Source organism: Neoarius graeffei, chromosome 28 (genome assembly GCF_027579695.1).
Source record: "Neoarius graeffei isolate fNeoGra1 chromosome 28, fNeoGra1.pri, whole genome shotgun sequence".
In the NCBI taxonomy this organism is placed as follows: Eukaryota; Metazoa; Chordata; class Actinopteri; order Siluriformes; family Ariidae; genus Neoarius; species Neoarius graeffei.
In genome coordinates this window covers 13275831-13420009 of record NC_083596.1, presented here as the reverse complement: position 1 = coordinate 13420009, position 144179 = coordinate 13275831, and the positions used below count along the sequence as shown (strand labels likewise).

Here is a 144179-nt window from a genome sequence, read left to right as displayed (position 1 = left end):
TTGATGACATTTTACACACTACTGGCATTATCTTAAAGGATATACGCAGAACCTTCCATCCATCCATCCATCCATCCATTATCTGTAGCTGGTTATCCTGTCCTACAGGATCGCAGGCAAGCTGGAGCCTCTCCCAGCTGACTATGGGCGAGAGGCGGGGTACACCCTGGACAAGTCGCCAGGTTATCGCAGGGCCCGCAGAACCTTTATTTTGAAATAAATTTCTGAGTGGATAGTATCTCCATCCTTGACTCTTGCATGCTGCATAAATGGGAATTAAAAAATATATATTTTTGAGAGTTAAAATCGACTGCAAAGTTGGCATTCGAGCTGCCCCGCTGAGCCAGCCAGCCCTGAGTGTGTGACATCACAGCGGTAACCGGTTTTAAGGCTGAGGCCTTTTACAGCTATGGACCAAAGTCATATAAATAAAAATTTATGGTGAAAATAAGAAATACTATTCCCGACTTGCTCAACTAAGACTGATTTGACTTCATTGACTGTGGGTTGACTCTCATTAAAACAGGATAGGTGTTATAACTTATGCAACATACATGTAGATGCATGCATTTTCACTGACAAAACGTAAAAGGCTAATTAAATAATCAGATGAACTGAGACAATCACATTCTGAAGCAAATTAAATCATCTTATACCGGTAACTTAAACACACAATACAAGTTACATGTATTAATCTAAATGCAGGTAAACAAAGTGTGTTGTTTTTGTTGTTTTGTATCCAAATTAGAGTCGGAGCTTACCCGTCAGTGTTCTCGCTTCTTGAAGGCCGATCTTGTGGCCGATTGTTTTGAAACAATCTGACTTTCAGTTGTTCGTTCAGTTCTCCGTTCATTTGCTTCTTCCATGTAAGGGTGAGATGGCAGCAATATCCAGCGCAAAAATAAAATGGCTGCTCCAATCATTCTCCATACTGAGTACTCCGCCATTACTGCTCGGCTCAGGCAATTACTAAAACCCAGGATGGAACGGGATGTCACCAGTTTTAGCAACAACCGTTGGGAGATCACTGCCTGAGCGATATGTCCCGTCCCGTCCGTCCTGGGTTTTACCAACAACTCTCAGCTCACTCTGGGAGAACTGGTGCAACTGAACTCAACTCATCTCATCTCATCTCATCTCATCTCATTATCTCTAGCTGCTTTATCTTGTTCTACAGGGTCGCAGGCGAGCTGGAGCCTATCCCAGCTGACTACGGGCGAAAGGCGGGGTACACCCTGGACAAGTCGCCAGGTCATCACAGGGCTGACACAGATACAGACAACCATTCACATTCACACCTACGCTCAATTTAGAGTCACCAGTTAACCTAACCTGCATGTCTTTGGACTGTGGGGGAAACCGGAGCACCCGGAGGAAACCCACACGGACAGAACATGCAAACTCCACACAGAAAGGCCCTCGCCAGCCACAGGGCTCGAACCCGGACCTTCTTGCTGTGAGGCGACAGCGCTAACCACTACATCACCGTGCCGCCGCAACTGAACCCACTTTCCTTTAAAAAAAGAAAATAAATAAATACTTTCCTTTTCTTGTTTTATTTTTCTTTAATTGTTGGTACTGTACCCTCTTTCAACATGGGCTTATAGCCAACGTTCCTCAACAGATCAGAGTTTTCGTACGAGTCCTCAGTAAAATGTGCAGAGCAGAGGAGAGACCATTTCATAGGCGCCCAATGTGCCCGTGAACTTCTCGCAAAACGCATCCAAATCTTTGCAGTTTGAACATTCTTGGGCCATGAATGCAACATAAATCCACCTTCTGTCATGTTGCTGCACCGGCCAGCAACACATCGATGTGGCATGGCGATAAATGAGCTCAAAATGGATGATCGAAGTTGCAGTCAGCTCTGTGTTTTAGTATAGCAGAAATGGCGATGAGACTGATAGACTTCCTGCTGTGATGTTATGGATGTCAAGGTCATTCACTCAGACCACTACCTATATAAATCACTTTAATCGTAAAAATTACTATATTAGATTTATTGTTAACACTTAAAACTATTCCTGTGCCATTCTTGAGGTCTCAAGGCATTTATAAACGAAAGTCAGGCCATCGCTCTGCATATCTCCTTTAACCTCCCCACCTCCCATGTGCAATCCCATCTCCCCTGCCCCAACTCCGAGGGGCAACAAACACCCTCCCCCAAGGAAAATGCATATTTATTGCTTTTATGTCTATTTATTGTGTTTCTTTTTGTGCTATTTTGTTCTTATGCGTCTATTTCATTCCCTGTTCCTTGCATTTTGAATTGCCAATACCGAGAGCTGCTAAACTGTGTTTCGTTGTTTCTAAAACAATGACAATAAAGTTCTATCTATCTCAAGTTCTATCTATCTATCTTCGTGAGGTAGTCAGCTGGAATGCTTTTCAATTAACAGCTGTGCCTCGTCAAAAGTTAATTAGTGGACGAGTTTCTTGCCTTCTTTATGCATTTGAGATCAAACAGTAAATAATAAATAATAAAAATACAGTAAAGATCCCTATTCCACACCACAACTGTAGTAATCCATATTATGTTAAGAACTGCTGAACTAAGTAACGAGAAACAACATCCGTCATTACTTTGAGACAAGAATAAAATTAATAATTGATACAAATTAAAAAAAGCATTGAATTAGAAGGTGTGTACTTTTGATTGGTACTATATATAAACACTGTAGGTGTTAATTCAACACTGGGGATTTTGCTGTGCATAAAAAATGAAGCCATGAGACGGAAATAGCTTCCTAATGAATCTAACAGAAAGAAACACATCACTTGATCCAAAGATTTGAATTTAATTACTGTTCTTATTTGAAAATCAGTCATTTGAAGAAATATTCTAATCACTAAAATGCATAACGTGTTATAAAAAGACTCAGTGGAATATGAAAGGGCGGCACGGTGGTGTAGTGGTTAGGACTGTCACCTCACAGTAAGAAGGTTCTGGGTTTGAGCCCAGTGACCGACGAGGGCCTTTCTGTGTGGAGTTTGCATGTTCTCCCCGTGTCCGCGTGGGTTTCCTCCAGGTGCTCCGGTTTCCCCCACAGTCCAAAGACATGCAGGTTAGGTTAACTGGTGACTCTAAATTGACCGTAGGTGTGAATGTGAGTGTGAATGGTTGTCTGTGTCTATGTGTCAGCCCTGTGATGACCTGGCGACTTGTCCAGGGTGTACCCCGCCTCTCGTCCATAGTCAGCTGGGATAGGCTCCAGCTCGCCTGCGACCCTGCACAGGATAAGCGATTATGAATAATGGATGGATGGAATATGACTGTACGGATTCCCACAATGCCCAGTGAGTGATTTCAACACTGAAAAATGGCAGCAAAATTGTTTGCAAATGTACGTACCATGTGAATGATTATATATTACAACAAGAAGAGAAGAACAAGAAACCTTTACTTATCACACATACACTCAAGCACAGTGAAATTCCTCCTCTGCATTGAACCCATCTGAAGCAGTGAACACACACAAGTGAGCAATGAGCGCACACACATACCCACAGCAGTGGGCAGCTCCGAGCAGTAACCCAACCTTCAGGCCCATGTTAACCTAACTGCATGTCTTTGGACCGTGGGGGAAACCAGAGCACCTGGAGGAAATCCACACAGACACGGGGAGAACATGCAAACTCCGCACAGGAAGGCCCTCATCGGCTGTTGGGTTCGAACCCGCAACCTTCTTCCTGTGAGGTGACAGTGCTAACCACTACACCACCCCAAGGAAGTGAATATGAGAGACAGGGGAAGAAGCTGTAGCTGTCTGGGACTGGCATGATATGTCAGACAAATCTTCTGTAATAAAATTTGAGAAGTCCCTGTGATTTGCATGTTTTACATTTTATTGCATCATGCAATGTGGGAATTGCACTGGTCTGATCTTGGACTTGACTCAGTCCTGCCATGCCTTGATCTTTGTCTTGACTAGGTCTCAACCCCTCTCGTCTCAACCCTTGGTCTTATCTCAGTCTTAAAGGAGAACTGAAGGCAAATTTTTTATTCTCAAAATTCTATTTATCTCATTTTATTAAATATAGGAACACATTTCTGATAGCTATTTTGTCACTGCTATAGCAAGTTATGAGTGTTTGAAATATGCTCTGTAATATACGGTATCAGTCCATATGTCAAAGCAATGGCTGTAAATGAGATTCGTTGAGACCTGTGCGAGACATCGTAGGACGGAAGTAAAATGTACAGCGGAAATCAAAGTGACCGACATCTGCCAACGTTGTCAAAAGATGCACGCGCCCTCCTTCGAATGCTGATGTAATGAAGCTGGAAGTTTTGCTTGTTTTGATAACAATCAGGAAAGTTTGAAAAAGTAGGCAGTAACCGTCATTTAATCTCGTTTTTGTGCAACATTCCGTTTGGAAAACAGTTTTCAAAATGGCAGCACTGACACCTGGCTGACACTTCACGTTTCGAAGTCTCGCACAAGTCTTGTGAAGATCGCGCAGATAAGCGACGCCTGCCATGGACCAAACGAACTAAATTCAGCATGGCTAAAAACAGAATAGGCCGATAAGTGTAATATTTAATTGCAATTATTTGCCAATACGAGTCACGATATAAGGTTACTAAAACCGAGAACATAATTGAATAACATGTTAATTAAGAAATAAAGCAAGTTTAAACAGGACTTCAGTTCTCCTTTAATATACACAGGTCTTGGTCATGACTTGGTCTCGGTTTCACTGGTCTTGACTACAACACTGGCACACTCAAATACATGAAACATCACAAATCAACATAATGCTCAAGGCACGTTAATAAGAATTGTGATATCAGCTACAGCCAGACCTGCTACCAGAGTGAACTGCTGTCAACTTCTGACCAATCGAAATCAAGAATTCCACATTGCCATAAATGTAAATGCAACAACACTATGGGATCTCATCTCATTATTTCTAGCCGCTTTATCCTGTTCTACAGGGTCACAGGCGAGCTGGAGCCTATCCCAGCTCACTACGGGCGAAAGGCGGGGTACACCCTGGACAAGTCGCCGGGTCATCACAGGGCTGACACATAGACACAGACAACCATTCACACCTACAGTCAATTTAGAGTCACCAGTTAACCTAACCTGCATGTCTTTGGACTGTGGGGGAAACCGGAGCACCCGGAGGAAACCCACGCGGACACAGGGAGAACATGCAAACTCCACACAGAAAGGCCCTCGCCGGCCACGGAGCTCGAACCCGGACCTTCTTGCTGTGAGGCGACAGCGCTAACCACTACACCACCGTGCCGCCCACGCTATGAGATAAGGTGCAATAATGGTTTGTTGTGCAATGTTATTGGAACATTACACACACAGCACTAACTAAGCTGGCAACATAATACGCCAGGAATAACCTGGTCTAGGAGTCATCATCATAGAGGACCTCTGCTGGGCTGACAACACCTCAGCAGTAGTGGGTAAGGCGCAACAATGCCTTTATTTTTTTTAATATATTAAAAATCCACCAATATTTGTCAACTATTTTGTTACAGATGCATGACAGAGAGCATCCTAACAAACAGCATGACAGTCTGGTACAACAGCTGCGCCAAAACTGACAAACAAGTCCTCCAGCACATTGTGAAAACAGTACAGGACATTGTTGGCATAGAGCTGCCATCACTAGCACATCTTCACAGCACTTGCCGTGTAAGGAGAATTACGAACATCATAAAAACCATTACACACCCTGGACACCATCTGTTTAAACTCCTCCCATCAGAGAGGTGCTTTAGGTCAATCTGGACATGCACAAATAGACATAAAACAGCTTCTTCCCAAAAACTGTGGACTCAGACATTGAACTCAGACATCTCCCCAGTCTGACAGACTGATCTGCTGCTATCACTGGAGTACGTGCAGTATTTACTTTTATTATATAGACACGAGTGTTTTACTGGGAAATACGGTACTCATATTTTTCATACGAACTACATCCGGGGCATGGAGTAACATATTTTCCAATATTCTCACTCATGAGGAAATCGATGAATTGTTTTGATAAACTTGGGTACTTTTTGTTTGTGAATGTGTCTATATGATGAAAAGAAAATCACACATTGGATTGAAGATATGAAGTTTATCTCTTCCTGTTGAAAAACTTGCATCTTTCATTCAAAATACATGAGTGACAGATTTAAATAATATTGGCTGGCGTTGAGTGGTCTATCAGATATATTCCATTCAGCTAGCATGATATTGAACGAGTCAAAGACGAGTAGCTGAATGGAACATATCTGATCTCATCTCATCTCATTATCTCTAGCCGCTTTATCCTGTTCTGCAGGGTTGCAGGCAAGCTGGAGCCTATCCCGGCTGACTACGGGCGAAAGGCGGGGTACACCCTGGACAAGTCGCCAGGTCATCACAGGGCTGACACATAGACACAGACAACCATTCACACTCACACCTACGGTCAATTTAGAGTCACCAGTTAACCTAACCTGCATGTCTTTGGACTGTGGGGGAAACCGGAGCACCCGGAGGAAACCCACGCGGACAACATGCAAACTCCGCACAGAAAGGCCCTCGCCGGCCATGGGGCTCGAACCTGGATCTTCTTGCTGTGAGGCGACAGTGCTAACCACTACACCACCATGCCGCCCGCCAATATTATTATTATTATTATTATTATTATTATTATATATACACATTTCTTTTGGGTGTCCAACGCATCTTTCTCTTTCAAAATTCTCTCAAAATCTTCTGCATTTAACAAAGCAAACCTGGCGGCCATGTTTCTTTACAAATTGTCAGTCACTCACTAGTGCGGAAGGTTTACATCTCTGATATGTGGCGTTATGTTGTCTTGACAACCGTGCAATATCATAAACCATATGCAACGCTCACTCTCCATTGGGTAGAGAAGGCCTAATACATGTAGGATAAGCAATATGCTAACAATTTTGCATGCTATCAAACCAAATTGACAGAACCTGCTAGAAGGGAATAGAATAAATATATGTTATTTACCAGCTGGGAGCTCCGTATCGTGAAATACCGTGACCGAGGTCTTGAAAGTGCTGAGCGAGGCCCTCTGGGCCGAGGTCAGTATTCAAGGCTGAGGTCACGGTATTTCACCATACGGACCAACCTTAAGCTGGTAAATAATATTTTTTTTCTTTATCAAATTCTAACAGAAAACGAGAGCGCCCGAAAGGGAAAACCGAGCCGAGGCGAGCCGCCATTTTGAATCCTCATTCACGGCTGTAATGCAAATTGCTTCCTCCTCGGTATACAAGTGCACTTCCATGGCAGGAAAAAAACTACATTTTGCCGCCTATGTAGTCACCTATTTATACAAAATTGAGTCATTCAGGATTCAGCCATGTTTTTGCTCAGCGTTAGCAACAGTTAGAGGTTTTTAGCTTTCTCCTGAAATTTTTTCTTTTATTTCTTCTTCCTCAGGGTAGTAAAACTCGCTTTTGCTGTGAAGACTGTCATAATCGCTATCCACGCTGTAAAATTAATGCTATTCTCCTGAGAAATGCAAAAATAAACATTGACAAAAATTGCTACGATGTTTGTTGTTGTTGTGAACGAGTGAGTCGCCAGAGGTCCGTAACCGGGGTCTGTAACTGGGGTCCGTATCATAGGATACGGACCCGCTCGCCAGCCAATCAGAGCGCAGGATTTGATGGAAACCGGACCGCGAAAAAAATAAAAGTTTTTATTCCATAAAAAAAGTGTCCTGTATCTATAATATTTCCTGATATTTCACTCTGATGATTTCACTCCCGGTTTTTTATTGCTGACTAGACTAGTTGTCAAAATGGTGAACTGGTTCAAAATTAAAATTCTTTTGATTAACTTGCATATGTTTTTTTGTGGATGTGTCCATATAATATAAAAAACATTACACAGTGGCTTCGTGTGCTGAAAAATATTTCACTCATTTGCTGCACTCACTTGTGGAATATGTTCATCACTCGAAGTTAAACTTCATATCTTCATGCTGCCATGTAACATCCTCTATATATGTCATTTCTTGGAATTAGTTGGTTACAGTCTAGAACTAGTTTGAATAATCTCAGAGTTGGTGTCTTGTATTCTTCTAATAGGTAATGCTAGATCATTTCAACTATATTCAAGATATTCTAACAGGACTCCGACTCAAGTCTGACTTGTACCCTAATTTTAAGGACTCGTGACTTGACTCAGACTTGAGCACTGATGACTCGGACTTGGACTTGAATTCATACATTAACTGCATTCGGAATCGTAAATTGGAGACGAGGACTCTGATTTTTTCTTTACTTTTTGTAACATGCCATAATAATTTGGCATAGGATATTTATATTTATATCTACATTAATTTTTATACTAATTTTGTGAAAGAGAATGCACGTTCACCTGTTCATACGTCATGTTCAGGAACAAACAAACGTTAATGGTGCTAAAATGCCTGGAGAGAACGCCCCTAGGATTGTCTGCTTTGCTTATACAGACTTCTCGTGCAGTGGGAAAAAATGCGCTGCTATGTGTTTCATATATAGAAGAACTATTGAGGAGACAATGGGGACAACCTCAAACTTCAATAGCCATTTGGCAAGACTCCATCCAGAGATGGAAGTGACACGCTATGTTCATTGCTCTGTTGATAGTGGGCGGGGTTTGCTTGCTAAGTGATGAACTAGCTAATGTTAACCCTCTCTCATGTTATTTACCCTGTTGATAGTGGGCGGAGCTTGCTGAGCGATGAACAAGCTTTTTATCTGTAGCCTGTTACCTAAAATGGGGCAGTCGAGCAGGAACGTTAGTCTGACACAGTAGCAGAGACAGTTTCATATAAAGGCAGCAACAGCCACCGTCAAATGGTGTGGTTGGAGTCTTGTTCTCGGACTTGACTCGAAATTTTCTTTAATGACTTGGACTTGAACACTGGGGACTCGAGACTGGATTTGGATTTGAGGTTTAGTGACTCGACTACAACACTGTATTCTAACATGCTAAGATATCATTTCTTGTAGTGTGATCCTGGCAACCCTGCATGTATATATAGACCTGTGAAAAGTAACTGTAATTGCTTCGACAGTTACTAAGATACACTTTTGCTCCAGGCATCTGCCAAATAAATAACTTATCATATGTAAAACTATAGGGGTGGTGTAGTGGTTAGCACTGTATCCTCACAGCAAGAAGGTTCTGGGTTCGAGCCCTGTGGCCGGCGAGGGCCTTTCTGTGCGGAGTTTGCATGTTCTCCCCGTGTCCGTGGGGGTTTCCTCTGGGTGCTCCGGTTTCCCCCACAGTCCAAAGACATGCAGGCTAGGTTAACTGGTGACTCTAAATTGACCGTAGGTGTGAATGTGAGTGTGAATGGTTGTCTGTATCTATGTGTCAGCCCTGTGATGACCTGGCGACTTGTCCAGGGTGTACCCCGCCTTTCGCCCGTAGTCAGCTGGGATAGGCTCCAGCTTGCCTGTGACCCTGTAGAACAGAATAAAGTGGCTAGAGATGATGAGATGAGATGAGATGAGATGTAAAACTATCAGATCTGAGTTATTGAACTTGGTCATGACGTTCTGCAGGTATTCATATCAGCTCTGCACAAACCCAAGTCATTTTGTCTAATTGGCTTCCTATCTTTGGTACAGGAGGAAAGGCTCATTAGTAGAACCTGGAGGTTTTGTGCAGGTTTGTAACAAATACCTGCAGACGCTCTGGCCATCAGTAAACCCCGCTGAATCCCAGTAATCCACTCATTTGGACCTCTGTAGTAAGCTCAATTTAAGTACGAAATCAGATTTTGTGCAGCCTCCTAGGATACTGAATGTCTGGCAACAGCAAACCTGATTAAACCTCCAAGCTAAGCTAAGGAATCAGATTCATATACAGATATAGCCATGAGAACATGCACTAGGAGTTCTATAGTTTGTAATTTCTTAAGGCCCGTGCCCAGCTTGCGATTGCAATTCATTCAGCTTTGTTTATTGAATATATGACAGCCGCTGAAAAGGACAACTATTGATATTTTTAGCGCACTTAGTGCATTCTGACATAGATAAAAAAGGCCGTTCGTTTTTGCAAAGATGCATTATGATATTGAATTTTTCTCCATTATGGCATGCTCTTTTGTCAGGCTAATGCCTTTGAGCTAAAGCCTCTATGTAGATGCATTAAACCCTCACAGCCACAAAAGCTTCTGGGTCAGTGTTCATTCAGACGGAGATAATAAAAATAAATTTAAAAAAAAAAGAATGTGGTTCTCAGATGGACATAGAAAAGTCCAACCAAACTCTTCTTTAATCTTTTCAAATGCTGTCCTTCTTTTCATTTCTGTATCACGTGTCTTTTCAGCAGCTATACTGAAAGAAGTTGGGGAAAACAGTGAAGAACAGAAATGCAGAAGAAACAAGAAGCATCTATGGCCTGCAGAGTTCTAGCCTGAGGGTGAAAGATGGGGCTGAGGGTGTGTGTGTGTGTGTGTGTGTGTGTGTGTGTGTGTGTGTGCAAATGTGTTTCTGCCTCAGTAAGCATGACTGAGAGGAAGAACGTGGAGACCACTTGGCCTTTTCCAGTTCTTTCCAGACAAACCTTCAGCATGCAAGTGAGATATCCAGATTATACATGAACATACAGGTATCCATTAAGGATGAAGATTCAGTAGGGTGGCAGTACGGTGGTGTAGTGGTTAGCGCTGTTGCCTCACAGCAAGAAGGTCTGGGTTCGAGCCCCGTGGCCAGCGAGGGCCTTTCTGTGTGGAGTTTGCATGTTCTCCCCGTGTCCGCGTGGGTGTCCTCCGGGTGCTCCGGTTTCCCCCACAGTCCAAAGACATGCAGGTTAGGTTAACTGGTGACTCTAAATTGACCGTAGGTGTGAGTGTGAGTGTGAATGGTTGTCTGTGTCTATGTGTCAGCCCTGTGATGACCTGGCGACTTGTCCAGGGCGTACCCTGCCTTTCGCCCGTAGTCAGCTGGGATAGGCTCCAGCTTGCCTGCGACCCTGTAGAACAGGATAAAGCGGCTACAGATAATGAGATGAGATGAGATTCAGTAGGGTATAAGACGCAAAATATTCATACAAACACAACCCCGTAAGGACATCCATATTCAAAGATTCAATGCCAAAATATTTAATCACAAATACACCAACATACACGCTTGCGCTTGCTAGACAAACTAATTTGCCTTTGAGATTCTTTGATTAAAATTAGAGCAGGTAAATGCCTTGAGGGCTGGAGTCGTTACTGTGAATAAAGAATCAAATTAATCAAATGCCTGACTGAATAACCTTATCGCATCCTTCTTCCCTCTCTCGGCATGATTTTTGCTCTTGCTTGGTATTTCTGAACCCCAAGAGGCATATGCTCTAGTGCAAAGTCAGCCCTGTGCGATGCCTATTCCACTCCCCCGGCAACAGCTACTGCTGTGATAAGGGACCAAGATGGGGAGACGGAGTCAGGGGAAAAGAGGGAGAGACGGGAAGGCAATCACGAGACTGTGTTATCACCTGTGGTGTGCTAAAATAGTACATGCTGGTTGTTCTCATTTCCAACCCAAAAACCCTTAAGGAACTTTGCTCCCTTGGGGCTTGTAGTCTGGAGGACACTAGTAAACCCTGCTGAACTGTGAATACCGATGCTTAGGCTGGGACTGGAAGCAAGATCCTAGTAATCCGACAGCGAGACCAAGGTGTATAAAAATAAAGTGTTGATCTTTTGCATGAATCCTATTTCACACACAGAAGAGATTTGTAAGAGTACTTTCACGATTGGTGGTTTTGTTTTGTTTTTTGCGTGGTCACAGTGGAGCTTCTCAAGTTGGAAAACATTGGAGGACAAGTGAGAAAAACACACGGAACACAAGGTTCCAGTGAAAAAACTAGTCCTGTTAGTGAGCAAATTTAAGGATATTTATAACATTTATGCTGAATCAATCATACCAATCTTCCAACTTTGCTAAATCTCATCTCATCTCATTATCTCTAGCCGCTTTATCCTGTTCTACAGGGTCGCAGGCAAGCTGGAGCCTATCCCAGCCGACTACGGGTGAAAGGCGGGGTACACCCTGGACAAGTCGCCAGGCCATCACAGGGCTGACACATAGACACAGACAACCATTCACACTCACATTCACACCTACGGTCAATTTAGAGTCACCAGTTAACCTAACCTGCATGTCTTTGGACTGTGGGGGAAACCGGAGCACCCGAAGGAAACCCACGCGGACACGGGGAGAACATGCAAACTCCGAACAGAAAGGCCCTCGCCGGCCACGGGGCTCGAACCCAGACCTTCTTGCTGTGAGGCGACAGCGCTGACCACTACACCACCGTGCCACCCACAAATAATGATGATGATGTAATGAAAAACTATTTTAAGAGTACTGTCAGAGCAACATGCAACTGAACACTGATGTGTTCTAAACTGACATTTTAGTCAGCGCTCACCACTACCACCACCGATACCCTGACTGAGGGAATATCTTTTTGGTGATCATACCTCCAGTACAGCTCCAGAGACATACCAGTTTGCTACTCTATTAGGGCCCGGTCCTACAACACCGATAACTACACCTTTAACTACAACTCTGATTATCCCTCTGCCTGAATGTAGTTCCAGTCTGGAGCAGAAACACCACAACTATAATCCCGACTATAATATCGCTTGGTCCTGACACTCAGGGAAATAAATGCATGCAACTTAGGAATAGTCATGGAAGTTTTTTCCAAGTAGTAGCACATTATTCTGGGTCGTACTGTACAGCCTGGACTTCAAAATAATCCATGTAACACACTCCGGTGGTTGATATACCGGTATAATACAGATAGGTCAGGGACTATGGAAATATAATAAAGAAGGATATAAAACACGGAGTGGTTACGGATTTTAATACGGATGCTAATAATTTACAGATTGGTCACGGACGTTTCAGTATATTACAGATTGGTTACTGATTTCATACGGATGATGCACCATGGATAAAAAAATGAAGAAGTCTAAAACAATTAAATGTTTGGACTACCGAAGTTCATAAAATATCTTACCTGCATTTATATGTTTACTTTATTAATTTACGATTGATATTTCACAGGCAGCACGGTGGTGTAGTGGTTAGCGCTGTCACCTCACAGCAAGACGGTCTGGGTTCGAGCCCCGTGACCGGCGAGGGCCTTTCTGTGCGGAGTTTGCATGTTCTCCCCGTGTCTGCGTGGGTTTCCTCCGGGTGCTCCGGTTTCCCCCACAGTCCAAAGACATGCAGGTTAGGTTAACTGGTGACTCTAAATTGACCGTAGGTGTGAATGGTTGTCTATGTGTCAGCCCTGTGATGACCTGGCGACTTGTCCAGGGTGTACCCCGCCTTTCGCCCGTAGTCAGCTGGGATAGGCTCCAGCTTGCCTGCGACCCTATAGAACAGGATAAAGCAGCTAGAGATAATGAGATGAGAATTTTTTCCCCTGTTTCTACACACCAGTTGTTTGTCCTTTTATAGAAAATAATTGATTTATGATTTTTCAGTTTGATCATTTGCTTTTAAATCAATGCATCGATCACAAGCTTCGTATCATTACACCACTATTTGTTACAGTACCTGGTCATATCACTTTGTCCTGTGGAAAAGCTCACTTATAAACACAGTACAACCACGAGCAGCACCACTTTATTGGCGCTGGTGACAGGTAAATGAGTTATTAGGGCTGGGAAACGAAAGGATGAACTCCTCTTTTTCCTTCCTCTCATTCTCCACCCCTCTTTGGTCTGTCCTGTGGTTTATTTACTGCCTCTTTTCACTGCTGTTTACAGCATTGATTGGCTGTCTGTTTGTTTTACCTGTCGCGTAGCCCATATATCAACACGAGAGAGAGAGAGAGAGAGAGAGAAGAGGAAGAATGATACTGAAGATGGAAGAAGAAGAGGAGATGAGTGAAAGAAGAAGACCTGGCTGTTGCTTATCATATAGTGTTCAAACCTCAAGACGAAAGCAATTATTCCTAAAGGTAATACAGACTCTTTTCTTTCTCCTCCACAACCTCCAGAGATGAGTGCAATTACTAATCCCACAATCTGTCTTTAAAACTCCCAATCGCATAGCTCATTTTCTCCCTGATTGACTTTTGGTCCCCATCCTCCTTTTCTTCATCTCCTAAGCTGAGGAGGAGCATGCAGAGGAGGATCCAGGAGTTGCCATAGATACGTATGGTTGGAGGTATACTGCATCATCTGGGTGGAATACATTAGAGAGCACGAGGGCCTTTGCAGGATGACTCACTGAACCCTTGTGGTTTCTCTGTAATAAACAGCATGCTTATAATGAAACCGCCACACAATAATACATAAGCCGACATCTTTGCATAGCCTCTCTCTCTGTACCCCCCTGTCTCTCGCTCTTTATCTATATCTCGCGCTCTCTCACTCAGGAAACCTGTTAACCATGGCTGGATTCACAACGTGACTTCCTGCATTCATGAAAATACACACCCGTATTCTCAGCAGTGAAAACACGAGGCTGCATGTGGTAAAGGTCGAGTTAGCAATTCAAATCAAAATCACACTTCTGCACAGATCCAAAGACAGCTGTGTGTGTATTTCTGCTGAAAAGTCATCATTGTTGTTGTTGTTGTTGTTATAGTGTATGCTGATCCTCAGTCTGATTTTTAGAAAGACAGCACAAACTAGACCGAGCTAAATGAGAGCCTTGTTGTTGGTATTTGGTCAGCTATCGTAGAAACTAACCATCCAAACAAATCCAATCAATCAAACAAGGACTCACATTATCCATTTTGATTGGCTGTCGTAAAAATTCATGTATGTTCATGAAAGGTGAATATAGATATGGTGTAGTTTGAAAGAGAGAACATCTGGATTTCAAAGCACATCGTCTTTAAGACCAATGTTTCGTTTAATGTGCTCAAAGACATCTGGTGCACCTCAGAAAGGGGCTGATAATTGGGTAGTTAGCAGCGATACAGCTAGGAATGAAAGAATATTGTGCTGAGTATCAAACTCAGCTTTTATATGCATACAGTACCAGTCAAAAGTTTGGACACACCTTCTAATCCATTGTTTTTTTCCCTTTATTTTTATGAATTAAAAGTCACTTCATGTCTTAAAGTAATGATGGATGTCATTTCTCTTGACTTAGTTGAGCGGTTCTTGACATAATATGGATTAGTACAGTTGTGGTGTTGAACAGGGCTATTTACTGAATGTTTATTATTTACTGTTTGATCTCAAACTCATTAAGAAGGCAAGAAGCTCGTCCACTAATTAACTTTTGATGAGACACACCTGTTAATTGAAAAGCATTCCAGGTGACTACCTCATGAAGCTGGTTAAGATAACGACAATAGTGTGCAAAGCATCATCAAGGTACAGCGTCTTGCAAAAGTATTCTGTAAATAAAAGTAAATCTGGAGTGTGCATAGGTATTCACCCCTTTTGTATGAAACCCCTAAATAAGAGCATTTTTGCATAGCCTCTCTCTGTACTTCACTTCATAAGTCACATAATTAGTTGATTAAGATCCACCTGTGTGCAAAGTGTCACATGATGTGTGTATAAATCAGCCTGTTCTGGAAGGACCCTGACTCTGCAACACTACTAAGCAAGCAACATGAGAACTAACGAGCACTCCAAACAGGTCAGAGACAAAGTTGTGGAGAAGTATAGATCAGGGTTGGGTTATAAAAAATATCCCAAACTTTGAATATCCCAGGGTGCACCATTAAATCCATTATAGCAAAATGGAAAGAATATGGCACCACTACAAACCTGACAAAAGAAGGCCGCCCACCAAAACTCACAGACCGGGCAAGGAGGGCATTAATCAGAGATGCAACAAAGACACCAACGATAACGCTGAGGGAGCTGCAAAGATCCACAGCGGAGATGGGAGTATCTGTCCATAGGACCACTTTAAGCCGTACACTCCACAGAGCGGGGCTTTATGGAAGAGTGGCCAGAAAAAAGTCATTGCTTAAAAAATCGCATTTGGAGTTTGCCCAACAGCATATGGCAGACTCCCCAAACACATGGAAGAAGATTCTGTGGTCAGATGAGACTAAAATTGATCTTTTTGGCCATCATGGGAAATGCCATGTGTGGCGCAAGCCCAACACCCTGAGAACATCATTCCTACAGTGAAGCATGGTGGTGGCAGCATCATGCTGTGGGGATGTTTTTCATCTGCAGGGACAGGAAAGCTGGTCAGGGCTGAAGGAAAAATGGATGGCACTAAATACAGGACAATTCTGGAGGAAAACCTGTTTGAGTCGGCCAGAGGTTTGAGACTGGGATGAAGGTTCACATTCCAGCATGACAATGACCCTAAATATACTGGTAAACCTACAGTGGAGTGGTTTAAAGAGAAACATTTAAATGTCTTGGAATGGCCTAATCAAAGCCCAGACCTCAATCCAATTGAGAATCTGTGGCATAATTTGAAGATTGCTGTACACCAAAGCAATCCATCTAACTTGAAGGAGTTGGAGCAGTTTTGCCTTGAGGAATGGGCAGAAATCCCAGTGGCTAGATGTGTTAAGCTAATAGAGACATACCCCAAGAGACTTGCAGCTGTAATTGCAGCAAAAGGTGGCTCTATAAAGTATTGACTTGGGGGTGGGTGGGGGGTGAATACCTTTGCGCACTCCAGATTTCTGTGTTTTCATTTTGTTTGTGTCACAATAAAAATAAAAATAAAAAACAATGTGCACCTTTAAAGTGGTAGGCATGTTGTGTAAATCAAATGGTGTTAACCCTCCAAAAATACATTTTAATTCCAGCTTGTGATGCGACAAAACAGGACAAACACCAAGGGGAATGAATACTTTTGCAAGACACTGTAAACGCTGGCTACTTTGAAGAATCTAAAATATGAAACATGTTTTGTTTTTTTTAGCATTTTAATTCCATGTTCCAGATGTTATTCCATAGTTTTGATGTCTTCAGTATTGTTCTACACTGTAGAAAAAAGTCAAAATACACAAAAACCTATGAATGAGCAGGGGTGTACAAACTTTTGACTGGTACTGTATGTCACCACCTTTCACCCTGTGACCGACAATCTTAGTAGTTTAAACTAGTTCGCTCAGTATGAGTATGAGAAAATATTATGCAGGTTTATCTTGGAATTGCTGGCTTGTACTGTATGATACAGTTGTGAATTTTTGTCCTATAATATCTATAATATCTCACAGATGCAACCTTGAGAGTTTGTGTGACTTTGTTCTTCTGCTACCACTAACCAAGCCACACCAACACTGCAGGCTAGCTCTTGATGAAAATAATACTTCACACAGTTAGATTATATTCTTTGTTTCCACACTACTGCATATGCTTGTGTCGTTAAATTTCACATCTTAAAAGCATAGCCGATGAATATTAACAAGTAATTGCCAGATTAAAAACCTGCAATTATGAAATATTAACGTGCAGTTGTGAGATACTGTATAAAGTCACGATAGAGTCATAGTACATTGCGAATACAAGAAAAAAGTTGCAATTAAGTGATCTTAATGTGAAATTCTGAGATAAAAAGTGACTATTGTGAAATATTAAAGGCCAAGAGAAATGTACCCCCTTTCCCCCTTGGATAAGAATAGTACAAGTCCCGACAATGAAAACTTATCATTGAAACCCACATCGTAAATGTCGAGAACATTCAGAATTTGTCGAGTTTAAATTTGCTGCCAAGCAGAGGTGGGCAAAGTACCCAACTTCGTTACTTAAGTCAAAGTACAGATCCCACTGGTCAAATGTTACTCCGATACCAGTGAAAGTTGTCCAGTTAAATTTTTACTTGCGTTAAAGTACTGAAGTACTTGCTTTTAAAAATACTTAAGTATTAAAAGTACATTTTCTGTCAACGCATTGTTGTATTATTGCTACAATGCTTACAAAACCTAATGCCACTACCAAAGACAGAAATGTGAATTCACAAAATGAACGCATGCTGTGCCATCATGGTGGTTTAACGTTAAGCTAGCTAGTCAGTGAAACTCCACCTGACATGCTAGCAAACTCTTTTCAAACTCGAAATCATATTGGGTAGCTAACGCTACTAGAAAAGAAAGATTTCTACATTCTGTTTATTTGGCAAGATTATGCTAAAATGTATTTCTGAAAGGACTTCAGATAAGTTAACATTATTCATATTCATGGTTAGCTATGTGCAAACGTTAGCCGTGGACAAGACGATGGCAACTTGGCGGGCAAATCCATAGAAAGTCATTTGACTAACCAGACAGCATAGCTATTGCAATGTTATCTAGCTAGCTCTAAAAGCACAGACAACTTCATTGCAAGCTTTCTCTTGGAATAAAATGTTTACATCCCTCAATATGCTTCCGCAGGTTGGACGGTGAGTTTTTGTAGGCCGTGATGTGGTTCATTTTCAGCAAACTAAGCAAACATTTAAAACGAAACGAATCGTTAATCCCGTCAGAAAACTGAAACATGGGTTCTAGGTATGTCCATGAGTGTGTGCGTTCTCCAGAAGAACCGCCTCCTTCCATTCTGCCATCAACTGATCGTGTTAAATAACGCTGCTGAGAAATCATTGAACTTGATTTTATACAGTCTATGGACGTGACGTGACCCTAGTGATTACTGATAGGCTGTCTCAGTGTCACCTGCGAAAAAACCAATCACGTTTTAGAAAAGAAAAAACATCCACTGCTTCATAGTAACGAGTAACGAGGACCTTGACAGAAATGTAGTGGAGTAAAAAGTACAATATTTGTCTTTCAAATGTAGTGAAGTTAAAGTCGTAAGTTTCCAAAAAAAATAATACTCAAATAAAGTACAGATACTCAAAAAGTGTCCTTAAGTACAGTACTCAAGTAAATGTACTTTGTTACTGTCCACTTCTGCCACCAAGGGAATCCTGGTACCAACGTCGCCATTATTATTATTTTTTTAAAGATTTATTTTGGGCTTTTTCCACCTTTATTGGATAGGACAGTGTAGAGACAGGAAATGAGCGGGAGAGAGAGACGGGGAGGGATTGGGAAATGACCTCGGGTCAGAATCGAACCCAGGTCCCCGGATTTATGGTATGGCGCCTTATCCAACTGAGCCATGATGCCCCCAATGTTGCTATTATTAGCTGACTTTCACGTGATGTCACGAGTGTGAGTGGTTTTGCTGGCGGTTTTTCCACTTACGTCCACATAGTGTAGCTTCTGTCCGACTCTCTGCTAGATTACATTCATTTTGACGGAAACTTGCAACAGAACATGACGTAGAAAGAGAGACAAATCGTTCAACTATAATCTACAACTGTTATGGAGAAGAAGGGAGAGAGAAAAAAAAGGGAAAGCGCCCGGAAAGCGATGTATCGCTGCTGAATGGAGCAACACAAATGCCGTGGAGGGAGTGGCCCTGTTCCTTTTCCCAAAAGATAAAGATAATCGCTAATTAGTCAAGACTTTGCTACAATGAACTGCAAAGCATTTTGTTTCCAACATACTGTAATACTACTAACTTGAGGAATGCATGGATGAAAGAAGTTGCATTAATTGCAGTTGCAGCCCGTATGCTGCAATGACAGGTCAGCGATAGATTATGCATGGCCACGGAAAAGTGGAACTGAAGACTGTCAGGTGTAGCTGTACTAGACTAGCATATCATCTTAGTCTTTTTTTAAAAGTCTTTTCTAATTCTAAGAACGTTTTGGAAAGCTAACTGTTCCATATTTGCAAGTCGGTCTTTATGATTGTCCTCGGGTTCATCATTGTCACTGTCAGTGACCCCGCTCTCATCGGACAATTCTGGCTCGAATTGGTACAGTTCGATACCTCTCTCTTCTTCCCTATCACTGGGACTTCTTCTTCCGTCAGTACGTCGTCATCAACTTGAACTGATGAAAAACTAGTTTCTCCCTCACTCGCTTTGGTCGCTCATATTGTTGTTCGTGGCCGACACACACCCGTGACGTCACGTGGCTCCCGTCTGCTACTTCCGGTTGCTTGGCGGGGGGTTCTAAAGGCCAATTTATGCTGACAACCCAGTCCTCGCAGATGGCGTCGCAGATGGCGTCTGCGAAGGGGGGGGGGCTCTGCGCGCACCTCCCAAAAATTGTGACCACCGCAGACAGCCTCGCAGACAGCGTCGCAGACAAGAGGGCTCTGATTGGTCCACTCTACATCCGCTGTACACGCACTTCCACTTCCCTACTTTCCAGGTTTGGTTTGTTTTCACGACCGCCATTTTTAAAAACACGAGCGAAGATGGAGCAGCATGAAGAGCGGTTGATCGAGGAAGTGAGGAAGTACGTACATCTATACGACTCCAGTTCTAGTCATCATAAGTAACCGGAGGATAAACACTCCACTAACCACACCCACCAACTACTCCTAGCGATTTTGCGACTTCGCGCCCCCTTGCGTTGTGGCGGTGAATAACATCGCGCACGCCTATTACTCCCCGCTCAACGATAAATTACAACTGTCTGCGAAAAGCTATCTGCGAAAGCCTTGTCGCAAGAGTATGCAGAGGCCTTTAAAGGGCTAAATTTACTCAGCTTTTGTCTGCGGATATATCCGCTACCGTGCAGTTTAGAGAATAGCTGCCTCTGTCCAAGGACTCAATAAACCTTGCAGAATTTAACTGCTATTCTGTTTTAGCGCAAAAAAACCCCCGCATTTCTCTCAGCCTATAATTTCTTGTTTTGCGAGATATAAAGTCACAATTGTGTGATATTAACTTGCAAGTGCAAGAAGAAAAGTGCAGTTGCATGAAAATAATTCAATTACAAGATTTTTTAAAAAATCACAATTGTGAGATATTAACTGACAATCAGGGAGAAAAAGTAATGATAAAACAATTACATTTAAAAAGTCACAACTGAGTGATATTTATTCAAAATTGCAAAATAAATAGAGGATATTACACAGTCGCGCGAAAATATGAAGTTCATCTTTGAGTGGTGAACATATTCATGAGTGATTGAAGCGAATGAGTGAAAATATTTTCAACACGAGAAGATAAAATTAATATCTTCGCACCACCGTGTAATGTTTTTTATATTATACAAACACATCCACAAAAAAATACTCCAGTTAATCAAAAGAATTTTAATTTTGAACCGGGTCACCATTTTGACAACACGCGTCTAGTCAGCGGGAAAACACTGGGAGTGACGTCACTGGAGTAAAATATCGGGACACTTTTTCGATGGAATAAAAACATTTATTTTTTTCGCGGTGCGGTTTCCATCAAATCCTGCGCTCTGATTGGCTGGCGAGTAGGTCTGTATCCTACGGTAAGGACCCCAGTTACAGACCGCGGTTACGGACCTCTGGCGACTTGCTCGTTCACAACAACAACAAACATAGTAGCATTTTTTGTCAGCATTTATCTTTTTTTGATAAGATTTATTTATAAGATTATCAAAAATCTTGTAAATTTTTGCCAGCATTTCTCAGGAGAATGGCATTAATTTTACAGCATGGATAGCGATAACGACAGTCTTCACAGGGAAAGTGAGTTTTACTACCCTGAGGAAGAAGAAATAAAAGAAAACATTTCAGGAGAAAGCTAAAAACCTGTAACTGTTGCTAACGCCGAGCAAAAACATGGCTGAATCCTGAATGACTCTTATTTGTATAAATAGAGGACTACAGAGGTGGCAAAATGTAGTTTTTTTCCTGCCATGGAAGTGCACTTGTATACCGAGGAGGAAGCCATTTGCATTACAGCCGTGAATGAGGATTCAAAATAGCATTAATTTTACAGCATGGATAGTGATAAAAGTATTCACAGCGAAAGCGAGTTTTACTACCCTGAGGAAGACAAAATAAAAGAAAACATTTCAGGAGAAAGCTAAAAACCTGTAACTTGCTAACGCCAAGCAAAAACATGGCTGAATCCTAAATGACTCCTATAAATAGGGAACTACATAGGCGGAAAAATGTAGTTTTTTTTCCTGCCATGGAAGTGCACTTGTTTACTGAGGAGAAAGCCATTTGCATTACAGCCGTGAATGAGGATTCAAAATGGCAGCTCGCCTCGGTTTTCCCTTCCAGGTGCTCTCGTTTTCTGTTAGAATTTGGTAAAGAAAAAAATAAATATATTATTTACCAGCTTAAGGTCGGTCCGTATCGTGAAATACCGTGACCTCGGCCTTGAATACTGACCTTGGCCCAGAAAGGCCTCGCTCAGTACTGTCAAGACCTCGGTCACGGTATTTCATAATACGGACCTCCCAGCTGGTAAATAACATATATATATTCTATTCCCTTCATTCATTCAGGTTTCATTCATTTAGTTTGATAGCATGCAATACTGTTAGCATATCACTTATCCAACGTGTATTACGTCACTCTAACCAATGGAGAATGAGCTTTGAATATATTTAACAGTTATTCCACGAAATCGAGTCATACATGAGCTGACAGCCGACAAGGCCTGTAGCACCGAGTCGGTCGGCTATAATCCATGTACGACGAGATTGAGTGGAATAACTGTTTTATTCTATCCACATTCACTGGATTTTGAGAAACAGAGCATTTTTATTTTTATTTTTTGCAAATTTGATAAATAAAAACTTTATTCAAAACATCTGACAAAATCATTTCCGCTTAGAATGTAAACAAACCAGCGAAATGACAGTAGCAATTTGTGAAAAATGCGATAATTATTTTTGAAAAAAAAAAAGATACGTTCTTACTGTCAAATACTTTCATTTCATATTTTGTTGCTTTTTTTGTTTGTTTGGAGTTTTGTTTTCAAGTAGAGTTTTTCATCCTCGGTTGGCTCAGCAAAATGCTCCGCCATTTTGTTTTTTTTCTACTCATGGTATATGAGCTGATAGCCTAGTAGTAGTTTTGCATTTTTTAGGGTTTTGTTTTTGAGCAGAGTTTTTATTTCGTCCTTGATTGGTTCAGCAACATGCTCCGCCGGAAAAAGGTACCGAAGCATTCGGGCCTTCACAGACAAACTCTGTAACAGTTTCTTCCCACATGCTATCAGACTCCTCAACTCTGAGGGACTGGACTGATTCTCACGGACTGCTGAACACACCACTCACACTGCAGTCCTTTGCACAGTGGACAGTAATGCACTACTGCCTTACAATGTTTACAATGTCTCTCACACACACAAAGTTTACATTTATTTATTTATTTCCTTTCATATACTACCTCAATATGCACACTCAACTCTGCACCTTATGTTGCTTATGTCTGCACTTCATGTTGTTTATTGTCCGTTTATTGTCTGTTGTGTTATTTACTGTCTGCAGTGTTGCACTCGTTGCACTCTTGCACTTTATGTTGTTATATGTAGATTTGTAGTCCTGTGATGTTCAATGCAGCACCATGGTCCTGGAGAAATGTAGTTTTGTTTTAACTGTGTACTGTACCTTGACCATTTTGTTTTTCTCTCCTCATGGTATATGAGCTGATATCCTAGTAGTAGAGTAGCCAATCTGAGCGCATGATTGCTCATATCCAGTGAATGTGGATAGAATAATTTACAATATTGCATGGTTGTCAAGACAACATGACATCATATGTCAGAGCTGATGCAAATATTCAATGAAAGTTTTCTGCTGCGCATGCGCAGAAGCATTTCTTTGTTCACCGGCGGCAGAAGATAGCCTTTTATTATCCCACAAGGGGAAATTTACATTGTTATAGCAGCAAAATACAGGAAGAGAAAAAGATAAGGCAGTGAAGGAGTAGTGCAAAAGTACTAAGTATACAGAAAAGGGTATAAAAAGAAATAAACTACAAATTTAAAGATAAAAATTAACAAATTTGCATAAATTAACAGGGGCGGTACAGTGGTGTAGTGGTTAGTGCTGTCGCCTCACAATAAGAAGGTCTGGGGTTGAGCCCCATGGCCGGCAAGGGCCTTTCTGTGCGGAGTTTGCATGTTCTCCCTGTGTCCGCATGGGTTTCCTCCGGGTGCTCCGGTTTCCCCCACAGTCCAAAGACATGCAGGTTAGGTTAACTGGTGACTCTAAACTGACCGTGACTGTGAATGGTTGTCTGTGTTGGTCCTGTGATGACCTGGCAACTTGTCCAGGGTGTACAGTGGTGTTTGAAAGTTTGTGAACCCTTTAGAATTTTCTATATTTCTGCATAAATATGACCTAAAACATCATCAGATTTTCACACAAGTTCTAAAAGTAGATAAAGAGAACCCAGTTAAACAAATGAAACAAAAATATTATACTTGGTCATTTATTTATTGAGGAAAATGATCCAATATTACATATCTGTGAGTGGCAAAAGTATATGAACCTCTAGGATTAGCAGTTAATTTGAAGGTGAAATTAGAGTCAGGTGTTTTCAATCAATGGGATGACAATCAGGTGTGAGTGGGCACCCTGTTTTATTTAAAGAACAGGGATCTATCAAAGTCTGAGCTTCACAACACGTGTTTGTGGAAGTGTATCATGGCACGAACAAAGGAGATTTCTGAGGACCTCAGAAAAAGTGTTGTTGATGCTCATCAGGCTGGAAAAGGTTACAAAACCATCTCTAAAGAGTTTGGACTCCACCAATCCACAGTCAGACAGACTGTGTACAAATGGAGGAAATTCAAGACCATTGTTACCCTCCCCAGGAATGGTTGACTAACAAAGATCACTCCAATAGCAAGGCATGTAATAGTCGGTGAGGTCACAAAGGACCCCAGGGTAACTTCTAAGCAACTGAAGGCCTCTCTCACATTGGTTAATGTTAATGTTCATGAGTCCACCATCAGGAGAACACTGAACAACAATGGTGTGCAAGGCAGGGTTGCAAGGAAGAAGCCACTGCTCTCCAAAAAGAACATTGCTGCTTGTCTGCAGTTTGCTAATGATTATGTGGACAAGCCAGAAGGTTATTGGAAAAATGTTTTGTGGACGGATGAGATCAAAATAGAACTTTTTGGTTTAAATGAGAAGCATTATGTTTGGAGAAAGGAAAACACTGCATTCCAGCATAAGAACCTTATTCCATCTGTGAAACATGGTGGTGGTAGTATCATGGTTTGGGCCTGTTTTGCTGCATCTGGGCCAGGACGGCTTGCCATCATTGATGGAACAATGAATTCTGAATTATACCAGCAAATTCTAAAGCAAAATGTCAGGACACCTGTCCATGAACTGACTTTCAAGAGAAGGTGGGTCATGCAGCAAGACAACGACCCTAAGCACACAAGTCGTTCTAGCAAAGAATGGTTAAAGAAGAATAAAGTGAATGTTTTGGAATGGCCAAGTCAAAGTCCTGACCTTAATCCAATCGAAATGTTGTGGAAGGACCTGAAGCGAGCAGTTCATGTGAGGAAACCCACCAACATCCCAGAGTTGAAGTTGTTCTGTACGGAGGAACGGGCTAAAATTCCTCCAAGCCGGTGTGCAGGACTGATCAACAGTTACCGCAAACGTTTAGTTGCAGTTATTGCTGCACAAGGGGGTCACACCAGATACTGAAAGCAAAGGTTCACATACTTTTGCCACTCATAGATATGTAACATTGGATCATTTTCCTCAATAAATAAATGACCAAGTATAATATTTTTGTTTCATTTGTTTAACTGGGTTCTCTTTATCTACTTTTAGGACTTGTGTGAAAATCTGATGATGTTCTAGGTCATATTTATGCAAAAATATAGAAAATTCTAAAGGGTTCACAAACTTTCAAGCACCACTGTACCTTGCCTTTCGCCCGTAGTCAGCTGGGATAGGCTCCAGCTTGCCTGCGACCCTGTAGAAGGATAAAGCGGCTAGAGATAATGAGATGAGTATTACACAGGTGGTATTGCACGTGTAAGTATTGCACAGGTGTATGTATAATAATAATATTGACTGTCTTTTTTTTCATGGTATATCAGATATATTCCATTCAGCTACTTGATTTGACTCGTTCAATCTCACACTAGCTGAATGGAATATATCTGATATACCACTCGACGCCAGCCAATATTATTTAAATACGTTACTCAGATCCGCGATATATTTCGTATGAAAAATGCGAGTTTTTCAACACAAGAAGATAAACTTCATATCTTCAAGCCGACGTATGATTTGGTTTTTATTATATAGACACATTCACAAACAAAAAGTACCCAGATTTATCAAAACAATTCATCGATTTCCTCACAAGTGACATATCGTGAAATATGTCACGATTTTGGTTCTCCATGTCCCGGATGTAGCTCGTATGAAAAATTCGAGTGGTGTATTTCCCAGTAAAACAGTCGTGTCTTAAACAGCCAACCGTGCAGGCCTGAAATTTCAACACCAAATGGAAACACTATTAGAGTGCACTTTATCCTATTTGCAAGCCTTATGCCACATGTGTTAGCAAGAAATAATTTCACAGTTTCAGAACCTTGTGGGTGGTACAAATGAACCAGGAACAATTAGCCCGACACCAGATTAACCTCAGTGACTAGAGTGTACAGATTTTAAATGCTCACCAGGTTTAAAATGCCATCTTGATGTTGACCTTTTACATTGCTAATATTTTGTGTGTGTAATTTAATCTCTCAGGTCAGTACAGTTTATAAGAATCATATAAACTGCAGGATACACTTATTAAACCTGTTAATTAATTTTGTGGCATGTAGAGCAGGTCTGGACTCCTGTGTGGTATAATCTGCTGCCAGAAATCTTAAAACTAGGCAACCATGATGAGAACCAATTAGGTCAAACAAATTTTCCATGTTGAGAAATCCCTAATGTACACACTGATGGCTTTAAAAAGAAAATTAACCAGATTTGCTTGCATATTTTAACTTTTATACAAAAAAAATAAGCACTTCAGGGACAAATGAAGAGACAATAAATTCTAGCATGTCATGAATCCTGAGATCTCCAGGAATTCTAAATCCCAAAATCCTCGCTCTAGAACCACACCCACAATCTCATACAGCTACTTGATCACTTATCTAGTGCAGATGATGACCTTTTTTTTTTAGGTTAGTTGTGTTCGATTTGTAAAAAAGAATTAATCTGTTGGGGTTGTGCTATTATAGGAAAACAATCAACAGCAGTGATGCAAAAGCAGATTCACTATCCCAGATTTGATTCTGTTGGAATAACAGCACATCCTATCAGTAACAGAGTTGAGAGCGCAAGCTCAAAACAGCCTCCGAACATGGACACTTCAAACTACACTTCCCACGAATCACAGCACCCTCTGTCCCCGTCTATTAATTACACCTGTCACTCGTTTCCTTGTTCATCAGCTCAGCTACTTAAACCCCTCTCTCACACTCACCAAATGCGAAGTATTGTTCAGTGTTTATCTCCTGTCGTACCAAGCCATTTACAGTCTGCCTGACCTCCCATATTCTTGACCGTGTTTGCACCTCGTCTTGCCTACTACATCCTGTTTGCCGATCGACTGACCTCTGCCTGTTTCTCTGACCATGATTCTCGTCTTCTGATTTGGCCCAGTCTACAGTTTGCTTCTCCCGTTCTCCCCTGCATCTACATCTGTAAGTGCCTGGCCCATAGGGGGTGCTCAGGCGCCGCCCTCCCGGATGTGGAGGGGAAAAAAAAATATATATATATATATATATATATATATATATATATAATATTTTTTTTTGACAAATTTTATTATCAATGTCAGTTTTACTTAATAGTGTGTTCCTACATGCAATCTGAATTATTTAAACAACATTTCCACTAATTGACTCTCATTCAACAGTGAATTTCCACCGACAGACTCGTATCATTTCTCTTCTTGGGCGCTCGTCAAAGCGCCCGAGAAGTGCAGCGAAATAGCCAGTAGTGTATGGTTGCTAGGGAAAAATAATAAATATTAGGCCAGTCAGCATCGCCGAATTTAATGGTTTTGGGGCGCTGGAAATTTCGCCCCTGCTACAGACAATGTGGGAAAGTTTTGGATTGCTATGGTGATAAACTTGAGGTCTCAGGTCAGTCAGTCAGAGAGATGATGGCAACGATGACAGTTGAGGGGCAGCTTCCACCAAATTTGGTGAGATCTTTGTTGAACTACCCTTTCGCGAGAAGGACGATGGTGGAAAAAAATCCGTGTTAAGGAGCTGGGACCTGACAAGCCCGAAACAAACATCACCCAGCCAGCCAAGGAGAAAGTTAAAGCCTACAACAGGACTTTTTGCAGGAGTTGGTTCCAGCGTAAGTCGTGGCTGACAGGCTGTGGAACAGCCAATGCACTTTTTTGTCTCCCCTGCATCCTTTTCAAAAGTGACAGGTGTGATTTGATGTGGACACAGTCTGGACAAACTGACTTAAAGCACCTCTCCGAATGCATCAAGAAGCATGCAAGATCAAGAGTTCACATCGAAAACTGCGTAAAGCTAGCTGTGCTCGGAAGGATTAGCATAGCGGCGCAGCTAAGACGATGGGCACTGCATTGCTGTAAGAAGGCACAATGAAGAGGTATTTGAGTATTGTATTGTATTTGATACCGTTCCTTTCCAAAGCATAAATGGAGTCTAATATAGCTGTAAATTGTTAATTTACTTTATCTGTGAAACTGCTGATTTTGAGAAGGAAATTAAATTATTATTATTGTGGAATTGTTGTCATTTTCTGACTGTTCATTTGAATGCTTATACTGGACTAGGCAGGGAAATCTATTGGCACACCAGCCCCACCAAGAATTTTTTTCACCAGCCGCCACTGGCCTACAACCTGACACATCCTTGTCTTATACCACAGCAATTTGCCAGTGATTTGCAAATGACATGTTGTACTGTACTTTTATCCCTTTTACATTACATTGCATTTAGCAGATGCTCTTAGCCAGAGTTACATACAACATACTCAGAGTATCCTGGGGAGCAGTTGGCCTCAAGGGCACTTCAGCCATTCCTGCTGGTCCAGGGAATCAAACCAGCACCCTTTTGGTCCCAATGCTGCTTCTCTAACCATTAGGCCATGGCTTCCCCCATTTATAGTAACATTTAATGTTGTGGAGCTTCACAAGTTATTTCTTCTCATCACTGATGTTACAACAGCTATAACCAGAATTAATTCCTTCTCTTGATGTTGGTTGAAGTTATCGAAAAACTGGAAAGCACAGGGTGAAGACTTTCCTGTTGCAGAAATCGGATTGACCATTACAAAGCAGACACTGGACATTTCAATAAACGTTAAATAAACATCTCCTTATAGAAAGGTTCAGCATTTATAGTGCATGTCAATCCTGAGGAGCGGCATCTCGATCTCGGACCTGCCTGATCCATCCTGATGCCCTACGTCTGGCTGGAGTCTCATCACATCACTCCTGTGGAGGACGGCCCCAATATGGACAGCTGAAAGTCACACTTGGAAGACACTCTGGACACTTACAGTAATGCTTTTATGGCTGAGGACTAGAGTTGACTTGCTAACTTTAGGACTGCAGTTGTAATGAACAGTTTTGCACTCAAGTCTCCATCAATTAACAGTTATAACATCAACGAAACTGACTTCATGTTTAAACTGTTAAAAATGTTCTAATCATGTTGTCTGTTATCACCCAAATGAGGATGGGTTCCCTTTTGAGTCTGGTTCCTCTCGAGGTTTCTTCCTCATGTCGTCTGAAGGAGTTTTTCCTTGCCAGCATCACCACAGGCTTGCTCATTGGGGATAGATCAGAGATAAAATTAGCTCATGTTTAAAGTCTGTAAAGCTGCTTTGCGACAATGTCTATTGTTAAAAGCGCTATAAAAATAAACTTTTAGCAATTACTGTATATTGAAGACAGCATTAGAACAACTGATATAAACGGCTGATTTGAATTACAGCTGGCATTACTGTCAGAGCTGATGTTATAGATATACTGTATAAATAGTTAATCACCTCCTCCTTCCTTTTTCATCTCATCTCATTATCTCCAGCCACTTTATCCCGTTCTACAGGGTCGCAGGCAAGCTGGAGCCTATCCCAGCTGACTACGGGCGAAAGGCGGGGTACACCCTGGACAAGTCGCCAGGTCATCACAGGGCTGACACATAGACACAGACAACCATTCACACCTACGGTCAATTTAGAGTCACCAGTTAACCTAACCTGCATGTCTTTGGACTGTGGGGGAAACTGGAGCACCTGGAGGAAACCCACGCGGACACGGGGAGAACATGCAAACTCCACACAGAAAGGCCCTCGCCAGCCACAGGGCTTGAACCCGGACCTTCTTGCTGTGAGGCGCCAGCGCTAACCACTACACCACCGTGCCACCCCTTTTTCTTTTTTGAAAAAAGATTTGTGAATTAAACAGCGCTGTCCTCTCGCTCAGCTGAGCCACTGGTTAAATGTTAGATGCAGATTCTGATGCACACTGGTGCACAGTTTTTAATTGAATCCAATGTTTCAGCTAAGCGCTGCTTTTTGTACCTAACCATTGATAAACGGTTGAAGCCATCTGTCTACCACACTCTGCCGTCTGATAAGAGTCACCAAGGCTGTCTCCATCCAGACCTATTTCCCTTTATTTATGAATCAATGGCTGAAGATAGGAATTGGAATGCAAATGAGATGGAAAGGCATGATTACGGTAGAGTGGATTGGTCTGGGGTCTGCTGCAGAGAGATGAGATAATGTGCAGCCGTTTACAAAGCCAGACGTGCACACGGTGCCAATTTAGACAATTTTTTTTTTTCCAGGACTGGGTGCTTTTATGTAGAGCGTGTGTGCGGGGGCGATCGCTAGCTTTATCTACACTAGGCCAAACAGCTAAATAAGAATTTTTGAAATCCGGTTCTCAGATTTTTCTCATATTCCATTTGTCATTTCAATTTGTTTTCTGTTTTTATTTTGATGAAAATGGACGCGTTGTCTGCATGTTGACCTGACTGAGATGCTGACTCACTCCAGACACAGCAGTGTCTTTGGAGTTACTGTTTGTGTATAAAACAAAGGAGGCCACGTAGACCTAACAGCACAGTTATTTGAGAAAGTCTTTGAAGCACCTCAGTCGATTCATGCGCTCATACACACACATTGCATGGTCTCCATAACAAGCTCCCAAGCGTATGTGCCATTTCCCGTCAATGTAAAGAATAATAGCACCTGTGGCACGTTCTCGTAACCAGTTAAGATGATTTTTGAGATGCCACCTGACATTTTTTTACCCTCCCAGTTTCCCTTGCAAGTCAACAGAGATGTGACAAGCTAACAGAAGAGCAGCGTCCTCCTCAAAGAGACTCTGTTGTTCTCTCTGTTCAGCCCCTGGTTGCTGTACAGTCCTTAACACAGATGAGCGCTCATGACCTGAATCTGCCATGCACTGTTTCAGGGGACATGTGGCATGTGACATGACCTCTATAGATCCTTTAGCTTTGGTAGAGTGGTGTATGTTAATAGGATGTGATATACAGACAGACTGATACTGGTACTTCCGGATGTAGTCAATTCCGGTTCAGAAAGGACTTGCTGTGTATATTCTAAAAGTCCCGAAATGCTGATCTGCCGTCAGTTTTAATGTTTTCTGCATACTAAAAAAAAAAATAGAGATAAAGGAAGGATTGAAAATTGGCTTAGTTTTTTTGCTTTTTTGTTTTGTCTGGCTCTTGTCTGTTTTACTGTCGATTGAATTGTAAAAAAAAAAAAAAAAAATCCCATAAATATATGAATTATTAAACAATGTCAGTAAATACATTTCAAATAATTAAACATTTAAATAATATTGGCTGGTGTTGAGTGGTATATCAGATATATTCCATTCAGCTAGCATGATATTGAATGAGTCGAAGATGAGACCTGATATACTATGAATAAAGCCAGCCAATATTATTATTATTATTATTATTATTATGGCGGCACGGTGGTGTAGTGGTTAGCGCTGTCGCCTCACAGCAAGAAGGTCCTGGGTTCGAGCCCCGTGGCCGGCGAGGGCCTTTCTGTGTGGAGTTTGCATGTTCTCCCCGTGTCCGCGTGGGTTTCCTCCGGGTGCTCCGGTTTCCCCCACGGTCCAAAGACATGCAGGTTAGGTTAACTGGTGACTCTAAATTGACCGTAGGTGTGAATGTGAGTGTGAATGGTTGTCTGTGTCTATGTATCAGCCCTGTGATGACCTGGCGACTTGTCCAGGGTGTACCCCGCCTTTCGCCCATAGTCAGCTGGGATAGGCTCCAGCTTGCCTGCGACCCTGTAGAAGGATAAAGCGGCTACAGATAATGAGATGAGATGAGGTTATTATTATTATTATTATTATTATTATTATTATTATACATTCCTTTTGGGTGTTCAATGCATTTTTCTCGTTCAAAATTCTCTCAAAATCTTCCACACTTAACAAAGCAAACCTGGCGGCCATGTTTGTTTACAAATTGTCACAGTCGCTCGCTAGCGCGGAAGTTTTACATCTCTGACGTGTGACGTCATGTTGTCTTGACAACCATGCAATATCGTAAACCATATTCAACACTCATTCTCCATTGGGTAGAGTGACGTAATACACATAGGATAAGCGATATGCGAACAATATTGCATGCTATCAAGCCAAATGAATGAAATCCACTAGAAGGGAATAGAACACATGTTTTTATTCCATTGAGAAAGTGTCCTGTATGTATAACGATTATTAAAGCTGTACTTTTTTTGTCATAACATTATGCATGTAGTGCAATGCATACTCATCTCATTATCTCTAATTATCTAATTATCTCATATTCTCATTATCACCGTGCCACCCGCAATGCATACTGTTATTATGAAATTAACTGATTATTCATCTCATCTCGTCTCATTATCTCTAGCCGCTTTATCCTTCTACAGGGTCGCAGGCAAGCTGGAGCCTATCCCAGCTGACTACGGGCGAAAGGCGGGGTACACCCTGGACAAGTCGCCAGGCCATCACAGGGCCGACACATAGACACAGACAACCATTCACACTCACATTCACACCTACGCTCAATTTAGAGTCACCAGTTAACCTAACCTGCATGTCTTTGGACTGTGGGGGAAACCGGAGCACCCGGAGGAAACCCACGCGGACACGGGGAGAACATGCAAACTCCGCACAGAAAGGCCCTCGCCGGCCACGGGGCTCGAACCCGGACCTTCTTGCTGTGAGGCGACAGCACTAACCACTACACCACCGTGCCGCCCACAATGCATACTGTTATTATGAAATTAACTGATTATTACATCACTATATCTTTCAACATTGCTGTTGAATTCTCATGTCTGGCTAGTCAGAAAGTGTTGACTAATTTTCTTTAACAGCAGCTCTGACCATAGTTCTAATAACAAGATTGTTGTTGTTGTTGTTGTTGTTGTTGTTTTTATGTGCTCATGTTAATTCGCTATTGTTCTTGTAGTAGCAGTTTACACAGGAAGTTACATGGTGGATGCTTCACATAAACAGACTAAAGCAGTCTCTAATTGCTGATATGGTCGAGTTATCTATGAGAAGCTATTTAACATTTGGTTAGGTGTCTCCAGTTTCAGCACTTTGTATAAGTCAGAGTTTTTTCAGCACCAGAGAGTCTTCAGGCTGAAGGGCTTTGTGTTTTCGAGTTTCTTGGTAAAATAGAAGCATCATTTTTGTCTGATTAACATCAAGGGACAGAAAAACCTCTTTGCATTTACTGTATCTCGCTGCATTTACAACAAAATGGCTGAACAGTTTGTTGAAATTCAGCACAGACAGTTTTACAGCTTCATTGTGTCGTGAAAATGGTAGCTTGAAGAGTTTGGCTATGTTTGGCCAAATCCCATTATTACACTAAACAGTGTGTCAGAATAGTATTCCATGATAGATAATAGTTTGACTCTTGTTAGCACAGTAATATATGATTTGAGGCATTTTTCGCCTTTCTTTGGGGAAATCTGGTTTTCTTTCTTTCGACTCCCACTCCTTCCTGGTGTTGCAAGAGATTTCTATTCAAACCAGCGCAGAATGAATGTGCGTGTCGGCCTTCAGCTGTCGTCTTTAGTGTGACGGTGTACAACTTTTCATAAAAGAAATGAGGCAACAGGAGGCAAGAGGAAGCAATCGTCAGTCTGCCTGGGTTGGCACTAGTTCTGGTGTCATGGCTCTAAGACACGGCATGAGCCAGATGGTATAGACTGTAGGGCTGGTAATGAACTGTCAACTGCATCTTCTGGAAGAGCTAACACTGGGAACTTCACCAGCAGCTACATCTACACCAGACGAGTCACTGTCCACCCAAGCCCTTTTTAGCTTAGTTCTTTGCTCTGGGTGAGTATGTAGATCAAATTTTACATCACAATATTGAGAAAATTGTGTACATATAAGAGTAGAAGAGTATACATAGCATTTCTAAGGGATAGCAATCTAACAATGACAGCTGGAAAACTCTGTTAGACCTAAGTTATATTAAAATCTCACACACAATATGGAAGACTTAAAATTTAGAAAAAAAATCCATATAAATTGTTATATAACAAACAAGAGGATGAATATACTGTGTATATATATATAAACGAACAAAGAAAAGGTGCAGAGCCGCAAAACCAGTCTACCAGAAGAGCATAACAAGAGCAAGAGCAAAATAATGTTCTTAATATCCTAATAAAATTAAATCCATAAATCACTCCTCACCAATTATTTCTTATTCAGCTCTCCTGGATGTTTGCTCTCTGGATTTGAGAGACCCACATAAATCTGTTTCACCATGTGGCAGCTGATTGAAATGCCAAATTTGCACAAGAGGGCACGCAGTCAAAATACTGTCATCGTCAGCTGCCAGTCACTGCGTTGTCAAAGGAACCAGTCACCATTCAGGGGACACTTAATGGTGAAAAGTGTTCATTCTCAAAGCTCTCAACATTCCCAGAAGAAGCAAATCCTTCTATAAGAAGCAGATCCAGTAAGTTCACCTCACAAAATGTAAAATGGCAGGTAGACACATTTTTGTGAATACTTTATTACGATATCTATTTTTTTTTATAGGAACATGGAATTGAATGCTCAGTTCATTTGTAATTAAATTATTAAGGAGCTCAATTCCAATACAGTTTCTTATTTATGAACCACACATAACAGACAAATGGATTATTTTTATGCCCTTAAACTAAAGTGTTCATTGTTTTCATTTTACATTTAAATTACTCTGTTGAGCCACGATGTGTACCTTCTGTAACTGTTGTTCATAAAAACAAGCTAAAAATTTACAAGATAGGGATTTTAAAAAAATTATGGTATCACAGTATCTTAATCATTCAACTCATAAAGATGACTGATCGTTGTTGTTCTCAGTAATATCCTCAGCTACCAAGTCTCTAATCAAAATATTTATGAAATGCTTATTATTAATGTGTAGTGTACACTTACAAGAAAGTATGACTGAAATCTCTAACTGAGCTCTTTAACTCTGTGTGTGTGTGTGTGTGTGTGTGTGTGTGTGTGTGTGTGTGTGTGTGTGTGTGTGTGTGTGTGTGTACATATACACACACTAGGATGTACCGGTATATAGAGGATATTACACGGTCACGCGAAGATATGAAGTTTATCTTCGAGTGGTGAATGTATATTTCACGAGTGAGCGAAGCAAAAGAATTTTTAAAAAATTCAATATATACAGACACATTCACAAACAAAATGTATGAAAAATTTATCAAAACAATTCATTGATATCCTTATGAGTGACATGTATTCTACTCCCTTCTAGCAGGTTTCATTCATTTGGTTCGATAGCATGCAATATTGTTATCATATCGCTTATCCTGTGTGTATTACATCACTCTACCCAATGGAGAATGAGCATGCAATATTGGTAAAATATTGCACATTGTCAAGACAACATGTCACATGTCAGAACACATGCGAATATCATCTCATCTCATCATCTCATTATCTCTAGCCGCCTTATCCTTCTACAGGGTCGCAGGCAAGCTGGAGCCTATCCCAGCTGACTATGGGCAAAAGGCGGGGTACACCCTGGACAAGTCGCCAGGTCATCACAGGGCTGACACATAGACACAGACAACCATTCACACTCACATTCACACCTACGGTCAATTTAGAGTCACCAGTTAACCTAACCTGCATGTCTTTGGACTGTGGGGGAAACCGGAGCACCCGGAGGAAACCCACACGGACATGGGGAGAACATGCAAACTCCACACAGAAAGGCCCTCGCCGGCCCCGGGGCTCGAACCCAGGACCTTCTTGCTGTGAGGCGACAGCGCTAACCACTACACCACCATGCCGCCCACATGCGAATATCCAATGACAAAACTTTTCTGCTGCGCATGCGCAGAACCATTTCTTTGCCCACCGGGAAAGAGAGAAGACGAGGCTAATCTAGTGCTGCTGCTAGGATTAGCTATGCTAGAATTAAGCACGAAATAAACAAACTGAAAACTGAAACTAAAGACATGCTGAACACCCAAAAGGCTACCAAAACTTCATTAGATATTCTTCACGCATATTTACAAGAGGAAAAACATACCAACGGACATCGAAAAACTGAAAAAGAGACACGTCGGAGATGTAAAACTATCCCACTAGCGAGTGACTGTGACAATTTGTAAACAAACATGGCTGCCAGGTTTGCTTAGTTAAATAGGAAAGATTTTGAGAGAATTTTGGCTGCCAGGTCGTTCCGTTTTGTGTAGCTGTTGATGTTGATTTTAAAAGTAAATAAATAAATTACACAGGTAAATGAATACTTAAGTATGAGTGAAAAATACTGTGGCGAGTGTGTGTGAAAGAAGAGTCTGGAGACAGAAATCCTAGTTTCTCAGTCGTTAGCCTGTGCTATGAGCTCTCGATAGCACTGGCTTGACTGCGCTAGCATTGGCCTTTGCTAACACTACTGCTGAACACTACACCGGCTGGAAGGTGAGTATGCTGATACGAAGAGAGTGTGTAATGTATAATAATAATATTGGCTGGCTTTTTTTTGTGGTCTAACAGGTGTATTCCATTCAGCTAGCATGATATTGAACGAGTCGAAGATGAGTAGCTGAATGGAATATATCTGATATACCACTCAAAGCCAGCCAATATTATTTAAATGTCATTCAGATCCGCGATATATTTCGTATGAAAAATGTGAGTTTTTCAACACAAGAAGAAAAACTTCATACCTTCAAGCCAGTGTGTGATTTTCTTTTTGTTATATCGACACATTCACAAACAAAAAGTACCCAAATTTATCAAAACAATTCATCGATTTCTTCACAAGTGACATATTGAAAAATACGCTGCTCAATTGTTACTCAATGTCCCGGATGTAGTTTGTATGAAAAATATGAGTGGCATATTTCCCAGTAATCACCGACACATTTTTATTGCAATTGTCGTTTGCTTTCAGTTGACATTATTTATGGGCCTTTTTGAGTTCCTGAGTTTTAGATATAAAATCAAGAGAACAGTCAAAGGCTGTAATAACTATAAGAGCTTAATAATAAAGCGCATAACTTTTTATAATAGTGGGTTCTTTCACAGTCAAAGTCCCCTGTAGGTGCCAGGACTACACTTTAGGAACCATTGCTTTATTAAAGCTTCCCATCAGACCAATGATATAAACGCATCCACTACCTTAAGTGCAGTATTTTGAGCTCCTGAGAAGAGAGTCGACTTGAAATAGGTTTGATACCTGATCTAAAATGCAAGTAGACAGCATTAAGCTTGCACCTATGGGCAGAGAAGTGTGTCACGTTACATTTGCAACAACAAAAAAAGGAACCCCGTGGGCACTATGGGATACGGAGCAACCTCTGACACACAACCACGTCCAGTTCCTTCAAGTATGTATTCAAATACATTCTCCACAAGCTGGAGCTTAAAATATTTGTTTGGCAGCTTCTCTCTTTCTCTCTCGCTCTTTCTCTCTCTTTCCATCATCAGTCTTTCTTGTCCAACCCCCCCTCCTTCTCTCTTTAACCTTGTCTTAAAGTTGCTCTCCTCCATCACTCTGCTTCACTCCTGTGGGGTTCGAGTGCAACAGGGAAGGAGAAGAGAGCCATAGAGAGGGAGTGAGAAAGAAAGATCAAGTATAAGCCCATCATCACATTTATAATGACTTTTTAATAAACTGCACACAGCCCTGGAGAAATGGTATGGGATGTGCACTTAAAAATGAACAAATGAAGAATGGAATGAGAACGCGAGATAGGGTTATTGCTAAGATGGTAGAAAGGCAGAGAAGATAACACATTACTCCTTAAGGCTGACAACTGAGTCGATTTCATCATCCCCCTCCTCCTCTTTTTCTTTCCTTCCAAAATGATTCTGACATGTCTGACATGAAAATGTAACCTTTACTATTCATCTCTCTCTCTCCTTGACATCCATTCTTTCTTGCATGATTTTTACATCTCTCGAAGATCTGACACAGCAAATCTTTGGGCATGTCTGTGCTCGAAGAACTTCCACTGTTCTGAAGGATTTGTTTATTCATATGAATGAATGAATGAATGAATGAATGAATGAATTTATTTATTTCGAACATGTATAAAAATGTATGTAACTATTTGTACATACAAAAGAAAGAAAATGAAAAAAGTGACAAAAAAAGAATAAATAAAATAACATAAAGAGCTAATACATTACAATACACCGCACATTGTTCGAAAAAGGAGTGGGAAGAAGTACAATACTTTTTTTAATTTCCCACCCCTTTTTAACTACCCCGAAATCCAAACTACATTAATACACTTATAAAAATATATACCACATATACACTTCATGATTATCCATATAAATATATAATTACAAAAATAAATATATACTACATACCATATCCATATACATATATATACATATACACATAAATATCTATATAAATATATAATTACAAAAAATATATATATATATATCTACTACATACTTATCCCTGTAAATATGAAGATATCTATCCTCATAAATAAATATATACCATATACTAAGCTAGTTCTAATATAACAATCAACCCTATTCTATTTATCCCTCATCATCCTCCATTAACATATTTCCTCTTCAATATACTTGTTTAAAAATATTTTTTTGTACCTTTTTTTAAACAGATTTATATTTGCACTTTGTTTTATTTCTGTCTCCAGTCTGTTCCATAGAGTCACCCCACAGCTCGATACGCACATGCTTTTCATATTTGTTCGAACCTTTGGTTTTTTAAAATTTAGGTCTCCCCTTAGATTATATCCCCCCTCTCTCTCACTGAACATTCCTTGTATATTTTTTGGCAATAGATTATTTCTTACTTTGTACATTATTTGTGCTGTTCTGAATTTGACCAGATCCATAAATTTCAACATGTGTGATTTTATGAATAGTGGGTTTGTGTGATCTCTGTATCCTGTTTTGTTTATTGTCCTTATTGCTCTTTTCTGTATTGTACATATCGGCTGCAGAGTGGTTTTATAGGTGTTTCCCCAGACTTCGACACAATAAGTCAGATATGGCAAAAATAATGAGTAATATAGAGTATGCAAAGATTTGCAATCAAGAATATATTTTGTTTTCCACAGAATTGCCGAGCACTTTGCCAGTTTTGCTCGTACGTATCCTACATGAGGTTTCCAGCAGACTTTAGGATCCAAAATCACACCAAGAAATTTAATTTCCTGTACCATTTCTATCTTAGTATTGTCTATTATCAATTCTACATTACAATCTATTTTATGTCTCCCAAACAACATAATCTTTGTTTTGCTTAGATTTAATGATAATTTATTTTTGTCAAACCATAGTTTTAGTTTATTTATTTCAGTTGTGATTATCTCTAAAGTCTGCTGCAAATTCTCACCGGAACAAAAAATATTGGTGTCATCTGCAAACAAAACAAATTTCAGTTCTTGCGAAATTGTACATATGTCATTGATGTATATTATGAATAATTTCGGACCTAATATTGACCCCTGTGGTACCCCGCATGTAATGTTCATGAAATCAGATTTATGGTCACCTATCTGCACAAACTGTTGCCTGTTTCTTAGATAGCTCGACAGCCAACTCCACCCAACTCCCCTAACACCACACTTTTCTAGTTTACTTAATAATATACTATATAATATAATATCACTTTAAAGTTGGTGGCAATTCTACAGGGACAGAAAGAGGAAGAAAGGGTGTTTCATCAAGGTGGATCAGATGCTGCCACAATGAGATCTTTCCAGATATTTCATAGCAAAGACATCCAGGAGAGACAAGTTAACCACCAAAGGGTTAACATGGCCAGTAGTGGCAAATTAGCATGATGGAACTGAATTAATATGGTTAGCATGGTCTTTTTTCAAGGGGGTTTTAAGTGAAGTCTCTACAAGACAGGTGGATCCTCAAGTCTGGCAAGGTGCAGCAGATACCCTTCATCCATGTGGCTTTCCACCTTAAGAGCCAACCCACTTTCTCAGCCCCTAAAACATTACAGCAACTGGCAGAAAAAAAAACAATTCACAATGATGGCTACAGGATAACAAACATGCCGATTTACGGCCCATTCTATAATTGCGGGTACATTTCAAGTGTCGACTCTGTTAGTCGTCGTCGTCGTCAACTCTATTTTCGCTAAACTGGGCAATCCATTAACAGAACTGACAATAACAGAGTTTACATTTTCCACCATGTTGTGTCTTAACTGCACATACTGAGCTCAAACTATCTACCACACGGCATGTATGAAAACAGAATTTTATGGATTTTAATCATATTATTGTTTTTTCAAAAATGAGTGAAAGATTCACTCCAGTATCACAATAACAGATTTGACGAATAATTAATCTACTGTTGGTGTAAAATCCTCAACATTTTGTTCAAATTAATGAGAGAAGAAACATAACATAACATACCTCACTGCCTTTCTGAAGTTTCCTGCCAGAGGAAGTGACATCACTCGGTGCAGGTGTCATGCGTATTATTAAAAGTCTTTGTGGATTTTATGCGGTTTTATAACAGAGTTAACAGAGTTGACAAGAAGATTGGGATGGATAAACAATATATTTTTATTACTGAAATTTCACATAATACAGAAAATAGATTTTCTATGCAATTGATTTTATAACAGTTAATGGAATAAGCTCCCAAAAAACAGATTGTTAGACTGAATCACTTCATGTTTATTCAAGTTGAATGTATGAATTAGTACTCGAAGACAGCCAATAATGTGGGGGGAGGGGTGGGAGTCATTGAGTTAATGTTTTCTGGATAAATTGGGTCTAAAATGTACATCAAGCATTGCTATTGGTGAAAGTTTGTCATAATTTGCATGATTGTTCCAAACTGATTCAATAAAGATGTCTTTTGTGGAAAATAACAAAAGGTTTATCTCGGAGACGTGAAATGTTCCCCGAATTCTAGAATGACCCTTGTACATGAATATGGCACACAGCCTAAAGGTTCTGGAAATTTTTATAAATCCACTACTACACCTAAATCTATCCTGATGACATAGTTTCTAATTTGTCTGTGTGGTTAGAGTGGCTTGTCGAGCAAATCCAGACGTCTCCATTTGGGTCAGTGTGCCATCTCCCTCCTCACCACGGCACACGGAGAGAGACAGAGACAGAGAGAAACTTGGCATTGGTCCATGCCTCTTCTGTGGTAGTCAAGGACATGGGGCTTAAAAATATCATAATTATCTGTATGTGATGGACTCAGACTTATGTGAAGCAAAGAAAAATAGAGAACAACAGAGAATTCGGGGTTGATCATTGAGTTGGATGTTGTAGTATAACAGTAGTATCGATGAGGGAATGAGAACGACAGAGAGATGGAGGGTCCAAACGAAACAGACGGGGTCAGATCTCTCAAATGAACCAGAAAATCAAGGCATGTGCAGTATGGGGGGGGCTTGGGATGAAAGACAGATGGAATGGAGATGGGAGAAGAGGAGCGAAGGATCAAGACACAGAAGAGAGTAAGGTTAATAGAAATGGAGGAGAGCAGAGGGGTAAAATGGCACGCTGACCGAAAATGGACGAATGAATGCTCCGAAACAATGATGGTGAAAACCTTAGTGATGTACAGTATTTGTATTCCGTAAGGGGACCACTGAGGCTTAAGATGCTGCAGAAATGTGGCATAATCTCCAGTTTTCTGTTTTTACGCCATTCCTCCCAGCAGAGAACAGATAAACTGAAACGTCCCAGCTCCATTCAGCTCCACTTCATTGAGAACAGATTTATATGAAACCAGGTGGCTATAAACAAGGCCTATTTAACAGTGTCTCAAACGCAGCCCTTTACAATGTTTAAAACAGCCCAACAGACAGTTTCCAGCTAATATAATACACAATAATAAGCCCTGGAGCTAAACCCATTATTTTTAAATATTGAACTTCTTTCGCTGGCCGGTTATGATTATTCACAGTAGATTGGAGTTTGTGCCAAATGTGTTAACACAGTGCAAAAGTAATATATTTCTGTTTAAAGCGCTGAGACTATTTCAGTACTTCGAGAAAAAAATCTGATTCATCCAAAAACTTGAGTTGATCCTGTGTGCTAATTAACTAGCTAATGTTATTGATTAGCAAGCTTGTTTTCATTGCTTCGGGCCATGCTGTATTTTTTGACAGGTTTTGGTTACTGTTAAATAAATCACAGAAAATATAATAAAGCAAACAAAGACTCAGGTAGTGAAATCCCATGTCAACTTGCAGCACATGTGAACTGGTTTACTAGCGGTTTGCTAACAGGCTAGTTATTTGGAAAGGGCATGAGGAAGTTTTAGATTAGCATCTTCATACATATATCTCCAATTTATAATAATTTATTATTATTATTATTATTATTATTATTATTATTATTATTATATTCTATCTAATATCATATTGAATGGTTTCCTATGTTACGTACAAAGCCGTCTGTCTATCTGCTTTTATTCTATCCATATTCATTGGATATGACTAATCGTGCACTCTGATTGGCTACTCTACTACTAGGCTATCAGCTCATATACTGTGAGTAGAGAAAAACAAAATGGCAGCCCATGTTGCTGAACCAACCAAGGACAAAATAAAAACTTTACTCAAAAACAAAACCCCCAAAAATACAAAAAAAAAAACCCAACAAAATATGGAATAAAAGTATTTGATGGTAAGAACTTATCTTTTTTATTCTTCAAGAATATTACTATTATCGCATTTTTCATAAATTGCTACTATCATTTCACCAGTTTGTTTACATTCTAAGCGGAAATTATTTTGTCGGACATTTTTTTTTATAAAGGTTTTGTTTATCGAATTTGCAAAAAATAAAGATGCTCTAGTTCTCAAAATCCAGTGAATGTGGATAGAATAAAACAGTTATTCGACTCAATCTCATCGTCCATGGCTTATATCCGACTTGGTGCTATGCGCCTCGTCGGCTATCAGCTCATGTCCGAGTTGATTTCATGGAATAAGTATTAAATATATAATATGGGCATGAGTGTATTACTAGGAAATACACGACTTGTATTTTTCATACGAATTGCATTGACAACTAGAATTGAGAATTAGAATCGTGACATTTTTTCAATTTGTCACTCGTGAGGAAATCGATGAATTGTTTTGATAAATTTGGGTACTTTTTGTTTGTGAATGTGTCGATATAATAAAAAGAAAATCACATGTTGGCTTGACGATATGAAGTTTATCTTCTCGTGTTGGAAAAACTCACATTTTTCATATGAAATACATCACGTCTCTCATCTCATCTCATTATCTCTAGCCGCTTTATCCTGTTCTACAGGGTCGCAGGCAAGCTGGAGCCTATCCCAGCTGACTGCGGGCGAAAGGTGGGGTACACCCTGGACAAGTAACCAGGTCATCACAGGGCTGACACATAGACACAGACAACCATTCACACTCACATTCACACCTACGGTCAATTTAGAGTCACCAGTTAACCTAACCTGCATGTCTTTGGACTGTGGGGGAAACCGGAGCACCCGGAGGAAACCCACGCGGACACAGGGAGAACATGCAAACTCCGCACAGAAAGGCCCTCGCCGGCCACGGGGCTCAAACCCAGACCTTCTTGCTGTGAGGCGACAGCGCTAACCACTACACCACCGTGCCGCCCACCAGCCAATATCATCTCATCTCATCTCATTATCTCTAGCCGCTTTATCCTGTTCTACAGGGTCGCAGGCAAGCTGGAGCCTATCCCAGCTGACTACGGGTGAAAGGCGGGGTACACCCTGGACAAGTTGCCAGGTCATCACAGGGCTGACACATAGACACAGACAACCATTCACACTCACATTCACACCTACGGTCAATTTAGAGTCACCAGTTAACCTAACCTGCATGTCTTTGGACTGTGGGGGAAACCGGAGCACCCGGAGGAAACCCACGCGGACACAGGGAGAACATGCAAACTCCGCACAGAAAGGCCCTTGCCAGCCACGGGGCTCAAACCCGGACCTTCTTGCTGTGAGGCGACAGCGCTAACCACTACACCACCGTGCCGCCCACCAGCCAATATTATTATTATTATTATTAGTGTGTTGTGTGCTTGCCAAAGGCAAGCACACTATTGTTCTTCTTAAGTTTACTTATTCTGCCTTATTCCGACACGTTTTTTGGATCCACTACTCCTCCTAGGGCGTTCGAGATAGAGACACCGTTCCAACTCTAAGACATCTGGCCCGAAGTGGTGTAGTGTGCTTGTATATAGCTTTTGGATCAACACGCCCGTTCTCTTGTTCTTATCATTTTTCTTTTGTTTTTTTCCCATAGAGAATGAATAGGGCTCATGAATCGAATCGTCCTACTCAAACACGCTCCATTGCAGGTGCACCAAACCTCATGTGATACTTCAGGCCAACTCCCCCGACACATACATGCAATCGGTTCTGACCCGCACTCATATTTTTCCTTTCGTTTTGCTCATCCCTTTTTCCTCCATAGGTTTGCATTGATTTTTGGCCCCATTGAAAATGAATGGTGTTTCAGGAGAAAAACTTACACTCTCCGTCAGTTTTTTTAACCAAGTGACCAAACTTCAAGAAACTTCACTTGATGCCTCAGGCCAAGTCCCCGCACAGATCCATCCCCTCATCTGAGACCTGCACTCGTCTTTTCCTTGGTTTTCACGCATCTCTTTTTACCTCCATAGGCTTCCATTGATTTTTGGCCCCATTCAAATGAATGGAGTTTTGCTCAGTAACACTTCACCACACATCCACCAAACTTCATACGGCACCTCAGGCCAAATCACCCATCACACACATGATATCGGTTCTGACCCGCACTCGTCTTCGTCTTGCCTTTCATCTGTCCATTTTTTCTCCATTTTGCCGCTAATCAATGGAAGCTTGACTGAGTCATTCCTCCCTTCCCCCATAGGTGATGATGCATTTGGCAAGGATCTGCTCATTTGAGACTTTGACAGAAAATCAACTTCAACTCAATAGCCACTTTATTAGGAATACTTACACGCACACACGATAGCAATTAGCATATAAGCATTCACGTGTTACCATGCTAGCTGTTAGCATGTTACCCATTCCGATATCATGCCTGCTGTTAGCTCGCGAGTTGTTAGCATGTTCACCATTAGCATGTTATCATGAGAGCTGTTAACATGTTAGGATTAGCATGGTAGCATGCAGAGTTCGCATGTTTGCTGTTAGCGAGTTCGCCTGAGCATGTAAGCATGCTAACTGTTAGCATGTTAGCTGTTAGCATGTCACCCTCAGCGTGTTAGCAGGCTAAAAGTTAACATACTAGCCATTAGCATGTTAGCCTGTTAGCTGTTAGCATGATAGCTGTCAGCATATTAGCCTTAGTGCTAGAATTTTAACAAATAGCATGTTAATCATGGCGGCACGGTGGTGTAGTGGTTAGCGCTGTCGCCTCACAGCAAGAAGGTCCTGGGTTCGAGCCCCGGGGCCGGCGAGGGCCTTTCTGTGTGGAGTTTGCATGTTCTCCCCGTGTCCGCGTGGGTTTCCTCCGGGTGCTCCGGTTTCCCCCACAGTCCAAAGACATGCAGGTTAGGTTAACTGGTGACTCTAAATTGACCGTAGGTGTGAATGTGAGTGTGAATGGTTGTCTGTGTCTATGTGTCAGCCCTGTGATGACCTGGCGACTTGTTCAGGGTGTACCCCGCCTTTCGCCCGTAGTCAGCTGGGATAGGCTCCAGCTTGCCTGCGACCCTGTAGAAGGATAAAGCGGCTAGAGATAATGAGATGAGATGTTAATCATTAGCATGTTAGAATGCTAGCTGTTAGCATGTTAGTATTAACATGTTAACATGCTAGCTTTTAGTATGTTAGTATGCTGTTAGCATGTTAGTATGCTAACTGTTAGCATGCTAGTTGTTAGCATGTTGGCATTAGCATGTTGGCATGCTAGCTTTTAGCATGCTAGCATGATAGCTGTTCTGCTACAGCTCAGCAAGCACACTTTGCATTTTCTCTGCAGAAATGCAGTCTAGTTATGCATGCACACTCTCTTCATATCAGCATATCAGCATTCTCAAAGGCCAACACTAGCTTCACTGCGAGTCGGAGCTAGAGTTAATCATTCTTGTGTTGAAAATATTTTCACTCATTCGCTTCACTCAGTCGTGAATATGTTCACCATTTGAAGATAAACTTCATATCTTTGCACAACCATGTAATATCCTCTATATATGACATTACTACTGTACTCATTGATGGCTGGTGGTCATTTTTTTTGGGGGGGAGGGCATAGTGAATAATATATCATGAATATATTATATCTAGGTACGTACATGTGTAAAAACCTAAATCAATATGGCCTGTGCTTTCATAATATTTTACAACTGTCTGTTCTTAGAGTCAAAAAAGCTTTGAAATACATTACTCCTCTCTCCTAGAATAATTTACAGAAGGAACTGAAATTGACAGAGCTGGTCTCATCTCATCTCATTATCTCTAGCCGCTTTATCCTGTTCTACAGGGTCGCAGGCAAGCTGGAGCCTATCCCAGCTGACTACGGGCGAAAGGCGGGGTACACCCTGGACAAGTCGCCAGGTCATCACAGGGCTGACACATAGACACAGACAACCATTCACACTCACATTCACACCTACGGTCAATTTAGAGTCACCAGTTAACCTAACCTGCATGTCTTTGGACTGTGGGGGAAACCGGAGCACCCGGAGGAAACCCACGCGGACACGGGGAGAACATGCAAACTCCACACAGAAAGGCCCTCGCCGGCCCCGGGGCTCGAACCCAGGACCTTCTTGCTGTGAGGCGACAGCGCTAACCACTACACCACCGTGCCGCCCACAGAGCTGGTCATTATGGGGAAATTTAAGTCAATTTTAAAGGATCGAGAAAATAGCATTACTGGTCAATGTGATTGTTCTTAAATTTGTTCTGGGATTGATTCTGAAATTGTATATGTCCTATCTATGATCTTTTACTGCACAGAAACTGGATATTACAGTATGGTTGTAATGGATCCATGGGTTTGCATTTTACTGTTATAACAGTGGTTGCTGCTTTCTTGGCCAGGTCACTCTAGAAAAATAGATTTTAATCTGAATGTGTGGGGGGTTTTAACCTGGTTAAATAAAGGATGATGATGATGAATATATAATCTAAATGTTTATATGTAACTTTTGGCACTGGAATCTGAACTGCATTTCATCTGAATAACAAACATGGTACAAAGAAAAGCTGTAACCTTTTTTGTTCAAACCAAAAAAAAATCGCTAAACTTACAGTTTTGTCATCTGCCCTTTTGTGTAATTTGTACTTAGACTGAGCACATGTTGTCTAATCAATCAATTTTCCACCAAAAATATTTTCGTGGAAAAGTAATAATAGAGTAAATAATCTAATTCGTTCATGTTCATTACACCTGCAACTGAGTTTGTAAGACACCTACTGCTGACATATTACAGAAACATCACCAAAATGGACTAGAATATATTACAGTGTTGTAGTCGAATCACTAAACCTCGAGTCCGAATCCAGTCTCAAGTCCCCAGTGTTCAAGTCCGTCATTAAAAAAAATTTCGAGTCGAGTCCGGGAACAAGACTCCAACTGCACCATTTGACGGTGGCTGTTTTAGCCCCATTAACATTAGTTTGTTCCTGACCATGACATATGAACAGGTGAATGTGCTTCTCTTTATCAGGGATTGTGAAGTATTCTGTCAGAGATGGTTGGGAGACGGATGTAAGTGCAGAAGGTGTATTTATTAATACAAGTGAAGACGGGTAAACAATCCAGAACGGCAGGCAAAATCGTAAAACAGGGAAACAGGCAATAGGTCGAGCGAGGCACAAACAGGCTATTGTAGACTCGGCAGAATCAAAGATGAGAAACAGGAAATCACGAAACCAAACCAGGAAATAAGGCTCGGTAATGTGTCAGCAGCGCAACTCAATACTTCGCAAAGTAAGTGTGTTTTCACAGTTTTTATATAGGCGTGCTGATTGCACCTTAATCCTATCGCATGCTGTCTAGAGCGTGCCTGAAAGTGTATCTGATTCACACACCAAGGTGCGCAGATGTGACACTCTTACACAAAATTAGTACAAAAATTAGCATAGATGGGCGGCACAGTGGTGTAGTGGTTAGCGCTGTCGCCTCACAGCAAGAGGGTCCGGGTTCGAGCCCCGTAGCCGGCGAGGGCCTTTCTGTGCGGAGTTTGCATGTTCTCCCCGTGTCCACGTGGGTTTCCTCTGGGTGCTCCGGTTTCCCCCACAGTCCAAAGACATGTAGGTTAGGGTAACTGGTGACTCTAAATTGAGCGTAGGTGTGAATGTGAGTGTGAATGGTTGTCTGTGTCTATGTGTCAGCTCTGTGATGACCTGGCTACTTGTCCAGGGTGTACCCCGCCTTTCACCCGTAGTCAGCTGGGATAGGCTCCAGCTTGCCTGCGACCCTGTAGAACAGGATAAAGCGGCTACAGATAATGAGATGAGATGAGATAATGAGATGAGAATGAAATTATTATGGCATGTTACAAAAAATAACGAAAAAATCTGAGTCCTCGTCTCCAACTTACGAGTCTGAATGCAGTTAATGCACGAGTCTGAGTCCAAGTCCGAGTCATCAGTGCTCAAGTCCAAGTCGAGTCATGAATCCTTAAAATTAGGGCATGAGTCAGACTCGAGTCTGAGTCCTGGACTCAAGTACAACCAGCCTGATATATTAGCCCTTTGGAGTGCAAAAATATCGACGGGCATGTCAGGTTGTGTAGTCACGTGACACAACTCTCACTGATTGGCTGCATGAACCTAGAGTACTGGGTTCGTTACAGTTAGCCCACAGCCTTGTGTGCTAACATTCTGTGTTTTTTGTACAACCGCTAGTGGTGCTGTTATACACGGTTTAAAAAATCATAAATAATCCTCTTTAAAATATTTGTTAACCACAGATAAAATGATGTGGATGGCCAAAATATGAAACCTTATATTGATTTTTCATTTACCTTGGAAATACAGGGGACTTAGCCCTACTAGTCCACTGATACAAGCTCCTGATTGCCTGTCAGATTGATTTTCTATGTATAAGCATTGTTTTGTCTTCTCCAGGTTTATTTTCCTGCTTTGCCCCTTTGGTTGCCACCATTTATAATTCTTGGTTTCATGGCTTTAACTTTTGGCAGTCTTAGCCATCCATCCACCCCTCCATCCATCCATCCATTATCTATACCGCTTATTCATAAGGGTCATGGCAGAAGCTGGAACTAATCCCAGCTGACTTTGGTCAAGAGGCACCAGTGTATCACAGGGCTAACATAGAGATGAACAACTCACACTTATATTCAAAATATAAAATTAGTGACTATAACAACTGCTAGTTAGTATTTTGCTCTTGTGCTTCCCTAAAATATTAACTAGTCAACTTAGTTAAGTCAGCCGTGTTGCTAGGTAGCTCAGTGTCTATCTAGAGAAGAAAAATGTTTCTATCAAAGCAAAATAAAGGTACAGAATTCCTAAATAAAACCAATGCCCTGTGTTGAAGTAAAGTTGGTGACGTGACTACTTTCAAATATGAAGACGATGTCTGGGTTTGGGTGGCACGGTGGTGTAGTGGTTAGCACGGTCACCTCACAGCAAGAAGGTTCTGGGTTCGAACCCAGTGGCCGGCAAGGGCCTTTCTGTGTGGAGTTTGCATGTTCTCCCCATGTCTGTGTGGGTGTGCTCCGGTTTCCCCCACAATCCAAAGGCATGCAGGGTAGGTTTATATGGGACGGCCTTGAGTGAGGCACCTAACTCCCAACTGCTCCCTGGGCGCTGTTAGCATGGCTGCCCACTGCTCTGGGTATGTGTGTGTTCACTGCTTCATATGGGTTAAATGCAGAGAAGAAATTTCACAAGTGTGTGATGAATAAAGTTTTTCTTTCTTTCTTTCTTTCTTTCAATGACGCCAAACTAAACAAACTAATAAATGTCAGCTTACTTTACTAGAGTTATGCTAATGTGCTTGTCTGTTATAAGAAAATATAATGTGGCACTATATGAGATACGGTATGTTCTGAAAAAAGGTCAAATGAAAGAAAGTACAACAGTTTAATAGGTACATTAAACTAGCGAATTGGCAGAATATGGTGGTGTAGTGGTTAGCACTGTCACCTCACAGCAAGAAGATTCTGGGTTTGAGTCCAGCGACTGATGGGGACCTTTCTGTGTGGAGTTTGCATGATCTCCCCGTGTCTGCGTGGGTTTCCTCCGGGTGCTCCGGTTTCCCCCACAGTCCAAAGACATGCAGGTTAGGCTAACTGGTGGCTCTAAATTGACTGTAGGTGTGAATGTGAGTGTGAATGGTTGCTTGTCTCTATGTGTCAGCCCTGTGATGATCTGGTGACTTGTCCAGAGTGTACCCTGCTTCTCACCCATAGTCAGCTGGGATAGGCTCCAGCTTGCCCACACAGGATAAGCAGTTACGGATAATGGATGGATGGTATATGGATTTGGTCACTAAAGCAAATTGTGTTCATCTTCCTGGTGCATCATGTATCGGTACCAGAAAATAATCTGTATTATGATATAACTTTAATTCCAAAACAGATCAAACAAGAACACTGAAAACCTAATATCTGTCAACTCACTTATCGTTAATTGAATTAAGCCTTCTGGACATAAATATATACACCTTATAACTGAGAATCCTATACACATAATAATTCTTCCAATGATAAAATGACTGGTACTGTTTCCACTTTGCTGGAACCAATATTACCTTGAGCAAACACACCATTTCTGATTTTATTGTAACTGAGAAAAGGATTTGATGGGGAAAAAAATGTATTTAGGGTACTTTCTGACAGCACTTCATATGGCAGATGCACAGAAAATGAAAAGTGCAAACATTAATAAAACATTTCTGTAGAATGTAAATGCCAAGGGCAGTTATAAATTTGAAGCTTTGAAAAGACATTATATCATAACGGAGCATCTTTGTAGTGTGTTTTATCTCATATACTAGGTAAGAACACTAGCTGAAGGCTAAAAACAACACTGCATCTACCTTGTACCGACTGCGTTTGATGTTTGAGGCATTATTTTGTTTTGTGCTGATTGCTGATTGGTTGCAGGCATTCCTCTCCATCTTGTCTGATTGGCCCGACACTGATTAATGTGGCTTACCAATTACTGATGTGTTTTTGTGCACACATTTAATAGAGGCACATGTCGTTAATTCTGTTTTAATGGGTTTTGTTAATCCCAGAATGAAACTCCATGTACTATGTTTACTTTTCTGGAGGAAAATCAATATGAATGCAAGAAATATAGTAGTTGGAAAGAAAAATATAAGCATTTATGGTCAAAGACTGTGTGGTTACTTTTTGTGGATTATCTGTGAATCTTGGCATGCAACACACATCAAACATGGTACATTTGTGCTCATTTAATGCAATCATTATTACTTCGCCTGGTACGGAGTAAGCAGGGTGAGGTATTGTTTTCGGTTGGGTTTCTTTGTTTTTTTGTAAATGATATTACAGGAAAACAGCTGGATCAATCTTCATGAACCTTTCAGGATAGATGGGCATTGGTTTCACATAGAACTTCCAACATTTTGAGGGTCAAGGTCACCAAAAAGGTCAAAATCGATTTTGTTGTGGCTACTGCCTCATATACAGGCGCTAGCCAGTATGCCATTGTGCTGTAAGAACGTAAGTGTAACGATCGTGCACTGTGCATGCGCATACACGTGTTCCGATGAAAATGGCCAGTGAGTGTATACAATTTGGTTCATCATTTGAAATAAATGGACTAGACTAAAGAAATCGCTTTCAGACATGTTTATGCTTATTACAGAGGGAAAGTGCGTTCCACTGAGCTCTAGCGCCGGGCCATTTCCGGGAAATAAGAGTTTCAGTCATGGCGACAGCGTGTGTATGTCAGCCTCGGTTTGGAGGTTTCAGTTTCGAAAACTGTAAGAGGTAAGAGTAGAATAATATAAAGTACAGACACTTGGTATATTTTACTTCTGTGATTTTTAAATTGTTCATTTTTGGATTACGCTTCATTTTTGTGGCTACTGCCTCATAGAGTAAATATATATGCCATATTTACTGTATGGACATGGGATCAGAAAACAATTTTATTTATAAGCAGTGGCCACATGGACCCATAGGGTACCTATTTTTTTTTCGCAATATCTTCCTTCATATTCATCATAAGTGCTGCTGGGTGAGGTTAGTTTTGCCTGGTAACACTTGTTTATTTGGAAGTTGAACAGATGAGAAAAAATACAAAATCCCCCCATTTTTTTTGTTTGTTCCCTCCTAGCTAATATTACAGCTAGCTAGCAACCTAAATATTTTGCTGCTTAAACCACGTTAATTACAGTAATCTATTTTTGACCCAATCAGCTCAATCAACCTCCAGACACACACTGGTCACGTCTGTCTTTCTATATAACTTGGTTTTATATCCACTCGAGCTGTCATTATAATTGTTATTTTTAATCAGCTTGCATGATTGCACTCTTTCTTTTCTCTTTCCCCAAGGCAACATCTGCCTGTAAAATTACAGAGATTTTCAAACCAAATGGAACTACAATTATCAGATCACTACTGAGTTCACTGAAAAACGTGAAGTAATTTGAATGGGATTTTTTTTTTTTGGATGGATGGAGGAAAACATTGACATCGCCAACCCAGATAGAGATAAAATCACAAGGTAGTGCCTGCAAACGTTGGAATTATGCCAACCCCCATGTGTAAAACTAATCATGTTCAACTAAACAAAGGAACAAGATTACTTGAGTTCTTTGAAATAGCTATTTGGAAGGTATTTCTATTAGCTTTAGACCCTGAGAATTGTACTGTTACTACGGTAGAAGTAACCCAATATTGTTAATACATTTCTAGACTTGCACATTGAACCTTTGATGCACCCTCTTAGCACCAAGGCTTCTCCTCGGCAGTAAGATACACAAAACCAATCCAATCCAATGAATGAGTTCTCCTGAGCAGAGTGCCATTAATTCATCAAAACCAAACTGTAGCAACTGACATCAAATGAGTTTTCTTTTTTGACCATGTGGCAGCTTTAAAAGGCTATTTTAAATCAAGACACTTTAAACATTCTCTCCAATTCAGTAGGGTCTGAGTTTGGTGTGGCAAGGTCTGTTTTTAGTTCATATATGAAAACATCTGCATGTCTTGAAGCTGTTATGTGGAAATGAGAGCAACCCTGAGTCAGTAATGGTAACCGAGGCATCTCAGAGTCCATATATAGTCTCTGAGTGGGAAGAAAGATCATATATGCACATATATTTATTTGATTTGACTAAACCGAGTTAACCTGACAGGATTCCTAACAGGATTTTTAAATCCTTATATTTAAATGGTCATAGTGTTTACTGCTAAAACTTAGCTAGAATGAGGAAACCTGACAGGATTTCTGAGGGAATTTTTAAGTCTCCTTCAAAAATGTCCATAATCTTAACTTGTTGCTAGTCACGCTAATTTAGCAGAATTTCTGAGTTGGAAATGTAAGTGTTCATAGTCTTTACTGATGAAGCTAGTCAGCTCGTTAACATGAGCTAACCTGACAGAATTTGAAAGGATTTTTTTAAGTTTCATTTGTAAATGTTTATAGTCTTCACTGCTAATAACCTACGTCAGCTAACTTACACGAGCTAACCTGACAGAATTTGAGGGGATTTTTTTAAGTTTCATTTGTAAATGTTTATAGTCTTCACTGCTAATAGCCTGCGTCAGCTAGCACACATGAGCTAACCTGACAGAATTTGAGGGGATTTTTTTTTAAGTTTCATTTGTAAATTTTCATAGTCTTCACTGCCTGTGTCAGCTAGCTTACACAAGCTAACCTGACAGAATTTGAAAGGATTTTTTTTAAGTTTCATTTGTAAATGTTTATAGTCTTCACTGCTAATAGCCTACGTCAGCTAGCATACATGAGCTAACCTGACAGAATTTGAGTGGATTTTTTTTTAAGTTTCATTTGTAAATGTTTATAGTCTTCACTGCTAACAGCCTACATCAGCTAGCATACATGAGCTAACCTGACAGAATTTGAAAGGATTTTTTAAAGTTTAATTTGTAAATGTTTATAGTCTTCACTGCTAATAGCCTACGTCAGCTAGCATACATGAGCTAACCTGACAGAATTTGAGTGGATTTTTTTTAAGTTTCATTTGTAAATGTTTATAGTCTTCACTGCTAATAGCCTACATCAGCTAACTTACATGAGCTAATAGGGTTGCCACCTGTGTCTGACAAAAATCCTGGACATTTCGACCATCCAATCGACCTTTTTGCTTGTAAGCAACGGCGCCCTTCACACATCTAACCCAAGACAAAAATCGCCCTTCTACGCTGAAATTGTATTGCTCTAATTAGTAAAAATGACGCTTTTGCTAGTTATTTGTTTAGTTAATTAATTGCTTTACATAATATAGCAGGTCTTCATTATTTTGGTTTATTTCCAACAGTTTTTGGTTGTGGACACCTGGGGGCAGTAGTGGGCACAGGTAAAAGGGGAATACATAATTAAATTGTTTGTTTGCTTATGTGGAATAAAAATAAATAATCTAATTTTTCATTGTATCTGAGAATACCTGAATGTAAGGTGTAGTGTCAAACAGCTTATCTGATTGCTTAGAGTGTGGTGTGTGCTTTGCTTGTGCTTGCCTGTGCCTCTGCTGCTCTTGGCTAAACAAATACATAGGAGGACATATAACTGGGCACATACAGTACATACAGGAGTAGGCAGATAAGACTATTTGGATTTCATTTAATTCACCAAAACCTTACCTAATCTTCCATTTATATTTGGTGTTTTTCTTTGCTGCTGCTATGAGTCCTGGCTGATTTTCAATGAATGTCTTGAACTCAGTACAGGACAACTGAAAGTTTAGCCTGACTTGAAGCTCAGCCTTCACCATTGCAACAGAGAGTCTGTTTCTTTTATCAGTCCAAGCATCTTCCATTGCCCCTTTTCCACCAAAGCAGTTCCAGGGCTGGTTCGGGGCCAGTGCTTAGTTTGGAACCGGGTTTTCTGTTTCCACTGACAAAGAACTGGCTCTGGGGCCAGAAAAACCGGTTCCAGGCTAGCACCAACTCTCTGCTGGGCCAGAGGAAAGAACCGCTTACGTCAGCGGGGGACGGAGTTGTTAAGACCAACAACAATAACAAGACCGCGAAAGATCGCCATTTTTAAGCGACGAGAAGCAGCAGCTGTACAAACGCGAAGTCAGCCATCATCATTATCATTGTTGTTGTTGCTGCTTCTTCCGTGTTTTTGCTTTGAGCTTTGATATTCGCGCCAAGGTTTATGCAAACGTAGCGCCGTAACTGACGTATACAGCGACGTAATGATGTGGCTCCGCCTAGCACGGCGAGCTCGGAAAAGCAAACTGGTTCTCAGCTGGCTCGCAAGTTGAAATACACATTTTGCCCATTATGTACAAAAAAAACCGGGACATTCAGTGTCCCGGATTTTTATTTTTTTTTCCGGGACAGACCATGAAAATCCGGGACAATCAGGAAAAACCGGGACAGGTGGCAACACTATGAGCTAACCTGACAGAATTTGAGGGGATTTTTTAAAGTTTCATTTGTAAATGTTCATATTCTTCACTGCCTATGTCAGCTAACTTACACGAGCTAACCTGACAGAATTTGAGTGGATTTTTTTTAAGTTTAATTTGCAAATGTTCATAGTCTTCACTGCTAATAGCCTGTGTCAGCTAACTTACATGAGCTAACCTGACAGGATTCCTGAGGCGATTTTTAAGTCCCATTCATAAATGTTCATAGTCTTCATTGCTGATACTAATCAGCTGGCTAACATGAACTGGAGTGTATCGATGTTCCCAGTGTCTTATGTTTTAACACTAAACCGAACCTAGCCTCAACTTCATGCCATACTTGATGGACAGTACCATGATTATTGAGGCGGAATATTTGTCAAGTATGTTGTTAGCTAAAACTGCCTTCATTATAGATCTTACAAAATCCCTTTCAATTGATTTTGGTAGAATAGGCTCTGACAGCATGGTGGTGCAATGGTTAGCACTGTCACTTCACAGCAAGAAGGTTCTGGATTTGAACCTCATGGCTAACAGCAGGCCTTTCTGTGTGGAGTTTGCATGTTCTCACCATGTCTGCATGGGTTTCCTCTGAGTTACTCTGGTTTCCCCCAGAGTCCAAAGACATGCAGTTAGGTTAACTGGGTCCTCTAAATTGCCCATGTGAGTGAAGGGTTGAGAGGAGAAAAACTCTGTAATAATCCAGTAGAAGGCAACAGGAAACCATTACTGTAATTCTTCCCTAGAAACTTTGATAGCTGGAAGAAAGGCTGTCAGAGTGGATTATGCCAGAGAGAGAATAGAATCCAAACATTTGACTGCTACCAACACATACAAGCTAACTGACACATGGACACACCCAATGTTCTTTATGTTGGCTGGCACACAATATTCTTGTACATTCTTGAGGAAGTCATGACCTAAAGGTTAGCAAAACAGCTTTGGAATTAAAAGGTTGCTGGTTTGATTCCCTAGATTAGCAAGAATGGCTAAAGTGCCCTTGAGCAGGGCACCTAACCCATCACTGCTTCCACAGAAGGGGTATGTCAGGGTTTTGTTGTACGTCATTCTAGATAAGCGTGTTTGCTAAATGCCTGTAATGTAACGTATATCAGAATAAGAGACACAACAACATTTTCCAAGTCAAACATATATTGCATCACATATCTTTTGGCTACAACAGTGAAAAATGTAGCCATAACGTATTATATCACTTTAATCCAGCAGTCAAATTATAGCATCATGTGGGCCATGATGACCTGGATATTCCTTCAAATTTTCAATTGTCAGATGTTGCTACAAATCATAATGCCTTTGTCTTCATAAAATAACCAATGTAAGCTGCAACTATAGAGATCTTGCAGTCACGTGACCAGAAAGTACACAGCCGCCATCTTGTCGGTAAAAAACACCGCTGAATACTGTTGCACTCATGTACAAAATGGATCAATTTCAACCGACGGACTACACGGCTCATTTTTCTAATGAACAGATAACTAGATATATGTCTAAAATAAACGACCTACAGATTAGTGACCCTTATCGCTTACCGGACCTAGTTTTTTTTTTTTTTTTTTTTTAAGATATTTTTTTGGGCTTTTTGCACCTTTTTTATTGGATAGGACAGTGTAGAGACAGGAAATGAGCGGGAGAGAGAGAGATGGGAAGGGATCGGGAAATGACCGCAGGCCGGAATCGAACCCGGGTCGCCCGCATTCATGGTATGGCGCCTTAACCACCTGAGCCACGACGCCCCCGACCGGACCTAGTTTTCACGACCGTGTCAGTGGATATGGAACTTCCAGAGGTGGAATACCCAGATTACCTCATAAACTTTCCCTCGCTGTTCAGTGGTGAAGCACTGCGTGCTTATAAATCTCTGCACAGTTATCTTTACAGAAATTCAGGATTTGTCAGCCCCCCTCAGATGTGGCATCTTGCAAACAAGAAAATAATCCTCATTGGACGGGTAAGTCACTTAAGTATTGAGTACTAGTGCTGATACTAGATATATCAGTAGTATCCTAAAAGTATAAAATTATTTTACATCTAGAGGCTACATTGAATGTCACACCACTAAAGACCCAATCCACCCCCACCCCCCGCCCCGCCCCAACCCTTTTCTCAGGTTCCCACTTCCCGGAATTTTTTATTAGAGCAAGTCATAAACTTATGTTGCGAATAACTACATGGATATACTGAAATAAATACATGGTGAACCGTAGATGAAATGGTCACTGCACAGGCGCCAGTGATCGTTCTTTCCAGTCGGTTCCCATGCCTTGTTCTTGTTGTTTGCATTGGCCCGGCTGATAGCAGCAATCCACTTTGCACGCCTGTCAGGGTCCTGTGGCAGCCTATGAAACTTTCTTCCCGATTTCTGACCTCTCCTGTTGTGGCATTTATATGCCATACAACTCTCCGGCATTGTGGCACGGTAATATTTGAAGATTTGGGTGAAAAAAAAAAAGTCAGTGTTGGTTAGACGGCGGAAATATGGCGTTTTACCGACAAGATGGCGTCTGCCTACAATCTGGAGCGGATGTGACGTCACATGCAAGTGCTCCATAAGCTAAAAACAACAAGTAGGAAACTCACAATTGGCAAAGCTTACCACCCTTAAAAATGTCCCAAAGGAGTCCAAACACAATATTCCCATTTGTATTGACAAACTGTCCTATTATTCTTTCAAGCTTCTCAATAGAGATATAAATAAATGAAGTATTCTTTTGTCTCCCTTAAGCAATTTTTATTACTGTATGACTGTCAGATCAATGACACAGTACGACATCGCCGGGTGAGAAATGGCTATCCGTGAGTGTGCGAGTGTGTATGTTTTTATGTGGGTGGTTGATTGGGTCTTGCTGTGTACTCAGAGCCAGAGTTGGATTTCTCAGATCCACTCCCAGATGTTGACTGTTGCAATATTAAAGTGCCTTGTGTAAATGTCACAAAATGAGCTCAGCATGAGAGAGAGAGGAGGAGAGGAGTGAGCAAGACAATGTAAGAATGTGTGGGAGACCCTCTGTGTGTGAGCATAGCAGTCGGCTAATGCAGTATTCAGCAAGCCCTCAACCCAATCATGAAGACGATGATGCTGTCAGCCACCCATGGTCATGTCGAGAGCCCTTAAGGGTGCAAAAGCAAACATAATTACATAGATATTTCACTATTATTTCAACCCAGTCAACCACTCGCATGTGTGACATATAAGCCACAACTAATGATCATTTAAATTTGAAGCAGATCATCTAAACCGACAACATTGTGAAAATGGTAACGAAGCAGGTTTATTAGGTTATGTCTCAAATTATGCTATAGATCCTAAGTTGTAGATACTGTTACTGGAAGTAGTGTTGGAGTATTTGAAATCGGTCTTGGTCTCAAGACCACTTTTTGAAAGTCTCGGTCGTGTCTCAGAATTGATCGCATTTTTACTTGGTCTTGTCTCGGTCTCAGACAGGATTTTATTTCAAAACCAGTCAAGACCACAACTGCGGGGATTTCACTAAAGTGCCCGTGTATTAGGTGGCACGGTGGTGTAGTGGTTAGCACTGTTGCCTCACAGCAAGAAGGTTCTGGGTTTGAGCCCAGTGGTTGATGGGGGCCTTCCTGTGTGGAGTTTGCATGTTCTCCCTGTGTCTGTGTGGGTTTCCTCCGGGTGCTCCAGTTTCCCTCACAGTTCAAAGGCATGTGGTTAGGTTAACATGGGGCAGCCATGGCCTGAGGTTGGGCTGAAGTGCCCTTGAGCAAGGCACCTAACCCTTAACTGCTCCCTGGGTGCTGTAGCATAGCTGCCCACTGCTCAGGGTATGTGTGTGTGGTCATTGCTCACGTGTGTGTTCACTGTTTCAGATGGGTTAAATGCAAAGGAGGAATTTCACTGTGTGCTTAAGTCTGTGCTTGAGTGTACGTGTGACAAATAAAGGCTTCTTCTTCTTGTTGTCTGATTTATTTGTTAACATTACTGTGATACTGTTATTCGTTACTGTGATTGGATGTAAAATTTCCTGCTTCAAATGTGACCAATAACGTGACTCATCGCTAATTTGAAATTTTTCTTCCTGTTAACAGCTGTCACCCCTCCCCTGCCCCCCTTCACAACCATTGGTCTGGTCCTGGACTTGACTCAGTCTTGCCCTGCCTTGGTCTTGACTTGATCTCAACCCCTCAAAGTCTTGGTCATGACTTTTCTTGGTTTAGCTGGTCTTGACTCCAACACTAACTGGTAGGCGATATAATGTTTTAATATATTGGCTGCGTTCAAAATGACCTACTGTGCACAGCACTTATACTTTCTTATATACAGTACTATGATGGAGATCTTGGCTTAAACTGGGCCTTATCCTTCCAACCATGTTATATTTGTAGCTGCTTCTCGGCAGAATCTACCTGAAAGCATCAAAGACTTATACTTCCCAAAGGACACTAATCGAGAGTGTGATCCTAGCCAGAGAGAGCACATTGCTTGCACTCTCGCTTTCTTTTTCTCTATCTTTCTCTCTTTCTCTTACACATACCCCCACTTTGCATGGCATGGTAGTCATGCCTAGCTACTTAATAATAGAGGACACTTTTGGAAAGCCAGGATAAAATTTTGATGAATGAAGACAAGAAAGTGGAAGATCTGCCATGAAATCAGTCTCAGCACACTTACTGACACCAGCATAGCAGCAACATTCACCCGCTGTATCTTAAATTATTCAGCAGCGTGGAGAGCAAGCATAGTATAAAGTCCATGCACAAGAAAAGTCAACTAACTTCAGAGCTTGCTCCAATGAGGGCAAGTACAAGGGTCACTATGTGGGAGGAAGGACAAAACATAGGAAATAGCAGATGATCTATATTCTTAGTTCCAGTTCTGGAGACTGACAACTAAGCACAGTTTCAGGGTTTTTTATTCCTACTTACTTGATCCAGACCTTCATGAGTATGAAAAATGTGAAACAGTGTAGGTGGGTTTTCTAGACTGACCTTATGAACCTGTAATCAATATGCTACACAGAGTCATGCTGCATTTTGTCTCCAAAAGATCTTAAGGTCCTTTATTTTTTTTTTTTAAATACATGTTTTGGAAAAGAATAAACCAAACTGTTCAACAAGAGAAGACAACTGGTATGTCAGAAATGCACCCTTTTCACTTCATGCCTTTGAGAGTTTTGCCATTTTGTCTAAAAGCACTGTGGAGAAAATTCAATAAAATCCCACAATGCACTTCTCAAGAGAAGTGGCATGAGAGCAATGGATCTCACAGTTCTTGTATTTATTGTTGAGTTCTGATAGTTATCAGCCTATTTGACAGATCACTCAAATTAAATCCAAGCGTCAATAATTCAAAAACAAGTCAGCCTATAATTAACGCCAACTGGATATGCTGTGTCTGTGGAAAGTCCTGGAATAAAGAGTTATATGGCTACAATAGCTAAAATATTACTGTATGCATTTAAATTCTGAATGAATATGTGAGTAGCTTGATGATGTTCAAAGTGGATCAGTGAAATTGATTGTACAGTTCAAATATTTTCTGACTGCAAAAAGTTTGAGAACCACTGCCCTAAACCCATGGTTCTCAAAATTGGCAATAGGGTTCTGTCAAGTATAGCCAGGGGGTGCATGATTTTTTAATTTTGCTCCAGTGGTCAAACGGGCAACCCATCATTACATTATTACATTTATTTATGATACTTATTACCAACTTCTTATAGTTAGTAGAGCTTATTTGACAGGTCATCATACATAATCCAAGCTTCAATAACTCAAAACTAGTATGCCGTGTGAGTGGAAAGTTCAGGTATAAAAAGCTATATGGCTGAAATAAATATTTTTATATTTAGTTTTTATAGTGAAAATGGTCTCTAGCCACAAAATGTAGCCTTTTAGAGTGTGTGCTCTTAAAGGCAAAGAATAATTCACTGTATAATATTCTGTGCACTGTGCTGTTTATTGCAAACATATGTTTGACCACATCTAGGCATCTAAATGTGAGATAAATATAAAAACAAGTCATGGGGTTGATGCTGTCGAAGATCTTAAAGATCATGCTAGACTCTGACAAAAACAAATACTTCCATCCCTTTTGGTTTGATTTAATTTGCTTCCCACCTATAAGTTTTGGTGTATTTTTTGTGACAAATGTAAACCATGGTTTGTAAATTATAGTATGTTTTGCAATTTTATGATTTGTCTTTTAAAGGAAATGAATCGTAAAATATGAATTTACTAATAATTAAGCACTTTGACATGTAACTCGAAGTAGCACGAAGTTGAGGTAGTAATTCTGAAAGGATATTGATTATATTTTACATTTAAAAGTGGCTAAGTTAGGGCATCGGTCAAAATACGTGTACGCCGCCATATTCATCTGCACCGCTATAAGGACACCGTGAAAAGTCAAAATGAGGCTGCGGGATTGATCAAGTCAAGTCAAGTTTATTTCTATAGCACTTTTAACAACAGACATTGTCGCAAAGCAGCTTTACAGAATTTGAATGACCCCAAACATAAGCCAATTTCATCCCCAATCTATCCCCAATGAGCAAGCCCATGGCAAGGAAAAACTCCCTCAGACAACATGAGGAAGAAACTTCGAGAGGAACCAGATTCAAAGGGGAACCCATCCCCACCTGGGTGACAACAGATAACATGATTATAACATTAACAGTTTTAACATGAAGTCAGTTTCGTTGATATTGTAGAATAGTTCAGTTTGTCCCCCCTCCCTCCCCTACGGGATATGCATTGCAGTGTTCTGATTGGCTACTGCGCTCTGGTGGCCATACTAGTTAGTGAATGTTCGCGTTGAATTAGTCAGTCTTTAGTTTTTTCATTGTGTGGCTCGTAGCTCATCGCATGGACAGAAGAAACATTCCTGTTCTGTGCCCGAGCAAGAGCCGACAAGTTAACCACCCAAGACAATCGTTTGCACTGTTGTAATTGTTATATTTAAGACCTCAGTAAACGTTCGCCAAAGAAGATATTTCCTTGTCGTGTGAATCTTTACCCACATCTCACTACACTGAGAAGAACGCGCAGCACGACAACTGGTGTCAGAAGTGGGATGAAAATCATCAGTCTGAACTTGAAGTCAAAGGAAATCTATAGTCCGTGAGTCTAAAAGAAAGCACTGAAATGTTATGAAGATATAGCTAACTTGCTGAAGAGTGTATCCGTAAACCTGCAATACTGCCGCTATTGTTTGCTTATCACTGCGGTGAAAACTGGCTAAGAAGGAAAGCCCCCAACTCTTTCAAAGAGCTAGCAAGCCATCTGACAAACTGCTAATTGTTACCCTCGTGATTACGAAGTGTTAATGCTCATCTGAATAGCCCTAAACGGCTTAACAGTGGACTTGAAAACACAGTCGTTAAAGGTGTGAAAACCGAAAGCCCTAACGAAGTTAAAAAACATCTTATGGTGCATTCCAAGCCCATGTTTACATTAGACCATATCAGCGGATCATCAGATTAACGTTTTTAAAACGATTAGTGTGCACACAGCAACACCAATACACGATTTGCGTGCACACAACAATACCAATACACGGATACGCTCGGCTCCGCAGGCATCCTGCGCTCCAAATCACTCCGCCCTGAACAGCAAGTGCCCTCTGGAGGGTGCGCACTCCGGCCCTGCGCAGCTCACAGAGCACGCGAGTGAAGCACACTAGCAGTGTTTTCGGGACTGAGCCGCTGTGTGTGTGATCCCAGCGCAGATCACTTACTACTTACAAGTGGAAGGATGGCAAGCCTAAAGACAATCATAACTACACAATGGGCAGTATTTGCATCAGTATTTGCAGTATTTTCATACTTTTATACTCTTTAATGAAAGGTGATACAAGGCGGAAGTCTGCGCCGTTTTTCAGCAGTCGCGTCACATGACCAACGCCAGCGAATCAGGAAGGTGGATGTCACAGTGACGTTGTCCAATGAGACGCCAGCTAGAGTTCAGCACAGCGTATCCGTGTATTCTCAATGTTTACACAGCACCGGAGCTGACACGATCTGGATTGGAATACGTGGATTCCCGTTTCCCGGCGTTTCCAGGCGGTTTAATGTAAACAGACAGTGCATTCGCGAAGAAAACGAGACAGATACGGTCTAATGTAAACGTAGTTACTGTTTGGACAATCCTCACTCATGCCATTATAAAAGTTTCAAGCAAGCTAAAAGGAAAATCTTTCTGGCTATAGCTGAAGTTAAATGAGTCACAAACAAAACTAAATACAGTGCTCAAATGAAATCGTTTTATTGACTACAATTCACCAGCTACAAAAAGTGAATAAATAACAACAACAAAAGGGAAAAAAAAGTAAACACTTTAAAATGACTGAAGAATTACAAGGCGCCACAGCAGAGCCTGTACAGGCTGATAAAGCCCCACAGTGGCTACAAGCATTACTGGATAACCAAAATCAGCAAACAAAACAACTGCAAATGATGCTGGCCCCCGTCCTAACACACATAAGTGGAAATCCAGTTACACACCAAGCATTACCCCCTTTTGCTGCTCCCACTGTAGATGGGGAAGATAGTGCACAACGCTCCACATTGCACAGTCTTGTAGCTGAGCCAGGTGATGTTCCCTCTGCCCCTTGGGGAATGTCAGCAAGACCAAGCAGCCATACTAGTGGTCCTTTTGCATCCGAGCTGAATGTCATTAACCAGCGGGCTCGCAGCTCTAGTCCGCCTAGGCTTAATCTTAACTCCGAACCTGTTGTTAGACGTAGAGATGGCAGAAACTCAGAGCGTGAAGGCCAACACACATTTCCTTACCAAGATGGCCAAAGACTGAACAGCTTAGCTCACAGTGGCCAACAGTTTATGCAAGATGTGCGCAGGCCTAAACTTGCCATATATGATGGTAAAGAAGACTGGGATGCCTTTTTGTTACCTTTCGAGCGCCTGGCCAGGAAATATGGATGGACTGCTCCTGAGAGAGTAGATAGGCTGTTAGAATGCCTAAGAGGCGCTGCAATTAGGTATGTCTGCTCACTGCCAGAGCGTATAAGAGAGGATTATGTACTGCTAGTAGAGCAACTTACACAGCGGTTTGGACTAAAAGATCCCCCCACTACAGTAAGGAGAAAATTAGGCGAGCTTCGGCAAGGTAAAGAGACAACAGCTGAATTTGCAGAAGAAGTGCGCCGTCTTGTCACATTTGCATACCCAGGAGTAGACCTCCAACTACAAGATCAGCTCGCAACAGATGCCTTCCTGAAAGGTTTACAAAATCAAAAAGTGGCCTATGAAGTTATGAACCGGGACCCAAGCTCCCTAGCGGAGGCACAGAAGAGCGTAGAAGCCCATGAACATAACTTTAAAGTGACTGTGGGTCGTGACACTGAAATTAAAAATAGAACAAGGCGCATTTCGTGGGCCGATGAAGATTTTGCTGCCAGTGAAGATTGCACTGCCTCTTCACGTAGAGTACAGACTCCTCAGTATGTGACCACTGATCAGTTTACTGCACTGAAAGATGAAATTAAGACTCTCACAAAGACAACAGAAAATTTGCAGTTGCAGTTGGGAAGTCTGCAGTCTACACACGCTGTGCACCAGCGAGCAAAATCCCCAGTGCAATCTCACATAGTAGCTCAGCAGCATGTGCAGTCAGACCGAACACGCTCTCGGTCACCAAGCCCAAGTCGTGGGGCACCTGGTACATGTTTCCTGTGTGGCGAACAGGGACATTTCAGGAGGGACTGCACAAAGTCGCTAAGCCCAGCGCCTGCTCGCAACCATGGTGAAAACCACCCAGGCAATCATGTGCAGTCCAACAGCACATATGAGCTAAAACTGAGCTGTGCTAAAAGCAAAGGTGAGAGTCTGCAGATTCCCATAACTGTAAATGGCATTCCAACTGAGGCTGTGGTGGATACAGGAGCTCAGACAACCGTAATATCAGAGGCGCTGTACCAGAACTGTTCAGAAGAGCAGCCCACAAGCCTCTGTAAAACCTACCTTCTGAATGCAGGTGTTGGAGAAGGCATGACAGCAAAACGGGGCCTGTCTGTGACATTTAAAATCGCATCCAAAACAATAAACTGGGCTGTACATGTAGCTCCCATACGTGACTCAGTTCTCCTTGGCCTGGACCTGATGAAGGCTCACGACGTTGTCATACACACCCGCGGCAAAGTTTTCATTGGGAATGAACTTGTGCCTTCAAAAATAGTGGGAGGAGATGGAGCAGACTACAGTGTCGCTAGGGTGCTCTTGAGAGAGGCCACCACTATACCACCCACTTCAGAATGCGTGGTGTGGGGAGAAGTCGAGAACCCCAGGCCTGGTGTGCCAGCAGTGCTAGAGCCCTTGAACATCACAGAAGCCGTTGCATCTGGAAGTGTGGCTACCACAATGGAGAAGCAAGTGCCAGTCAGACTATGTAACTTCTCAACCAGCAAAGCAGCCCTGTTGAAAGGTGTGTGCCTTGGGCTTTTGGTGGAGGCCTATCCCGAGAAACCGAAAAGCCTGCGGGTGAAGAGAGCAGCGACTGATGGCGAGAGTGAGCTGGAGAACGTGTCACCACTGGTGATTGGAAGAGTGGCAACGCTTGCTGACCTGCCTGAGCATCTCCATTGCCTGATGGAGGCCACGAGTGAAACTCTCAATGAAGAGCAACAACAACACTTCCTCCAGTTGCTGTTAACTTACCATTCCCTCTTCGCTAAAGGTGACTCCGACCTGGGTTACCTCTCCGCTGTCACACACAAGATCGACACGGGGCTAGCCAAGCCTGTGCGGCAACCAGTGAGAAGAACACCGCTTGGATTTCAAGGCGAAGAAGAAACCCATCTCCAAAACATGCTGAGAGCAGGTGTCATCACGCCATCATCGTCAGAGTGGGCCTCTCCAGTCGTTCTAGTTCAAAAGAAAGACGGAGGAGTGCGATGGTGTGTGGATTACCGTAGCCTGAATAGCCTGACGATCAAAGACGCGTACCCCCTTCCCAAGATAGAGGAGTGCCTTGATGTTCTTGGCGGAACTTCTCTATTCTCCATGCTTGACCTGCAATCAGGCTATTGGCAAATAGCAGTGGATAGCAAAGACCGTGAGAAGACGGCATTTATCACCAAATGGGGCCTCTATGAGTACACACGCATGCCCTTCGGGCTTTGCAACGCTCCGAGTACTTTTCAGAGGGCGATGGAGCTCGTCCTCAGGGGGTTGCAATGGGAGACATTGCTTATTTACCTAGATGACGTTATAGTCCTGGGTAGGAGTGTGGGAGAGAGCCTCAACTGTCTTGCTCAAGTCTTTGAACGCCTGCACGAATATGGCCTGAAGTTGAAGCCTTCGAAATGCCACCTGCTTCAAGAGGAGGTTCTCTTCCTGGGCCATATCGTGAGCGGAGATGGAATCCGCCCAAATCCAGCGCTGGTCAGAGACGTACAGCTTTGGGAGCCTCCCAGCAACATTCAAGAGCTGCAAGCTTTTCTCGGATTATGTAACTACTACCGTAAATTTGTCCCATCTTTCGCCGAGATTGCAAGTCCTCTCCACAACCTGCTAAAGAAAGGAGCTGTGTTTCAGTGGACTGAAGCCCATCAAGAGGCTTTCACGCAGCTCAAAGAGAGATTGACAACTGCTCCAGTCTTGGGGTACCCCACAGCCGAAGGCCAGTTCATTCTCGATACTGACGCATCCAGCCATAGTGTTGGAGCTGTTCTGTCACAACTCCAGTGGAGGAGTGAGTACTGACACATGCCAGCAGTCACCTCACACCAGCTCAGCAGAGGTATTGTGTCACCAGATGTGAACTGCTTGCTGTGGTGCACTTTACCCGTCAGTTCCGTCACTACCTCCTGGGAAGAAAGTTCCTGCTGCGAACAGATCATGGCAGCCTCACCTGGCTCTTTCATTTCAAGTATCTTGAAGGTCAGCTGGCCCAGTGGCTGGAAGAGTTGTGCCAATATGACTTCCGCATAGAGCACAGAGCAGGCGTCAAACATTCAAACGCTGATGCCATGTCAAGGCAAGGCACTGGAGATCTGCACAAATGTGACTGCTACCAAGCTGGGAAGTACCTGTCTGAGTTGCCATGCCAAGGTTGTAAGTACTGCCAGAGACTTCACGAGCAGTGGGCCAGGTTCGAAGAAGATGTTGACGACGTTGTACCACTGGCAGTGAGATACCTGGAGCCCAGCAATGAGACCAACAGTGCTGATGATCACCGGGAGCAAACAGAACAGACAACAGTACCCCAACCGGCCACCTCAGTAGTCAACTGGTTGCAGTCTGTCAGCACTGACCAACTTGTCCAACTCCAGAAAGCCGACCCTGTCCTCTCCATCCTACATCAGTGGAAGGACTCGGGTACACTACCTACTAAAGATCAAGCGATGCTCGAGAGCCCTGCAGTGAGAAAGTTCTGGCTGTGTTGGCCTCAGATCGTCAGACATCAAGGCGTCCTCTTCTATTGCTGGGAGAGAGAAGGCACCCAAGATCCAACATTGCTGTTGCTCATGCGATCAGCCATGCAACAGGAGGTTCTACAGGCTTGCCACAACCCGCCCCACTCCGGTCACCTGGGAGAAGCAAAGACACTGGAACATCTGCGCCAAGACTACCACTGGCGCGGGATGCGAGATGATGTTCATCTGTTCGTGAAAAAGTGTCAGCACTGCAACGAATGCAAAGCTGCTGGACCGCTCAAGAGGGCCCAGTTGCAAAGTTACCAAGCTGGCACTCCTCTAGACCGTCTCCACTTAGACATCCTTGGACCGTTTCCTGTATCCAGCTCAGGGAACAAATACATCCTCGTCATAATTGACCAGTTCACTAGGTGGGTCGAAGCCTTCGCTGTTCCTGACCAGGGGGCCGAAACAACAGCCAAGAAGCTTGTGTACGAATTCATCGCTTGCTTTGGCTCTCCTCTTGAGTTGCACACAGACCAAGGTCGTAATTTCGAGAGCTGCCTGTTCCAGAGTGTCTGCAAGCTCTTGCAGATCACAAAGACCAGAACGACCCCCTACCACCCTGCTTCTAATGGGCAGGTGGAACGGTTCAATAGGACTCTGCTTCAAATGATCAGGTGCTATGTGGACAAAAATCAGAAAAACTGGGACGAGCACCTGCCACTACTCACCTCCGCCTACTGCAGCTCCCGCCATAGAGTCACAGGCTTCACGCCCAACCAACTCATGCTTGGCCGGGAGGTCCACCAACCCCACGATCTTCAGTCTGGAACTGCGGAGCTCAAGTCTGATCGAATGGGAGTAGCTGATTACCTCTGCAACCTCAGAGAAGGCCTTGAAGAGGCCCAACACACAGCGCGAGAACATCTTCGTGCTGCACAAGAACGCCAGAAGAAGACATACAACGTGCGAGCACAAGAACAGTCTTACAGCGTCGGAGACCTGGTGTACATGAAGGATGACACAAAAAAGAAAGGACTAAGCCCTAAGCTCCAGGCGCCATGGAAAGGGCCCTTCATCGTCTCAGCTCACCGTGGCCCAGTCATCTATGAGATTCAAGGTGCTAAGCGCAGCAAGATAATGCATCACGACCAACTCAAGCCATACGCCAGTGAAGTGGTTCCGGCCTGGGTGGGTCGTCAGAGGAGCCGTGTGCTACAGCAACGCCAGGACTCCGCAGACCCATCACCCGAAGAGGATGCCCCGCTGGTGACGGACATGCTGCTGCAGAGCGGCGTGGACGACGCATCGGCAGAACCAGATCCCCAACAACCTGAACCTGCGGAACCCAATATCCAAGAGCCACGCCAGGAAGATGGAGTGTCTCGATCCAGAGCTTCCAGCCGTCGGCGAGGAAGACCTACGAAGATCCATGGGAGTCCAGATAAGACTTTTAAGACTTTACGTGGGTGTATAGTCCACAAGCCTGATAGATTCAGGAACTAGTTTTTTAAAAAAAAGAGAAAACAGTTCATGCATAGATATCTGTAATTCCTTGAGTTTAAAAGTAACATGATTTGTGATCGTAATTTACAGAAAAGTAATCATTAGCGTTTAAAGAAACTAGGTTACTGTTTAATCTATTTTCTGAATATCTCTTAAGTTTGCCTAGACTATTGCTAACTTCTGTTAAATGTTAAAATTTATTTCCTTGTCATGTTTAGTTGAGTCACCTGTACTGAAGGGACTCAGTACTCTTGGAGGGGGATAGTGTAGAATAGTTCAGTTTGTCCCCCCTCCCTCCCCCTACGGGATATGCATTGCAGTGCTCTGATTGACTACTGCGCTCTGGTGGCCATGCTAGTTAGTGAATGTTTGCGTTGAATTAGTCAGTCTTTAGTTTTTTCATTGTGTGGCTCGTAGCTCATTGCATGGACAGAAGAAACATTCCTGTTCTGTGCCTGAGCAAGAGCCGACAAGTTAACCACCCGAGACAATCGTTTGCACTGTTGTAATTGTTATATTTAAGACCTCAGTAAACGTTCGCCAAAGAAGATATTTCCTTGTCGTGTGAATCTTTACCCACGTCTCACCACACTGAGAAGAACGCGCAGCACGACAATATTATAACTCTTCAATTGGTGGAAACTTGAGTGCAAAACTGTTCGTACTGATGATGTATAAATGTATGATTGATGACATAGAAGTTCCTGAAGCTGAATCCAGGTGAGACCCCACCATTTGCTTACTGCATGGTCTACTGTAGTGATTTTGCTTGTGATTTTTCTCGCATTAAGTGTAGTTATTTTCATTGCAAACTTTTTTTTTTAGTACCACATTGTTGTATTATCTCTGTGAACCGTGTTCTGTGAAGATAATGCCGTATTATTGGTTGTAAAAACGGTACTGGTCGTCAATTTGTTCGCCAGGATTGTCATGACATGGCTCTCTGCTAGCTCATGCGAACCAACTCTGACGTCATGATGGCTAATGGTTGAACGAAAGAGTTCCTTATAAGTTACGCATTTTCTCTGTTTATTCCACTTTAGACACAAAAACATTACAGAAACGCGGTCCTAGAATTGGTATGGTGACTAGAATTCGGTTATTTTTCAGTGATCATTTCCTTTAAATAGATTTAAAGAGACATTGGTATAAGAAAGAAGTGGCGTTGCAGGAACGTGTGGGGAAAGTAATATTAATAGTGTGACATATGAATGGTATAAAGTATGATTACTACAGAACAGCTACTTGTATGAGGTTTTCCAATTCATTTCCAATATATATTTTTGTAATTTATTATTATATAAAAAGAAGCATGACATGTTCAATAAACAAGGTTCAGAAAACTGTTGTGCTAAAATTGTGGATAAAAACCAACTATAGTTCTTATATAAGTATTAACCCAATATTAGACCAGGTCTTTCACCTATATATAATCCTATAGATATGCATTAAGTACGAAAGTAAAGCATGGCGTTGCCATAGTTACCACAATATATCTTAAGCAATTTCACATGAGAGGGAGTGCTGTTGTACTGAATATCAGCATGGCCATGATTCAGCCAAGTACAGAAGATAATCACAGCTGTGCTGAAACCACACTCGCTTTATAGCACCTCGGCTAGCTGGCTAGCTAGCTCACATTGATTTATGCATTCCTGTTAAAGGTGTTTCTAGTAAAATTAATGTCCCTTCTTCCTTTTCATCTTCATGTGACGAGCTTTCATATTTTAAGTCAAAAGTTATATTCCTGAAAATATCCTTTGCCAGGTCGGCTGATGATGTCACGAACACTACTACAGTAACCGCTTTGAACTAGGAAGTGGAATTTTATGTTCTAGACACAGATGAGCAGAGTGAGACACACAGTGAAACGTCCCAGTGCCGTTATGTGAAATATCAGCACTCTTGGAATGCTGCTCGACCAATCAAATTAGTGGACCGGAACCTACTGTTTTACAACTCCACTGAAATCAAAAAAAGTTGGGATGGTATGTTGAAATTGAAATTAAAATTATGATTTGTGAATAGAGCGGTACGGTAGTGTAGTGGTTAGCGCTGTCGCCTCACAGCAAGAAGGTCCGGGTTCGAGCCCCATGGCCGGCGAGGGCCTTTCTGTGCAGAGTTTGCATGTTCTCCCCGTGTCCGCGTGGGTTTCCTCCGGGTGCTCCGGTTTCCCCCACAGTCCAAAGACATGCAGGTTAGGTTAACTGGTGACTCTAAATTGACCGTAGGTGTGAATGTGAGTGTGAATGGTTGTCTGTGTCTATGTGTCAGCCTTGTGATGACCTGGCGACTTGTCGAGGGTGTACCCTGCCTTTCACCCGTAGTCAGCTGGGATAGGCTCCAGCTTGCCTGCGAACCTGTAGAACAGGATATAGCGGCTAGAGGTAATGAGATGAGATAAACATATTTCAAAGTTAGTTGGTACAGTAAAGCATTTACCACTTATAATGTTTCTATTCCTTCTCACAACACTTAACAGATGTTTAGGGACTGAAGACACCAAGTGATGAAGTGTTTCAGGTGTTATTTTGTCCCATTCTTCCTGCAAACAGGTCTTAAGGTGTGCAACAGTATGGGGTCGTCGTTGTCATTTTTTTGTTTGTTTCAAAATTCACCACACATTCTCTACTGGGGACAGAGGGGACAGGCACCCTCTTCTTACACAGCCATGCCTTTGTAACGTGTGCAGAATGCAGTTTTGCATTGTCTTGTTGAAATATCTCTGGAAAAGATGTCGTCTTGAAGGCAGAATATGTTTCTCCAAAATCTCAATGTACTCTCCTACATTAATGCTGCCATCACATAAGTGTAAGTTACCTTTGCCAAAGGCACTGACACAGCCCCATACCACGGCAGGCCCTGGCTTTTGGACTTGTTGCTGGTAACAATCTGGATGGTCTTTTATGTCTTTGATTCAGAGCACATGGCATCCATTTCTTCCAAAAAAAGACCTGGAATACTGATTCGTCTGACCCCAGTACACGTTTCTGCTGTGTGATGGTCCATCCCAAATGCCTCCGAGCCAAGAGAAGTTGACGGTGCTTCTAGACACAGTTAAAATAAGGTTTATTTTGTACAGTAAAGTTTTAACTGGCATTTGTGGATACAACTCTGTACTGTAGAGCTTGAGAAAGGTTTGCTGAAGTAATCCTGAGCCCATGTGTTTATATCAGCTATAGATGAATGATGGTTCTTGATACAGCGCCATCAGAGATCACAGGTGTTCAGCTTAGGCTTGGGCCCTTGCCCTTTATGCAGTGAAAATCCTCCAGATACCTTGAATTGTTTAATGATATTATGCATCACAGAGGGTGAAATATCCAAATCCCTTCCTATCTTTCTTTGAGGAACATTGTTTATTAATATAAACCTCTGGTTAGAATTACAGCTGGAACAACTGTCAGAATTACTGCTATTGAAAAATTCAATTATTGAAAGCTATCAAAAATCAGAATCAAAAATTCAACAGCGCTGTGGTATGAAGAGGTAAAACACCAAAAGCACCACAGTAAAATATGGTAGTATTGGGGTATCATTGCGTAGTAAACTTAAGGAAACGTAGTCCAACTTTAAAAAAAATTGGTAAAATCATGGTAAGATGGTGGTTCAGAGTTTGATCACCATAGTTACCACAGAGTAAAAGCATAAACTGTGGTATATTTTCATAAAGCCAAAATGGTGTTATGACAGGTTTTCTTGAGAAACTGAATATTCTGTTATGACTTTAAACTATACTATACAACAGTGTTGTAGTTGAGTTACTAAACCTCGAGTCTGAGTCCAGTCTCGAGTTCCCAGTGTTCAAGTCCAAGTCAAGTCCAAGTTATTAAAAAAATTTTTCGAGTAAAGTCCGCTCATCTCATCTCATTATCTCTAGCCGCTTTATCCTTCTACAGGGTCGCAGGCAAGCTGGAGCCTATCCCAGCTGACTACGGGCGAAAGGCGGGGTACACCCTGGACAAGTCGCCAGGTCATCACAGGGCTGACACATAGACACAGACAACCATTCACACTCTCATTCACACCTACGGTCAATTTAGAGTCACCAGTTACCCTAACCTGCATGTCTTTGGACTGTGGGGGAAACCGGAGCACCCGGAGGAAACCCACGCGGACACGGGGAGAACATGCAAACTCCACACAGAAAGGCCCTCGCCGGCCCCGGGGCTCGAACCCAGGACCTTCTTGCTGTGAGGCGACAGCGCTAACCACTACACCACCGTGCCGCCCAGTAAAGTCCGCTATTGATCCAAATTGAGTTCGAGTCGAGTCCACTATTGATCCGAGTCAAGTCCAAGCCTCCAACTGCACCATTTGACGGTAGCTGTTTTAGCCCTGTTATCGTTAGTTTGTTCCTGACCATGACGTATGAACAGGTGAATGTGCTTCTCTTTGTCAGGGAGTGCGAAGTATTCTGTCAGAGACAGTTGGGAGATGGATGTAAGTGTAGAAGGTGTGTTTATTAATACAAGTGAAGACAGGTAAACAATCCAGAACGGCAGGCAAAATCATAAAAATAGTGAAACAGGCAATAGGTCAAGCGAGATGCAAACAGGCTATCATAGACTCGGCAGGATCAAAGACGAGAAACAGGAAATCAGGGATCAGGAAACTAAACAAGGTAATAAGGCTCGGTATTGTGTCAGGAACGCAACTCAATACTTCACAAAGTAAGTGTGTTTTCACAGTTTTTATATCGGTGCGCCGATTGCGCCTTAATCCTGTGCAGGTGCGAGTCGTTTACGGCAGCACGTGCAAGAGTCCACTTGGCGCACACTGTCCAGAGCGCGCCCGAGAGTCTATCTGATGCACGTGCCAAGGCGTGCAGGTGTGACACTCTTCCATGAAATTAGTACAAAATTAATGTAGATATAAATATCTCATTTCATTATCTCTAGCCGCTTTATCCTGTTCTACAGGGTTGCAGGCGAGCTGGAGCCTATCCCAGCTGACTACGGGCGAAAGGTGGGGTACACCCTGGACAAGTCGCCAGGTCATCACAGGGCTGACACATAGACACAGACAACCATTCACACTCACATTCACACCTACGGTCAATTTAGAGTCACCAGTTAACCTAACCTGCATGTCTTTGGACTGTGGGGGAAACCCACGCGGACACGGGGAGAACATGCAAACTCCGCACAGAAAGGCCCTCGCCGGCCACGGGGCTCGAACCCAGACCTTCTTGCTGTGAGGCGACAGCGCTAACCACTACACCACCGTGCCGCCCCCAAGCCTGCTATTCAACTCAAAAAAGATTTGTTACAAGCCTGGAAAAGCATCACAAGAGAATAACACAACAGTTTGGTGATGTCAGTGGGTCGCCGGCTTGATGCAGTTATTGCAAGCAAGGGATACACAACCAAATGTTCTGTGATTTAATTTCATTTACTTTAAGACTATCTATTCCTATACTTTTGCTCAGATAAAAATTGGGTGGTCTGCCAGCAAACATGCCAAGTTTTTTTAACACATCAAGATATAAATATCAGGAAATGAAAGCTGAAATTCTGATCTATCGTCTCGTATTCATGTTTTGACCCAAATGTCTTCAATATTTTCAGAGGAGACTGTAAATAAGTGCAATATCACGCAAACTCACAACCGCGAGGCTATGGTCCATAGTGTCCAATTAGCTCTATAGTAATAATACATATGTTTTATCACTTTTTGCGAATGTTACAGATGTTATATTGCTTATACAATTATGTTATTACTTGTGTTGTTTTTTGTTGTTGTTGTTGTCAGTGATTAGCCTTGTTGACCCCTGCTGAAAAAACAGCTTGGTCTGTCTGGCTACCAGCTGCCAAAACATGAGCCGAGCTGCCTGGTCAAGCTGGTAGAAAGGTGTTTACAGGTTGGATAAATGACGTGTGATTAAACCAAGTTTGAAATTCTGACCTTGAACTAGGTTTAGGAACACTGCCTGTATTATTACTTGACTAAATTGATGAATAAATGTGCTGTTTTATGATTTTATAGATCAAACCCAGCCCAACAAATGGTCATGTAAACAGAAACTGGTGTGCAGAAGTTGCTGTGGGAACTGGGCTCTGTGAAAATGGTGTTTTGGAAGCTCATAGTTTTAGTGTTAACACCTCGGTGCACTATAATGCCATGTCCAAAGCTGAGATTTGGGTCAGATCCAGGACTGCAGATTGTAATTGATGGGACTGTTTTGATTTACCGTCCACTCGTATTCATCTGTGTCATGCTCAATATATATGACAATTTCCCATGCAAATGACCCAGCTCCTCGATCACGCTGATTAATGGCGCAGTGACATTTGCATTATTACACGCGCGTTATCCGATCTGACTGTGTTCACGTCCCCCTGCGCTCTGTGGTAAAGGTTTTACTAACACCTGCTGGTCCAAACCATCTACTGCAGCTCCACAGACTCAGCCATGACATCATTAGGAAGCCCTGAGAATGACTGAGGTTGAATCTGAAATGACTCCCTATCTGACGTGTGCTAAAGAGGACGGAAAGACATTATTTAATTGTGCACTACATAGGGAACACTTTGATTTTGTTTTAGATGACTTATTATGGTATATAGTAATGAAACACTGTGATATAATAAATGTCATATGAGCCATTCCACCGAATCGGTGCCATTTCCATCCCTAGAAAATTATATGTCTCATCTCATCTCATTATCTCTAGCCACTTTATCCTTCTACAGGGTCGCAGGCAAGCTGGAGCCTATCCCAGCTGACTACGGGCGAAAGGCGGAGTACACCCTGGACAAGTCGCCAGGTCATCACAGGGCTGATACATAGACACAGACAACCATTCACACTCACATTCACACCTACGGTCAATTTAGAGTCACCAGTTAACCTAACCTGCATGTCTTTGGACTGTGGGGGAAACCGGAGCACCCGGAGGAAACCCACGCAGACACGGGAGAACATGCAAACTCCACACAGAAAGGCCCTCGCCGGCCCCGGGGCTCGAACCCAGGACCTTCTTGCTGTGAGGCGACAGCGCTAACCACTACACCACCGTGCAGCCCCCAAAATTATATGTATAAATGCACATATAAAAATGTACTTTAAAATACATTTCCTTATTACGCAGAATGTCCTGCACATTGATCTGATTTCAAATTTAAGACATATAATTGTAAGGATTAATAAAAACTACCTAAAACACTAAAAAATAGCATGTGTTACCTGTCCCCGCACTCTAACTTTATAGCGCTGTCGCCTCACAGCAAGAAGGTCCGGGTTCGAGCCCCGTGGCCGGCGAGGGCCTTTCTGTGCGGAGTTTGCATGTTCTCCCCGTGTCCGCGTGGGTTTCCTCCGGGTGCTCCGGTTTCCCCCACAGTCCAAAGACATGCAGGTTAGGTTAACTGGTGACACTAAAGTGACCGTAGGTGTGAATGTGAGTGTGAATGGTTGTCTGTGTCTATGTGTCAGCCCTGTGATGACCTGGATAGGCTCCAGCTTGCCTGCGACCCTGTAGAACAGGATAAAGCGGCTACAGATAATGAGATGAGATGAAATATTATGATTAAAATCCTTCAGGAACAGTATTTCTTTTGCACTGTTGTGTGACTCCATATCCTATCCATGGTTTAAATATATTTTTTCATAAGAAATCCACAATATCTTAGTTAAAACACACATTTTAGTCGTGTCCCTGGGTTTTCACTCAGTCCTGTTACCCAAACATATTACCCCATCTGACAAATTTGGACCATTCCATAAATCACATGCTCAACAGGAAGTTACATCAGTTGTGTCTTCTGAAGGCCATGGGAAGACCAAAAGTTAGTTCTCTCATTTACTTTTCTGTATATTTAATGATTTTTTTAACTTTAACTGATAAGATCAATGTCAACATACTGTCCTGTTACTTAAATTATTTCTTAGATGATATTTGTTTATTTTAAAAATACAGATTTTTGGTAAATCACTAGAATGTGCCAAGTGTGGTCATGCTATTGGCGATGACGCCATGTGGCTTAATTCCATGTATTAGCTAATCCTAGGCCAGGGGTCACCAAACTACGGCCTGCGGGCCAGATCCAGCCCGCCACCCCCCTTTGACCGGCCCCCCAGCCCCTCTGCCCCCCATCACTTGAACCGGCCCTATGAGGCAATCCCCAAAAGTGGTCATGGCCTATTTTTTTAAATTGCTTTTTGGCAAATAATAACATGTCTGCATCTTGTATTTTGTTGATTTTATCAATTAAAATTGATATTTAGTTATAAAATGAACTATTCATATTTTCCGAATTTTCGTCATATGCTCGCAATCAAGCAGTGACAGGCAGCGCATGCGCAGAGAACTGTCAGTGTTCAGGACAGCAAAATGGCTAGCGGTCAGCGAAAAGCTGACAGAGAGTGCAGAGTTTTTAAAGAACAGTGGACCACCCATTATTTTTTCGTTCAGTGTAAGGACCGTGCAGTTTATCTTGTATGTAAAGAAAGTGTGCCGGTTTTCAAAGAATACAATCTGCGTCGTCACTATGAAACCCGCCACAAAGAGTATGTTAGTTTGCGAGGGCAAACAAGAGAAGACAGGATTTGGAGGATGAAATGAGGACTGGCTGCACAACAGAATGTATTCCTTCGCCAAACCCAGATCCACCAGGCTGCTGTCCGAGCTAGCTATAAGGTAGCTCACCTACTAGCTACCCGTGGAAAGCCGTTTACTGATGGGGACTTTGTTAAAGTATGCATGCTTGCTGTGGCCGAGGAGGTGTGTCCCGACAAGAAGGATGCGCTCAGCGCGGTGAGTCTCTCCGCACCTGCTATGACCAGGCGAACCGAAGATTTGGGGGACAACATGTATGACCAGCTGAATGAGAAAGCGTCAGAATTCGAGTTTTTTGCTTTGGCCATGGATGAGAGCAATGACGTGCAGGTCACAGCACAACTGCTGTGATCTATTGCTCATATTATTATAATTTCACTGTTTTTTTTAAATGTATTTATTTTATAGGCTTATTTATTTGACCTTTATTAAGTGCTGCATACAATTATTATTTATATTATTAATAATATCAACAGGCCTACCTACAATTTATAATTTTCCACTCACCTTTGCCAGTGTCAATCACCTCAAATAGGCAGATGTTTCTTACCTTGACAGCTTTGATGTTATTTTTATTAGAAAATAGATAAATGGAATATCTGTGGTATTTCAAATAAAAACAAAGTGTGAAGACTCGATTACTACTTTTGCAAACCACTAGTAAAGATAAACAAATATATGCCAGGAATCAAGTGTTGATATAGTAGTATGGATATAGTAGTGGGGATGGCCGTGCCAGGCTAGTAATCTCTACTACACAATGAGGCCTGCTGGTGGTCATATTTGTCTGGGTCATACAATTCTATGTGATATAGCTGACCCGACCCCGGCCCCCCATCACAGTCAGGAACGACAATGTGGCCCCCAGAGAAAAAAGTTTGGTGACCCCTGTCCTAGGCTAAAAACTCAGTCCTGTTACTTTCAGTCCTGTTACTCATATAAAGAGTATGCAGCCATCTTTGACTTCCAAACCTTGTAAAAAAATAAATAACGTAGCCTGAGGTTGACCAATACACATTTTGAATAGTTAAATATGTGTGTTATTATAATCAGTGTTGAAAAGATATAACAAATTAAGTTTAATTTGGGAGTGGTACAACAAGCAAATGGCACCCATTCGGTGGAATGTCCCATATAGCCTCGTCAAAAAATACTGCTACAAAAGAAGATACAGACAGACCCCATTAATGAGTATGGTAGGTATCAAAGTAGGACCCCCATTATTAGTAGTAATAGTAGTAGTAGTGGGTGTGTTTATTAATAAATATATATTTTTTCATTTTATCTTTCTATCTGTGGGCTCATTATCCATTTTTTTAACTGTTATTACAATTTTTACTATTTATTTATTACTATTCTATTTGTTACACAGCCTAAGCCACTTGAATTCAAACTGATGTCATACACAAATGTTCTTAATCTAAAGAACTTTCTATGTAGTTTTAGATAGATAGATAGATAGATAGATAGATAGATAGATAGATAGATAGATAGATAGATAGTATAGTGGGTATCAAAGTAGAATCCCCATTATTATTATTATTATCATCATCATCATCATCATCTCATCTCATTATCTCTAGCCGCTTTATTATTATTATTGGTGGGGTTTTTTTTCATTTTATCTTTCTATGTGTGGGCTCATTATCCATTTTTTAACTGTTATTACAATTTTTACTATTTATTTATTACTAGTCTATTTATTGCACAGCCTAAGCCACTTAAATTCAAACTGATGCCATACACAAATGTAAGTTCTTCATCTAAAGAACTTTATATACAGTTATAGATAGATAGATAGATAGATAGATAGATAGATAGATAGATAGATAGATAGATAGATAGATAGATAGATAGATAGATAGATAGATAGGAGAACTGCAAATATCTCATCTCATCTCATCATCTCTAGCCGCTTTATCCTTCTACAGGGTCGCAGGCAAGCTGGAGCCTATCCCAGCTGACTACGGGCGAAAGGCGGGGTACACCCTGGACAAGTCGCCAGGTCATCACAGGGCTGACACATAGACACAGACAACCATTCACACTCACATTTACACCTACGCTCAATTTAGAGTCACCAGTTAACCTAACCTGCATGTCTTTGGACTGTGGGGGAAACCGGAGCACCCGGAGGAAACCCACGCGGACACGGGGAGAACATGCAAACTCCGCACAGAAAGGCCCTCGCCAGCCACAGGGCTCGAACCCGGACCTTCTTGCTGTGAGGCGACAGTGCTAACCACTACGCCACCGTGCCGCCCCAATTTTAATATGTTAATATAACAAGAGGAAGCAGTGCTGTTAACATCATCTTCTTTTGGCTGCTCCTGATTAGGGGTCGCCACAGCGGATCTTTCGTCTCCATTGCTCCCTGTCTTCCGCATCCTTCTCTACCACACCTGCCACTTTCATGTCCTCTCTCACCACATCCATGTATCTCCTCTTTGGCCTTCCTCGTTTTCATGTGCCTGGCAGCTCCATCCTCAACATTCTCCTTCCAACATGCTCTGCATCTCTTCTCAGGATGTGCCCATACCATCTCAGTCTCATCTCGCTTAGCTGAATTCCCAAGCTCTCCACATGTGCTGTCCCTCTGATGTACTCGTTCCTTATCCTGTCCAACCTGGTCACTCCCATCGCAAACCTTAACATCCTCAACTTTGCCTCCTGTCTCTTCGTTAAGGGTACGGTCTCCAATCCGTACATCACAACTGGTCTCATTACTGTCTTAAACATCTTACCTTTCACTTTTGCTGGGACTTTCCGAACACAAATGACTCCTGAAATCCTTCTCCAACTGCTCCACCCTGCCTGCACTCTCTTTCTCACCTCACTATCGCAGCCCCCATTTTCCTGTTAACATATGGTATCTTAAATCTTTTAAAAGTCTAGCTAGTTTAAACCCTGTGGGTGGAAGGTTTGGAAGGAGAAAAAGAATAAATATGATTGTACACGTTTACATGTCTAATTTTCCTCATATTCGATTAGACGGATTAAACCGAAGTTGATCAGTGGTGCGATCATAAACACGTCTCTGTTTTTTGTTTGTCTTTTAAAAGTCTCAAGGGCATTTCTGGCTGCGAAATATTCATGCAGTCAAAAAAACCTTTTTTTTTTTTTTAAACAATACTTATGGTGGTGCAGTGGTTAGCACTGTCACCTCACAGCAAGAAGGTTCTGGGTTCGAGGCCTGCATGACTGGCTGCATGGGTTTCCTCTGAGGGCCTCTGGTTTCCTCCTACAGTCCAAAGACGTGCAGGTTTTTTCAATCTGTCCAGGATGTATCCCGCATTTCGTCCGACGTCAGCTGGGATTGGCTCCTGCGACCCGCAATGGATAAGCAGTATAGAAAATGAATGAATAACAACAACAGTACTTAGCTTGATACTGTTCATATTTATGCTCATCTCTTATTGGATGTTTTGGCCAGTCTTAAAGGTTTTTCAGATTGCCTCATTCAAAGAACCCTTAAATGTTCTACACCGAGCCATATATTAGAGCTTTCCTCTCATATAGAGGTTCCAGGTTAAACCTGTTTACAAAGCTAAGAACCCATAATCCTCAAGGACCCTGTTCAGAAACTTCTATTTGAATTTTGACTCTTAAAATGGAATTGAAATACATTTTAGGTATATTTTTATATAGCCTGGGCCCACCCATCCTAAGTGTGACGCAACACGAGGGCCTGTTGCGAGCTTAGTCTGGCAAGGCAAGCTATCTACAGCTCTTCCAAGCTCCCGAAAAATCGGGAGCCAATCAACTTTGAGCATCTCCAACGGCCCTGGGTAGAGGCGTGTTCAAGGCAGTGACGTAGTAGAACTGCGACCGGAAGCCATAGATTGTTTACAGAATCTATGCCGGAAGCGCTTCATTCACTAGAAACATTACGAACATGGAGCAGCGGCAAGCCTTTGACACAGCGGTAGATGCTGTATTGAAAGCATTCAACGGGAAGTTCTCATTGAAAACGGAGCAAAGAGCAGCCCTGGAGGTATTTATCTTCTTCCTGTTACTCAAGCAGTTTCCGTCGCGTCACATACGTCAGAGGAAAGAGTGATGTGATTGGTTTAAGCTTCGTCACAGCCTTTTCTGGCTTCGACCAGTAGCAAACTGAGGCATTTCAGGGAGGAGGGTCAACCACGCCTTTGGGAAACGGTTGGGCTTAATATCGTTGCCAGACCAAATGCTCGCAGAGCTTTGAAGTCGCGTTAGCCAGACTAATTTATATATACCGTATTCGCAACCTGAAACTGGAATAAATTAGTATAAAAGTCCATAAAAAAGGATTAAATCATCCAATCATTTGTACAGGTGTAATATCCCGGAGTCAAAGACGACATGGAGGAGATTTAAGAATAGTGAAGTGATTTATATTTCATGTTAAAGATTTAACAGTGTTTTCAAAGGGGGAAGGAAGGAAGGAGTATCTTGTGTTGCCTTCAAACAGTGCATTTGATTTAGTTTCATAATGCTCTTTTCTTATAAAAACAACCTTATTATCAGAAGACAGAACACCAATTGTTATATAAAAATGTAAAACATGCAATTCAGAACTAAAAACATAAGATACATTTAAAAAAAAAAAAAGACTCGAAACACCAACAAGAGAAACTGAAGACAATAAAATCATCATTACAACAAAAACGCTTTGTGATCTAAGCCATGAATATTTCCATAATTTCCACGAATATTATTTTTGTTTTTAGTGCAGTGTGCAAGACTTATAGGAGCGAAGAATAGGATGTTCCTTACGACAAAAAAAGTACATCACTAAAAACAGACGCACAAAATCACACGGGTCCCAAATAAAGCAAGCAGGAAGCCGTAGCCGTTACTCAAAATAACACGGCAGAATAAAACGTAATAAATATCAAAGACGTGAGCCGCTATTTCTTTTCAAGCTGGAAACACGTCATCAATTTCCACCTCAACTTGGTCAAAGTAGAAACAGAATGAATTCGTCAAATCAAAAGAAATGAACATGTTTATCAGCGTGTTCATCAGTCAGGATTTTGAAAAGTGTCCTTAAATGCAGCGGACTCGAACACGTTTGGCATCATCACATTTAAAAAAAAAACACTGACAATCAGAAGATCAAGTCCATCAGAAGAGCGATTAAAACTCGAGCCATGTTTTGTTCACATTATTTTCCGTATACAGCGTGGAGGAGGCAAAATGAAAACTGAACATGGCAGGGTGCTAGTGCTTTGTACGCTGATTCTGGCTCTTCAAAGCCAAGTGCGTTTGACAAAAGTTGTCATCACATCATGACAATGACGAATGTGTCCTTGCTGCAGGATTATTTTTGGCATTGAAAATGAGAAGAACGCTCGCTGCATTTCAGGACGACGTCGTGCAGACAGCGGTATCGCATCCCAACCTCATGAATGCTTAATGAGTGTTCACGGTGACTTCACGCCCTTTCCTCATACCATTATTCAACCTGTCCGTTCGAGTCTCTCAGATCGCCGTTAAGAGATCGCCAGACTCCCGAGAAAAACCCAGGCTCGTCCTTTCCAGCAACTCCTGAAAAGCGAGGACTTGGGATGGGAAAAAAAAAAAAAAAAAAGAGTGAAAGACAGCTTTGCTTCTTGACGCTCTCTGTCTCTCACAGTGCTAGATAACACACACTTCAGACGCAAGTGTGCTGAAGCCCTTTTTAAAAATTCGAAGGAAGGCAGAGGAGCCAGATTTTTGCAAAGAAGAGAAGAGGTGGTGGATTTTCTTTTTTTTTTGTTTGTTTGTTTGTTTGTTCAAGTTAAAGGAGAGGAATAAAAGAACCCCGTGTTTAGAGGATTCTTTTTGAGAGTTGGCATGCAAGTTCACACACGCACACACATCACTAATATACCGTACAAGATGCGCAAAACTAAGACGGCAGACCTTAAAGGTGCAATAAGTAGGATTTTTGCTTTCAAATCCCAAAATGAACTGCTCACATTTCGTTAAAGAGATTGGTAAAAATGCTACAAAGGTGTAACTACAGACGATGCACAAATCAAGCACAGAAAGGTCATTCTTTTTGTTAAAAAAAAAAAGCCTCTGGAAGCAAAAGTATCTCAAGTTTTCCTACATATTGCACCTTTAACGGCACAGCCACGTCCTAATGCTCAAATCATCATCACCCTCCTACATGAAGTAGCACCAGTCAAGCGATTAAGCATCTGAGTTTCAGAACTAAAGACTTTTGCAGAGTTGGTGACAGCTTCAAGTTGCTTATCTTTTCGATCACGTGATTCAGCTTTTAAAAAATAAATAACGTCATGCATATATTGCCCATTTAGCACGTTCTCGTACAGTGACATTCACTATTCATCCTAATGTATACAGTATATGATTCCGATAAAGCTGTTCTCTCTAGACGTGGATCTGTACAGTGACAAATATGGATTTCTTTTCTTAAACATAATAATAATAATAATAATAATTCTAAAATCATTCCCTTCTATCCCATATGGCTTTTCTGTCTTGGCATCCTAGCCTTGTTATATTTCCATTTCCCTTTTAAAAATAACATTTCTTGCGAAAACTCTACTTGCTAAAAATGCCTTGCGTGCCACCGCACAAGGTAACATTTAATAATAAGTGTGTACATTCATTCATTCATTCATTCATTCAGTAATTCATTCAAATCAAAAAGCTCGTGTCGTATTAAAACATCAGACGCCAGAGTCGACTAAAAATAAGGACTCTCCATGAGTCGCTTAGCCTTTAACTGGCTTCAATAATCCGCAGCTTGACCCTGCCACAGATGGCCCCTTTTAGATTTATACACGCCGGGTTTTCAAGCCGTCATGTTCAGTTAAACGACTGTCCAGTGATCAGTCTCGCGTCTAAGCTTCACACTTGCCCTGCTTCATCTTTCATTTCTAATTATAATTCTTTCAGTTAATGCTTTATCATCATTGACCTCTCTTTATAAATTTAGGCGTCAACGTAGCTTCAAGACGGCGTCAAAGCAAGCTGAGGTGATGGATCATCGGTGACGGAGTCACAGTTTCGGGTCGTTGTCCGGGATCTGGGTTTTTGCACGAGAAGCCGAGGAGGAGGAAGAGGAAGATGATGAAGAAGAGCTGCGGCGCGTCTCTACGCCCGTGCTGGTCATCTTCAGCTTGCGGCGTTTAGCCAGCGGTGCGTTGTCCACACTCTTCAGGAAGAAACCTTCTCGCTTGCCTCTGTTAAACGCCTGAGACAGACAGAGAAAGAGAAAAAAAAAAATCCATCATTACTGAAAAGTAATAAATAAAGTGGAACTAATGGTTAAAGGACCCATGGCATGGTGGTTTGTTGATGCTTTAAACGGGCTCGTGGAGGCTTCCGGATGTTATATCCACAGCCTTTCTCGAAATGAACCCTCGGCACGTAAATATAGCCTCCTGGGAGAAAGCCCCATTTCAGCGCTTTTCCCAGTGCGTCGTTTTGCTAATGAGAAGCAGGAGGCGGGGAAGGGTAGAGGGTGGAGGCGGGCCATGGGGGAGGGGCTTGACCAAGCTGCGCGCACACATACTCGCTGCTATCAGCGCCTGTAGCCACGCTGCTAAGACAAAACCCCGTTCTCCCTCGGACTCCTTTCGTAAACTCAACGTGACACAGAGAACAGTGTGAGAGAGTGTTCGGAGTGGTAGTTTACGAACGTATAATACCCTAGGCTTGAACACGCACTCCATAACCAAAGAGGATAGAAGCAGCAACTACAGCAACATATCGCTTATCCAACAGAAGACATGCATTGCGGAGCAATAGTCAAACATAAGCTCATAAGTTACAGTCAATTTCCAGACTAAACTCGGTTTAACAGAGCATGCTGCATGCTCTTTAGTTTTGTAGCGCAGATTACCTGGCTAACTGCAGGAAGCGGTTAGCTGCACAGCTAATGTAGCCATTGCTAGGCTAACGCACCGATTTTAAAACACGGCAAAACGACTTAACAGTTATACACTTACTTGTTCGGTGTTTGTGGCTGATGCGGCAGGGATGCTTGGTACGGACCCAGGCTTCAGTGACAGTTGATGTGCAAAACCTGCCCTGTACTGTCCCAAGTTGTGGAAACATTCATCAGGAAAATGCTTCCGACAAACATACACCGTCTTAGGTAGACTCGACGGCGTATTATTGAAGTAAATAAAATGAAGCCACTGCGTCTTCAGGGGCTCTCCCGTCGGCAGTAAAAACAGACTCCTTTCTGTTTTGTCACATCCATGTACAGCGCAACTTCCATGTTTCGCTCACTTAAGCGATGCCATGTTGTTGTGTCCTCTATGGTCTCCTCACTACAACTGGGCGGGGCAATCCATACAGTGGGTGGGAATCCAGAGGGGGGGCGTGGGGATCATCTCCCTTGCTGACGTAGTAAAGGGAAGAGTTTATCAACGCGCCGTTTTGACGCGCCATTCTCAAATTTTGGGCATAGTTTGGTTTACACATTATGAAATTTCTAGCCACTGGGGTGACTTAAGAAGGTCAGAGGAACTCATTTTAACGTTAAAAAACCTCAGAAAGTGAAAATTTCATGCCATAGGACCTTTAAAGAAACAGCTTTGGGACCAAAAGGTTGCTGGTTCGATTCCCTGGACCAGCAGGATTGGCTGAAGTGTCCTTCAGCAAGGCTCAATTGCTCCGACAAGTGTAGTGGCGTACCTTGTGTCTGATTAGCCAAAGAAAAATTGATGATGTGATTATCAGTGCGGTTGTTTAAAAAAAATAATAATTCGCTTTCTGAGAAAATTCAACAAATACAGATGTTTTGTTCTACACTGTGCCTGTGTGACTAAAGCGTCCTTACAGCAAAGGGCGGTGTGAAAGAAGAATCGTCTTATCACACCCTGAATGGCCACTAATGCTCAAACACTGAGTGTTATATAAATCTGTCACTTGATACTTATGGCTGTTATACTCAAACAGCTCAAACTGTTATCATCATCATGGGCCCTTCACAATATCCTCAGAACCCTGTGCTCGAAATACGAGGATGGACTTGTCCTCAACATTGATATTCTCCAGAGAAATAGCAGCAGTCACACGCTTAATTTTATTAAAAAAATATTCGCAGACTGCCAGGAGTTTGTCAACAGCTGTCTTTTTGTAGCGATGGCACTAATCCTGCTGATGAGCACATCACATTGTGTGTTCTAAAGCCTCGGTCACAACCGGCCGTACGTGCTCCTATGGCCGGTCTACGTGCAAAAAACGCAAGGAACGCACGGAGGGCGCGCATGAAACGCACGGAGGGCGCGCGTGTGACGTGCTGAGTTTCGAGCCGTAGACCGGCCGCAGAGGTTCTTTGTCATGTCAAGCAAACTCTATGGGCGCTTACGTTTTTTTCAGGTTGAAAGACAAACTTACAGCCAATGTGCGTCTTTCTCCACGAAGGAAAAAAAAAAATGCAGCGATTTGGGAAACGCCAAAAATCGCACGGCCAAAAAATCGTACGTCCAGTTGTGACCTAGGCTTAAGGTCGTTGATCTTGCAACTCATAATCAAAGAAGTTTTTTAGTATTTAAGAGTGTTCAATGCACAATGAAAAGCCAGTTTAAGACTACGTTCAGACTGCACCCTGAAACGACCCATATCCGATTTTTTTGCCCATATGCGACCTGTATCCGATTTGTTATTGACAATCTGAACGACACAGATCCGATTTTTTCACATGCGACCCAGGCCGCTTGGATATGTGGTCCTAATTCCGATGTATATCCGTTATTTTCACACGCGACTGCAGTCTGACCAGACAGGTCGCATTCATGCGACCTACACGTCATCAACAAGAGACAAACGTCACTATTCTGCGTTGGCTAGTCCCGCCTCTTTGGTGGAAAACAACAACATTTGTACAGTTTTCAGAATTTAAATAGACTTTTATAGAATTGATCAAGCTAATGGTGGATTTGGTAGGGACCTGGATGTTGATCTGTTAGCCTGATTAAATAAAACAGTTTCTATAACTGATTTATAACTTAAACCATCCTGTATTACAAGATTATAAGATTGTTCTGGAAATTTCCAGTAATTTGACACCTTCGGTCTCATTAGTCTGCTGTTAATCAGATTATTGTGTGAGTTCCGCCGCCGCCACAAAAACCACATCGCCAGGTCTCGCCTCATCTCCATAGCAAACTGCACTGGTGTTTATGCACCTTGAGCCAGTGCTGAGAGAAGTTGCAGAATTCAGCTGGCTATAAAAAATCTAAATATTTAGAAAAATGTAGAAAAAGTTTATTAATATGACGAAATAAATGTGCAAATTATTAAGCCTGAATTAAGAGTTTGGTAATACAGCGGCCGTATCCCAAATGACTGCCTACTGAAGCTCGAGTGCACTATATAGAGTTTAAAAATCCATTACTTCCTAGTAACATGTAGTGCACTTATATAGAAATTAGAGAGACATTTAGGAGTCAACCCTCGTTACCAGGCTACACGTTTTCATTTCAGTTCAGAAACAAAAACACACACGAGACCTCACACTTTAACACTAACCAGATAATTAAACAAACAAACAAACAAAAAAATCATTAAACTTGAAGAGTGCGCTTTTTTTTTGTTTACGTATTACATAGATGTGCTTATTACGTGTCAATTTGCGCATGCGGGACACTTTTGGGTCGTTTTCCGTTCATATTGGAGATCGCATACAAGTCTCATATAATTGGTAATGTGAACGGCCTAACAAAAAAATCGGATTTCACAAGAAATCGGATATGGGTCGTTTCAGGTTGCAGTCTGAACGTAGTGTAAAGGTCAATTTATGCTGACAACCCAGTCCTCGCAGACGGTGTCGCAGATGTTGTCTGCGTAGCCCCCCCACCTTCGCAGACGCTCTGCACGCACCTCCCAAAAATTGTGACCACCGCAGAAGCCTTGCAGACAGCGTCGCAGACAAGAGGGCTCCGATTGGTCCACTCTACATCCGCTGTACACGCACTTCCGCTTCACTACTTTCCCGGTTTGTTTTGTTTTCACGACCGGCATTTTTAAAAACACGAGCGAAGATGGAGCAGCATGAAGAGCGGTTGATTGAGGAAGTACGGACATCTATACGACTCCAGTTCTAGTCATTATAAAAAAAAAAGTTCTAGTCATTATAGGTAACCGGAGGATAAACACTCCACTAACCACACCCACCAACTACTCCTAGTGACTTCGCGCCCCCTTGCGTTGTGCCGGTGAATAACATCGCGCACGCCTATTACTCCCCGCTCAACAATAAATTACAACTGTCTGCGAAAAGCTATCTGCGAAAGCCTTGTCGCAAGAGCATGCAGAGGCCTTAAGTCTAACGATTGAAGCATGACGATGCTGGTTAACCTTCACCTTGTATGTGGCATTGACGTAGGTGCGGACGGTGGGGCCGCTGGACTCCAGGACATCAGGGGTGCAGAGAGGAGTAGAAGACACGCCTCCGCCCTGCAGCCACGCGTTCTCCTTCAGATCTGAAAGTTTGAGTCGCCGCTCGGGGTCCACTGTTAACAGACCTGAGAAAGAGAGAGAGAGAGAGAGGGGGGAAAAAAGGTTAGCTATCCCAAGTTCCCTGGATGAATATACAGTACTATGCAAAAGTCTTATGCACATGTAAAGAAATGCTTAAAAAAATAATGAAATGAAATGTTTCAACCTTAAAAAACACTATAAACCACAGTAAACCATAATAAATGAAACAAAGTCAATACTTGGTGTGAGACAACCTTTTGCTTTAAAAAAATTTTTTTTTTTTTAAATAGTAGTCCCAGGCACAATGAGTAGAGATCTCAAAAGTAGCCGGTCGGTGGCGGCTAATAGTAAAATTCTGTAGTCTGTAGTAAAATTTGCTGCTGTCTATTTTTCACCGAGTAACAAAAAACATTTTTGTTTGCATATCTGTACAGCATGCGATGTGAAACTAAGTTTTATTCAGCTAAATAACAGCCAAATACGAACACGTCCGTAGGAAATGGAGGCAGCCATTATGCTGCTGTGTAGGGCTGCACAATTAATCGAATTTAATCGAAAATCGCGATTTTGGCTGCCACGATTAAATTAAATGAAAATCGCGATTTATTTCCATTTAAAATGCGAGCTCTGCTGTACGGTATATCTGATCAAGCACTTTTTGACCAGTACTCCGCCAAACCATTAGGGGGCGAACCGACGCATGTAAGGTTTCATTACTCCGCCTAAATAAGCAAGCAAGCCAAGTGCAGTGTTGCCAGATTGGGTGGTTTTAAGTGCATTTTGGCGGGTTTTGAACATATTTTGGGCTGGAAAACGTCAGCAGCATCTGGCAACACTGGCCAAGTGCGCAGAGCTTCAGTGCAGCGGTATCTTCTTCAAGGGGTGATAGCGTGAGAGTAGGTAACAGATTGAGGTGAGAGAGAAAAGCTAACTATGTCGGAACAACAGACTATTTAGCACTGGAGGCAATGTTGTGACCTGCCTTCGCTCATGTTTAAAGCCAGAGCATGTTGATAGGCTGGTCTTTCTAGCTAAAAACTTGTAGGCCTCAGTATAATGCTATGTAATTGTTGCAATTGAGTTTTCAGTTCCTTCATCCTTTGGTAATTTCTTGGATAAATTTCATTTATTTGTCATTTGGAAATCAGAATTTCTCTTTTAAATTTCATTCTGCACTGAAAGCTGTTCATATTGTTTGTTTGAATATAGTGAAATAAAATTTAAGTGATTTCCCTAACATCAAGAATAATCGTGATTAATAATCGCGATTACAATTTTGATCAAGATAATCATGATTATCATTTTTTCCATAATCGTGCAGCCCTACTGCTGTGTGCTGTAACTAAGATGTAATCTGATTGGCTGACAAGGTGTTGACAGTGTTTCGTGTGCTGTGATTGAGCCGCGCTACCACATGGCTAGAAATGGCGACTAAGAAGAGGATCGGCACGTTAAGCCAGTGTCTCACTGGGCTGCGACGGCTTGCGACAAATTGCGAATGTCATTCGCGAGAGTTTCAAAAGTGTCTTGAAACATTCGCGGGACTTCTCAATTTCCTCGCATGAGTCGCGAAGTGTCGCTCCTTCGTCGCTGAAATTTTGAACATGTTCAAAAAAAAAAATTCGTGCGACAAAATTTCTCTCAAAATAGCCACAAATGCATCGCTGATGTCGCAAAGCTGTCGCGAACCCTTCTCAAGTCAGTTTCTGTGAGGCTTCCTCTACTTCCCTGCCTGCTGAGGGAAAGCCGGGCTGCGACAGCCTGTGACTAGTTGGAGACACAACAATTGCGGTAAAATATGCGAATATCAATTCAGTGTGATTCCAAGTGAAAATTGTCGCTAATTCGCATATTTTATCGCAATTGTTTTGTCTCCAACTAGTCGCGGGCTGGTGAGATACTACCCTTAGATGCCTGGTTTTCAAAAAGTCCTCGAACCACGGGCAAGTCTGTAATTTTAGCCGTCACTATGATTACCGAGTGAAATATCTCTGTGTACGGGTCCATGTATAAATGCTGGTCGGCGAAATATTAAATTATAAATATCGATCGCTATCCCATTATTGTATACGGCCTGTTTTGGATCAAACACGCTCACTCAGCATGCCTGGCGCATTGACATTGTTTACATTTTGACTTGCAACAGAATGCAATGTATCCTTGTAGGGGAGTCGCATATTGAGACTTGACATCTGTCATGCAGTTAATGTTAACGGTAATCTTTAAAATTATAAATATATACGAGTTTATACAACCCCGATTCCAAAAAAGTTGGGACAAAGTACAAATTGTAAATAAAAATGGAATGCAACAATTTACAAATCTCAAAAACTGATATTGTATTCACAATAGAACATAGACAACATATCAAGTGTCGAAAGTGAGACATTTTGAAATTTCATGCCAAATACTGGCTCATTTGAAATTTCGTGACAGCAACACATCTCAAAAAAGTTGGGACAGGGGCAATAAGAGGCTGGAAAAGTTAAAGGTACAAAAAAGGAACAGCTGGAGGACCAAATTGCAACTCATTAGGTCAAATGGCAATAGGTCATTAACATGACTGGGTATAAAAAGAGCATCTTGGAGTGGCAGCGGCTCTCAGAAGTAAAGATGGCAAGAGGATCACCAATCCCCCTAATTCTGCACCGACAAATAGTGGAGCAATATCAGAAAGGAGTTCGACAGTGTAAAATTGCAAAGAGTTTGAACATATCATCTACAGTGCATAATATCATCAAAAGATTCAGAGAATCTGGAAGAATCTCTGTGTGTAAGGGTCAAGGCTGGAAAACCATACTGGGTGCCCGTGATCTTCGGGCCCTTAGATGGCACTGCATCACATATAGGCATGCTTCTGTATTGGAAATCACAAAATGGGCTCAGGAATATTTCCAGAGAACATTATCTGTGAACACAATTCACCGTGCCATCCGCCGTTGCCAGCTAAAACTCTATAGTTCAAAGAAGAAGCCGTATCTAAACACGATCCAGAAGCGCAGACGTCTTCTCTGGGCCAAGGCTCATTTAAAATGGACTGTGGCAAAGTGGAAAACTGTTCTGTGGTCAGACGAATCAAAATTTGAAGTTCTTTATGGAAATCAGGGACGCCGTGTCATTCAGACTAAAGAGGAGAAGGACGACCCAAGTTGTTATCAGCGCTCAGTTCAGAAACCTGCATCTCTGATGGTATGGGATTGCATTAGTGCGTGTGGCATGGGCAGCTTACACATCTGGAAAGACACCATCAATGCTGAAAGGTATATCCAGGTTCTAGAGCAACATATGCTCCCATCCAGACGACGTCTCTTTCAGGGAAGACCTTGCATTTTCCAACATGACAATGCCAAACCACATACTGCATCAATTACAGCATCATGGCTGCGTAGAAGAAGGGTCCGGGTACTGAACTGGCCAGCCTGCAGTCCAGATCTTTCACCCATAGAAAACATTTGGCGCATCATAAAACGGAAGATACGACAAAAAAGACCTAAGACAGTTGAGCAACTAGAATCCTACATTAGACAAGAATGGGTTAACATTCCTATCCCTAAACTTGAGCAACTTGTCTCCTCAGTCCCCAGACGTTTACAGACTGTTGTAAAGAGAAAAGGGGATGTCTCACAGTGGTAAACATGGCCTTGTCCCAACTTTTTTGAGAAGTGTTGTTGTCATGAAATTTAAAATCACCTAATTTTTCTCTTTAAATGATACATTTTCTCAGTTTAAACATTTGATATGTCATCTATGTTCTATTCTGAATAAAATATGGAATTTTGAAACTTCCACATCATTGCATTCCGTTTTTATTTACAATTTGTACTTTGTCCCAACTTTTTTGGAATCGGGGTTGTACGTATTTGTTTTTATACAGTTGCTATTGCAAGAACTGTCACTCGTTGTCAGATGAATATAGATTCACTTATTATAACTTATATAGTGCAATGCCAAATGAAAATCCTGTGTCTTATATTTTTTCAAAATATCTGAAAAATCTTTTGAACGCTGAACCTCCTTAATATAAAGGAGATATCACATGCTTTTTATATTTTTATATATATATATATATATATATATATATATGTATGTATGTGTGTGTATACACACACATACACACACACAATATATATATATATACATACACACACACACACAAGTAGTCATCGACTTACGACCTATGCGTCTTACGACCGATCGACTTTACGACCGTCTGGTTATGACTGGCAAATGTTTCCCAGCTGAGCTAGCTGAGCGTACGACAGTTTCTGCCCCAGCTCCCGGCAGCGCCTCTCGCCGTGTACAACAGTTTCCGCCCCAGCTCCAGGCACATGCGCAGTCTCTCTTGTGCGCCCTCGCACACTCCGTCATACAGTTTCCGCCCCAGCTCCTGGTTTATGAAATGAGCAAATGCTCCCACCAGCCCGAGCGCTGCAACAGCTGATGATGACGTAGACGACCCACAGCCGAGCACCAGTGATGCCAGCGGTCACTAAGTTTTGTATTTTGTTATGTTTTACATTTGTATTTTGGTATGTTTCAAACTAAAATGTTTTCTATTTTTCACACCTGTATTTCGTATTTTTTGTTTTGTACATATTAAACGAATTGTACTGTACGCAGTGTAGTATGCAGTGTTTAACTTAAACCAAATAATGAGCCGAGGTAATGAAATAAGAAAATGTTGATAAAATAAGACTTTAAGATGATTACAATATCATTACACATCACAATATACTTACGTTCATTTAACATCGGCCGACTTACGACCAGATCGGTTTACGACCGGTCAGTCGTAAACAAACGCAGTCGTAAGTCGACGACTACCACACACACACACACACACACATATATATATCATATACATACACACACACACAAAACGCCTAATTTGAATTCATCTGAAGTGAATAGACTTGTGCAAAAGGCAACAGAGCGGTTCCTTTCAAAGAAAAGAAGGATAAAGGGGAAGACAGAACATGTAAAAAAAAACCTGAATCAAGTTCAGTACCTGATATCACTACAGACACTCTTATAGAAGCTTTAGGATTAGATCCATACTCAGATTGTTCAGAAATTGAATAATGAATCAAAAAGAAATTTGACAACACAAAACTTATATATTTTTGATGTTTACAAAATCAAGTTATTGTAACTGTTACTTGATTTTGTAAACATTATAAGTTTTGTATTGTCATTTCTTTTTGATTCATAACTATATGGTAGTTCTATTAACATTTTTAGTATTGATTACCGTCACTTCAGACTCTATTTTGCTGTTTACAATAAATTGGGGCGGCACGGTGGTGTAGTGGTTAGCGCTGTCGCCTCACAGCAAGAAGGTCCGGGTTCGAGCCCCGTGGCAGGCGAGGGCCTTTCTGTGCGGAGTTTGCATGTTCTCCCTGTGCCCGCGTGGGTTTCCTCCGGGTGCTCCGGTTTCCCCCACAGTCCAAAGACATGCAGGTTAGGTTAACTGGTGACTCTAAATTGACCGTAGGTGTGAATGTGAGTGTGAATGGTTGTCTGTGTCTATGTGTCAGCCCTGTGATGACCTGGCGACTTGTCCAGGGTGTACCCAGCCTTTCGCCCGTAGTCAGCTGGGATAGGCTCCAGCTTGCCTGCGACCCTGTAGAACAGGATAAAGCGGCTACAGATAATGAGATGAGACAATAAATTGGAAATTCCTCCCCAAATGCCTTGAAACTGTATCTCAGATAACCCCAGTTTCCCACTTTTCTCGCCTATGCTTCACAGTGAAGGGCATCAGCCTGTTTAATTGTACCCTCCTTTTCTCTGCCTCGTACCCTTTTATTCCCCTAAACTTTGAGATCACTGAATGAGTGCAGTTTTATGCGGAAATGATCTGTAGGTTTTTACTGAGCATCTTACAGAACCAGCCCCAGTTCTTCTGGACACTTTGACGGTCACACCCGCGTCATCATTTTGCACCAAAACCCAGTAGCCTTCATTATGTTTTCTTTTTTAATCTGAAAAGTGCCCTCTTAAGGAATATGCTGCTCAGATACAAACATTTTTTTTCCTGTAACACTTAATTTTGTGCTGGAAAAAGAACGTTTGGACTCTAAAATGTTTTTGTACTGACTCGATAATGTAGAAGTTATAAAATAGAAATCTATAACAAAGTTTGTATGGGGGGAAAAAATAGGGTGCCTAAGACTCTTGCACAGTAACGTAACTTGAGACAAATCTGTGGCAACGAGTAGGATGGAACACTGTTGCCCCTTTTCCACCAAAGCAGTTCCAGGGCTGGTTCGGGGCCAGTGCTTAGTTTGGAACCGGGTTTTCTGTTTCCACTGACAAAGAACTGGCTCTGGGGCCAGAAAAACCGGTTCCAGGCTAGCACCAACTCTCTGCTGGGCCAGAGGAAAGAACCGCTTACGTCAGCGGGGGGGGGCGGAGTTGTTAAGACCAACAACAATAACAAGACCGCGAAAGATCGCCATTTTTAAGCGACGAGAAGCAGCAGCTGTACAAACGCGAAGTCATCCATTATTATTATTATTATTATTATTATTGTTGTTGCTGCTGCTGCTTCTTCCGTGTTGTTTTTGCTTCGATATTCGCGCCAAGGTTTAAGCAAACGTAGCGACGTAACTGACGTATACAGCGATATAATGACGTATACAGCGACGTAATGACGTGGCACCGCGAGCGATGGAAAAGCAAACTGGTTCTCAGCTGGCTCGCAAGTTGAACGAGTTGTAAACCAGCACCAGCCCCGAACCAGCCCTGGAACTGATTTGGTGGAAAAGGGGTATGTGAAACAGTGACTAGACCTCAATCCCATAGGATCATTTGAAAAGGCACCAAAACAGGAAACTAACCAGCTGAAATGAACATCGTCAGTGTAAGAGTAAGCTACGATACATCAGGACTTAAGACACTATTGGCATCTTTATCTGGCAGGATTAACAGTGTCATTACGGCGAGGCGAGGCGAGGCGAAGCGTAACCAAGTATTAGAAAAGAAATGACACATGACAAATCTTTTTCTCTTGACAGCTTACTTCTGACCTTCTTCATTTCTATGAGTACTTCAAGGAAACTGTTTAAAGCCAAGCACTAGGCCATATTTGTATTAGTATTGGCTGATGAGCAACCAGTTCTTCAACATATTACTATTCCACCTACACTGAACGACTAATAACATGAATCACAATAATGATGACTAATTTATAAGCGTGGTCTGACACACTGGGGTTGAAACCAGGTCCTTTAGAGCTGTGCACATTGAAAATAAACTTAATAATAATAGAGTCATCTTAATGCAGCCCTGCATTCAAAAAGTAATATTTTTAAAAATGGGAAACTGATGAGCTGCTGATTCTGATTATATAGATACAAATTGTAGAATAGATAGATACAGTGCCTTGCAAAAGTATTCATCCCCCTTGGTGTTTGTCCTGTTTTGTTGCATTACAAGCTGGAATTAAAATGGATTTTTGGAGGGTTAACACCATTTGATTTACACAACATTCCTACTACTTTAAAGGTGCACATTTTTTTTTTTTTATTGTGACACAAAAAATAATTAAGATGAAAAAACAGAAATCTGGAGTGTGCATAAGTATTCACCTCCCCCCCCAAAGTCAATAATTTATAGAGCCACCTTTTGCTGCAATTACAGCTTGGGGTGTGTCTCTATTAGCTTAGCACATCTAGCTACTGGGATTTCTGCCCATTCCTCAAGGCAAAACTGCTCCAACTCTTTCAAGTTAGATGGGTTGTGTTGGTGTACAGCAATCTTCAAGTTATGCCACAGATTCTCAATTGGATCGAGGTCTGGGCTTTGATTAGGCCATTCCAAGACATTTAAATGTTTCCCTTTAAACCACTCCAGTGTAGCTTTAGCAGTATGTTTAGGGTCATTGTCCTGCTGGACCATGAACCTTCATCCCAGTCTCAAACCTCTGGCTGACTCAAACAGGTTTTCCTCCCGAATTGCCCTGTATTTAGCGCCATCCATCTTTCCTTCAGTCCCGACCAGCTTTCCTGTCCCTGCAGATGAAAAACATCCTCACAGCATGATGCTGCCACCACCATGCTTCACTGTCGGGATGGTGTTCTCAGGGTGTTGGGTTTGCGCCACACATGGCATTTCCCATGATGGCCAAAAAGTTAAATTTTTATCTCATTTGACCAGAGAATCTTCTTCCACATGTTTGAGGAGTCTGCCACATGCTGTTGGGCAAACTCCAAACGTGCTTTTTTTTTTTTAAGCAATTACTTTTTTTCTGGCCACTCTTCCATAAAGCCCCACTCTGTGGAGTGTATGGCTTAAAGTGGTCCTATGGACAGATACTCCCATCTCCACTGTGGATCTTTGCAGCTCCCTCAGCGTTATTGTTGGTGTCTTTGTTGCATCTCTGATTAAAGCCCTCTTTGCTCTGTCTGTGAGTTTTGGTGGGCGGCCTTCTCTTGTCAGGTTTGTAGTAGTGCCATATTCTTTCCATTTTGCTATAATGGATTTAATGGTGCACCCTGGGATATACAAAGTTTGGGATATTTTTATAACCCAACCCTGATCTATCCTTCCCCACAACTTTGTCTCTGACCTGTTTGGAGGCTCCTTGGTTTTAATGTTGCTTGCTTAGTAGTGTTGCAGAGTCAGGGATCTTCCAGAACAGGCTGATTTATACAGACGTCATGTGACAGATCGTGTGACAATTTAATTGCACACGGGTGGATCTTAAATCAACTAATTATGTGACTTATGAAGTGAACTGGTTGGACCAGCTCTTATTTAGGGGTTTCATACGAAAGGGGGTGAATACTTATGCACACCACAGATTTCTGTTTTTTCATCTTAATTATTGTTCGTCTCACAATAAAAAAAAGTGTATCTTTAAAGTGGTAGGCATGTTGTGTAAATCAAATGGTGCTCACCCTACAAAAATCCATTTTAATTCCAGTTTGTAATGCAACAAAACAAGACACACACCAAGGGGGATGAATACTTTTGCAAGGCACTGTAGATGGATGGAGATTATAAGGTGATGACCTGGTAGCCAGAGAACCTACCTCTGACTAGATCTTTGGCTTCCTCGGACACGCCTTTCCAAGCTTCTCCATCCAATGAGAAGTCTCCTTCTTTAATCTTGTGCATGATGTCGGCAGCATGTGATGAGGTCATCCCTTTCTTCTCGCTCTGGAACGGGACTTGTCCAGAGAGCATGGTGTACTGGTGAAAAATAGGGCACATTACAGCCACCATATGAATTTGAATATAGAAAGATATAAGTAATAAAAAGGAATTTTAAAATACGTCTGTACACAAAGACAAAGAGGAATTTAAAAAAAAAAAGGAAATTGCAAATCCCTCATTCTCCGTTTCCATTCATACACAAAACACACACCAGGATGACTCCAAGGCTCCAGAGGTCACACGCCTTGTCATATCCGGAGTTGTGAAAAAGTTCGGGGGCAGCGTACTGCAGTGTGAAGCATGGCGTCTGCAAAGGAGCGCTGCCCGCTGGAAACAGGCGCGCAAACCCAAAATCGATCACTTTCAGCAACGAGTCGTCAGCTTCATCGGCAAAAAGTACATTCTGAGAAAGAAAGCCAGCAGGAGGAAAGAAAGGGAGAGAACATTTAGCATTATTGCACACCACAGTTATTGGAATCAATAATACCTTAATTTTTTTGGTGACGCAAGGTCAAATCAGGTTTGGAATATTATAGTAAATCTGATCAGTCAAAAGTTTGTACACCCCTACTCATTTATAGATTTTTCTGCATTTTGACTTTTTTTCTACATTGCAGAACAACACTGAAGACAAAACTGTGAAGGAACATATATGGAATTATGTGGCAAACAAAAAAAAAAGTGTTTAAAAACAGTATGTTTCATATTTTAGATTCTTCGAAGTAGCCGGCGTTTACCTTGATGACGCTTTACACACTATTGGCGTTATCTTAACCAGCTTCATGAGGTAGTCACCTGGAATGCTTTTCAATTAACAGCTCTGCCTCGTCAAAAGTTAATTAGTGGACGAGTTTCTTGCCTTCTTAATGCATTTCAGATCAAATAGTAAATGATAACAATACAGTAAACAGCCCGACTCCACACCACAACTGTAGTAATCCGTATTATATCAAGAACCACTCAATTACGTAAAGAGAAACGACATCCATCATTACTTTAAAGTGCTGATGACACGTTTTTGACATCTTTGGCGATGTTTTATAACATAAAAAGTAATTCCCGATGATCCATATATTAATTCACGAAAGCGCCTATTTTACAAGTTATGATAAAAAACGCGGCTATTTGGGCAAATTTGACGGGGCTGCAGCACCCATGAGACGAAGGAGGAGGAGGAGCTATATGACGTCAGCGAAAGAACCTTCCTCCTAACTTACCAGTTTGTTGTTGATGCGACAGGTGTTCAGTTTGTCATTATTAGTATTTTTATTACACATTATTATACATTATATATATATTAGCTATTATGCCTTCGCGTTGTGTTGTCGGCTTTTGCTCCAAAACCCACAAGGATGGGGTAAGTTTATTCAAGTTTCCCAGAGATCCCGAGCTGCATGCAAAGTGGGTGAAGCAAGTCAGGCGCACTCGTGACAAGTGGGAGCCCTCACCAACATCCGTCCTGTGCTCCGAACACTTCAATTTGGATTGTTTTGACACCCTTCCCAGCTTAAAAGAATCTCTTGGGTGTTCAGTTCAGCACAAACGTGTGTTACTACCATCAGCAGTGCCTACACAGTGTTGCCAGATTGGGAGGTTTCCCGCCCAGTTGGGCAGTTTCAAGTGCATTTTGGTGGGTTTTGAACATATTTTGGGCTGGAAAACTTCAGCAGTATCTGGCAACAGATACTGCTGACGTTTTCCAGCCCAAAATATGTTCAAAACCCACCAAAATGCACTTGAAACCGCCCAACTGGGCGGGAAACCTCCCAATCTGGCAACACTGCCAGTATTCCGGAGGGGGTCTACTAGTAGCTATGCCGGATCCAAAGACAGTCCTCCTGTCAGAACATGTGTTGTGAAACGACATAAGATAAAGGTACGTAGAGCTATAGATTCTACATGATAATCATAAATGTAATCATAAAGTCGGCGTGATATCAGTCATGTATTTGCTTGTGAAAGCTTCCGGCTTTCATGTAACTGCCGCCTAGCAACGAGAGGCAAAGGGTAAAGAGGGTAGGCTATCATAGATTCTATTCGGAAGAGATCAACACAATTCTAGACTCCCAGAAGAGGAAGAGCTAGCACTAGAGAGTTCACCGGCATTTTCATGCGCCATTTCCATTGAGTAGAACCAGAGTAGAACAGCCAGTGAACCGCAGCGTGTTCTCCCGCTGACGTCACAACATGGCCACGAGCCACGGACCCAGTTTTCTTGCGCTGTGCAATTAAAAGTTGGATATTCGTGTAACAACAGCTTCTTTTCACGTAATTATAACAGAAATCTAACGTTTGCCATGTTGTATAGTTTATTTAAGAAATTGCATAGAGTCATGTTCATGTCATCAGCCCTTTAAGACATGAAGTGACTAAATTCATAAAAATAAAGAAACATATACAGTATATTAAATTAGAACGCGTGTCCAAACTTTTGACTGGCACTGCATGTATGAATCTGTAGGTGTGGATGCTTGGGAATACAATGGGGTACGCAACTTCATAGTCAAAATGTTCAAAACAAATTCCTCATTTTATTATTTTCAGCAGCCTTCAAACAACATGGAGCTCAAAATTTGTAACTCCAGCTTCTACAGACCAGGTTAGTACTGAAATCAAACCAGCCTTCCCTTCAAAAGTAATTGTACATCAGTTCCACGCTGAAATTTTCCCAAGCGCCAATCTATAGTCGATTTTGAAATCAGAATTTTTATCCGTATGCACCTTTTGACATTTGCAATTTGTATGTGTGATTACTACAGACCAGTGTTGTAGTCGAGTCACTAAACCTCGAGTCCGAGTCTAGTCTGGAGTCCACAGTGTTCAAGTTCGAGTCAAGTCCAAGTCATTAGAGAAAATTTCGAGTTGAGCCCGAGACAAGCCCCGCCCACTATCAACAGGGCAAATAACATGAGAGAGGGTTAACACTAGCTAGTTCATCCGTCAACAAGCAAACCCCGCCCACTATCAACAGAGCAATGAACATAACGTGTCACTTCCTTCTCTGGGTCGAGTCTTGCCAAATGATGATTGTAGTTCGAGGTCGTCCCTGTCGTGTCGTCTCCTCGATAGTTCTTCTACATATGGAACACATAGCAGTGCATTTTTCCCCACTGCACGAGAAGTCTATATAAGCAAAGCGGACAATCCTAGGGGCTTCTCTGCAGGCATTTTAGCGCCATTAACGTTAGCTTGTTCCTGAACATGACGTATGAACAGGTGAATGTGCGTTCTCTTTCATGAAATTAGTATAAAATTAATGTAGACAGAAATATAAATACCTTATGCCAAAATTATTATGGAATGTTACAAAAAGTAAAGAAAAAATCCGAGTCTCCAATTTACGAGTCCGAATGCAGTTAACGCACAAGTCCGAGTCCTCAGTGCTCAAATCCAAGTCAAGTCACAAGTCCTTAAAACTACGGCACGAGTCAGAGTCCTGGACTCAAGTCCTACAAGCCTGCCACAGACAGGACTCCAAATTCAGTTATAATCCAAGTCTAATTATTGATTTTCTTCAATAAATGTGTTTCTTCAATAAAATGCCTTTACGATTTGTGAATAGCGAAATTTATTTGTAAATCTAATAGCTGGGAATACGTCTTCACAGTGAGAAGAATTAGTGGTTGTGTGTTATCTATATACGTACTCAACGTCGCTCGACATGTACACTACCGTTCAAAAGTTTGGGGTCACCCAGACAATTTTGTGTTTTCCATGAAAAGTCACACTTTTATTGACCACCATAAGTTGTAAAATGAATAGAAAATATAGTCAAGACATTTTTCTGGCCATTTTGAGCATTTAATCGACCCCACAAATTAATCTGATGCTCCAGAAACTCAATCTGCTCAAAGGAAGGTCAGTTTTATAGCTTCTCTAAAGAGCTAAACTGTTTTCAGCTGTGCTAACATGATTGTACAAGGGTTTTCTAATCATCCATTAGCCTTCTGAGGCAATGAGCAAACACATTGTACCATTAGAACACTGGAGTGAGAGTTGCTGGAAATGGGCCTCTATACACCTATGGAGATATTGCACCAAAAACCAGACATTTGCAGCTAGAATAGTCATTTACCACATTAGCAATGTATAGAGTGGATTTCTGATTAGTTTAAAGTGATCTTCATTGAAAAGAACAGTGCTTTTCTTTCAAAAATAAGGACATTTCAAAGTGACCCCAAACTTTTGAACGGTAGTGTATCCGTCCAACCTGATCACGCAGGAATGAAATGAATACCTGCGTGATAACCAGAATTCCTTTATATCATATTGAATAAGACATACTTCGACATTAGACTAAAATGCTCGTGCTTTTTAATTTGTGCTACATAGGTGCATCTACGCTTATTATGCTTCAGGTTCGTGGTATTGATCCGATCAGCATTTTCCCCTCGAAGCCGTCGTTGTAATGCTGACCACGTTCATGTTTAGTTCGGGCTGAACGCTGCATGCGTATTCATCAGGCAAATTCCCACATTTTCATGCAAATCAGATGCAAATGCACTGTTCCTTCCTGCTAAGAAGGCAATTAGGATCTCCTTTGTGGTGAACAATGGATGAGTTCATGACTGCTGCAGTTCTGAGTTTATTACATTTCCTTTATTATCTCTTTATGCATCTCTGTATTTATTTCTGGACTTTCCTCAGTTCATCTATCACTCATCCATTTATTTATTCATATTTTCACCTCTGGTTTGAGGTCTCGGTGCACGACTCCGGCCTCATGCATGAAGCTGACGGCTGACACCAGGCTCTTCATCAGCTGACTGGCCTCGCCTTCAGCAAACAGCTTCTTTTTCTTCAGTCGCTCCAGCAGCTCGCCCCCACGCAACAGCTCCATTACCATATATGTGTGATACTGAGAGCAGAGAGAGAAGTAGATTATCAGAAGTAAACAATTAACTCCCGACATTAAAAGTGTCTTTAAATCAGGGCTTTGAACCGGTTCAAGGAACGAAAACGAAAACCGGGAACTTTTTCTATTTCACATGGAACAGAAACGAAACCAGAAACTTTATTATTTTTTATGTTCCATAACAGAAACGCTTATTAAAAATAATGGTAACCGGTTAATACCGGTTTTTATTTTGTTCCTCAAAGTTTCCATAGCCTACAAATAAAGTCATTCTTCTCCTGCGCAAGTTTCTATGACCCGCTGGGGTTCACTTCCTGTGTGACGTTCGCTGACTGAATGGAGAGAGCGGGAGGGTGGACTACTATCACGTCTCCACATCTTAAATAAGAGGTAAATATTGCAGTCTATCGTTATTCGAAAACGTCAATTTCAAACACGATATCAATATATTTGTCCACGTTAATGAGAGGCTCGCGAACATTAAATGGCGTTAACCTCTGTTAGCCTATCAATGCATAGGGCCTGACTAGCCTTTGGTAACACACTAAACGAATTATCTTTCATTTTTGGCACTTTTTCTGTTTGTGTAGATGGGAAGACATACTGAGAATCCAAATCGCCAACATTTGAAATAATAATTGTTTTGAATTATTTCTTGTCTTATTTAACGAAGGTTGTAATAGAATTAGCCTACATTTGGCTTAAGCTGGATGAGACAGAGACATAATTTTATAGCCATTTGTTAAACAGCTGACAGGGAACGTAATTAACCGTTCCGGGAACGAAATTTTTTTTGTTCTAACCGGTTCGGGAACGTCTATTTAATGGTGGAACCCAAAACCGGAAACATTAAAATTCTGTTTCTGTTCGGAACGAACCAATAGGAAAAAAATTCCGGTTCAAAGCCCTGCTTTAAATGGCAATATAAAAAGTGTCGACTACCTGATCGGTATAAACTTCATGGAGGGTAACTATGTTTGGATGAGATTCACACTGCCTAAGTGCTGCAATCTCCCTCTGAGTCATGGACTCCATCCTACAGCAACACCAAAAACACCAGTTTATTATTTATGATGGGTAGAAAATGTTCACTCAGAATCCCGTACATGGCCTACAACCAAGAATACTGAAGCAAAGGCTGAGCCTCCCGTCTGAAAACAGTTATTCAAACTCAAGCGAGACTTCTTTTTTAATTCATAATATATTTTTGCATTAATTGCAGCTATGCTTTTTTTTTTTGGCTCCAAACTCAAAATTGTTTGCTTTGCTCTGCACACCTGCGGCTGATGATTTTAACAGCATACTCCTGGCCACTCTGCTTGTGCCTGCACTTCCTGCAGACGGAGAAACTGCCCTCGCCCAGTGGTGGCCCCAGAAGACACAGCTCATAATGCAGGAAAAACTGCGACTCCTAAGACAGAACAATGTGGAGAAATTTTTTAAAATGCCTAAATGCATATGAAAAGAACTGGATTTATCCTGCGACTCTAGAATTATTGTCACACGCCGTCCGTGAAAATTACAAACACGTCCCTCACCCATACTAGACTGGTACCAAAATTCAAAAAAGTGCTTATTTAAGGAGTTAAAGGCATTTTTGAGACAAAGTCGGCAAACAGTCTTATTTTGTCAATTTGGGTGTGCCGAATTCACATCTGCAATATGCCGAGCTCTATCTGACCTCTGTTGACCTCTAGAGGTCATTGAACTTTGGGCCTGTAAATGTCTCAGCTGAACCCAGTTTCTCAGCTTTCTAAGGAATGAAATGTACTAAAATGATTAATGAAGTTAGCAAATGGCCTTGTTTGTTAAATGTTTGGGTGCTGAATTCATTTTTCATTTGTAAAACGACATATGACCTCTGATAACCTCAAGGTCATTAAACTTGGCCTATAGGCCTATGCATTTAACGGCATTTTTAAACTGACTTTACTCCCCCAAAAAGAATATGAACAGACAAAAAACAAATAGAAAGGAACAAATACAACATTAAAGGATAAGGCAACTTTTGTACAGTGTGTGTAATAGGAGAAAAACATATACGTAATCAATTCCGTTAATTATTTCCATTATATATCGAACATGAAAAAATATTTTTAACTTTGAAATCATGAATTGACACAGAGGAGCCGAAGTTGGAGGAGTCAGCCATTTTGAGATTGTGGGCAACTATAAACCAATCAGAGTCTTTCGTTAATGCGCCTGCCTCTGATCTGTGATGTCACTGGGCTCATGAAAACAGTGTTTACAGACAGATCACTGTGATGACAGTAAGGAGTCCCGGCGGGTGGCTTGTATTCGATTCGTTTATATCCCGACCTTGTCAGCTGTCAGATTTATGTTCATGGACCCGGTAAGCTGGTAAATAATATTTTTTTTTTCTTTACCAAATTCTAACAGAAAACGAGAGCGCCCGAAAGGGAAAACCGAGCCGAGCCGCTTCGCGCATGCGCAGTAGGCTTGGTAGGACAAATCCAAACAGGAGTCATTCAGGATTCAGCCATGTTTTTGCTCCGTGTTTTTACTCAACCAAAGTTATACAGTATTATGAGCTTTAAGTTGCATAAATAAAACCATTTGGTGAAACTTTGAAGAAGCGATTGTACTGGTTTTTTACCTTATTACCATGAAGCACTGAAGAGTTCTTTTCAGTGGTGGGCCGCATGACGTCACGCAGTAGATCAATATGGCGGAACGCATCTTCGCTGAGCTCAGCGCAAGCCCATATTATTAAAAGTTAAAAGATACTGTTATGCGGTCTGTTCTTTCTCTATAAATTCCATGATCGATTACTTTATATATTTATCTATCTATTTGTGGTGATTTTGTACAAAAGTTGCCTTATCCTTTAAATGCCAGTCCATGTACATGTGACTTACTTTTCACAATGAGAATGCCTAGGCGATCACCTTACATAACATTGCATTACATTTAGCGGTTATTGTTTATACAAAGCTACTGAAAAAAGGACAGATTCAGCAGCATACAAAATGTGGGGGCATACAGGGTATACAGGTTAATCAGGGTTAGTATATATATATGAGAGTTTTTTTTCTTTGTTGTTTGTTTTGTTTTAAACGGGGTAAAGCCTTTACAAAAAACAAAGAAAAAAACTCTCATATATACTAACCCTGATTAACCTGTATACCCTGTATGCCCCCACATTTTGTATGCTGCTGAATCTGTCCTTTTTTCAGTAGCTTTGTATAAACAATAACCGCTAAATGTAATGCAATGTTATGTAAGGTGATCGCCTCGGCATTCTCATTGTGAAAAGTAAGTCACATGTACATGGACTGGCATTTAATGTTGTATTTGTTCCTTTCTATTTGTTTTTTGTCTGTTCATATTTTTTGGGGGGGAGTAAAGTCAGTTTAAAAATGCCATTAAATGCATAGGCCTATAGGCCAAGTTTAATGACCTTGAGGTTATCAAGGCAAGGCAAGTTTATTTATATAGCACATTTCATACGCAATGGCAGTTCAATGTGCTTTACAGAAGTAAAAACAAAAACAGTAAACAACAGAGAAATAAAATTACATAAAATAATTTTATTTTTATTCTAAAACAATTAATTAAAAGAATTAAAAGAAAATAATAAGAATTAAACAATAGTAGAAATAAAATAATAAAATGAAGTAGAAGTTCAAATAGGAGGAGAAAAAAGAAACCAGCAGAATAGAATAAAGAATAAAATAGAATAAAGTTAAAATTAAAGTAAATTTAAAACATGCAGAGAAAGTAAAGATTATAAAAAATGTAAAGAAGACAATATTAATTATTTAACAGAAAGCATCTGAAAACAGCTTGGTCTTTAACCTAGATTTGAAGCTGCCAACAGCAGGAGCATTTTTAATGTCCTCTGGCAGTTGGTTCCATAGCTGTACTGCATAGTAGCTAAAAGCTGCTTCACCACACTTTGTTTTAACAACTGGTTTTAATAGTAAATTTTTCTGTTTTGATCTGGTAGATCTGATTGGGTTAGGCCGCTGCAACATATCAGAGAGGTAATTGGGCCCTGTACCATTTAGAGATTTGTACACCAGCAGCAATGCTTTAAAGTCAATTCTGTAGCTTACTGGAAGCCAGTGAAGGGACCTTAGAATTGGAGTAATGTGCTCTGTTCTTTTTGTTCGTGTGAGAACCCTAGCCGCTGCATTTTGAACCAGCTGAAGTCGGTTGATGGTCTTTTTTGGCAGGCCTGTGAAAAGGCCATTGCAGTAATCAACCCTACTAGAGATGAAGGCATGTATTAGTTTTTCCAGATCATTTTTTGACACAAGTCCTCTTAGTTTGGAAATGTTTTTTAGGTGATAAAATGCCGTTTTAGTGATTGCTTTCATGTGACTATCAAAGTTTAGCTCGCTGTCAATGAAAACACCAAGATTTTTAACCATTTCTTTAGTTTTAATCCCTTTTGTGTCAAGAATAGTGGTAATCCTGAGTCTTTCATCTTTTTTTCCAAATAAAATTACTTCTGTTTTATCTGTGTTCAGCTGAAGAAAATTTTGTGACATCCAGCTATTTATTTGATCGATACACTGGTAGAGACATTCAAGGGGGGCATAATCATTAGGTGATAGAGCAAAATAAATTTGGGTGTCATCTGCATAGCAGTGATACAAAATTGAATTTTTATTGATAATTTGCCCAAGTGGGAGCATATAAAGGTTGAAAAGTAATGGTCCAAGAATCGACCCCTGGGGGACATCAGAGGTCATATGTCGTTTTACAAATGAAAAATGAATTCAGCACCCAAACATTTAACAAACAAGGCCATTTGCTAACTTCATTAATCATTTTAGTACATTTCATTCCTTAGAAAGCTGAGAAACTGGGTTCAGCTGAGACGTTTACAGGCCCAAAGTTCAATGACCTCTAGAGGTCAACAGAGGTCAGATAGAGCTCGGCATATTGCAGATTTGAATTCGGTACACCCAAATTGACAAAAGACTGTTTGCCGACTTTGTCTCAAAAATGCCTTTGGGTGTCACAATTCTGGATTTTGGTACCAGTCTATACTGAGAAAGATGGTGAATTGCAGTTTAAAAATGTATATTTTAGATGCCTCCATAACACTATAATACATCACCTCTGTTTAAAAGGGTTGGATGAAAAGTTGTCTTCTTGAAAGGAACCCATGAAATCCATCACTTAAACTTCTTAGTTCATCATTAGACCGACAATTTAAATAATTTATTCTCGTCCAATGAGACAAAAATGATTTTTTTTTCTCTATGCATGCAGTCAGTTTGGTGAAAAAAAAAAAAGTACTGATTAGATAGAAAAGACCCCATACCTAATAAACACTGTAAAACACGGTGATGGTGGTGGAATTGTAAATCTTATTACATACCTGGCAATTTCAGTTCAAAACCTCTGCCAGAAGGTTATAATTTGGCCAGAGTGAAATGAAAACCTGTGGTTTGAATTAAAAATGGCAATCCAAACATTACCAAAAAATAAAAATACCTCTAAAAGTGTCCCCAACCTTGTAAGACATTACAAGAAGTAAATTTAAAGTGCATATCACGGGTAAATTCAGGAGCAAGATCAATGTAATTCTCCTGTTTTATATTAAACTTTGGTCAAATATCTGTAACATTCTGCATTCTTTGCAGTTTTTTTTACCTTGCGCAATACCAGAAAAATTCAGTTGAAATCAAGCCATTTGAGGCGAATTGGTCCGCCTCTGAAAAAACTTGGCATTTGAATTTCCCGGCAAACATTGATTTTCGTGACATCATCTGCGGAACGCCTCCTCCTGAATCCTACGTCAGCGCTGGCTTGTTTATGAGAAAACGACCTGGTGGTTTTCTGCAAGTTTCTTCAATGTTATCATGTAATTATTAAAATGGTTAACAGATGTATCGTCGGAGGGTGGAGCAACACCAATCTTGATGGGATTAGTACTCATCGTTTCCCAAAAGACCGGACAATGAGAGAGAAATGGGAGCACTTGGTGTACACAGGCTGTGCACTGAAACCGTGCAAAGCTCTCGCAGCCTGCTGGCGCTTCCGCAGGTGACGTCACGAATCTGGCTCCAGACTCCCTTGGGATTTTTCCAGACGGGTTTTATTTTTTTCTGCTGTAGACAGATGGCCTTGTGCAAAATTACCCTTCTGGATGAGTGTGTAAAGGGACATACACACATATTTAAAAAAAAACGAAATTGGTCCAGAATATGCACTTTAACTCCGGACTGTAGTAGTTCATGTAAATGTTTGCAATGTAGCTACTTCACATTAGTTTACATTTAATAATGCTATGCACAGCAGAATTACTAGACAAAGCAATACGTTACATTTACCAAGGGTAAGAACCGAGCTGGTTCAACCTTTATTATCATGGATGTACTGATTTTAATAGATTCAGCTTGTAGTTTATAGTGCATATTTTGTATTTTATACACTAATGTATTTTATTTGTGCAGGGTTTTTTTTGTATTTGTAACTAATTAGAATATATTGGATATGTATTATGATCAATATTGTGGATATTGATCATAAATAGCTTCTTTTTTAGTTTCTATTTATTGTGTGTTGTATGTGTGTAGCAGGGCTCCTTTTGATAGCAGAGGTATCCACATAACCACTGATTGGACTACCCTGTTTTATTGAAGTTTAAATAAAGGAGGAGAAGAGTCGTCGTCCAAAAGTATAAATTGTGGGGGTATAATAATAATAATAATGTTTAAATTAGTTTGCTGTTTGAAAGCAATCGCAAAATGTTACTTATAAGGTTTTAAATAAAAGGTGCCAATAATATTACACAAATAGCCTGCACAGTATGGTAATATAAATACTAATTAAAATTTATAGTTCGTAAAATGTATTTATTAAATGTATTAAATCTTACCATTTATTATGTACGATTAAAAAAAATTAAACCTTGTATTCAGAGATGCACCGTTTCCGTTCTGAAGAAGGAATAATACGTGTAACATGTTTCAAATTCCTACTTCTCTACTGCCATTAAGAGTTTGGATGTTAGTACCTTTAACATGGCACTGCGCTGAACCGTAGCAGAGCCAGGACGGTCCACGCTCACTGGAGCATCCAGGAAATCTCCCATCACCGCGTTCTTGTTGAACAAGATGGATGGAGCTACGAACGAGTAGCCCTGCAATCAGGAAAGGAGAGGGATGGAGGAAAAGATATCTGAGGGAGTGTGTACTGTATATCTGGGAGCAGTAGCTTGGTTTGAGAAGGGTTCACTGGGGAGTATGTACAGGATACTGTTTGATTTTATTTTGTAAAGACCAAGCAATATATTAAATAGTAATTATTCTGATGTATAAAAGCGTTCTGGTGACACTGATCTCAGCCTTCATTTAAAAAAAACTAAAAGAAATACATTTGTAATTTCTAATTCTGTTCGCTATGGTCAGATTTAGGCTTATTCATAAGCATGAGAGGGGGGGAAAAAAAGCAGCTTTCTTTTAAAACCTAGATGAGTCAAAACAAAACCCAAGAATTCAGCTAAAGCTGCGCTGCACAATTCATCCTAATCTTCCTTTTTTAATTAGACATAATTGACAGCAACAGTGATGAGCTAAAACTGGCTTTTCGATACAGTGGATATAAAGAGTGTATAAAAAGGTTTTCCTGATGTAAAAAACGAGAGCACGATAAATAATTTAAAAACTTTTCCCACTTTTAATGTGACCTATAACCTGTACAATTCAACTGTACTGAGCTCAGATATCAATGCGCTGCCGAAGCGCGCAGAAGGTGTTAGTACGCCTGTCATTATAGTGCGGACTTTCCATAGCATAGAAAATCGCTACGTTTCAATTTGTGTAACTGAACTTGTTTCATATCACTGGTCATATAAACCTATGTAAACAGGAAAAACGCGGAAGAGTTTGGTCGCATCTAACTACAGCCCCCAAAAATACCATTGGCCATGCTGAGCCTAGCTACATTGCTAACAGGAGTGACAGCGCGTCTGACTGCATCTGACTGACTGGGAGGTCGCGCAAAGCTCAGACAGGTACGGAGCAGCTCGTCTCAATTCAGATAAGAGCATATTTCATTATGGAAGTACGGTGGACTGTTCCTTTAAACTAATACTTTGTTGAAGCACCTTTTGATTTAATTACAGCATTCAGTCTGTTTGGGTTCACACCTGCCATCAGTTAAAATGACTCTGATTAACCCCAAATAAAGTTCAGACATTTACTCAGTTGCATCCTCCAGCAAAAGCCAGGGTTCACAGAGAGCTTACAAAGCGTCAAAGGGATCTCATTGTTGAAAGGTATCAGTCAGGAGAAGGGTGCAAAAACATTTCCGCGGCATTAGATATACCATGGAGCGCAGTGAAGACCGTCATCAAGAAGAAGTGGAGAAAATATGGGACAACGGTGACATTACCAAGAACTGGACGTCCCTCCAAAATTGATGAAAAGACAAGACGAAAACTGGTCAGGGAGGCTGCCAAGAGGCCTACAGCAACACTGAAGGAGCTGCAGGAATTTCTGGCAAGTACTGGTTGTGTACTGCACGTGACAACAATCTCCCATATTCTCCATATGTCTGGACTATGAGGTAGGGTCAAAGAAAAGCATCCAGGCCCGGCTCAATTTTGCAAAAAACAAAAAACAAAAACTCTCCCAAAAGCATGTGGGAAAATGTGTTATGGTCTGATGAAACCAACGTTGAACAACTTGGCCACAATTCCAAAAGGTATGTTTGGCGCAAAAACAACACTGCGCATCACCAAAAGAACACCATACCCACGGTGAAGCATGGTGGTGGCAGCATCATGTTTTGGGGTTGTTTTTCTGCAGCTGGAACAGGGGAGGGAATTATGAACCGTTCTAAATACCAGTCAATTTTGGCCAAAAACCTTCAGGTGTCTGCTAGAAAGCTGAAGATGAAGAGGAATTTCATCTTTCAGCTTGACCATGACCCCAAGCATACATCAAATTCAAGAAAAGAATGGCTTCACCAGAAGAAAATTAAAAAGTTTTGGAATGGTCCAGCCAGAGCCCAGACCTAAATCCAATTGAAAATCTGTGGGGTGACCTGAAGAGGGCTGTGCACAACAGATGCCCTCGCAATCTGACAGATTTGGAGCGCTTTTGCAAGGAAGAGTGGGTAAATATTGCCAAGTCTAGATGTGGCAGGCTGATAGACTCCGACCCAAACAGACTGAATGCTGTAATTAAATCAAAAGGTGCTTCAACAAAGTATTAGTTTAAGGGTGTGCACACTTACGCAACCAGCTTACTGTACTTTATTTATGTTTCTCCCCTTAACAGATTTGTTTGTTTTTCAATTGAATTGTACAGGTTATAGGTCACATTACAGGTGGGAAAAGTTTTGAAATTATTTATCGTGATCTCATTTTTTTTTACATCAGAAAAACCGATCATTTTAACGGGGTGTGTAGACTTTTTATATCGACTGTAACTATACATTAAAATATCCTCTCTCAGTTTGTGTTTTCTCTATCTAGTGGTACATTTATTTATTCTTGTCTAATTGTGCCTAGAGTTAGCATTTCAAACATACTTTTAAATTGATTTAATTTTAAAAAGATTAATAAATTTGAAAGAATATAGCATATATATACAGTGGTGCTTGAAAGTTTGTGAACCCTTTAGAATTTTCTATATTTCTGCATAAATATGACCTAAAACATCATCAGATTTTCACACAAGTCCTAAAAGTAGATAAAGAGAACCCAGTTCAACAAATGAGACAAAAACATTATACTTTGTCATTTATTTATTGAGGAAAATGATCCAATATTACATATCTGTGAGTGGAAAAAGTATGTGAACCTTTGCTTTCAGTGTCTGGTGTGACCCCCTTGTGCAGCAATAACTGCAACTAAACGTTTCCGGTAACTGTTGATCAGTCCTGCACACCGGCTTGGAGGAATTTTAGCCCATTCATCCGTACAGAACAGCTTCAACTCTGGGATGTTGGTGGGTTTCCTCACATGAACTGCTCGCTTCAGGTCCTTCCACAACATTTTGATTGGATTAAGGTCAGGACTTTGACTTGGCCATTCCAAAACATTAACTTTATTCTTCTTTAACCATTCTTTGGTAGAACGACTTGTGTGCTTAGGGTTGTTGTCTTGCTGCATGACCCACCTTCTCTTGAGATTCAGTTCATGGACAGATGTCCTGACATTTTCCTTTAGAATTCGCTGGTATAATTCAGAATTCATTGTTCCATTAATGATGGCAAGCCGTCCTGGCCCAGATGCAGCAAAACAGGCCCAAACCATGATACTACCACCACCATGTTTCACAAATGGGATGAGGTTCTTATGCTGGAATGCAGTGTTTTCCTTTCTCCAAACATAATGTTTCTCATTTAAACCAAAAAGTTTTATTTTGGTCTCATCCGTCCACAAAACATTTTTCCAATAGCCTTCTGGCTTGTCCACATGATCTTTAGCAAACTGCAGACGAGCAGCAATGTTCTCTTTGGAGAGCAGTGGCTTTCTCCTTGCAACCCTGCCATGCACACCATTGTTGTTCAGTGTTCTCCTGATGGTGGCCTCATGAACATTAACATTAGCCAATGTGAGAGAGGCCTTCAGTTGCTTAGAAGTTACCCTGGGGTCCTTTGTGACCTCACCGACTATTACACGCCTTGCTCTTGGAGTGATCTTTGTTGGTCGACCACTCCTGGGGAGGGTAACAATGGTCTTGAATTTCCTTCATTTGTACACAATCTGTCTGACTGTGGATTGGTGGAGTCCAAACTCTTTAGAGATGGTTTTGTAACCTTTTCCAGCCTGATGAGCATCAACAACGCTTTTTCTGAGCTCCTCAGAAATCTCCTTTGTTCGTGCCATGATACACTTCCACAAACATGTGTTGTGAAGCTCAGACTTTGATAGATCCCTGTTCTTTAAATAAAACAGGGTGCCCACTCACACCTGATTGTCATCCCATTGATTGAAAACACCTGACTCTAATTTCACCTTCAAATTAACTGCTAATCCTAGAGGTTCACATACTTTTGCCACTCACAGATATGTAATATTGGATCATTTTCCTCAATAAATAAATGACCAAGTATAATATTTTTTGTCTCATTTGTTTAACTGGGTTCTCTTTATCTACTTTTAGGACTTGTGTGAAAATCTGATGATGTTTTAGGTCATATTTATGCAGAAATATAGAAAATTCTAAAGGGTTCACAAACTTTCAAGCACCACTGTATATATAAACATTTTTAATGGTTTATAAATAACCACCTAATAAAAGATTGATAACCATTATTCCATTCATGAGCAAAAAAAAAGGCATGACAGCAGCATGTGTACCTGGAAGAGACGGTCAGTGCTGGGAGGTGTGCTAGCAGGGGAGTAGACCGGTTCCATGCCTGTGAACTCCTCGGCAAAATTCCCCACGTCCAGCTCATTACGTAGCTCTGGCTTGAACGGGCTTGCAACCTTCTTCGCTGCCAAATCCGTCCAATTCAATCCCTACAGAGAACGAATCATATGAGACTGCAAGATTTCACTCGATTTTTTTCCTCCAGGGTTCCACCAGACTTTGACATTCTGCACCAACCCCAAACCAAACCTATCCTTTCAACACCTCCTCTAACAGAAAAACAAGAGAAGAAGTGAGAGAGTGAAGCATGTACAGTACCTTGAAGAAAGGATGACTTTTAATGTCTTCGGCTCCTCTGGGCCCTGAACCCAATCTCTTATGTGGGTCTTTTACCAGGAGCTTCCTGATGAGGTCCTGAGCCACTGGCCCGATTATAGAAGGGAAAGGAGGCTCACAGCGTAGGATGCGCCTTTGAAGACAGAGCAGAGATCCAGAGATAAAAATTAGACAGATTAAATCAGAGCGAGCCAGACAAATGGAAAAGATGAAGAAACAGAACAAGAGATGCAGACACAAGAGAGAGACATCAACTCTAACTGAATCAATCCTCCCCCACAAGCTAATTCAAGTGCTTCCTAAAGTAATTCATTTGAGGCTTTACAGCATTATGGAGTGGGATACAGAAGATGAGGGATAATGCTCTAAGTGAACAGGGAAAATAAGGCAGAACAAATCTGTGTGTGTGTGTGTGTGTGTGTGTGTGTGTGTGTGTGTGTGTGTGTGTGTGTGAGAGAGAGAGAGAGAGAGAGTGTGTGTATGTAATAGCACTGGGGTGTGTGAGTGGAATGAGAGTGCAGGAATGAAGTGGATGGTCAGAAAATAGTGGAGCAAAACTGTGAGAGAGAGAGAGAGAGAGAGAGAGAGAGAGAGAGAGAGAGAGAGAGAGAGAGAGAGACAGACAGACAGACAGACAGACACTCACTTGGACACCTCACTCTGGGAGTTCCTCTCACCCTCCAAGGTGAACGGAGATGCACCGGTCAACAACTCAAACATAAGAATCCCCAAACTCCACCAATCTACTGACTACAGAAACAAAAGGACTAATTATGGATAGAAGGAAGGATTGAGAGAGAGAGAGAGAGAGAGAGAGAGAGAGAGAGAGAGAGAGAGAGAGAGAGAGAGAGAGAAGGAAACAGGGCATAAAGCAAGCAAGAAAAGAAACTAGGGAAAGAGGAAGGAAGGAAGGAAGGAAGGAAGGAAGGAAGGAAGGAAGGAAGGAAGGAAGGAAGGAAGGGTGTAAAAGAAGAATGGATGGATGGAATAAAGGGAGTTAAAGAGAGGAAGGAAAAGAAAGATGGATGGATGGATGGATGGATGGATGGATGGAGTTAAAGGAAGGAAGGAAGGAAGGAAGGAAGGAAGGAAGGAAGGAAGGAAAAGAAAAAGAAGGATGGATGAAAGAAAGGGAGTTAAAGAGAGGAAGGAAGGAAGTGTGTAAAGGAAGGAAGGAAGGAAGGAAGGAAGGAAGGAAGGAAGGAAGGAAGGGAGTTAAAGAGAGGAAGGAAGGAAGTTAAAGGAAGGAAGTGTGTAAAAGAAGGACAGATGGATAGAAGAAAGGGAGTTAAAGAGAGGAAGGAAGGAAGGAAGGAAGGAAGGAAGGAAGGAAGGAAGGAAGTGTGTAAAAGAAGGATGGAAGGAAGGAAGGAAGTTAAAGAGAGGAAGGAAGGAAGGAAGGAAGGAAGGAAGGAAGGAAGGAAGGAAGTGTGTAAAAGAAGGAAGGAAGTTAAAGAGAGGAAGGAAGGAAGGAAGGAAGGAAGGAAGGAAGGAAGGAAGGAAGGAAGGAAGGAAGGAAGTGTGTAAAAGAAGGACAGATGGATAGAAGAAAGGGAGTTAAAGGAAGGAAGGAAGGAAGGAAGGAAGGAAGGAAGGAAGGAAGGGAGTTAAAGGGAGGAAGGAAAAAAGAAGGATGGATGGATGGATGGATGGATGGATGGATGGATGGATGGATGGATGGATGGATGGATGGATAGGGAGTTAAAGGAAGGAAGGAAGGAAGGAAGGAAGGAAGGAAGGAAGGGGGGATGATGGAAGGAAGGAGTAATAAAAAGGGAATGAACAAATGAACGAAGGAAAAGGAAAGCAAGCAAGAAAAAAGAAAAGACAAAACAAATAAGCAGACATTATCAGGAGCACTTGCTCGCACCTTGCCGTGGCCGGCCTTTCCTCTGATGATTTCTGGGGCCATGTACTCAATGGTACCACAGAATGAGTAGGTCCTCTCTTTCTGTGAGATAAAGGAGAGCATGTGTCGAGTTATTATCCGTAAACAGTGTGTACGTGCTCGTACAAGAGAATTTTTGCATGATGACTGAACAGGGAAGTGTGTGTTTGTGTGCATGCAAAAATTCACAAACGCACAGTTTTGTGTTGATTGTGCTACTGAATTCCTGCTGAGCAGCTCTGCACTGACACAGGTGTCAAAATGCCCTGACCATAGTTGTCTAATTATGGAGGACCAAACACCAACTGTGTCACAAACCCCTTCCTTTCATGCAACCCTTAAAACTGAAAGCAGAACACATCCAGCTCACATCCACACAGCTGTACATACAGCAGTTTTGCTATAAGCAATGATTTAACAGAGCATTTTTTTTCCTTTTCAGAGCCCTCTGCTGTTGTGCCAGTTAGGCACAGTGCAAAAAAGAAAAAAGAAAAAAAAACTGAGAAGCTTCTGGCTTCCCCAATCAAAACCACCAATCTATTAAAACTACTTATGCCTCATAAACTGCTTTTTAAGGAAAACGGGCAGAAATGAGCAACTCTGTTCCAGCTGGGGGCGGAGCTAACATCTAGCTAAAATTCCCATTTAAGGCAAAAACATTAGCTGTTACATTGCAACAGAAACAGAAAATTCCTAACAGTTGCAAAAAAAAAAATCTACCCTTGTCTCATTATTTTTTTTAATACACCACCCACCACTACTGTATCCTCATCCAACCACACACACAAGTTGTCCTGCACATAAGCAGAAGCTGTGTTACTCACCTCCTCCTCCAAAAACTCCTTACTCAGGCCAAAATCAGTGAGCACCACATGACCATCACTGTCCAGCAGAATGTTCTCCAGTTTAATGTCTCGATACACAATGCCAAGCTGCAAACATCACACCAGTATATATACAGAAGATAAATCAATAGGCAGAGAGAGATTTAGACAGACAGACAGCGATTTACTGTAGATAGATAGATAGATAGATAGATAGATAGATAGATAGATAGATAGATAGATAGATAGATAGATAGATAGATAGATAGATAGATAGATAGGAGAGATTTATAGAGATTGAAAGATAGACAGACAGACAGACAGACAGCGATTTAAATAGATAGATAGATAGATAGATAGATAGATAGATAGATAGATAGATAGATAGATAGATAGATAGATAGATAGATAGATAGATAGATAGGAGAGATTTATAGAGATTGAAAGATAGACAGACAGACAGATAGATAGGAGAGATTTATAGAGATTGAAAGATAGACAGACAGACAGACAGACAGCGATTTAAATAGACAGACAGACAGACAGACAGACAGACAGACAGACAGACAGATAGATAGATAGATAGATAGGAGAGATTTATAGAGATTGAAAGATAGACAGACAGACAGACAGACAGACAGACAGACAGACAGACAGACAGCGATTTAAATAGATAGATAGATAGATAGATAGATAGATAGATAGATAGATAGATAGATAGATAGATAGATAGAGATTGAAAGATAGACAGACAGACAGTGATTTAGATAGATAGATAGATAGATAGATAGATAGATAGATAGATAGATAGATAGATAGATAGATAGATAGCGATTTAGATAGATAGATAGATAGATAGATAGATAGATAGATAGATAGATAGATAGATAGCGATTTAAATAGATAGATAGATAGATAGATAGATAGATAGATAGATAGATAGATAGATAGATAGATAGACAGTGATTTAGATAGATAGATAGATAGACAGACAGACAGACAGACAGACAGACAGCGATTTAAATAGATAGATAGATAGATAGACAGAGATTGAAAGATAGACAGACAGACAGTGATTTAGATAGATAGATAGATAGATAGATAGATAGATAGATAGATAGATAGATAGATAGATAGATAGATATAGAGATTGAAAGATAGACAGCGATTTAGATAGATAGATAGATAGATAGATAGATAGATAGATAGATAGATAGATAGAGATTGAAAGATAGACAGACAGACAGACAGACAGACAGCGATTTAAATAGATAGATAGATAGATAGATAGATAGATAGATAGATAGATAGATAGATAGATAGATAGATAGATAGACAGACAGCGATTTAGATAGATAGATAGATAGATAGACAGACAGACAGACAGACAGACAGACAGACAGACAGACAGTGATTTAAATAGATAGATAGATAGATAGATAGATAGATAGATAGATAGATAGATAGATAGATAGATAGATAGATAGATAGACAGTGATTTAGATAGATAGATAGATAGATAGATAGATAGATAGATAGATAGATAGATAGATAGATAGATAGAGATTGAAAGATAGACAGACAGACAGACAGACAGACAGACAGACAGCGATTTAAATAGATAGATAGATAGATAGATAGATAGATAGACAGACAGACAGACAGACAGACAGCGATTTAAATAGATAGATAGATAGATAGATAGATAGATAGATAGATAGATAGATAGATAGATAGATAGATAGACAGCGATTTAGATAGATAGATAGATAGATAGATAGATAGATAGATAGATAGATAGATAGACAGCGATTTAAATAGATAGATAGATAGATAGATAGATAGATAGATAGATAGACAGACAGACAGACAGACAGACAGACAGACAGTGATTTAGATAGATAGATAGATAGATAGATAGATAGATAGATAGATAGATAGATAGATAGATAGATAGATAGATAGATAGACAGCGATTTAGATAGATAGATAGATAGATAGATAGATAGATAGATAGATAGATAGATAGATAGATAGATAGATAGATAGACAGCGATTTAAATAGATAGATAGATAGACAGAGATTGAAAGATAGACAGACAGACAGTGATTTAGATAGATAGATAGATAGATAGATAGATAGATAGATAGATAGATAGATAGATAGATAGATAGATAGATAGACAGACAGCGATTTAGATAGATAGATAGATAGATAGATAGATAGATAGATAGATAGATAGATAGATAGATAGATAGATAGATAGATAGAGATTGAAAGATAGACAGACAGACAGACAGCGATTTAAATAGATAGATAGATAGATAGATAGATAGATAGATAGATAGATAGATAGATAGATAGATAGATAGATAGATAGATAGATAGACAGACAGACAGTGATTTAGATAGATAGATAGATAGATAGATAGATAGATAGATAGATAGATAGATAGATAGATAGATAGATAGAGATTGAAAGATAGACAGACAGACAGACAGACAGACAGCGATTTAAATAGATAGATAGACAGATAGATAGATAGATAGATAGATAGATAGATAGATAGATAGATAGATAGATAGATAGATAGATAGATAGATAGATAGATAGAGATTGAAAGAGACAGACAGCGATTTAGATAGATAGATAGATAGATAGATAGATAGATAGACAGACAGACAGACAGACAGACAGACAGACAGACAGACAGACAGACAGACAGTGATTTAGATAGACAGACAGACAGCGATTTAGACAGACAGACAGACAGACCCTGTGTCCGAAATCACTCACTATATAGTGGACTATATACTGAGTTTGCCATTTTGTAGTGCTGTCCGAATGTACAGTGAGAATTATTACAGCCTATATAGTGCACAGCACGGTCGTGTAAGTGGTTAGCACTGTCGTTTCACAGCAAGAAGGTTCTGGGTTCGAGCCGACGGGGGTCTTTCTGTGTGGAGTTTGCATGTTCTCCCCGTGTCTGTGTGGGTTTCCTCCGGGTGCTCCGGTTTCTCCCAAAGACATGCAGGTTAGGCTAACTGGTGGCTCTAAATTGTCCATAGGTGTGAATGTGAGTGAGAGTTATTGAGACGAGAAAAGCTCTATAATAATCCAGTAGAAGGCAACGGGAAACCACTACTGTAACGTTCCCTAGACACTCTGATGGCTGAAGCCGTCAGAGCGACCACGTCGCTGTAGTGATATGCCAAAATGGATGGATCTATACAGTGCACTCAAAGCATCGTGAAAAGTAGTGTACAACCGACGGTCACTAACCAAGCAATATATAGCATCATGCATTGCGGTCGCGATGAAATTTAAAAAGTGTCTTGAGGTGAATGGACAGGAGGAAGAAACACATTATAAACAGACATTCAATTAAAAAAATACAATTAAAAAGAGTAAGAGAATAGAAAATAAACTAAAATAGAATAAGATAAAATACAAGAATAAAAGTTGCAGTGCAGAGCGAGGAACTGATCAAAAGCAGCGGCAAAGAAGAAAGTATTCGGCCTTGATTTAAACGAACTGAAAGATGCAGGTACTTTGTATTGATTAATGTGGGAAATACACTCAGGATAATATGGATTTATCACAAAAATACATGCATGTGTTTATTATTTTGAAAACCCACCAGCCGACTGATCTGGCACGTTTTAATTGTGCAACAGTAATGACGTAAATACAGTACCAGCGCGACGGAGTAGTGTCCGAAAGCATTTTGTCATTTTACCAATGAGTTCACTATATAGTCCTCTATACAGTAATTCCCTGTACAGTGAGTAGGGAGTAGTGAACAAGTGAGTGATTTCAGACACAGATAGATCGATAGATAGATCGATAGATAGATAGATAGATAGATAGATAGATAGATAGATAGATAGATAGATAGATAGATAGATAGATAGATAGATAGATAGATTTTAAGCATGGTGATGGTAGCATCATGCTCTGGGCCTGTTTTGCTGGTGCACTGCACAAAATTGATCGAACCATCAAGAAGTTCGACGAGCTCAGAAATTTTCAGCACAACCTCAAACCAGAAACTGGGAGACAAATTCGGTGTGCTGTATTTACTGTATATTTATGACTTATTTGCAGTTTTTCCGATTACCTTTTGTTCTTATAAACCCATTAAGAGGGAGTGGAACAGGGTTTTGTTATATCCTGCTCCTTTCTAACTGCTAAGTAAAACAAATATTGTCACCAGAACCTGGATTTCTCACCTTGTGCAAGTGCTCCAGCGCAAGCACAATCTCTCCGACGTAGATCCGCACCTCATCCTCAGAGAAGTGATCACGCTGGTACAGGTGAGTGAACATCTCTCCTCCGCTCACGTAATCTGCACAAACACCAACAAATCAGACGCGCATGAGCACAGCTGGGCTGAGTAAAAGGGGATATTCTGTCTTGGGTATAAACACATCCCTGATTTCTGTTCAATAAATGGAATAATACACTTCGCACACAGCTGCTGTTATAGAAGATTACTTAACACCTTCTGACCAATCAGATTTGAGAATTCAAAAAGCGCTGTGAGACAAATCTAAGCGGTTAAATTACTTCATTTTATTGAATACCAAAAACATACTGAAAAATCTTTGATTGACTTCTCACCCACAAATTAAAGTTCTCACCCAAGATAAGGTGGAGTTTGGTCTGGGTCTGAAAGGCGTAGTGCAGCGTGACCAAGAAAGGTGACTGGCGAATGTGTTCAAGAACCTGCCTCTCTGTCCGTGTGTGTTCTGCCGTCTTCGCCTTCTGAACGATTGCTGCTTTCTTCAGAACCTGCACATCAAAATCTTTTACATTTATATACATTTATATACAAATCTCGAGTGCGCAAGGAGGGATATGGCTCAATCTGGCAACAGAGACCTAGATTCTGATAAACGTAAATTTCCGTTTCTCCTCAGTCCTGTTCCGCTATGTCTGATAATTTAAGAGCTCTTGGTTGTTTAATATTAAGACAGCAGCTCTTTCAGAAATTCAGCGGAGCCTCAGGTCCGATGTGTTTCTCAATTCCAATTTCTCAGCACAACATGATGCACTGACCGTCATTTCCATGTGTTCAGTAATCACAGTCAGCAACAGTGTCCTGCTGTTACATAATTCAACATCCTTCCTCACAAGATGGCTCAATGACAAGAAGCGAAGTGAAGAAAGGAGCTGAAGTAATTTTCATACAGGATCGTTGGTGTGTTGGCGGTAATCGTAGTAATACGTGCAATATAATGTCAGAATGGGAAATATTAAACAAACCTTCATGGCGTACAGTTTGCCTTCATCATGGCCACTGATCTTCCGGACCAGGAACACTTTTCCGTAGGCTGGTAAAAGGAGAATGAGAGAGAGGGAGAGAGAGATGTGGATGTTTCAGTTTATTTGTGAATAACTGGATATGAGATAAGAGCTGAGGACATACTGACATTTTGCAATCAGGTTGTACTGAATTATATGAGAGAGAGAGAGAGAGAGAGAGAGAGAGAGAGAGAGAGAGAGAGAGAGACAGACAGACAGACAGACAGAGTGAGTGAGTGAGTCACTAAACGAGTGAAAGAGAGGCAGAGACACTGAAAGAGAGAGAGGCAGAGACACTGAACAAGAGAGAGGCAGAGACACTGAACGAGAGAGAGAGAGAGAGAGACAGAGTGAGTGAGTGAGTGAGTGAGTGAGTGAGTGAGTGAGTGAGTGAGTGAGTGAGTGAGTGAGTGAGAGGCAGAGACACTGAACGAGAGAGAGGCAGAGACACTGAACGAGAAAGAGAGAGGCAGAGACACTGAACGAGAGAGAGAGGCAGAGACACTGAACGAGAGAGAGGCAGAGACACTGAACGAGAGAGAGGCAGAGACACTGAACGAGAGAGAGGCAGAGACACTGAACGAGAGAGAGAGAGGCAGAGACACTGAACGAGAGAGAGAGAGGCAGAGACACTGAACGAGAGAGAGAGAGGCAGAGACACTGAACGAGAAAGAGAGAGGCAGAGACACTGAACGAGAAAGAGAGAGGCAGAGACACTGAACGAGAAAGAGAGAGGCAGAGACACTGAACGAGAGAGAGAGGCAGAGACACTGAACGAGAGAGAGGCAGAGACACTGAACGAGAGAGAGAGAGGCAGAGACACTGAACGAGAAAGAGAGAGGCAGAGACACTGAACGAGAGAGACAGGCAGAGACACTGAACGAGAGAGACAGGCAGAGACACTGAACGAGAGAGAGAGGCAGAGACACTGAACGAGAGAGAGAGGCAGAGACACTGAACGAGAGAGAGAGGCAGAGACACTGAACGAGAGAGAGAGGCAGAGACACTGAACGAGAGAGAGAGGCAGAGACACTGAACGAGAGAGAGAGGCAGAGACACTGAACGAGAGAGAGGCAGAGACACTGAACGAGAGAGAGGCAGAGACACTGAACGAGAGAGAGGCAGAGACACTGAACGAGAGAGAGAGGCAGAGACACTGAACGAGAGAGAGAGGCAGAGACACTGAACGACAGAGAGGCAGAGACACTGAACGACAGAGAGGCAGAGACACTGAACGAGAGAGAGGCAGAGACACTGAACGAGAGAGAGAGGCAGAGACACTGAACGAGAGAGAGAGGCAGAGACACTGAACGAGAGAGAGGCAGAGACACTGAACGACAGAGAGGCAGAGACACTGAACGAGAGAGAGGCAGAGACACTGAACGAGAGAGAGAGGCAGAGACACTGAACGAGAGAGAGAGGCAGAGACACTGAACGAGAGAGAGGCAGAGACACTGAACGAGAGAGAGAGAGAGAGACAGACAGACAGACAGACAGTGAGTGAGTGAGTGAGTGAGAGAGAGCGAGGCAGAGACACTGAACGAGAGAGAGAGAGGCACAGACACTGAACTGCAAAACAAAAATTCACTTAAATACATAAAACTTTTTACTGAAAAAAAATAATCAGGCTACTGATCAGTAAACAATATAAGATAATAATAAAAATACTGTAAACTGATTTTTTTGTTGTTTTCAATAAACTTACAATATATATACAGACAAACCCATAGTGGAGGTGATAATTATATTATCAGTTCGATATGATTAAAAGCTCTATATGAAGTGCGATTAAAAAAATTTAATCAAGGTCGTGTGCGTGCAGCAGCGTTACACGAGTTTTGTGACAACATGCACGTGTTCGTTTGTGATCAGTAACAGAGACCCTTGAAATGCTTCACCAAGCCTACAGCAATGAAGCGCTGAGCCCGGTGAGGTGATGAGTGGCATTCACGCTTTAAGAGCGGCAGGAGCTCACTGGAGGACAATGTTGTTCCCCTCTTGACACATGAATGCCACTCAAAACACCTCAGTGCACTGGTTCAGTGCCGTAGACTCGCTGAAGCAGTTCCGGGGTCTCTGTTACTGATTCCCCCGAGTTGGACACAAAACGCAAGTAACACGTCGCTATGGTGACAACGTGATGTCACACAGTATACGGAGTCATGAGAGTTACTGCTTGCTTCTGCTACATGCGCATGACCTTCCTGTGCTCCGTTCGTTCGCAAGAGAACCTATCCCAGAGCTTTTTGATCACACATCGTACTTTCGCAACCCAAAAAATATACAGTACCAGTCAACAGTTTGGACGTCCCTACTCGTTCATAGGCTTTTCTGTATTTTGACTGTTTTCTACAGTGTGGAACAACACTGAAGACCGGTTCGACAAATCGGATCCCGGTCAAAGTTGAATTGCATGAAGGTTCTTCTTTAAGTCCATATCTTTTTGATCTCGTTATGGATGTGATGATCAGTGAAGTAAAAGATCAGCCTCCATGGTGCATGCTGTTCGTAGACGACATTGTGGCGAAGTAGAAGAAAAGCCGGATTAAAGATAAGCCGAAGGAAAACTGAATACCTTCGTTTCAACAACGATCAAGCTCTCGAAATCAAGCTGCAAGGAGAAAGACTGAAGAAAGTGGAAAAAATTAAAGTATCTGGGTTCAATAGTGTTAAGAGATGGTGAACTGGATGAGGAAGTAATGCATCGAATACAGTGCGGATGGAGAAACTGGAAGAGTATCAGGAGTGTTGTGTGACCGGAGAATAAGTGTGAGAGTTGAGTGAAAGTACAAGTCAGTGGTTGGACCAGCGATGCTGTATTCAGCAGGAACATGGCCTGGGAAGAAGGTTCATGAGAAGAAGCTGGATACCACGGAAATGCGGATGCTGAGGTCGATGTGCGGAGTGACGAGGCGGGACGGGACGGGATTAGAAACGAAAGAATTAGAGGGACAACGAAAGTGGGGACGATGTCAGAGGAAGTGCAGGAAAGGAGGTTGCAGGGGTATGGTCATGTGATGAGAAGAGCGGGGGAGTATGTTGGTAGAAGAGTGACGGACATGAAGGTGGAAGGGAAAAAAAAAAAAAGAGGAAGACCGAAACGAAGATTGTTAGAAAGAATTAGAATGGACCCAAGGCCAAGTTTACATTAGACCGTATCTGTCTCGTTTTCTTCGCGGATGCACTGTCCGTTTACATTAAAACGCCTGGAAACGCCGGGAAACGGGAATCCGCCAGGGTCCACGTATTCAATCCAGATCGTGTCTGGTCCGGTGCTGTGTAAACATTGAGGATACGCGGATACGCTGTGCTGAGCTCTAGCTGGCGTCGTCATTGGACAACGTCACTGTGACATCCACCTTCCTGATTCGCTGGCGTTGGTCATGTGACGCGACTGCTGAAAAACGGCGCGGACTTCCACCTTGTATCACCTTTCATTAAAGAGTATAAAAGTATGAAAATACTGCAAATACTGATGCAAATACTGCCCATTGTGTAGTTATGATTGTCTTTAGGCTTGCCATCCTTCCACTTGCAAGTGGTAAGTGACTTGCGCACAGTCCCGAATCACTGCTCGTGCACTACACTCGCGCGCTCTGTGAGCTGCGCAGGGCCGGAGTGCGCACCCTCCAGAGGGCACTCGCTGTTCAGGGCGGAGTGATTTGGAGCGCAGCCGCTGAGGAGGAAGCGATGAGCCGCACTGACACATTTCTCAACTTACGTGCCGAATGTGATTAGCGTATCCGTGTATTGGCGTTGCTGTGTGCACGCGAATCGTGTATTGGCGTTGCTGTGTGCACGCTAATCGTTTTTAAAAACGTTAATCTGATGATCCGCTGATACGGTCTAATGTAAACCCCACCTAAGAGAGAAAGGCCTGTCTGGACAAGAAGCGAGCAGCCGTGCAGTATGGAAGAGACTCGTCAAATCCATCGACGCCACAAAGAAGTGGGAGAAGATGTCAGTAGAAGCAGAACAATCCTGAAGGCATCAAAACTATGAAATAACATACGGAACATGTATGGAAAAGAAAAAGTGTGTTTAAAAAAACAAAACGTTTTGTATTTTAGATTCTTCGAAGTAGCCAGCGTTTACCTTGATGACGCTTTACACACTAATGGCGTTATCTTAACCAGCTTCATGAGGTAGTCACCTGGAATGCTTTTCATTTAACAGCTCTGCCTCGTCAAAAGTTAATTAGTGGATGAGTTTCTTGCCTTCTTAATGCATTATATAAGAGTAAATAATAAAATTTAAAAAATACAGTAAATAGCCCTATTAGACACCACAACTCTAGTAATCCATATCATCATTACCATCCGATCATTGCCTTATTTTGTATTATACTGCCTATTTTGCACTACACTTACCTTTATATTGTACTATACCGGGTTTTTTTGCTTTTATTTTGCACGATATTGCCTTTCCTTTGTATTATTTCTTCCGCCTATTTATTTGTAACTGGCATTCATGGTGGACAGCAAACTAAGAATTTCATTGTGCAAGAGGACGTGTCCTTACTGTGCATACATGACGATAAACACTTTGAACTTGAACTATGTCAAGAACCGCTCAACTAAGTAAAAAGAAATGACATCCATCATTACGTTAAAACATGATGTGACTTTTAATTTGAAGTATATTGGCTATATTTGCCGACTTGACAATGATGCCCTGCAAAAACAGGCACTCTTTGACGTAAGAACGTCTAGGAGAGTATGGACGAATGTTGAAAAGCTACTGGGAGTTGATGCCCAACAGGCAAGAAAAGCCATGATGGAAAAGACATCCCTCCTGCGGCTGATGGATGTCGGATTTCCACATCCATCCATTCAGAAGCGCCCCAAGGCTGGAAATGCACCGGGCGGGAAACTATGATGACGATGATAACGATGAATTAATAAAAATAGACTCAAAACACTGAATTAATTAGACGGTGTGTCCAAACGTTTGACTGGTGCTGTAGATAGTGATGTAAATTGTTATTTAAACTATTTCCCTATCGGTTATTAACATCTCATTTAGGCACGGGACATTTCATAGCTCCAAACGGCCGCCAGTTCAGACGGAGTTTCATTTCTCAGCACGAAGCGTGACAATGACCTTGCAAGCCAAAACAGAAAGACAGCAGGCGGAATGTTGGACAACGATCTGGCTGAGTGTCTCACCTCCAGTGCCGAGCACTTTGAGAAGTTCAAAGTTCTCCATGCCAACTTTCTCAGTGTGTCCTGTGAGATTCGCTGTGGAGAACAATGTGAGAGGGATTATCACTTTCTCAGTCCCACACAGGCTCTCACTCACTCACTCACACAGTCTGTCATCTTGACACTGATATCATCAATGTCAGCAACAGAGCAGGGTTGCCAGATTGGTTTGTCTATTCTACACTAATTGAGGTTTGAAATCAAATAGGAACTTTCCCCAAATTAACATTAAAGCATAAAACAAATAAAGAACACATATTCAACAAAAGAAACCCAAATTATACTTATTACATCACATTCTGCCATTTTGAGAAAACAGAACAGCCCACCCTGGCAAAACTGGAGTCAATTTCTAAATCAAAAGACACTGGGATTGGGGTTCATTTTTAAATCCTAAGATATATACCGTCAATTTATACTGCTTATTACTAAAAAACGGGAAAAAATACACAAAAATATAATGAAAACTTCATCAAATGACAAAATGGGGATGGAAGTGGATCCGCGTTTGACCAAATTCTACAAAATTCTACAAATTCTACAGCAGCTCTGGCTGTGAAGCAAATCACAGGTTTATATTAATACTTGGCAACAGAGTCGGCTCACAACTACTTGAATGGTGGACAATCGACACAACTAAAGCCGAAAGTCCTTCACACTCCAGATACAAAGTCAAACTGGGACGCAAAAAGATGTGTTATTAGTCAAAAAAATAATAATTTCCGATCGCTGATATGGCGAAGCTTTCTAGAAGTACACGTTTCCGTAACATTTATGGAAGGAGACTCCAGGGTCAGTAAGTTTTTCAGTTTTATTCTTTCTGGTTTCTCAGTAACAAGGCAAACTGCGTTTTGGTTTTTTTGCTTTTATTAATCACAGAAGGGAAAAAAGAGAGGCTAGCGAGGGAGGGAGTGTTTATGACCGTTATACCATAGGTGATAAGAGGAACCAACTTGTTTGTTAGTAACCAATCTGATAGCGACATCCTTCAGCTACCGAGCCAACTCTGTTGCCAAGTTATGCAAAACATCACAGACATGAAGGCAGCCTGCTAGGAGTTTTGTCCTGTGCAAAATCTGTATCAAGTCAAACATCATCTCGCACATAACCCAGGGTGTAAAATAAAATCTAACCAGTGTTGCAGGTCCAGTGGTTCATAAACATCACCAGTATTGAGTTGAGTTTTCACTTTAGTTTCAGATATTATACTGTCGACTGTGCTGTTTACAGCGTTACGCAAAGTAACCTGTTTTACCATGCACGTCTTTAGACACTTACTCCTGAACAGAAATGAACTACGCAAGTAGGTTTTTCACTCGTCAGCCTCAATTAAAAAAAAAAAAAAAACAACCTTTTCCGTCGACAGTTTGTGCATGGATGCAAAGCGTGTGTTACAGTGTTATGACACATTTGCGTGCTACACTTGCCTTGTTGCTGACGGCGTACCTCAAGGGTATATCTTACGCGTTTCATTTTTCTTTATCTGTTTTACTTTGAAATGTACAAATAGTGCACACTTATTCCGGGATCTGACTGCACAAATTTTTGCCACGTGTTGATCCAGAGACTGGCAACACTACAAGTTTAACCCCAACCAATCGTTGTTCACGTCCTTGCGTGTCATCAGGGAGGAGGGTCAAGAAATTGTCAATCATGGCTATCAAGGAACACGTCGTAGTAGTTGTCAAGGTGAGAAAATACAGTACAAATAATCCTGAGGTGCTACATCTTTTCGTCAGAGTGTTGTAGGGTCCCCTCGACACCACATCACTGTTCTTCGATTAGGTCACGCGACAAGGCCTGTCCGTCGTTCTTCTTCTTCTTCTTTTGACTGTTCCCGTGAGGGGTCACCATAACATTTAATGTCCCTCCATCTCCTCCTGTCCTCCGTATCTTCTTCTATCACACAACCGTCCTCATATCCTCCATAAATCTCATCTTTAGTCTTCTTCTTCTCCTTCTACCTGCCAACTCCATCTCCAGCATTCTTTTCCCAATATCCCCTGGATCTCTCCTCTGTATGCATCCAAACCATCTCAATCTCACCTCTCACTTTGTCTCCAAGACGTCCTATACGCATGTCCCTACATGTCCTGTCCCTCAAATATAATCATTTCTAATCCTGTCCAACTTTGGCAATCCCAGTGAAAACATCAATATCTTGAACTCTGCTTCGTCTAGTTCAGCTTCCTGTCTTTTTGTCAGCGTTCGCCGTTCCTGATGGTCATATTCGGCCCGATGCTGGAAAATCGTGAAAAGAAGTCTTGGTGAATTTGTGTCGTCTGATCCTGGGCAGAGCGGTGGAGCAGTGGGTAGAATTGTTATCTCATGGTTTGATTCTTAGGTTTTCTGGTGTTGTCTAAAATTCCAGAGTCATGCACCACAACTCTGAATTAACCCTCGGTGTGAATGAGTGTGTGAAGGAGTGTGTATGGTGCTCTGTGATCCCACCACAAGCTTGACCAGGATCAAGCAGATACTGAAGGTACTGAATGAATCCTCCTCCTCCTCAACCTCATGCCAGCATGGTGTTGATCCCACCAGTGCCACTGAACTCCGCCATCTCTCACGGTCTTAGTGGATGTCCTCCAGCCTCAAATTAATCTGCTGGAGGTCTTGACGAACAATATCGATCGAACAGGTGCATGGTCGGCCGCGAAAGCATCTCCATCCCACTGCTGGCGGATCAAACTCGTAAATGGCTCTTGTGGGGTGCTCGTCTGTGCAGTACAGGACGTGTCCAGGCCAACGAACACGGCACTGTAGAGGATATTTGGTTGGCTCTGGCGGAGCTCCTCGTTGGAGACACGGTCGTACAACCAACCTCAATGGTCCTGAGGGCACAGATCTCGAAGCAGAGAACACGGGTGGACAAAACCACAGCGTTTTAGACCCGTACCTTGGTGCGTCAGGAGATGTCACGTCGTCTCCAAAGGCGGGCATGATGCCTGTCACCAGTCTACATTGCGTCTTGATTTCAGTAATGAATGAATGAATTTTTGTTGAGTAAAGCCTCCACATTTTATATACCTGATACCAGAACCCCAGCGACAAGACAAGCAAATGTGCAGTCTTTTCCTTCTGAGAGTGTCAGTATGAGGCGGCACGGTGGTGTAGTGGTTAGCACTGTCTTCTCACAGCAAGAAGGTCCTGGGTTCAAGCCCAGTGGCTGATGAGGGCCTTTCTGTATGGCGTCAGCATGTTCTCCCCGACAGTCCAAAGACATGGCTAAACAGTGGCTCTAAATTGATCGTAGGTGTGAATGTGAGTGTGAATGGTTGGTTGTCTCTGCGATAATCTGGCGACTTGTCCAGGGTGTACCCCAGCTTTCGCACGTAGTCAGCTGGGATAGGCTCCAGCTCGCCTGCGACCCTGTAGAACAGGATAAGCGGCTGCAGATAATGGATGGATGGATGGATGGATGGATGGATATTAGATCAATTTATTAAGGAGGTTGCACTGTCACCTCACAGCAAGAAGGTTCTGGGTTCAAACCCAGCAGCCAACGAGGGCCTTTCTGTGCGGAGTTTGCACGTTCTCCCCGTGTCTGCGTCGGGTTCTCCGACAGTCCAAAGACAGGCAGGTTAGGCTAAACAGTGGCTCTAAATTGACCGTAGGTGTGAATGTGAATGGTTGTTTGTCTCTGCGATAATCTGGCGACTTGTCCAGGGTGTACCCCAGCTTTCGCACGTAGTCAGCTGGGATAGGCTCCAGCTCGCCTGCGACCCTGTAGAGCAGGATAAGCGGCTGCAGATAATAGATGGATGGATGGATGGATGGATGAGTGTCACAGATTAACATGATAACAGGTGTAGGTGTACGCGATCACCCACCGTTCGTGATCTCGTGTTTCACGGTGCAGGTTTTCCTTCGGCTCTCTCTATCCGAGTCTTCTCCACCACTGCTGCTGCTGCTGCTGCTCTCTCCAGACATGTTGCTGCTGAAATTCAGGATCTTCTCGCAAACGCACAGATTTGGACACAGTTCTCTTCCGGTGTACAACCATCTATATGAACCACACTTATTTACAAGCGCACAGAGTGTGTAAGATCATCAAACATCAGCTTCATCTTCACCATCCTGATCATCACAAACCCTTCTGACAATGACATGTCTGTCCACTCTGACTTTCCACAAACAAACTAACACTGATCGCGTTTGTAATGGAAGCAAGTCCTACCATGTGCATTAAATCATGTCTTCGTGAGGAGTATAAACACACCAGGACCAGTACGTGGACACTATTACCGTATTTCCTACTTCAGAGCTCTCAGCTAGCGCTGTGTTTACAAATATAGCGAGGGGGAAAAAAACCCAAATGTTTTAAAACAGCCACACGGACATGCCTTCTTTACGACTTCTTCTCATCCACGCAGCACTTTAAATTAAGTACAACGTCAACATTTGTTAGCATTAGCATTAGCATGAACATTAACAGACCTACTGAGTTAGCATGAAGTAAAGACAGTAGTAATAGAAGTGCTGTAGTAGCCTGGCTAAGAGCTAACAGGGAAGCTAACAGGCTTTCTATTCGTCTTGACAGTTCATTAAAACTCCGTGACGCTTGTCTGTTTTGTTTTAAACGCCGCTCGGAGTCAAAACTTATTTTCGTGTGGAGAAAAAAAACGCGAAAGGAAAATGAATAAAATGTTTATTAATTTACAACAGGGAGGGAAAAGAAATACTACACTACGAGCTACTTCAGCTACGGAAGCCGAAATGTTTTTTAGACGCGCGTCTGGAAGGTTGGAAAGGGAAGTTCTTGTAGCAGTAAAGTTCACACCCAGAACCGGTTCCTCACTCCTGAGCTGGACTGATCTGGGTTCTGTCCGAAACCGCAAATTCCCGTCCTCAATAGTGTGCCAAAATACCAGCTGTGGCACCTGGGGTACTTCCGGTACTGTAGTATCCTGTGGTGTGTTTGGACCGAGCCCTGAACTGAAGCCGCGCTGTTTTCAAAAGCTGTGTGCTGGAGATAACTGAGAAGCTCTCAGGAACACATTTAGCTCTAAAATATAAAGCAGACAACACTGATTTTTATGGATCCAACGATATTTAGTTTAATAATGCAACAAAATACAGTGTGTGCATTGGTGAAAGAGACCTTTTCTTTCTACAGACATATTATCTGTAGGTAGACCTGCTTGTTTTTCTGTCACTCAAGTTTGGATTATCCATCCATCCATCCATCCATTATCTATAGGCAGGGACAAGTCACCAGGTCATCGCAGACAAGCAACCATTCGCACAAACATTCACACCTACGGTCAATTTAGAGCCACCGATTAGCCTAACCTGCGTGTCTTTGGACTGTAGGGGAAACTCCATACAGAAAGGCCATCGTCGGTTGCTAGGCTCGAACCCAGAACCTTCTTGCTGTGAGGTGACAGTGCAACCCCCTTAATAAATTGATCTAATATAATATCCATCCATCCATTATCTGTAGCCGCTTATCCTGTTCTACAGGGTCGCAGCTGACTATGTGCGAAAGGCGGGGACAAGTCGCCAGGTCATCGCAGAGACAAACAACCATTCACACTCACATTCACACCTACGGTCAATTTAGAGCCACCGATTAGCCTAACCTGCATGTCTTTGGACTGTAGGGGAAACCGGAGCACCCGGAGGAAACCCACGCAGACAACATGCAAACTCCACACAGAAAGGCCCTCATCAGCCACTGGGCTCAAACCCAGGACCTTCTTGCTGTGAGGTGGCAGCGCTAACCACTACACCACCGTGCTGAGGTTTGGATATAATTCAAACAAGCAAACAGAGTTATCTATATCTCCCACCCTATATACTAACTATATACCATCCATCCATCCATTATCTGTAGCCGCTTATCCTGTTCTACAGGGTCGCAGCTGATTATGTGCGAAAGGCGGGGACAAGTCGCCAGGTCATCGCAGAGACAAGCAACCATTCGCACTCACATTCACACCTACGATCAATTTAGAGCTCTCAGGAACACATTTAGCTCTAAAATATAAAGCAGACAACACTGATTTTTATGGATCCAACGATATTTAGGTTAATAATACAACAAAATACAGTGTGTGCATTGGTGAAAGAGACCTTTTCTTTCTACAGACATATTATCTGTAGGTAGACCTGCTTGTTTTTCTGTCACTCAAGTTTGGATTATCCATCCATCCATCCATCCATCCATTATCTATAGGCGGGGACAAGTCGCCAGGTCATCGCAGAGACAAGCAACCATTCACACTCACATTCACACCTACGGTCAATTTAGAGCCACCGATTAGCCTAACCTGCATGTCTTTGGACTGTAGGGGAAACCGGAGCACCCGGAGGAAACCCACGCAGACAACATGCAAACTCCACACAGAAAGGCCCTCATCAGCCACTGGGCTCAAACCCAGGACCTTCTTGCTGTGAGGCGGCAGCGCTAACCACTACACCACCGTGCCGAGGTTTGGATTCAATTCAAACAAGCAAACAGAGTTATCTATATCTCCCACCCTATATACTAACTATATACCATCCATCCATCCATCCATTATCTGTAGCCACTTATCCTGTTCTACAGGGTCGCAGTTGACTATGTGCGAAAGGCGGGGACAAGTCGCCAGGTCATCGCAGAGACAAACAACCATTCACACTCATATTCACACCTACGGTCAATTTAGAGCCACCAATTAGCCTAACCTGCATGTCTTTGGACTGTCAGGGAAACCGGAGCACCCAGAGGAAACCCATGCAGACATGGGGAGAACATGCAAACTCCATACAGAAAGGCCATCGTTGGCTGCTAGGCTCGAACCCAGAACCTTCTTGCTGTGAGGCGATAGTGCAACCCCCTTAATAAATTGATCTAATATAATATCCATGCATCCATTATCTGTAGCCGCTTATCCTGTTCTACAGGGTCGCAGCTGATTATGTGCGAAAGGCGGGGACAAGTCGCCAGGTCATCACAGAGACAAGCAACCATTCACACTCACATTCACACTTACGGTCAATTTAGAGCCACCGATTAGCCTAACCTGCATGTCTTTGGACTGTAGGGGAAACTCCATACAGAAAGGCCATCGTCGGCTGCTAGGCTCGAACCCAGAACCTTCTTGCTGTGAGGCGACAGTGCAACCCCCTTAATAAATTGATTTAATATAATATCCATCCATCCATTATCTGTAGCCGCTTATCCTGTTCTACAGGGTCGCAAGCGAGTTGGAGCCTATCCCAGTTGACTATGTGCAAAAGGCGGGGTACACCCTGGACAAGTCGCCAGGTTATCACAGAGACAAGCAACCATTCACACTCACATTCACACCTACGGTCAATTTAGAGCCACCGATTAGCCTAACCTGCATGTCTTTGGACTGTAAGGGAAACCGGAGCGCCCGGAGGAAACCCACGCAGACAACATGCAAACTCCACACAGAAAGGCCCTCAGCAGCCACTGGGCTCAAACCCAGGACCTTCTTGCTGTGAGGCGGCAGCGCTAACCACTACACCACCATGCCGAGGTTTGGATTCAATTCAAACAAGCAGGCAGAGTTATCTATATTTCCCACTCTATATACTAACTATATACCATCCATCCATCCATTATCTGTAGCCGCTTATCCTGTTCTACAGGGTCGCAGCTGATTATGTGCGAAAGGCGGGGACAAGTCGCCAGGTCATTGCAGAGACAAGCAACCATTCACACTCACATTCACACCTACGGTCAATTTAGAGCCACCGATTAGCCTAACCTGCATGTCTTTGGACTGTAGGGGAAACTCCATACCGAAAGGCCATCGTCGGCTGCTAGGCTCGAACCCAGAACCTTCTTGCTGTGAGGCGACAGTGCAACCCCCTTAATAAATTGATCTAATATAATATCCATCCATCCATTATCTGCAGCCGCTTATCCTGTTCTACAGAGTCGCAAGCGAGCTGGAGCCTATCCCAGCTGACTATGTGCAAAAGGTGGGGTACACCCTGGACAAGTCGCCAGGTTATCACAGAGACAACCAACCATTCACACTCACATTCACACCTACGATCAATTTAGAGCTCTCAGGAACACATTTAGCTCTAAAATATAAAGCCGACAACACTGATTTTTATGGATCCAACGATATTTAGGTTAATAATACAACAAAATACAGTGTGTGCATTGGTGAAAGAGACCTTTTCTTTCTACAGACATATTATCTGTAGGTAGACCGGCTTGTTTTTCTGTCACTCAAGTTTGGATTATCCATCCATCCATCCATTATCTGTAGCCGCTTATCCTGTTCTACAGGGTTGCAGCTGACTATGTGCAAAAGGCGGGGTACACCCTGGACAAGTCGCCAGGTTATCACAGAGACAAACAACCATTCACACTCACATTCACATCTACGGTCAATTTAGAGCCACCGATTAGCCTAACCTGCATGTCTTTGGACTGTAGGGGAAACCGGAGCACCCAGAGGAAACCCACGCAGACAACATGCAAACTCCACACAGAAAGGCCCTCATCAGCCACTGGGCTCAAACCCAGGACCTTCTTGCTGTGAGGTGGCAGCGCTAACCACTACACCACCGTGCCGAGGTTTGGATATAATTCAAACAAGCAAACAGAGTTATCTATATCTCCCACCCTATATACTAACTATATACCATCCATCCATCCATCCATCCATTATCTGTAGCCGCTTATCCTGTTCTACAGGGTCGCAGCTGATTATGTGCGAAAGGCGGGGACAAGTCGCCAGGTCATCGCAGAGACAAACAACCATTCACACTCACATTCACACCTACGGTCAATTTAGAGCCACCGATTAGCCTAACCTGCATGTCTTTGGACTGTCGGGGAAACCGGAGCACCCAGAGGAAACCCATGCAGACATGGGGAGAACATGCAAACTCCATACAGAAAGGCCATCGTTGGCTGCTAGGCTCGAACCCAGAACTTTCTTGCTGTGAGGCGATAGTGCAACCCCCTTAATAAATTGATCTAATATAATATCCATCCATCCATTATCTGTAGCCGCTTATCCTGTTCTACAGGGTCGCACCTGATTATGTGCAAAAGGCGGGGACAAGTCGCCAGGTCATCGCAGAGACAAACAACCATTCACACTTACATTCACACCTACGGTCAATTTAGAGCCACCGATTAGCCTAACCTGCATGTCTTTGGACTGTAGGGGAAACTCCATACAGAAAGGCCATCGTCGGCTGCTAGGCTCAAACCCAGAACCTTCTTGCTGTGAGGCGACAGTGCAACCCCCTTAATAAATTGATCTAATATAATATCCATCCATCCATCATCTGTAGCCGCTTATCCTGTTCTACAGGGTCGCAAACGAGTTGGAGCCTATCCCAGCTGACTATGTGCAAAAGGCGGGGTACACCCTGGACAATTCGCCAGATTATCACAGAGACAAACAACCATTCACACTCACATTCACACCTCCGGTCAATTTAGAGCCACCGATTAGCCTAACCTGCATGTCTTTGGACTGTAGGGGAAACCGGAGCACCCGGAGGAAACCCACGCAGACAACATGCAAACTCCACACAGAAAGGCCCTCATCAGCCACTGGGCTCAAACCCAGGACCTTCTTGCTCTGAGGCGGCAGCGCTAACCACTACACCACCGTGCCGAGGTTTGGATTCAATTCAAACAAGCAGACAGAGTTATCTATATCTCCCACCCTATATACTAACTATATACCATCCATCCATTATCTGTAGCCGCTTATCCTGTTCTACAGGGTCGCAGCTGACTATGTGCGAAAGGCGGGGACAAGTCGCCAGGTCATCGCAGAGACAAACAACTATTCACACTCACATTCACACCTACGGTCAATTTAGAGCCACCGATTAGCCTAACCTGCATGTCTTTGGACTGTGGGGGAAACCGGAGCACCCGGAGGAAACCCGTGCAGACACGGGGAGAACATGCAAACTCCACACAGAAAGGCCCTCATCAGCCACTGGGCTCGAACCCAGGATCTTCTTGCTGTGAGGCGACAGTGCTAACCACTACACCACCGTGCCGAGGTTTGGATTCAATTCAAACAAGCAGACAGAGTCATCTATATCCCCCGCCCTATATACTAACTATATATCAAGTTTCAAGATATTATTTGTCACATTTTTTCAAGTTCTGCTGCAGGAAACCAACCCTACCTCTTTACACTGACCTCAGCAGCCCAAGGCATAAGCCCACTGGACTGCTGGTTCAGATGAGCTAAAAATTAAAATTTCTCACATTTCTTAGTATCAAAAGGCACATATACATTACTTAATCAACACATATACCAACTTTCAAGACCATACCACTCATAGTTTTCAAGTTCTGCTCCGGAAACAAAACCTACCCCTAAGACTAACCTGAGAGACAAAGTCTGAAATTGTTTCCATGCAGACATGAAAAATTAAAATTTCTCAAATTTATTAGGATGAAAAGGCACATCTATATCACCTTTTTAACATGCATACCAAGTTTCAGATCCATACCTTGAATAGTTTTGGATATATGCTCCGTAAACGAACACTGCTCTTAGAAACCAAGTCAAAATCAATTTTTTATGTAAAAATTTGAAAAATACTTTTTTTCAAATATCCAAAATAGCAAAAGGCACCAGTTCATATGTTGCTTGATATGCATACAAAGTTTCATGAAGATATTTTCAGTAGTTTTAAAGGTATGACCCGGAAATGAAAATGTGGCCTGACGGACAGACAGACAGACAGACAGACAGACAGACAGACAGACGGACGGAGGGATGGACGGATAGGCGGAACCCGTTTTTATATTCCCCACCAAACTTTGTTTGGGCGTGGGATAATAACCAGTCAAATGAGTTAATAACCATTTTACAAATGTGGTAATATTGGGTTATGATTTCCACAACTGGTAAAACAAGAAAAAAAAAAAGTCTGCAGCACTTCCTAATGAAAAAAATCCAGCTTGGTTTGGATAAAGAAGAATGGCTTTATTGTCACTGCACAATGAAATTTAGTTCATCATAGGAGAGCAAAGCCGCTGTGGATGTGCGCGCCGCCACTCTTGGGAACTTCAGCCCAAGGCCGTCCCATGTTAACCTAACTGCATGCCTTTGAACTGTTGGAGAAACCAGATCACCTGGAGGAAACCCCCACAGACACGGGGAGAACACACAAGCTCCACACAGAAAGGCCCCTGTCAGCCGCTGGGCTCAAACCCAGAACCTTCTTGCTGTGAGGTGACAGTGCTAACCACTTACACCACTGTGCTGCCCTTTTTTTCTTTTTTTTTTTAAGCAAGCTATCCTTAAGAAAATGACACAACACTCAGGCAATTATAAAATCTCAAGCATATATCAAAGTAGCTGGAAAATAACCAGTTTGATCAGCTTGGAATTTTCAGCAGTGCTTACATTCATAGCATACATTCTTCATCATCTTCCTTGTCCAGCACGCTTGCCAGGTCAGGGTCCATGTGGACCCTATTGATCCACATGTCATATTAACTGGAACATAGTTTTACACCTGATGTCCTCCCTCTCACAACCCTCCCATTTCTGGGCTTGGGAAACAACCATTTGCACCTATAGACAATTTAGAGTAGCCAGTTAACCTAACTGCATTGGACTGTGGTGGAAACCGGAGCACCCGGAGGAAACCCACACAGACACGGAGAGAACAAGAAAGGCCCCCGTCGGCCATTGGGCTCGAACCCAAAATCTTCTTGCTGTGAGGCAATAGTGCTCCTTCATCCTAAGTAAACACTTTGTCCTCTTAAGGGTCGCTGTGGATCCGGAGCCTATCCCAGGAATGCTGTGTATAAGGTGGGAACACATCCCAGATTGGACGGCAGTCCATCATAGGGCACCATGTAAACATACACATTTACACACATGGGGCCCAAGTCACAGTCAGCCACCATCCCACCCCAGCAGTTATATTTGATATCTCAATGCTTTCCATGGTCCATGTTTTTTTCAAAACAAATTCCAGGTACTGAGATCTGTAAATTGTATTTTGCTTGAGACATATTTTTCCATTAATAATAACCATCCTAATATTCATAGCAGAGCTCCCTGCGCACAAAAGCACATGGAGTGGAGCCCCATAAGAGAATATGGTAATGCATCAACCTGACTTTTGATGGCTTTTGACCGTACGACATCCGTACATACGATATACGTGTACCCCCACAAGGAACCTGATCGTACTATAAGTGCAAGGCAACGTATCTCATAAACACTTGACCACTGGGCAATGAAATTTGTATCTTTATTTACATAAGATAAATGGGGTTTTATCCAGTGCTTATTTTTAATTTGCTTTTTTTTTTTAAATAACGTGGGAATATTTACTAACACATTTTACTGAAAATATTCATGGCAGTTTCATATAAAACTAGTTAAAACAGTTTTATTAGTCTACTAACTTCTTGGACAGTTGACACTTTCTGTCATGTAAGGGCAGTAGACGGATGTAAGTGCAGGAAGAGTTTTACTGAAAGCACGCTAGCAAACAGATCCAAAACATAGACAAAGGCAGAGTCGAATAACAGGAAGTGATCAAGTGAGGCACAGACAGGATATCAAAGGTAATACAATACTCACAGTCCAAAAACACAAATTGGGTCAAAACCAGAAAAGCGATACAAAATAAGTACAAGGCTTGGTCATGTCAGACGCAGGATACAGAGTGTATACTTCGCAAAGTCTATGTGTTACTGAGAGTCCTTATATATATGTGCTGTGATTGTGCTCTAATCAGGAACAGGTGCAGGGTAATTCGTCCTAATGGCACTGCGCACGCACCCAAATGCATATGGATGTAGAGATGTAACCAGACAACTGTTTGACATATCAAGTTTGATATTCGACCGTAACTATATAGTAATGATGTAAAGTGAAAGCACTGGTTTACTGCTGTCCACCAGGCACCCAGCAGAGTCACACCATAATAAATGTCGTGGTGTTGTTTCTGGTGCATGGCATGGCATGCCGTGTCAAAGAAAGGAAAAAATATGTATTCGTAACTGTGATGTGTATCTCATTATTGGTATCACTGTCACAGGACAATACAGCAATTTACTGACTCGAAATACATCGAAATTCGATGGTTCATATGCTATAATAGTTCAATAGACTATATTATTAGTCCATTCAGGTTGATTTCGTCTCGTCTCGTCTCGTCTCGTCTTCTTCCACTTATCCGGGACCGGGTCGCGGAGGCAGCAGTCTAAGCATGGAAGCCCAAACTTCCCTTTCCCCAGACACCTCGGCCAGCTCCTCGGGAAGAACACCGAGGCGTTCCCAGGCCAGCCGAGAGACATAGTCCCTCCAGCGTGTCCTGGGTCTTCCCCGGGGCCTCCTCCTGGGGGGACATGCCTGGAACACCTCCCCAGGGAGGCGTCCAGGAGGCATCCGAAAAAGATGCCCGAGCCACCTCAGCTGGTTCCTCTCGATGTGGAGGAGCAGCGGCTCTACTCCGAGCTCCTCCCGAGTGACTGTGCTTCTCACCCTATCTCTAAGGGAGCGCCCAGCCACCCTGCGAAGGAAACTCATTTCAGCCGCTTGTATCCGCGATCTTGTTCTTTCTGTCATTACCCAAAACTCATGACCATAGGTGAGAGTCGGAATGTAGATCGACCGGTAAATTGAGAGCTTCGCCTTTTGGCTCAGCTCCTTCTTCACCACGACGGACCGGTAAAGCGACCACATCACTGCGGAGGCTGCACCGATCTGCCTGTCGATCTCACGCTCCATCCTTCCCTCACTCGTGAACAAGATCCCGAGATACTTAAACTCCTCCACTTGAGGCAGGACTTCTCCACCAACCTGGAGAGGGCAAGCCACCCTTTTCTGGTCGAGAACCATGGCCTCGGACTTGGAGGTGCTGATTCTCATCCCAGCCGCTTCACACTCGACTGCAAACCGCCCCAGTGCATGCTGAAGGTCCTGGCTTGAAGAAGCCAACAGGACAACATCATCCGCAAAAAGCAGAGATGAAATCCTGTGGTTCCCAAACAGGATTCCTTCCGGCCCCTGGCTGCGCCTAGAAATTCTGTCCATAAAAATTATGAACAGAACCGGTGACAAAGGGCAGCCCTGCCGGAGTCCAACATGCACTGGGAACAGGTTTGACTTACTGCCGGCAATGCAAACCAGACTCTTGCTCCGTTCGTACAGGGACCGGACAGCCCTTAGCAAAGAGCCCCGAACCCCATACTCCCGAAGCACCCCCCACAGAATACCACGGGGGACACGGTCGAATGCCTTCTCCAGATCCACAAAGCACATGTGGACTGGTTGGGCAAACTCCCATGAACCCTCGAGCACCCTATGAAGGGTATAGAGCTGGTCCAGTGTTCCACGACCAGGACGAAAACCGCATTGTTCCTCCTGGATCCGAGGTTCGACTATTGGTCGAATTCTCCTCTCCAGTACCCTGGAATAAACTTTCCCTGGGAGGCTGAGAAGTGTGATTCCCCTATAATTGGAGCACACTCTCCGGTCCCCTTTCTTAAAAAGAGGGACCACCACCCCAGTCTGCCCACAACCCACAACATCCAGAGACTTGAGATACTCAGGGCGGATCTCATCCACCCCCGGTGCCTTGCCACCGAGGAGCTTGCAAACCACCTCAGTGACTTCGGCTTGGGTAATGGACGAGTCCACCTCTGAGTCATCAGCCTCAGTCTCCTCAGTAGAAGACATGACGGTGGGATTGAGGAGATCCTCAAAGTATTCCTTCCACCGCCCGACAATGTCCCCAGTCGAGGTCAACAGCTCCCCACCTGCACTGTAAACAGTGTTGGCAGAGTACTGCTTCCCCCTCCTGAGGCGCCGGACAGTTTGCCAGAATTTCTTCGAGGCCGACCGATAGTCCTTCTCCATGGCCTCCCCGAACTCCTCCCAGTTCCGAGTTTTTGCCTCCGCAACTGCCCGAGCTGCAGCACGCCTGGCCTGCCGATACCCGTCGGCTGCCTCAAGAGTCCTGGAGGTCAACATGGCCCGATAGGACTCCTTCTTCAGCTTGACGGCATCCCTTACTTCCGGTGTCCACCACCGGGTTCGGGGATTGCCGCGACGACAGGCACCGGAGACCTTGCGGCCACAGCTCCGAACAGCTGCGTCCACAATGGAGGTAGAGAACATGGTCCACTCAGACTCAATGTCCCCCACCTCCCTCAGAAGCTGGGAAAAGCTCTCCCGGAGGTGGGAGTTAAAGACCTCCCCAACAGAGTGCTCGGCCAGACGTTCCCAGCAGACCCTCACCATACGTTTGGGCCTGCCAGGTCTGTCCAGCTTCCTCCTCCGCCAGCGGATCCAACTCACCACCAGGTGGTGATCAGTTGACAGCTCAGCCCCTCTCTTCACCCGAGTGTCCAAGACATAGGGCCGGAGATCAGATGAAACGACTACAAAGTCGATCATCGACCTCCGACCTAAGGTGTCCTGGTGCCACGTGCACTTATGGACACCCCTATGCTCTAACATGGTGTTCGTTATGGACAAACCGTGACTAGCACAGAAGTCCAATAACAAAACACCACTCAGGTTCAGATCGGGGAGGCCGTTCCTCCCAACCACACCCCTCCAGGTGTCACTGTTGTTGCTCACGTGAGCATTGAAGTCCCCCAGTAGCACAATGGAGTCCCCAGTCTGAGCACCCCTCAGTACCTCTTCCAGGGACTCCAAGAAGGCCGGATACTCTATACTGCTATTTGGCCCATA

The 144179-nt window shown here is 42.0% G+C and overlaps 1 protein-coding gene across 1 annotated transcript; it reads right to left on the bottom strand.

Annotated features, from left to right (window-relative positions):
- Positions 1 to 82527: 82527 nt before the first annotated feature.
- Positions 82528 to 133410, bottom strand: rps6ka4 (ribosomal protein S6 kinase, polypeptide 4). Its single transcript, XM_060913014.1, has 18 exons — positions 132327 to 133410; positions 128458 to 128529; positions 123251 to 123318; positions 122626 to 122776; positions 122215 to 122330; positions 117981 to 118088; positions 117139 to 117219; positions 115915 to 116018; positions 115251 to 115401; positions 114920 to 115081; positions 110621 to 110746; positions 104901 to 105034; positions 104566 to 104659; positions 103456 to 103626; positions 98980 to 99171; positions 98645 to 98804; positions 89490 to 89650; positions 82528 to 85365 (listed from the first exon to the last, which is right to left on the bottom strand). The coding sequence occupies exons 1-18, from the start codon at positions 132424 to 132426 to the stop codon at positions 85171 to 85173; spliced, it is 2346 nt and encodes a 781-aa protein (XP_060768997.1). The 5' UTR covers positions 132427 to 133410; the 3' UTR covers positions 82528 to 85170.
- Between the last annotated feature and the right edge of the window lie 10769 nt (positions 133411 to 144179).

Excerpts from the sequence above, each read along its gene's own strand:
- rps6ka4 (XM_060913014.1), bottom strand. The coding sequence starts at position 132,426 with ATGTCTGGAGAGAGCAGCAGCAGCAGCAGCAGTGGTGGAGAAGACTCG. Across the intron at positions 122,777-123,250 it reads GCAAACTGTACGCCATGAAG|GTTCTGAAGAAAGCAGCAAT; the intron begins GTTTGTTTAATA and ends TTTGATGTGCAG. Across the intron at positions 116,019-117,138 it reads GAAAGGCCGGCCACGGCAAG|TCAGTAGATTGGTGGAGTTT; the intron begins GTGCGAGCAAGT and ends TTGTTTCTGTAG.